At 35.1% G+C, this 137,024-nt stretch overlaps 4 protein-coding genes and 8 pseudogenes across 4 annotated transcripts; 2 read left to right on the forward strand and 10 right to left on the reverse strand.

Moving 5' to 3' along the window:
* The first annotated feature begins 3,409 nt into the window (after positions 1 to 3,409).
* LOC138916602 (olfactory receptor-like protein OLF2) lies at positions 3,410 to 11,304 on the forward strand (annotated as a pseudogene).
* Positions 11,305 to 12,584: 1,280 nt separating this feature from the next.
* On the forward strand, positions 12,585 to 18,783 carry LOC138916607 (olfactory receptor 5W2-like). The gene has a single exon (XM_070229553.1). It carries the CDS (start codon positions 13,105 to 13,107, stop codon positions 14,035 to 14,037), a length of 933 nt encoding a protein of 310 aa, XP_070085654.1. The 5' UTR covers positions 12,585 to 13,104; the 3' UTR covers positions 14,038 to 18,783.
* Positions 18,784 to 21,832: 3,049 nt separating this feature from the next.
* LOC138916594 (olfactory receptor 5AP2-like) lies at positions 21,833 to 23,323 on the reverse strand. The gene has a single exon (XM_070229525.1). It carries the CDS (start codon positions 22,976 to 22,978, stop codon positions 21,983 to 21,985), a length of 996 nt encoding a protein of 331 aa, XP_070085626.1. The 5' UTR covers positions 22,979 to 23,323; the 3' UTR covers positions 21,833 to 21,982.
* On the reverse strand, positions 30,806 to 31,732 carry OR5L26P (olfactory receptor family 5 subfamily L member 26, pseudogene; annotated as a pseudogene).
* OR5D18SP (olfactory receptor family 5 subfamily D member 18S, pseudogene) lies at positions 42,147 to 43,085 on the reverse strand (annotated as a pseudogene).
* Positions 43,086 to 48,596: 5,511 nt separating this feature from the next.
* LOC138916943 (olfactory receptor 5D14-like) lies at positions 48,597 to 49,593 on the reverse strand (annotated as a pseudogene).
* Positions 49,594 to 58,349: 8,756 nt separating this feature from the next.
* On the reverse strand, positions 58,350 to 59,297 carry LOC138916599 (olfactory receptor 5D13-like). The gene has a single exon (XM_070229532.1). It carries the CDS (start codon positions 59,295 to 59,297, stop codon positions 58,350 to 58,352), a length of 948 nt encoding a protein of 315 aa, XP_070085633.1.
* Positions 59,298 to 66,999: 7,702 nt separating this feature from the next.
* LOC138916944 (olfactory receptor 1165-like) lies at positions 67,000 to 69,050 on the reverse strand (annotated as a pseudogene).
* LOC138916590 (olfactory receptor 5D18-like) lies at positions 68,310 to 80,327 on the reverse strand. Its single transcript, XM_070229523.1, has one exon. The coding sequence runs from the start codon at positions 73,078 to 73,080 to the stop codon at positions 72,064 to 72,066; it is 1,017 nt and encodes a 338-aa protein (XP_070085624.1). The 5' UTR covers positions 73,081 to 80,327; the 3' UTR covers positions 68,310 to 72,063.
* An 865-nt stretch (positions 80,328 to 81,192) lies between these two features.
* Positions 81,193 to 91,158, reverse strand: LOC138916616 (olfactory receptor 5D13-like; annotated as a pseudogene).
* A 168-nt stretch (positions 91,159 to 91,326) lies between these two features.
* Positions 91,327 to 105,811, reverse strand: LOC138916612 (olfactory receptor 4P4-like; annotated as a pseudogene).
* OR4P64P (olfactory receptor family 4 subfamily P member 64, pseudogene) lies at positions 109,095 to 109,850 on the reverse strand (annotated as a pseudogene).

Raw genomic sequence — 137,024 nt, forward strand, 5'->3', positions numbered from 1 at the left:
TAGCAATTACTTAGGAGGTTTCAGATTTGCACCAACAATATCTCCTACAGGAGCACATTTGGTGTTTTAGCAGTGGGGTCATCACACAAAGAATAACAATACATGATGAAAGACATTAAAAATTATCACCAAATCACTTTACCAAAAATTAAAAAGATATTAACTTAAATGAAATTTGCCTAATATTTTAGCTTTATTAAAAGCAGGGAGAAACTCTGTAACAACAAACAAGATAAACAAGTAGACAAAAGTAACTGCAAATCTATGTTTCCTTTTACTCCAGGTGATGTTTCATAAGAAATGCAAAACTACCTGACATATTAGGATATATAATCTGGTACATCCCTTCCATGTCTTACTTTTTTTTGTTTGCATAAATTTTCATTTACATATTTGTGACAATTAACTGCAGTAAGACTCAAGATGTACAGCTAATGTACATGATTATTGTACATTTTTTCAGAACATCAATCAATGGTAGGCATTTAAAGTACACATAGTAACCTATGCTTGTGCAGCAATGACTCACCCGCACCATAAAATAGTACTCAATAAATGGGCAATGCACAGACTATCCCCTAAGCTGCGAGGTCACACAATGTCAAGGGACACCAATTTCTTTATTATCTATTTGATCCCTGGAATGGTACATCCCTTTCACTTCACACCAACTTAAAATGTTCACGTGCCCAGTCAATATAAATAAAACAGATTACCTCCTAATGTAGCAACTCTTCTTATTTGCTCCCATCTGCCCTCAATCACTGTTGAGCTCCTGCCTTGGTTTAGAAGTGGGACTTGAATGGTCTCTCACAAATATAGGAGTCTATGTGTCATTAATTTTGTGAATTTGTAAATGTCACTTTAACACGAACTCACCACAACATTCTGCAAGGGTATTTGAGAGAATTATCTTTTCAGACAAATTTGTTTCATTGCACTATATTCAGGAATCTATTGTGAGTAATTTGTATGGATTCAATGAAACAGTGTCTATGGGACTGTAGAAGCTTACTTATCACCACTAGTTTTCAATATCTGTATGATATTATGGGTTTATTAGACAAAAGTCAGGACGTATGTGATAATATATGAAATATATGATAATATGTGGTAATAATTAGATAATATAAACTCTGACTATGATAATGCCAAATTGCTTTTATTTAAAGTCAAATCTCTTTGCTCTTAAAGGCTATTTCTTAGAATTCATTTTAAAGAAGACTCTGGCTGTGGTAAATTATGTATGTAAAATTTTACTAACATCAGGGTTTATATGATACAAAGAATGGTATATAAGCTAAGTGGCCCATAGCAAGTTATAGATTGAATCAATTAGTATACATTAATAGAAAGGGACATTACCTCTAATCATGATACTCTTTTATATTTATAAAGTATATGTACTCTGACATCTTTTTTGTTTAAAAACTAAACAATTATCCCTAGGCAATGTGATTATCAGTAGTTTCTCCTGTTTTTACAAAAATCATTTGTAAATGTGTTTAAGGGGAGAATGTTTGTGTATGTTTATCTGTGTAAGTGTGTGAGTGTGAGTGGGCATGTATTTATTTTATAAATTATGGAAATGAAACCAAACGCACATATAGGAATTGGTGAACTGGAAATAAGGATGTTCTTTGACTGGGTGAATAAGTACAATATTGGGCAGAAAGGTATTAATGAAAGGAACTTTTTATAAAAGGTCTGTGTTTTTCTGAGTCACACTGCTTGTAAAAAATATAAGATGATAAATCACATTATTACATCTGTCACTTATTCCTCAGACAACAAGTGTTCAACACCCAGAGACCAGACACAGAGAGAGTTATGTAAGCCGGGTCAGTCAGGAGACAACACTGAACCCTGCTGTAGATAGACCTGCGCGCAACAAAGAAGTCAGTAGTTCGGGGCCAGGCACTAATATTTTTTGTGGTTTCTTTCATTCATGTTTTAAATTTCTTTAGTCCTTTTATCCTATTTCAACTGAAAGCATGTTATAAATCCAAAGGAAGGTATGAAATATAACACAAACATTTATTTAAACTACTTCTATTGATCTATTTATTTTTAAAACTTATGTACATAGATTGCAGGGCTTACAATAATTTGCGATCATGGATTGTGAAGGTGATTGGAAATTTTTTATCGTTTTGTATTTCTTACCTCTACTTTTATTGCTATAAAATCTTTTTATTTTTAAGGAAAATATTTGTTTAAAGATGTGTCTATAGGGACAGATATTTTAGCGAGTTCAGGTCAAGTTTTTAGAAACCTGCACATTGATCACTAGATCAATATTCAGATGTCCTTTTTCTGCCCTTCATCTCCCTTCAAATCCACCTTCCTTAAATTCTCACGGAACAGAGGAGGTCACAAATGACATTATATAGAACATAATTGGTTTGGATAAAATATAACAGTGGGGCATAGAATTCAATTAGCCTCCCAAGGACAACCAACTCGTTTAAACCAAAGGAGACAGATTTCAGAGATATTCAAGAGAAACAGGGATCAAAGAAAGGAATAAAACATTGTTACAATTTTTAGGCTTGGGATGGGGGACAGTTCAGACTCTCTCTGAGATCATGGGACAGTGGTCACAGAAACACTTTTATCATGTGTCTTACACATCTGACCTGCTGGTGAATAGATCATGCGAATTCTGGTCAATTAGGGCAGTGGGACTCGCACAGTAACCAAACTCCCTTTCTTGCCTCTCTGTCATTTGCGCTACTAGCATCTCTACAATTAGCTCCCCAAAATTCTTCATAATCTCCCCTGAGCCACAGCAGCTGTCAGAGGGAGTCTGATTACCCCTGGCGTTTCCTGGCTGCGCACTCTAGTGTATCACTCATGGAGACTCATCCACGCTCTTCTCTAGCAGACACCACCCTCCCTGCTCCAGGGGGTCCTGGACCACAGATGATCTCTATCCCCTGTTAATGACGGGATAGGATTCAGTAGGCGGGATAGGACCTGAGGGCCTAATGAGGAAATGGGAGTGTGTTATATGGAGGAACCTGCCATAGCTCTGCTGCTGCACAATTTTGTAGGAAAAACAAAGAAATATCTCATTACCTGCATCTGTCACTTAACTATGCTTTTCTATTACAGGATACAACATTTCTAGAAATTTGAAAACAAAAACTATCATGTCGTAATATGTAGATTGTCTAGACCAAGTAATTGTAAGAACTATTGCCGTGATTCTGAGGACTTCAAGTTCTTTTTTTTTTTTTTAAGATTTTATTTTTCTCCCAAAGCCCCGAGTACATAGTTATGTATTTATTTTTGGTTGTGGGTCCGTCTAGTTGTGGCATGTGGGACACCGCCTCAGCATGGCCTGACAAATGGTGCCATGTCCACGCCCAGGATTTGAACCAGCGAAACCCTGGGCCTCAGAGGCAGAGCGCGTGAACTTAACCACTAGGCCACAGGGCCGGCCCCAGGACTTCAAGTTCTTAATCTGTAAGATAGAAATAGCAAAAATTATCATAAATATTACATAGTTTGGTGTAGAAATAACGTGTTTAATTTGGATGAAAGTGTCCTACAAACTCTTTACAGTGCTATACAAATGGAAGCAGTATTATTATTATTATTATTTTATCAATTTATAATTTATATGCAATTGTACATTTCAGGGAGATAAGTTTACCAACAACGGACTTAGCAATCTCTCTTTTTCTAATTGCTGCAAAATAGAAAGGAATGGCAGTTTAACTGTTAAGATAATATTATGATATTACCCTCCACTTCCATTTCTTTCTTAACCAGGGATTTCCAGACCTGAGTGATGGCTGTTGAGAACTGCACTGTGTTTACTGACTTCCTATTCCTAGGACTTTCTGACAGACAGGATGTGCAGCAGGGGCTCTTTGTTCTATTTCTGCTGGCTTGTGACATAATTGTGATTGCCAATCTAGGGATGATACTGTGCTCCAGAAGGGTGCCAGACTCCACGTGCGCATGTATTATTTCCTGAGCAATCTGTCATTCTGTGATGTTGGCTACTCCTCTACTTTCACTCCCAAAATGCTGGCTGATTTCTTATCTGAGCAAAAAATGATTCCATATAATTTACATGCCATTCAGATGTATTTTTGAGGGGCCTTTGCAAATGCGGGATGTCTCATATTGGCCATCATGGAATATGACCTTTATGTAGCCATTTGCCATCCTCTTCTTTATACAATAGCCATGTCCAGGAGAGTCGGTACCCAGCTAGTGGCCATCGTGTATATGGAAGGTTTGGTTGATTCAGTAATCCACGTGTTGCACATTTCATTTGCCATTTTGTAATTCTAATATCATCAATCACTTTTTCTGGGACATCCTAGCCTCACTAGCTCTGTCTACTTCAGCCATAACTGTCAATGAGATTGTGGTGTTCACTTTTGGTAGTTGTGTTCTGGGATACAGTATCATCACTGTCCTCCTCTCCCACAGCTACATCATAACTACCATCCTTAGAATGAACTCAGCGGAAGGAAGATGAAAATGCTTCTCTACATGCACCTCCCACGTAACCACTGTGCCTATATTTCATGTTACACGCTGGTTCATGTATTTGTGATTCAGGTTATGTTACTCCATGGACACAGACATAATGGCCTTTGTTTTGTATAAACTTGCCATTCCTATATCAAACCTACTCATCTACAGCTTAAGGAATAATGATGTGAAAAGTGCCCTGAAAAAAATCAATCATCACTAAATTATCTTCTGGGTAAAATTGCGTTTTCACCAAAAAATATTTATGTAAAGATTCTGAGAGCTAAAGTTCAGGTACTTTGACATCGTTTCCTGTAGTCTCACCAATACACCTTCTAGATATTTGTTATTGGTTATCATTGTGCCTACATTGAGTGTAGAGAGCCTTCAGTATTGATCTTATCCTTGTCTCCAAGCTAAGGAAGAGTAGTAATAGAATAATTTTCCTGTTTTGCAAAGAAGGTCTGTTTATAATTCCCTTCTGTGTTCATGGTTGTTATCCAGGGAAACATCATGGGCAGAGCAATCCCTCCCCCCATGTCAACTAAACTTTCTCTTCTAAGTTTCCAAGGTTCCAATATTTTTTTTTAAACCAATAGTTTAATAAAGTTGCTTAGTCTAAGTAAGTGTTAGTGGGTTACATTACATTTATTTGTATCTTTCCTTTGTTCTATTATCACCCTATAAATGTTCCATTGTAGCACTTAGAAGTTTATAAGTAATAAATTAATAACTAAGAATAAATTAAAAAGTCCTGCCCTCCCTCAAAGTTCCATAAATGTAAGTCCCTTGTCTGTCTTGTCTTCCAATATGTCTACTTTGCAGTTTACGATACTCAACTACAGGATGACATTCAAAATAAATTTATTCATTTATTGAATAAATGAATGAGTGTTCCCTGCAAAATGCAATGATCATCATCCCCTTCCATTGTTAGTCTTTCCACATCACATCCTTCTCACACATCCACCAATGACTGATGGCAAATATCTTTGTCCAAATACAATGTTATCAATGACTGTGTGTAGTTGGTTAATATTATAGTCAAGTTTTATATCTTGACTCCTTCTTTCATCCTGGCCATTGAATCTTTAAATGTAAGTATGACATATCAAAAGTAGGATTGGGTATAAGTCTAATACAGAGAACAGACAGATACATTATGGGGATAGGGTGTGGAACTATATTTTTTAGAAATAGAACAGTAAGAATGTTCAATAACCCAATAAGTAAGTGGTCCAGTTTTAAAGTCAGAGGTGGTAATTTTTAACCTCCCTGGACATCTCTCTTTCCAGAAACACACTATGAACCAGGTAATAATGCAACTCTAAATCACTATGGCATTTAACATGCCACTCTTTTTTTCTATACCCATGTTACCCTTATGTAAAATAGGGAATTCATCTAGATTAGCTCTAAGATCCTTTCCATCTGATGCAATTTGTCTCAATGAAATATGAATCTACTACTGTGTAAACCCATCCCAGTACTGGAAAGGTTTTGAAAAAGAAAAATAGATGTCTCTTCTTTTTAACACCAAAGAATTGTACTGCATCTCTTGGCTGTTTCAACCTCAAATAGTGGTGACAATAAAGCCAGCCAGATAGTATGAATTTCAGAAGATCAAACACTTAAAAATGACCCTTTTTAGTGGCCTATAATTCAAATTCAGAAACTCATAGACATTTCATAGAAGCAAATATCCAACTTTATTTGTATTCAAGGAAACAAAAATAAATACCTAAATGTAGTATTATGACTCAACTACAGACTGGTTAAAATGAGAATGGAAATATCACATATTGGTGAGGATGTGGAGCAACTGTTGCTCTTACACATTTAGAATAGAAAATGAGGATTAGCACTTTACTTTGTAAAACTGTACAAAAGTATCTACTAAATCTAGACATATAAATGTCCTTGATGTCAAAATTCTTTTCCTAGATTTATACCCAAGGGAAATGAGTTAATCTGTCCACCCAAAGACGTGTACAGTTATATTCACCATTGTCTTATTGACAATAACACAAAACTGAAAGCAACTCAAAGTTTTACCAACACAATAGATGAAGAATTGACAAACTTCTCCTAAAAGTTTTAAGTCATAAATATTTTAGAGTGTGCAGGCCATAAACTCTTTGTCATAATCACTCAGGATTTTTCTTGTATCACACAGACACACAGAAAAACCTCAACCATATATAAATAAAATGATGTGTCTGAATTCCAATAAAACTTTATGAACCATAGTTTGCTGACTCCTGTTCCAAATTAGATAAATAACTTTGGTAAGTTTGTACACTGGAAACTACACAGTAATGAGGATGAATTAACTATTTCCACATGTAACAACATGGAAAAATCTCACAAACATAGTAAACAAGTTGAGTAAAATGAGCAAGACAAAAAAAGCATAAAACTGTATGATTGTACTACTATATACCTCAAAAACATGAAAACTAACTTATCATGTTGTACATCAATTTGTGATGGGTGTGGGGATGATTTCTAAGATGCTACTAATGTGTTTTTGGCCTGGTTGGGTGGGGGGATCTTTTCAGCTCTGAAAATTTAGTTGCAGTATACTTTCTTCAGTGAAAGTTTTCCATATGCATATTATACTACAAACAAATTTCCACAAAACAAAGACTATTCACTATCAGATTGTAGGCAATGATAAGATACATATTTTTTTAATGTATCAGTTCCTTGTACACAATGTGTTCATAATATATTTGTAAAATTAATATAGTGCCTAATTTCCTTGAATAGCTCAGTATATAATTAATCTTCATCTTACTCAAAGTGCTGTCTTGCTTGCAGAACAACAATGTTTTTATCCACCCACAGGCATTTCTAATCTTTCCTCCAGCGGCAGGGAAACTGTGTTTTGCGGCCACTATCAGGAAATAAAATCTGTGTCATAATGCTTAACGTTTCAGGGACGGACAACTATTTTCTGAAGAATGTGATCTTCTAGGTAGTCATATGCCTACATAGCATTGCTTTAGTGTCATCTGAAAACCCTTACATATGAAGTTTTCTCACTTGCTTGTATCTGATGTATAAAATTTCTCCTACAGATTGTCTTTTTTCAATTATTTAAGAATTCTATTCTTAGTGAAACAGATCCATTTGAGAGTTAAATTAAGTTATGCAGTTTATAATAATATTGTAGCTCCGCAGACTCAAGTTTACATCATTGGGAGGGGGTAGATTGAAGGGAAGTTAGTCTACAGGGTCTGGAAAAGCCGCCCTGTATAAGAACCTACAGTTACATGCTGTTTGAACAAAATGTAATCTGAGGGATTTTCACATTCCTGAAGACATGAAAGCAACTGAGGGGAAAACTAATTTGAAAAGACCAAGGAAAATTCTACATCCTCAAAATGTGTACCAGAGAACTAAACAGTGATAGCAAGCATCTTGAATACACAAATGCATCAGTATCTTAAGTTTAAATGGTATATAATTATTAGCAATTAGTTATATTGTTTGAGCTCTTAATAAAATATCTCTCACAGGAGTACATTTGGTATCTTAATATTGGGAACATAATGTGAAGCATGGCAATCTATTCTTTGAAGTAGTCTGTCTTGATTCACTCAGAATGTGACCAATATGGAGTGTATCCCGGAGAGTTGCCATGTTGCACAATTTCAGGAGCCACTACATTTTTTTATTTTCTATTTACTCCCCGGAATTGGGCAATTCAGCCATCTCCACCTCATTTTTTTTCCCACACAAATGTTAGTAATGTTCAAGTGTTCAGTAGCAATAAATATAACACAGTATTAGTCATTTTCCATTCAAGTAGACTTTTATCTGGAGGTATGTAACACATTTCATAAAAAAGATCTGAACTCAGAATAGGAGTTTGATGATGATATTATGTCTTATGAATATTTACAAACTTTAAAAGCAATTGCTAGGTGTTAAATTATGTCCATAAATGATGTTTGATTTGAATTCAGGATGCACCTCTCTGATTTGCGTAGGAAATCTTAATATATCTTCTTACTGTTTTTTTCTGCCATATTTTAGCAAAAAGTTTATCTTTAGTTTGCACAAGCGTGCACACATACATGGAGCACTATATAGAAAGTGTTCCATAGGTGTGTGTGTGTGTTTGTGTATGCTTGTGCACGTGTGTGTGTGTACATGCTATAAAATTGACTATAAATATTATCCCTACCAATTATTAAGCAAAATTGAACGAATACTGTAACAGTTGCTACAGAAACAGGATACCAAATCTAATACAACCAATCTTCTTCCACCTCAATTCAATACGTGTGTCCATGCATATAGAAACACACACACACTTACAAAGACTGCATACATATATACACATACTGCATTGTGTTCCTGGAGGGTAAACAATGTGGCTTACTGACATTATTTTTTCTTTTTAGGCCACATGATAAAATTGCCATACTATATACACATCAGTGTTCTGGGGACACTTCTCTATCCCCAACGTTCCTCATGTTACTAGTTTACCATTGAATATAACACGTATCTGAACTGCTATTGCAGTATCACTCATTTCTTGTAAGGAGTTAATAAAATAATTGTTAAGGAAACTTAAGTGCATCATACATTCTTATTTATAGAAATTCTTGTTTTGACTCACTAAACAGAGAGGAAACTATAAGATGAATAGTGATAACTTTAATATTTGTGAATCAGCCATCATTGTAAAAGTGAATGTATACCACAGGTGTAAGGTCAGTACATTTTTCCCATTGTCCATTTCCAAAATTGTTAATAGAATCCAGATATTCTTGCAAACCACACCTATTCTCACTATTAATGCAATTTAGGGTTGATTTTAGGTACTCATCTCAGAATGTGTTAGGCTTTCATTCGTTGCTTTTGGGATTTCTTCATAGCCATTTAGTACTGGAAATTTTAGTTTGAACTTTCTAGACCAATTAGTTCTGCTAAGGAGACTTAGAAATAGAAAATTTGGATGGTATTCTGATGAATCAAAGACAAAAAGATAGTTAAAGAATTGAGTCTAGAAGCAAGCTTCCTTTTTTTATAGAATATATATATCTGTGTGTGTGCATGAAAAACTACATGATAGTAAAAATAAATGCTTTCTGAAATAAAGTTTCTCTCTGGTTATATTCTCTCTATACTATTCTGGTTGTGTTTTACTGTATAAACATTGCATGGCTTAAAACAGTGATCATTGGTCAATTATTCTATCTTCCTTATGTTGACTGGGTCACAATGAAGTATTCAACTGAAAGTTGAGACAGGCTATAAGGTCTTTCATAACTGGCACCAGGATGAGAATGCCTAGAAAGGTCGACTCACCTGGTACCCTTCCATGTAGGCTCAGAGTCGGTCATATGGTTTATCCAGAAGGATAGTTGGACTTCCTACTTGGAAGCTCTCAACAGAGACATATAGCATTTCTGCTTACTTCTGTTAGTCAAAGTGGTTGAAGAAAAGCACAAGTTCAACAAGAGGATATATAGGAACTATGCCTCTAAGGAAAACGGTGTAATGATGTGTGCAGTCGTCTTTAATTGCCCAAACTATCATAGTCCATTGCAGAACTTTGAGGTTTCCCCTTCCAGATTCTTTTATTAAGAGTTTTTAACACTTTAAGTAAATACATGAGAAAATGTGCAACCTTTTTATTCTTTGTTTTGCACATACTTACAAAGCCACTGAATGAAGCAGCACTGGAACAGCAACCACATAGAAGGAAGAGCGACAGGCGTTTCAATCGTTATTGTGTTTGTGAAAGCAGAGTTAGCTCTGGGACCTTGGGAAGTAGCCCAGTCACACCAGATTCCAAGATGGATAATCAAGGTTTAAGAAGTATGGAGAATTCCATTGTCATCTCTTGGGAAGTATTTGGGGAGGATATGAAATTCAAACTTACTGCTATTCTCAATTACTTAAAGAATAGTATGGATAGTAGCAAACTAAATGTATCCCAGAAAAATGATTATCCATGGAAAAATTTTTGACTGAATCATCCCTACACATAGGAACTGTATTAGCAGATAAAAATTCCCAAAGCTAGTGTATTGCTATTCATACTCCAGCCTCCACTTCAAGAAACTTAAAATATTTAACATTAAATATTTAGGGTACAATTACCTTTGCAAATCCTTGTTCTAGGGACTTTGGGGAATATAAAATTAAAAATTGAATGTATTTATAAACCCTTAAATGTAATAGAGATTTTTATATGAATAAAATAAACATAATTAAAAAAATAGTCTACTAAATGTAGAGAATGTGATAGAGTCATAAAATCAACAAAGTGTGGATGGATGAGATGCATTTTGGGGATTGGAATGAGACAATGCTTGTTGAAGAAAGTGACCTTTATAGTTTCCATTGACAGGAATGTTTAATCATCATTATTAATACCAACTAAAAAGTAGAGAAGACCTAAATGGCCATTAACTGATGAATAGATAATGTGCCACATTCAAAAATTGAAATATAATTCAGCCATATAAAAAGAAACTCAGAAACTGCTAAAACATGGATGAACCTTAAAAACACTATGCTAAGTAAAAGAAGACCACTAATAAGAATAAAACACCCCATATAATATACAATGCCAAGATATGAGCTACCCAGTATAGACAATCTCCTATAGTCAGGAAGCAGATTGGTGGTTGCCAGGAGTAGTGGGGAGGCAAGAAGGGGAGTTGCATGGTAATGAGTATGAGTTACTTACTAAGATGAGGAAAAATGTTTTGGAATTAGATAGTGGTGATGGCTGCACAATTTTGTGAAAATACGAAAACTAAAGGAGTGCATACATAGAAAGGGTAAATTTTATAGTATATAAAATTATGTCTCAATAAAAATAGTAGCATCAAAAAATAGCAATATTCCTAAAAGAGGTGGTGAAAGATAATGCTTCAAAAATGAGAGAAACAAAATGAAAAATAGAAAGGCGATGGAAATTACTCAGTAGAGGATCATTTTGTATTTTATTGAATTGCTGCTTTGACTGGAGACAGAAAGTATAGATTCAGTGTTAATGTCAAGCTCAACAAAAAAGTAATTTTCACTTCTATTACTGTCAGATGAACGTGTTGACAATAGTGAAGAAATAAGCTTCGGTTTGTGCTAAAGTTGTTGCTGTACTCACAGGGGAAAATACAGAACAAGGAATATAATTAATCCCATGTTAGCATACGCTGAAGCCTGAGGGTGGAAGCTTCAGAGATTTAAGTCCCAAATGCTACCTGGTAAAATGAAATGCCATCTGCCTACCTTTCAGCCACCTGTAGTGAGTACAGAAAGCACTGCTCCTCTCAGGTAGGTTCCTGAGTCTCCAAATTTAAGAAATAGAGGGGAAATTTTTGAAAAAAGAGAAATTTGTAAATGATTGACTTTACGTCTGCTTACACAGTTTAATAAACTGAGCAACCTATCATCAAAAAATTATATTTTTTCTCAGAACTGAACTGACTGAAATTATTAGGATCCACAAAATAACATTTTAATGATTTTATTTTAATCTAGGGTCACAGGAGAACTGTTTATCACTGGGGAAGTATGTACATGAATTTAAGTTTTTTTGTTTCAGAAATAATTTAGGTACCACATTACAAATAGAGATATGCATACTCACCTCCATGTGAACCACATGCTATATTTACTTAACTCTAAGAAAAAATAAATCAGCAACATTCCTATTCTCATATATCAACAAAGACATATATACATGCAAACACATGACATACACATAAATATACACATCCATAAAGAAGAGAAGCCTATATGTCTCAGGAACGTTTATTGTCCCTCATCCTGTTTACATTTTTAAAATTTAAGCATCTATAGAAAAACCAAAGTGATGCAAATGCACGTGTTACATTCTATCATTCTCACTTCTTTTTAGCACTTTTCTTTGGTCGAGAGGGTCATCTGTTGGCACCAGACAACTCCCACAAATAGGGAATGAGTATTGTGACAGAGTAATAACAGATTTCTAGAGGAAAGGTTTAATGCTTATTTCATGTCTCACCAAAAACTAAAGGTAAAAGAGCAGGAACAGTAAAGTAATCATTTCATTATTATTAGGTAATGGTATTCATTGTTTCTAGAATTAGCATCAAGTCTTTTAAGCCAATCATATTTTTTAAGGAACATAACAATGGTAATCATTTTTTGCTTCCATTTGACTATTTTCAGGCTTAGAAAATGCTCAGTCCTACATCTTACAACCTGGTCCCACTAACATTGTTGTCTCTTCCATATTATATTGAATGCAGAATTGTGACATTAATTCATCTAAATCTACTGCCATAGATAAGAAAGTTAAAGCCTGGAGAAATAAATCTTATACAAAATCACATAGATCATGAATGATATGTAATTCAGTTAAAAATTTTCCAATATCTGTCTCTATTTATTTTTTACCATTATCAAATATATAGCAATCCTTCTTTAAAGACTGGGTACATGACTGGATAATTTTTTGACTATTAAAAAACAATTATAGAAGGAAACTGTATTCTGCCTTTCAGATATATGTGGATGTCCACAAAAATTAAAATGTATCTATCATTTTTTGGATTATTTCTTCATAAATTTAGGTAAGAACAAAGAGGAATGGTTGGCGAAAATTGCTCCTCCTTGAATGGATTCATTTTCTTGGGAATTTCCAATAACGTTGGGATGACAGTGATCCTGTTTGCTATGTTTCTAGTTGTTTATCTCATTAATCTTTTGGGAAATCTTGGAATGATCATTTTAATTAGAATGGATTCCCAACTGCACACACCGATGTACTTTTTCCTCAGCCACCTCTCATTCTGTGACCTCTGTTATTCCACAGCAATTGGTCCCAAGATGTTGGTGGACGTATTTGCCAAGAACAAATCAATCCCCTTCCTTGGCTGTGCTCTGCAATTCTTCATCTCGTGTACCTTTGCAGATTCTGAGTGTCTATTATTGGCCGTGATGGCCTTTGATGGATACAAGGCCATTAGAAACCCATTGCTCTATGCAGTCAACATGTCCAATAGAGTGTGCTCTCTGCTCATGGCCGGGGTTTATCTCGTGGGAATGGCAGATGCTTTGATACACACCACATTAACGTTCCGCTTATGTTTCTGTGCGTCAAATGAGATTAATCATTTCTTCTGTGATTTACCACCACTTTTCCTCCTTTCCTGCACTGATACACAAGTCAATGTGTTGGTATTATTCACTGTTTTTGGCTTCATTGAACTGAGCACCATTTCAGGGGTTCTTGTCTCTTATTGTTATATTATCATATCAGTCTTGAAGATCCACTCAGCTGAAGGGAGGTTCAAAGCTTTCTCCACCTGCACCTCCCACTTAACTGCTGTAGCAATTTTCCAGGGAACTATGCTCTTTACATATTTTAGACCGAGTTCTTTATACTCCTTAGATCAAGACAAAATAACCTCATTGTTTTACACCCTTGTGATTCCCATGTTAAACCCTCTGATTTATAGCCTACGGAACAAGGATGTGAAAGAGGCCCTAGAAAAATTGAAAAATAAAAGATTGTTTTAAGTATGTATATTATGTGTACACACACACACTCACATGCATTTAATGATTGCTGTTTTCATAAAATTATATAATATTATACAAGAGAGACATAATTTTCTCACATTTAAATAAATGAGTATCTGTATTTATTTGATCTGTATTTATGTATTAAATATCACTATGTTCTCTTTGCGCATCTAGATGCTTTGGAGTTCATGATGAATCCAGTAGTTTCTATACAAATGAATCCTATAGTCTAGAAAAATAAATAAACTTTAATTAACTAAAGACTCAAATAATTCATATTAAGGCTCAAAACTTTCATAAAGTAAAAAACTGGAGGTTAAAAATCTAGAAAAAATATCAAAATCTAGTCAGTAGAAGAAAAGCTTCCCTGGATGGAGATGAATATTTGAATCGTCTTAGATCTAAAAAAAAAAAAAGTGCAGTTTGGGGAACAGAAAGGATTCTAGGAAGAGGGTCTGACAGTTACAGAAGTCTTGAGGTGGCCGGTTTCGTAACATTTTAGCATTAAAGAATCCCAAGGATAGGTTATAAAGAGCCATGTAAAGTGCCTTGGTAAATTACATCATTGTGCTGTAATTATTTTATTTATTTTATTTTTGTAAAGATTGGCACCTGAGCTAAAATCTGTTGCCAATCTTCTTTTTTTTTTTTCCCCTGCTTTTATTTTCTCCCCATATCCCCTCAGTACATAGTTGTGTATTTTAGTTATGGTTCCTTCTAGTTGTGGCATGGGGGACACTGCCTCAACATGGCCTACTGAACAGTGCCATGTCCGTGCCCAGGATCTGAACTCTGGGCCACCGAAGGAGAGTGCGCGAACTTAACCACTCGGCCATGGGGCCAGCACTTGTGCTGTAATTATTTACTATCAGCTCCTCCATCACTTCCTCCAGGAAGCTTCTCTTCCGTTCCTCACCTTTCTCAGCTCTAGTTAAATGCCTTTTTTCAGTTCACAGACAACTATCTCCTTTAAGCATTCTTTTAATATCACCCTGTTTATTAAATTAATGCCTCTAATATGAAATTGTGAACAATCTTTGCTCAAGGACTGAGAATTCCATCCCTGTTATCCAAAGCTCCTGCATAGTGTTTGGGACATCAAAAGGCAAAACAAACATGTATCCAATAAAGTAAAACTGTGCATAACATTTTTGACTGCTTTTATTAGTTGTCAGTAACATAAAATTAACTAAGTTGTGGTATGCAGCTTGAATATATATATATTTTATAACTTTTAGGAAAGTACATAAAGTGATTGTGGATACTAAAGTAATAGATCTGTAAAGACATACATGTTAATTACACTTGAAGTAAAGAGCATTTGTCTATGTGTGTTTTTGATATTTATCTATTTCATCTGTCTCTGTTATGACTTCTGATGGTTAAAGCACTGAATCCGCATGTTGAGACAACACGGATATGGTCATATATTTGACAGACCTTGGAAGACTCAAGGTCAGTCTTTTTTATCCATTACAACTATAGAAATCAACGGCCACTGAATGTCTTGGATTTTTTAGCTGCCACTGTAAAATGCCTTTGTGGGAAAACATTTCAAAATGGAAGTAAAGCCCAAAAAGATTCTCTGATTTTCTAAGGGACACTGTGACCTATCACGTAGTATTATGATGGAAAGCATCCTATGGACACTGTTTCTTTTCTTTTTTTTTTTTTGACAAAAGGCTTTAAGGATTTTCAGCTGAACTATATTTCCTCAATTAATACATACTCTTCTGGAATTGTTACTTTTGAGTAGCAGCATGGTAGAAAACATTGTTTGAAATTTATTGTCTAAGAAAAATGGGATTTCCGTTGATTGCCGCTAATTTAGAGGATGTAAATATGTCATCTAATTAACTTATCTCCCTTCCTTATGGCAAATATATATTGTAGAATCTGAAGACTGATTTTATCTGCATATTAACAGTTTTATCAGAATGAGAGGGTTTGAATTAAAGACAAGAGAATTTTAAGCTCAAAACTGAAATTCCAAACTTAGAATTGACTGAATTAATTGTGGGCTTCCTCTCCCTGAATTTGTTAGGTTGAATAATACATTATAGGGACTATTTTTAGGAGATACATGACTGAAATAGATGCTTGGGCAGATGTCCTATAATGACTCTTTTATCCTGATGTTCTACATAAATAGGGAACACCACATCCAAAGCTTTTGATGTTTTCTAGCCTGTCTACTTCAATTTTCATCATCCTCTCCCCCTTCTTAGTCTCTACATCACATCCTTCTCACATGTCCCCAGTGACTGATGGAACATATTATTGTCCAAATAAAGCATTTTGGGGATTAAAGGGAAATCTTTAATGATGGTGAAATAGGAAGCTCCTGAGCTGCCCTTTTCCTGTGGACACACCAAATGAACAGCTACACATGGTACAATTTCGTCTGAAGGAAATCGAGAAACTAGCAAGTGACTCCTACACATCAGAAGAATGAAAAAATATCCATACTGGATTGGCTAGGAAAAACTAAGATAAATTGTTGTAATAAATCCAACCTGCAGCACAGGGACATACAATTGGAAGGAAACCTCTGACTCTCAGTTTCTCCCTCAGAAGTAAAGGGTTTGGACCCCACAACTAGAGTCCCAACATCTAAGACTCTCAACAGAGGGGCAGATCTCCAAATCCTCTAGCCCTGAGAGCCAATGGGGCTTGTTTCCACAAGGCCCACAAGAGTGTAGCAAATAAAAAAGTAGTTATTAAGAGAAGCCATAAATAGTTGCAGCTATCACACCAGAGTTCAGAGCACAGATAGAGGGCAGAAAAGCCTATCTCTAAGTCTTTCCCTGAATGGATTCTATATGCATACATTAAAAGCTGCTGCCTGAGGGACAGGCTGCTAATTTAGCATGCATCTTGTGGCTGACTGAGATCCTCCCTGGAGCCCAGAAAAACATGTGGACACCTCTGCCACTTTCTCACTCTTGCCCCCTCCAAGTCGCAAGTATATCCCTGGAAGGAGCTTCTACATGCATCTGCACCTCAGCTTTTGTGGCTGCTACTTGAGGAACATGCCCCCAAAAATCCCAGCTCTGATAGCCAACAGAGCTTCCATTCAGAAATGCCACAGAAGTTTAAAATCATACCAAGCACACAATGATATGAAACTAGAAAACACATAGAAGAAGAAAACAGGAAAATTCACAAATAGGTAGAGAATAATTCTACAGCTACATCATAACAACCATCTTAGAATCAACTCGGCAAAGGGGAGAAGCAAAGCCTTCACTACACACACCTCCCGATTAGCCACTGTGGCTATATTTTATGGCACACTTCTGTTGATGTATTTGAGACCTAGCTCAAGTTACTCCATGGACACAGACAAAATGACCTCCGTTTTCTACACAGTTTTAGTCTCTGTTAAACCCACTGATCTATAGCTTAAGGAATAAGGATGCGAATGGTGCCCTGAAAAAGTAATTAACACTAAATTATGTTCTGGGCGATTTCAGGTGTTCACATAAAAGTATTTATTTAAAGGTTTTGAGACCTAAAGTCCAAGGACTTTGACATGGATTTCTGTAGTCTCACCAGTTCAATCTTCTGGATATTTCCTGTTACTTACCTTTATGCTTAAATTGAATGTAGAAAGAAGTCATGACTTATCTTACTCTTCTCTCCAAACCAAGGATGAGTACTAATAGGTTCACTTTGATTTTGCAAAAAGCATAGTTTTACACCTCTCTTCTTTGTTCATGGGTATGCCTCTGTGATGTAAAATGGGCGTAGAAACTATGTCCCCATTTCTAGTCAACTTACCCTCATCAACATTCCAATTTGTCTTTAAACAATGAGTTTAATAAACTTGTTGAGACAGAAGGGAACGTTAGCGGGTTAAATTAGGTTTGGGTGCCTCCTTCCGATGCACTAGTGTCGCTCTGTAAGTGTAACATCATAACACTCAGAAATCTATAATTAGTAAATGAATAAATAAGAATAAAAAAGAAATCTCCTTCCCTCGACTAAAAGTTCCATAACGGCATGGCCCTTGGCTGTCTTGTTAACAATTTTTCTGCTTTGCTATTTACAATGCTCAGCTCTAAGATGCCATTTAAAAGTAGTTATTGAATGAATGAATGGGAGTAGCCTGAAAAACTGATGGAAAAATGAACTTTTTAAAATTTACCAAGAAAAGAACTACTTTCTTTAATTTTATTCAAGTACGTTCATTTTAGATTATATCCATCTGCACTTGCTATCTTTTGGTCTTGGCTGAAATAAGAATCTGGGACAGAGATTCTTCGATTTAAAAATCTTCTCAGAGTACTCTGCAACATTCTTCCTCAATTACATCAACAGACATCCCCAGGATCAGCAGCTCTGGATTTGTATTGCACCCCACAGTCTTCACTTCAGCCTGTGGATTTCCCTTCTTGCCCTTACTCAGGAGAACAGATTTGGTGCTATTGACAACTTTACAGAAACTGCTTGAATGGAAGTTAGTGGTAATGTATCTGGACCTTCTTTCTCAAAGGGAACTGGAGAAGAGGATTCCATTTCTCCTATGTGTTCATAGCATTATACTAGTTAAAATAAAAAAAGAAAACTTAAAGTGCCCAATTGATTATATTTAAGTTGTTATGGAAGAGTTATTGACATAAATATATGTTCCCAGGAAAAAGAATGAAAAGTATTTTTTTAGAGTTCCATTTGTAATGATTTATATTGGCTTTCTGTGTATCTGTGAAATAAACTGAAATCATACTGCAAGCAAAATTTTAATAGTCATTGTTGCTGAGTGGTTGGATGCTTGGTAATCCTGCAATCTATTCCAAAATCTTCATTAAGTTAATTGAATATGTTGTTCACGCTGTAATCAAGTGGTAATTAATCCAGTTGTGAAAAACATAACACAATTTTAGCTTCTCAAGAGTATTCACTTTATTTTAGGTTGTCGTTATGAAAGGAACATGGGAACACTCTTTCCGGTTCCCGGGAGGAAAGATCAATGGGCTATACAGGTTTTTCATTCAGGTCGTCTTCCCTAATTTATATATCTCTTTAGAGTATAAAATGTGCTGAGTGTTATACAGTCAAAACATAATAGGAATAAAAACACATATTAGAACATGCAATTTTTAGCAAGTAATTTGTCTTATATTACAAATTGAACAGTTTTAGACAAAAATATTTCATTTTCTCATAAATATTTTCTTTTATAACCTTAAATGATTTATTTGTTTTTCATAGAATATGTCACACACTAGGACCTATCAACCACTGTCCAAACCTCTTTCCAACTCAATGTACTTTATTAAAAATACATTAAATATATTCATATCTATAAAAATTAAGCATATTTTATGTAAAATTAACCTCATTGGCCATCTTTCACATAAATGTGTAAGGAAAATATATTCTTCTTTTCCTTTACCTTTTCGCTTAAAAACTTTGACTTAATAGCCTTTACAGATGGTTAGGAAAGCAGAGTGTTTTGTTTTTGTTTTTTATTCATTTTAGGAAAATGATAAAGATGGGAAAGAGTCTACAGTAGGAACTAGACTTTGAAGTGAGACAGTCCTGAGTTCAAATCTATATAATATCATTTACCTGTTAGCTCTGGGACCATAGCCAACTAATTCCCTATCAGGGACAAAATCTCTGATGCTAAAAGAAAAGAAGGAATCATTCATGGCATCATGTCATGAACTGAAGTCTCCAGGATCCGTCTTTGTCCACTTTAGAGCCTGCTCACCCGATCTGAGTCCAGGTGCAGATCCCAGCCTCCAGTCATGTTTGGAGCTCTCAGCCAACTTACTTTAGGATTTCTTTTTCCTGACCATGCCTTCACTCTTGGTTAGAATTGAGCATGTTTCTTCACAGTTACCCATGTTGGCCACACCATTCCAACTTCTAGACCAGATGCTGTTCTGATCTAAGGTTAGGACCCCACATTGCCATGAAATGAGCTTATAAAGTCAACCCCAGAGTTATTCATTTTATGTTATTCTGTATGGTCCTATCTCAAGGGCCATGGCTGAAATGGTACACTTAGCTGCAAAGGAACAAACATCCTCCTATTGTGATGATCCCATGCACTTCAGAGAATATTTTCTGCTCAGTACTTAGGAAGAAGTGTTTGGTTCTCATCACCCTCAAGCTGCCATTCTGTTCTTCCCTATTGAAAACTCACACTCACCAGAGCCTTAGTTCACCACTGATCTGGATGGACAAAACTCTTCTGGTCAAGTTGGTTCCACTGTGGTAAATGGAACTGTGGCCTAGAGTTAGAACCCAGCATATCTTATTATTGCCAGAGGGTTTTAATCTCTAGTTCATTCTTTTTCTCACTACTCAAACTCACTTTTGTGTTAGGACTTTAACTTTAGACTTTCCAGCCATACCTTCTCTATGGGTCATGTCCTAGAAGCTGACCAAACTATCATTTCACCATTTGTTGGTTTCAGTTCCCATCTCTGCCTCTCAGAGGATAGCCTCCCTCCGAAATTTTAGTTGTTTGCCTAAATAAAGAGATTTCAGACTGAATATATTCTTGAGAAAATATCCGAAGAGCTATACTTTTATATAGTTGATATTTGCAAATTGTTTTTTGTTGTTGTTGTTGAGGAAGATTCACTCTGGGCTAACATCTGTGCCAATCTTCCTCTATTTTGTGTGTGGGTCGCCAACACAGCTTGGCTGATGAGTGGTGTAGATTTGTGCCCGGCATCAAAATCCATGAACTCAGGCCACGGAAGCACAACATGCCAAACTTAACTACTATGCACTGAGGCTGGCCCCTGAAAATTGTTTTTGAAAAAGTCACTATACTTGAAGATATCTTGCAATAGTCATGTGTATATATAGTACCCCTTTGGAGATGATCCAAAAATACTAAAAGAGAAAAATATAGTTCCTGCCTATTACTGGCATATAATCTAAATTATACACAAACCATAGTAAACATACTCATGTTTATTTCATAAAAATTTACTCAGTATCTACACTGGGGAAGATAGTATGATAAAGAGGCAAGGAATCAAATCAAGAATAATAATTAAATAGCAAGCATAGTAAAGGAATAGAACAGACACAACTAACTGCATGATTAGACAGAAAATGCTGAGAGTCTTAAAAAAAGCACAAGAGATTCTAGTGAGGTTTATAATTTGAGATGTTGTCTATAATTGAATCAGCTGTCAGGAAAAAATCACATAGGAGTTGATATTTAAGGAAGGGTTTTTAGAGTGAGTAGAGTTTGAACAGCTAAGGTACAGTGTGCATGTATTCACGTGGAAACAATTAATGGAAAATGAGTCTCAATGAATTGTATTTATTTCCTTTCGCAAAAAGAGAGTAGTGATATATCAATGGTCTAGTCAATATTGGGAGTAATTGTGGTAAAATTTAGGCTAGAGAGAGAGAAGGAGTAAGAATCTGAAATATAGAACATTATGTTCATGGTAAATCTACTTATGGAATAAATATTTAAAAAATCAACTTTATTTTTTAATCAGTTCCCTATTAATAAACATTTAGATTGTTTGAAATAATTTGCTGCTACAAAATATGATGTAACAAATACTTTTGAAAGTAGTGAACTTTTATAGATTAAATTCCTAGAAGAGAATTTCTAGTTTAAATGGTGCACAGATATTTAATTTTCATGTGTTAGAAAAATTATCCTCATAGAAAATGTTAGAAGTTATCCTCTGTAGACAACAATAATTTACACTTCTACCAACAATGAAGGTGTGTTATAAAAATTTCAACTTTAAAATGATGAAGAATTAAACATAATACAGATGATGTGAGCAGGCTGGTTCAGACATTAGATTCTGACCCTAATCTGTGGTTGAGACCTCATTACCCACAGAATTGGGGAACATTCACATTAAACGGGTTTTTTTCATCAGTTAGAATCAAAGGCCAAGAAACAGAAAGGCTGTAAAGTTGTCAAGCTTCGTTTCATATTTTAAGAAAGCAATTGTTGGCTAATCAATTTCCTAAAGGCATTTTTGACATCTTTGTTCCTTAGACTGTAAATTAGGGGGTTCAGCATAGGTATAATCAGTGTGTAGAACACAGAGGTCACTTTGTCCATATCCAGTGAATGACCAGTGCTAGGCCGCAAATAAATGAAGATCAGGGTACCATGGTAAATAGTGACCACGGTCAGGTGGGAAGCACAAGTGGAGAACCCCTTTCTTCTTCCCTCAGCAGAACCTGTTTTAAGAATAGCTGCTATGATGCAGACATAAGAGAGAAGACCCATTAGAAGGCAGATGGTCTCCACCAAACTAGCAAAGACCACCAGAACAATGTCATGTATGTAAGTGTCAGTGCAGGACAGAGATAAGAGTGGGGAGATATCACAAAAGAAATGGTTAATTTCTTTGGAGCAGAAAGACAGATGGAAGGTGTTAGTGGTGTGAATAATTGAGCTCATGGTGCCCCCTAAAAATGCTCCAATTGCAAACTGGCAGCAAATCCTCTTGGACATAATAACAGTATAAAGCAGGGGGTTGCAGATTGCTATGTACCGGTCATAAGCCATGGCAGCCAAGAGGAAAGACTCCATGTCAATGAAAGAACAGCAAAAATAAAACTGTGTGGCACAGCCATTGTAAGAAATGGTCTTCTTATCAGAAAGCAAAGCCACAAGTAATTTGGGGGCAATGACGGAGGAGGAACATGCATCTATGAAGGACAATATGCAGAGGAAAAAGTACATAGGGACGTGCAAGTAGGAACTGATTGTGATTAATAAAATCATCCCAAGGTTCCACATGAGGGTAACAGAGTAGATGAAGAAAAACACAGCAAAAAGAACACTCTGAAGTTCTGGATGGTCACTAAATCCCAAGAGAAAGAACTCAGTCTTTGCCGTGCAGTTCTCCACCTCCATTCTCTGTGGCACTCCTAGACTTTGAAATTGTGGCAGAGTAATCATGGCAATGTTAATAATCATCTCAATTTTAACAAAAAATAAAAATAAAATGATCGAAATAAATAGAACAGTAATTCTAAACCCACTTGGGCATCCTGATAGCACCTAGACATATCCAGAGTTAGAGTAATAAATGCGTAGGTTTCACTTTTATTTTGTTACTTTGATAATTTGCTATGTCTGTGCCTTAAAGCTATTGTTTTCACATCAAATGGTACCACCATCAAACCAGCTGCTGAATTCTAGACCTGGGTTTCACTCTTACTTTCTTCAACTCTCTCATCTTCCACCAATGTCAAGTGATGGTGGTCAACCATACTACTAAAGAGCAAAGTCTTCATAAATGGCCTTCTTTCCCATCTGTGTTGTTTTCGTTTATTTCCAAAACAAATAAAACCATTGCTCTTCCAAGTGAAGCCTTGTATAGACAGAGCAGAAGTTCTGAATTTCTTATCTTGAAATGTGGCTTTGCCTCTGAGGAACAAAGAAAGTCCTTAGAGCTTTTTGAAATCCACTAATAAAATAGAAAGAAGAACGATTCTGATTTAGTTATGTAAGTGACTGAATCATAACTCTGTCACTCAGTAGTTGTGAAACCTTGGGCAGGCTAATTAATCACTGAGTTTCACTTTCACCATCTATGATAGGATAATGTAGTACCTTACTCGTCAAATTATAATTGTTAAATGACTTTTTTCTTACAGCCTCAATATCATCGCCATCTTGTTATTTCACTGTTCTGATGTTGGAAATATAACAGTTGTGAGTCAATGCAGTCACCTATTTTATTCTATATGGAAATGCGGCTGATATCCAAGGTTTACTCTTTTTTGTCACTGCCATTCCTTTACTTAATTTCCTCCCTCTTTTTCCTCAGTTGAACCTCATAATTGGCCTCCTTCCCTCCAGTCAATCCTCACTCTACTTTCAAACATGCTAAAAAATCTATCCATAAACTACTGCAAGAGTTATATATATATAATAGATTTTGTATTATGTTTCCTTCTTGCTTAAACTCTTAAATGATTCCATGTCCTGTACAAGCTCAGCTTTTAAATACCTTCAGATTTGACATGTATTTCCATTTTCTATCCATATCCTCCATCTCAGAACCTGATCTAACAACATTACAAGAGTCTTACCCTCCTGCTCTGTCCTCAATTTGTTCCAGGTTTTCAATAAAACGAAATGTCTTTACTAAAACTTTGCATACATTTAGAGACACAGAGAATGAAATATAAATACCATAGAAATTGTGGATTCTGCATTATTACTCAAAGTTTATTTTCTACCTTTCTTCTGTTTCTAGGTAAATTAATTGAATTCTGGGTAAATGTGAATATCTGGCATTAACATATTTTCATCTTGTAATTTTCAATGGACTTTCATATCTAATTTAATTCTCATAGCCTTTTCAAATATGTTAATAATTCACTATCTCTCAATTATATTGAAAAGAACTTGATTATTTCAGGCCATTTAGCCAGTCCAGGGTTGCATAGCTCGGCAATCAAAGAGCGAGGGCCAGAGATTGGAAATTCTGCATCACTGGGCTAGAGCACTCTTCAATAAACAATTCCTTCTAAGAGATGGAAATGTGTCAGAGATGGTGAAACTTAGGAAGAAGATTGGAGTAAATAATATCATTATTTTCCAAAATCTCAACGTCCCAGATTTGATATAAGGATATCAGTTTAAAACTAACTTCAATTTTCATTTAGTGCATGAGTTAGAACAGGCAGGTTTACTTCTTTCGACACAGTAATAGAGACAGTATGTTGTGATGATTAAAAGCATGGACCCTAGAGTCAGACTGCCTGAGTTTAAATTTGGATCTATCACTTAATATTTGTAGCACTGTAGCAAAATTTCAGTAGTTCTATGGTTTCATTTTCTGATATGTAAATTACATTTTATAGGAGCATTGCCTGCAGGTAATTATGAGGATTAAATGAGCAATTACACATAAAATATTTTGAAGAGTGCTCTTCACATAGCAAACATTCAATAAATATTAAGTATTATTATTCAGCCATTGAGAAAAGTTTGAGCTTCCTTAGACATTAGTATTTATTATTTTATTATCAACCAAGTTTCTCTTTTTGCTCTAAAAAGGGTTAATTAAAAAAAGAAAGCATCATTGAGCTACTCCAACTCTTTTGGAGTTCTCTTTTGCTGAAATATATGTGGCTTCCTCCTTCGAAACTATCAATTGTCATTGAGTGACCATTCATCTATACATGTCTACAAATATGAGACATAAGATTGTCAGTTGATCTGGGAGTGGAGCAATGGCCACTGCTGTGAAGGTGAGGGAAAGATAAAATTATATCCAGTGATTACTCTGCCATCATCTCTTTTCATAATTATGAAGAATAACTATTAAAAAGTAGGCATCAAAGAAAATCTTATCTTAGGGACTATGCTTAAATAAGCTTGGGATCTGAGTCCTAAGGAACAATCACTTCTTTGTGCAAGCTGTTTTCTGCTAAACCCCTTATTTCCAATCACAGAATTAAAGGCAATAAAGAAATCAAATTATATGAAGAATATTTACCTGTAAGAATCTTTCAAGGATGTTACACACTTCAAGACTGAAAGAAACTTTCAGGATTCAAAAATGAAATATGAAAGCCAAATGGAACAATGGAAGGGGAAAAGAATAGAAGAAACAAAAAATTAAGTGGAGTCCAAAGAGGAGCCGAAGAATCTGTTCTTCTATGCAATTTTCAGGTGAGAATGAAAATTTCTGAAAGAGTTCAGAAAATTAGCATATTCCTGCAGTAAGTTCTCTATATTGAGCCCTAGTCACTGCTTTTGAAACTTGTTTTCTATTCCTTTAAAGCCAACCCCCTAGTTGCACCCTAGTCTTTCTATTTGTGTTGATAACTGTTCACTCCAATGCGTTACCATAAGATAAAATAAATATTATGATATACAAATTGGGTCAGCTTTAATTTATATTTAAACCTACCCAACGTTTAAAAAGAAATAGTAGATAATGAGAATTGTGTTTGTGTTTAGATTCCAAATCAGAATCCAATAATACTGAGGATTGTCTTAAGAAGATCATGTGTTAAATGTGCTTTTTTGTTGTTGTTGCTCTTGTTTTTGTTTTTGTTTTTTGAGGAAGATTAGCCCTGAGCTAAAATCTGCTGCCAATCCTCCTCTTTTTGCTGAGGAAGACTGGCCCTGAGCTAACATTCATGCCCATCTTCCTCTAGTTTATATGTGGGATGCCTACAACAGCATGGCTTGCCAAGCGGTGCCATGTCCGCACCCGGGATCCGAACTGGCTAACCCTGGGCTGCCAAAGTGAAACATGCGCACTTAACCACTGTGCCACGGGCCCAGGCCCATCTTGTTGCTCTTGTTTTTGTTGAAAATACCTTGAGGACAAAAAGTGTCATTCTAGGCATGTTTATACTCAAAACATCAGTTTCTTATGTGTAAAATAATTGACTATAAGATGATGAACACTTAAAATCCTATCCAGCTCTAATATACTAGGATTATGTTAAGAACACTTACCAGATCACTTTCTTTCATTCACCTTCTTACTACACTGTTCTCACCATCAGTTCATTGTTCACTGGAAAAATCTATTCTGACAGTTAAAGATTAAAAAATTGACCCATTGCTACCTTTTCTATAATCCATTTGGGCAGCCCTTTTGTGTTCATAGAATAAATTTGTGCCTCCCTTAGAAAGGCCGTCATTCCTTAGAATAATGCCAGATCTTTTATATTTTGCTTTGAGTCTTTTGAGATTAGCTCTCCAACCTCACATCAGATCCCAGGAACACACACACTAACGTCCAAATCCCAGGGGGAAAATGTATGTGAGCAATTAAACAGTTCTACTGAGGAGTTAGTTAAACGAAAAATGAAATGACATAATGTGTTTTTCTACCTCCTCAGGATGTCTCAAAGAAAAATACGTTTGGGCTTTCAACATACTAGATTATTGTATATAAAATTGGATTATGATATTTGCTATCTAGTTAGATTTAACCAACTCAAAGCAATTTATCAAACTATCAGGATATTCTATGTGATAGAATGGTGGAATAAACTGGAAAGAAGAAAAAATGTATTTATCTAGGTATTGAGAATTAGAAGATCTTGAAAGTCAACATGTAAATGGAAAACCAATTATGAGTGAAGTTAATGACTCTGGTATGTGTTACGTGTGCATTTATGTTCAAATGGAATTCTGTTCATAAATGGATCAGAGAATCTTCATTCACTAAAGGCATTTACTCTGTAAATATGTTGTGCTAGGCAGTGTTCTAAGTACAAAACAGAGAAAAGGAAGATAAGTTGAACTCGACATTAGGAATTTTATCAAGTATAGAACAGTAAATGAAAGATGGTAGAGGAAAAAAAATAAGCAATTACATGGAGACTGGAAAGTCCCTGGTATGACTGGAGACTCAGAAATGAGATTTATAGAGAATGTGTTGACTAATGAAGAAAGGTAATACTGGGAATATAAACATATTATACAAAAATATGCATTTCCAGTTATGTATATATATGAGTGTGTGTTTATATTTACATATATTTATCTTGGCAAAGAGAGATATGAGGAGTTTTGAGATTCCATCTGTCCATAGGATAAATCTCAGCAGAAAGAAACTCCTTTTCCAATAATTCCAGCAAAATCCCCTAGTTAAGTCACTAGCTCACTACTGTCCACCCAGAAAACAATCAGTGGGTCTTTTGATGACTGGCCATGAACACTTCCCCAAATCCCATTAAGTGCAAAGAAAGAGACCCATCAAGCATAGGAAAGGCATGGTCCTCACCCGAAAATTGAGATGCTAATAGTAAGAGAATGAGATAAACATATCAACCCCTATATTTTAAAAGTAAGGGAGTGACCAGATTACATGCGTAAAACAAAACCACTTAAAGAAACACAAAGAAACCTTTATGCGGCTGATTTCAGACATGTTTTGAGGAGCACCCAGTGCACCTTGATTCCTCCCAGACAACTAGAGGTGTTACCTATGAAGCGACATTTGGAGGGAAAGACAGATCTGCTATGTCAAGTTTTTTGTGAAGCTGAATGGAAAGCATCCACCCTTTGTGCTAATAAAACAAAACAATCAGTCTTTAGATATGAAAAGTGTGTCTATCTCTCAGCAGGACATGGGTACTCCTAGTTATCCATGCTAAAGTGGGGGGAATTTTGCGTTGCTGAAGCCCTCAGATCCAAGGTCTCTGAAAGGGACATTGTAGATTCTAGAGAGAGATCAAACTGATAACTGACTAAAATGTGAGCACCTGGATAGCTGAAAATGCTTCTTAAACACAGGAAAATTTAATACTGAAGGCTCCTCTGAGGAGACTAGAGCTCCAGTATATTGATGCTTTCTAGTCCAGTGACTCCACACTCAGGTGAGTTTGCTTTCTATAAGAGTTTTGACAGTGTCTGGAGACGTTTTTGCTTCTCACAAATGTGGGGAGGGGTGGTCCTGATATCTAATGGGTAAAGGTCAGGAATGCTACTAAACATCCTATAGTACACAGGAAAGACATCCACAGCACTAAATTGTCTGGCTCAAAATGTCCACAGTGCTAAGGTTGAGAAATCCTGTTCTAGTTGAAGGACCAAAGGTGAAAGACGTTTCTCTTAACTTCACCCTAAAATACAAAGTATCATGGGTGGTATGGTAAATCTCACCCCACTTAAACATTGGAAAACCAATATAGAGCCATAGTTTCATCATAAGCACAATATAATTCCATTCATTTAGTCATTGCTTATTTATCTATTTAAAGAAATAATGAGTAGCTGTCTTCACCAAGGGATACTGGAATATTTCCAAATTATCCTTACCCTCAAAGATTCCTTTTTAAAAAACATTAATAATGGTACTTTTTATGGGACTGGTCCTTGAAGTTTTGTCATTATGTTTAAGTCCAATGATAACTCTCTAAGGCTAGCAGCTTATCCCCAGTTTATATTTCAGAAACTTGAGATTAAGCAAGTTTGTGTCTTCCTCAAAATAACTCATCTGGATATGAACCTGGGGTGAGGTGTGTAATCTCGAGTCCAGAGTTCTTCCTACTTCATTAAAGCAACAAGGACCTAAGTTGCATTAGTGAATCCAGCAAAAATATAGAAAATAGGGGCCGGCCCCGTGGCCGAGCAGTTAAGTTTGTGCGCTCCGCTGCAGGTGGCCCAGTGTTTCATCGGTTCAAATCCTGGGCACGAACATGGCACTGTTCATAGAGCCATGCTGAGGTGGCGTCCTACATGTCACAACTGGAAGGACCCGCAACTAAGAATATACAACTATGTACTGGGGGCTTTGGGGAGAAAAAATAAAAATAAAATCTTTAAACAAAAAAATAGAAAATAACAAATATGAAATTAAATCTTAAGAAAGCAAGAAAAAAATGAAGTGTCAACATTCTAAAAACATGGGAAAGCTAAATTATGATTTGGCTTTTAAAAGATGGGTGTGTTATGCTTGAAAATGGACCTTATGTGTATCAGGCTCTAATCCATGGAACCTATAAATGTCATCTTATTTGGAAAAGTATCGCTTGAAGTTGTGAGTAGGTTAATGATTTTCAGATGAGCAGATTATCCTGGATGATCAAGGTGTACTCTAAATGTCACATTAAGTGTCCTTATAAGAGAGAGAGCAGATTATTTTAAACATACACAAACACACACACACACACGAAAATGTAGAAAAGATGGAGAGGAGAGAGGTTTGAAGATGCTAGCCTTGAAGACAGAAGTGATATAACCACAAGACAAGGAATACCTGCAGCCACCAGAAGCTGGAAGAGATAAGGAAAAGATTGTCCCCTACAACCTCTTGAGGGAGTATGGTCCTGCTGACACCTTGAATTTGGCCCAGTTATGTGGATTTCAAATTTCTGATCTCCAGAATTGTAAGAGAATAAAGGTCTATTGTTTTAAGCCACAGGATGTGTACTAATTATTTTTCAGAAGCTGTGGGAATCTAATTTATAATAGATTTAGAATATAATAGATTTAGAAAATATAGTGAATGCTTAGAATAATACCAGGCAGAGGAAAAAAATGTTAACAAGAGCACAAAAGCTTAAAAAGGCACAGCATCAAATATATGATCCGCTTATTTAACCAAGACAAGGCAAAATAGAAAACAAGAGGTAAAAGTAAAAACAATAGCAACAACAGCAGGTAACTTATTGATCAGTTATAATATACCATATGTAGTGCAAAGAACTTAAGATACAGTATTTAATGTTCATGAAAATGTTAGAAAAGTAGAGTATTATTATCACTATTTTGTGGAAGAGAAGATTTTAAAAGTCCTAAAATTATTACCTTGCAATCAAAAAATTAATAAGAAAGAGAATAACAAAAAAACTAAAAAACAATACTCAGAAATGCAAATAGGAAATTTAGTTCAAATTTTCATGAAAAAAACAGAATATGAGAGAAAAGTATGCTCATACCACATAAAAAAAATGAAGTCAATTTAATAAGAATGGTTGCACACTTTAAGGATGATGAGAAGACATATATTTTTATGTGCACTTTGTTAGAAATCTATTGATGTTATCTCAGACCAGGAAATTGAGTCTAACAATATCACTCTAAAAACCCATTCAAGGCAATTAAAGATTGGAGAAGAGCAGCAAAGGTAGCAGATGCACTTGAACTCTCCAATAAAAGGGATAAGATTTGTCTAAATAAGATAGGCAACTGGAAAACAAAAAAGCATGCGTTGTCCTTTAGCTCAAATAATACTTCCTTATTTTACTTTTCATTCACAGCCACCCAAAACAAGCCCCTCACTAAAGATCTCTAATGAAACCCTGAGTCTAGCTAAGAGAATAGCTTTTCAAAAGGCAGTTTGGATCCCAACACTTTCTTGAAAGCTTCTTTCACATCCTTGTCTTTCAGGCCATAGATCAAGGGATTCAGCCTGGGAATCACTGCAGTGTAAAACACCATGGCTGCTTTGCCAGTATCCACACTGTTGGAAAAACTGGGCCTGCGATAAGTGAAAAGTATGATTCCCTGCAAGACAGCAATCACTGTGTGGTGGGAGGCACAGGTAGAAAAGGCTTCGCACCTTCCCTCTGCAGAGCGTACTCAGGATGGCGATGAGAATAAACCAGTAGGAAGTGAGGATGATCACGATGGTGACAATTTCACTGAAAGTGGCCCCAATTAATAATGGACATGACATAGCAAGCAAGAGTAAAGAGAGGGGGTAAATCACAAAAGAAGTGGTGACTACATTTGACCTACAGGATGGGATTTCAAGAGCTAAACACAAGTAAACCAAAGAACACACAGTTCCACAGATGTAGAAGCTAGAGACCAGGACCATACAAAATTTCTGGGACATGGAGAGCATGTACAGCAGTGAACTACAGATGGGCAGAAAGCAGTCACAAGCCATCACAGTCAGCAGGAAGACCTCAGTGACTGCACACATGCAAAGCAAATAGAATTGCACCATGCATCCCAGGAAGGAAACTGATTTTTCCTTGTTTAAGATATTGGAAAGCATCTTTGGCACGATGATCACGGAATTGCAAAAATCCACAAAGGACAAGTGGGTGAGAAAAAAGTACATGTAAGTGTGAAGTCCAGAGCTGACCTGATTCAGTGCAATCATGCCCAGGTTGGCCCAAACTGTGACTCCATATACGAGAAGGAACAGAGGGAGAGAAAGACTCTCAGCTCAGGGTCATGTGATACTCCAGGAAGAATGAACTCTGTCACAGTGGTACCGTTCCCCTCCCTCATTTCCACCATATGTCAGGATGGGAAACCAAACGATGTTTTGCGTTTCTTCTAAAAAGAGAACAAGAGAGAAAACAACACATTTATATTAACTTTGGAAAAATATAACATTGACAGTGATTTAAGATACAGTTGTCAAATAATTCAAAATTTTCAATGTCTCAGTGGATCTCACTGATCAAAATAAATTTAAGTATCAGCAGAAACCTATATGATTCCCAACTGTTATCTGCTATGATAAATTGGGTTGATGAATTAAATTAGGTGTTTTGTTGGAATCTGAAACAGGTTCAATGATTTTACAGCCTCATGGAGATAAACTACTGTTCTTTGAAAAATGTAGCAATTTCTGTCCATGTAGGGTGACAGCTATTGTGATCCTATATAGTGTACACTATCTTTTTAGATTAGTTTATCAGTAGCATAAATTTTGCAGGGGGTGAGGAGGTCCTGTACAATTTCCATGCAGGGACTGAGACCAATTTTTTTGAGCTTAGTGGCTCACAATGATTCTTTAACTCTAGAATTATGCAGAATGAAAAATAGAGAATTAAAATATATTCTAAAAGCCATCATCATTTTTACTTATCAAATTATCAAAGTAATGTAGTTAATTATAATGATAATAATCTATGTTAATAATGACTCAGAAAGATGTAACTGTTGTATACACTTTTCTGGAAAGCCATTAGGCAACGTATGTCCAAAATCTTAACCCTGACGACAGTAAAAGCTATACGATATTTTTTATGAGAGGTTTTCTTCTTTTTTTAAAATAAGAATTTGTTTAAGTTTTTTTTGTTATTTTTTATTTTTTTAAAGATTGGCACCTGAGGTAACATCTGTTGCCAATATCTCTTTTCTCTCCCCCTTCTTCCTCCTCCTCTTCTTCTTCTCTTTCTTCTTCTTCTCCTACTCCTCCTCCTCCTCCTCCTCCTTCTTCTTCTCCCCACAGCCCCTCAGCACATAGTTGTATATTCTAGTTGTAAGTCGCTCTGGTTGTGCTCTGTGGGACGCCACATCAGCATGGCTTGATGAGCTGTGCCACATCCATGCCCAGCATCAGAATCAGCGAAACCCTGGGCCACTGAAATGGAGTGAGTGAGCTTAAACACTGTGCCATGGGGCTGGCCCTGAGATTTTCTTCTTGGTAAGCGATTACAATAAATATTTAATTACATTGATAAAATTGTGAAAAACTGTATCCAAAGCTACATTTCAGCATTGTTTGTAATATTAACAATGGGAAAAATTGTTAAATTAGAGCAATTTTTAAAACATAGTGGATTATATCTAGAGTAGCAAATTATTATGCTATCTGAAATTACATATTTGAGATGGCTAATTTTTTTTAAAGGATATTGAATAGTACCCTTGGTATATACATGTGGATGTAAATGAAGATGCATATGGAGAGGTATGAATACATATGATGGATATATTATGTATTATCACTTTTATTTGGCTACAATCCTAGAAAGATAAATCCTGTATCCACATTAAAAAGGAAGGAAGTGAAAACTTTCCCAAGTTCTCTCACATTGCTGGTTGGGGAAGTAGTTATGCTGTACATTCCACATAGGTGGAATCTACCATTTACGTCTGTCTAAAGAAAAGGAAAGGGGCCAGCCCAGCTCTACTCATTAGGCCATGTTGAGGTGCTGTCCCACATAGCACAACCAGAAGGATCTACAACTAAAATATGCATCTATGTACTGGGGACTTTGGGGAGAAGAAGAAGGAAAAAAAAAAAAAACAGATTGGCAACAGTTCTTAGCTCACGTGCCAATCTTTAAAAAAAAAAAAAAGAAAAGAAAAGCCAAGTAGCTGGCTTACATTAACAAAAAAAGAAAGAAAAAGCAAACGGAAGTTGAGGAATTTTATTCTCTTCCCTCCTTCATACCCATGCCTTCAAATACACATGTATGATGAAACTGAGAGAAGAGATTTTGGACTGAAAACATAGTCTGATATTTTCTCCACATCTTGAGCTAATTTTAAAGTGGAAACATCACTTTCCTGAAGTCATGGTTTTTTCATTACCTCCTAAAAAATAAAAAAAAAAAAAAAAACTGAGTTATTTGTCATTTGCCTACTTCAAAGTTAAAACAGAAAAGTCAACTTGGAAAATTTTCTTCTTAATATTCCAGGCTGACAATAAGAAACTAATTGATGGTAAACCCAAAACAAATCCCAAAGAATTCACCTCCTCTACTGAGCAGAGATGGTCCACGTGGCCTGATTCCCCATAACCAGCTCAGAGGCGTATTAATTCAACTCTCAGAATTAGGGTGACAATTAGGGAGCTCCTCTACAGTCATAAATTCTATATTCCTTGACAAAAATCAGTGTGGAAAATGGTAGAAAGAGAAGGAGAGAGAGACACATACAGTATCATTTTGTTTATTCTGTATTTCATGCATATCAATGTTTGTTACAGAGGAAATTGTTCTAATTTCACCAACAGTTTCTCAATACTAAAAGACAATGGTTATTAAATGATTGCAAATAGGTATAAATGTGCTACTTATAATAAAATATATTACGCAAGAGAGACAGAAAGAGTGATGCAGAGATGCTGACAGACACAGAGAAACAGAGAACTAATTACATGCTGAGAATTATTCTAAGCTCTTAGTACATGACATGTAATTTAATTTTTCTAAGATTTCCATGAAATAATTATTACTGAGTCCATTTTTCAGATATGATAGTATCTGAAGTTCCAAAAACACTGGACATTTCAATGAAAGCAACAAAAAATAATGATGGAAACAAGAAATAAACAGCAAACAGGATATATACATATATAGTAATCTAATTCTGCTCATAAATGGACAAACATTATGTTCATTGTAAAATAACAGGAAGTCAGTTTTGAATTGAATCATATTTTCCATAATGGATACTGAAATAAAATGTGATTCTCCTGAGTTCTTCATTAAGCTTATAAACGTTTACAGCAAACTAAATGTGTATGTCTTAGCAGTCCATTAACCATAGTAATTTAGGTCATTTTAGATGAAATAAAGGCAAAGAAGTAGGCTTCAAACTTTGAAATATGCTCAATCCTACCTTTGTAAATGGAGGAGACACAAAGATAAGTGATTGAAAAAGACATTCACAACTACCTACCTCTTGACTGTTATCTCCACTCGAACACTGAAGCCCACTTATTTACCCCTCCACCAGCCTCCCCTTTGGGACTCTGAGTCCTGATAAGAAGATATTGTCTAGGAAAATATTTTGGAGCCCACTGCTTTTCTGAGAGCTTCTTTCATATCTTTGTTTCTCAAGCTATAGATCAGAGGATTCAGCATGGGAATCACTACAGTGTAGACACTGCAGCCACATTGTCAGTATCCACACTGTTGCCAGAACTGGGCTGGAAAAAAAGGAAAAGGATTGTTCCATGGAAGACAATGATGACTGTGAGATGGGAGACACAGATGGAAAAGGCTTTTCATCTTCCCTCTGCAGAGCACTTCCTTAGGATGATGATGAGAATAAAAAGTAGGAAGTGAAGATGATCATGATGGCGATGATTTCATTGAAAGAGGCCACAATGTAAAGCAATAGTTCAGTTGAGAGTTTCTTGACTCAGTGCAATCATGCCCAGGTTACTCAAAACCATGACTCCATAGATGAGAAGAAGCAGTAGGAAGAGGAAGACCCTCAATTCAGGGTTATCTGCTAATCAAGGAGAATGAACTCTGGCGCAGTGGTGCCGTTCTTCTTGCCCATGTCCCCACTTTACTGGGATTGGAGAAAACTATTAGTAGTTATCCTCCGTTATATGATCCCAAATTCAGTTCTGACTATCTCCTAAAAAGACATGAGAATAAGTAGGATAGTTAATGTTTTTCAGCAAAGAAATAGGACATTGCTTTTGGGAAGTTTAGGAAAAGTCCAGACATTGTGGCCTACAAAGGCATAGAGCTCACACTCACAGATCACACAAAAGCATTCCCATCCATAAGAGTTTATATGATTCCTTAAAGTAGTCCTATACAATTTAGAGCTTGAAAGTGAATCGTTAGAGGACAGCACATATTCTTTAATTAGCCATCTCTTTTTCTCTTTAATCAATACTGGAGATACTAGGATCCCAAGAAATAATTTTTTATAATACATAGTACCCTTTTCTGTTTTCCACTGAAATGAGGAGAAATATGTTTATTTAAAATTGTTAACCCACAAGCGTTAATTTGTTCCAATGTGTTTTAAAAAGGGAAAGTAGCTTTTATACTCTAGATTAGCATTTTCTCTATGAAGTTAACATAGTGGTTTTGTTAATTATGCAATTCTATGCTGACCATTGTTCGTGGAATTGGTACTTGGATTCGAACCTCCTATAACTATGATTCTGAAGTCCTGTAAAGAGCTACTTGACAAATGAATTCACTGCTTTAAAACTATTTGTAGAACAAATAAAAGATGTGAATATGAAAGTATTAACACAAATGCTTGCTGCTGCATTGCAGCATTATTTATGTAAATAAAACAGAAATAAAGTGTCAAACAAGAGGGAAATGGCTAAAGTTATGGTACTTATATATTATGGAAAACTATGCAGCTATTAAAATTATATTTTTGAAGAACTTTTAGTGACCTGAAAAATAGCTATGATAAAATGGCAAGTTAAAAAACAGTAAGCCAGATTGCACAGACAGAATATTATATGTTTATATAAGTTGCATTGTATATTTAATCCTGACAACATCTATGAAACATAAATATTTTGTTGCAATTTTTTTTAAAAGCAATGTAAAAACATGCCTGAATTCTCACAAAACATAAGGTTTATGGAGTAGAGTGGAGAGGGAGGTTGTTATTTTTTAATAAGAGAAGGATACATTCAAGGCCTTTGACAAATAGAAAATGCCAATAGAGGGTGAGAGCACTCTCACTTATTCTCTGACCCTTGGTAGACATATACGTGACTGTAGAGGCACTAGTTAGTTATTCCTGGAGGAAAGAGAATCTGGACTAGAACTCAACAGAGCCAGGTATTTTCCTCATTCTTCAAATTATTTCAAAGAGGTGAAGGATATGTGCATAAAGAAATGCCAGTTTGGGGGTCAGCCTAGTGGTGTAGTAATTTAGTTCATGTGCTTTGTTTCAGCAGCCTGGGATTCTCAGGTTCAGATCCTGGATAGGGACCTAGGCACTGCTTATCAAGCCATGCTGCGGTTGTGTCCCACATACAAAATAGAGGAATATTGGCACAGATGTTAGCTCAAGGACAATCTTCCTCAAGCAAAAAGAGGAAGATTGGTAAAAGATGTTAGCTCAGGGCTAATCATCCTCACCAAAAGAAAAGAAATTAAGAAATCTCAGTTTGAAAACAAATAATTATTCTGATGGTATGGTTTCTCTCTTCAACAGCCAGTAAAACTGAGTTGCCTTATTCTGAATTCAAACCTTTTCCTGTTTTCAAGTCTAAGGATGAAAAATCAGGCTGTTGATTACTTATAGAGCAGTGGTTCTTAACCAGGAGTTGTTTTGATCCTCATGAGACATTTGGCAATGCCTGGAGTCATTTTTCATTGTCACAATACGGAGGAGTGCTACTGACATCTAGTGGGTAGAGACTAGGGATGCTGCTCAACACTATGATGCACATGACAGTCCACCCCTGCCCCCCATCACCACTGTGAAATATATAAATAGGTCTTATAAACTTTGCCTGTCTTATGCTCAAAAGCTCCTTCCTGGAGGGCATAAGAACCAGAGTTCTACCAAATATCTGAAAGAGGTGGGGATAATGAACTTTGTAACTGAAAATAATAATAATTCCTCACATTTATTGGCCACTTCTGATATGCTAGCTACTGTTATGAATACAACTATTAAACACATTTCATCTTTATAAAAATATGTGAGATTGATACAATTATATAACTTTATGAATGAGGTGACTGAAGCACAGTCAGGTCCAACTTCCTAAAAGTCACACACAGAATCACTGACAGAATCAGACTACATGCTGCTTCTTGGGTTGTGACACACATATGACCCTGTGAAGAAGAGCAGAACTACTGAATGAAGCTGGGATGGCATAGTCCTTACTCAATGCCAGAGACTATTAAAAGGGATTGCCTCAGGGATCTCTCCCAGGTCTGCCCCTTTTCTGACCATGTATTGTCTCCCTAAACCAACAGTATTCAAATCACTGTCTGTGATTTGTGCTCTTTGATATACCAAACATTTCAAGAATTCCATGGATGTATTTAGTTACAGGTAATCAGTTTCCAAATTCTCAGCAACCTATATATGTTTTCCTAAAATTGATCCATATGTTAATTTTCTGAATTTGAAGAATGTTTCTGGGTCTTCTTTCCACCTAGCACTCTCATGTTTCTATTTCTCTCATTTTTCAAAAGTGATGATTCCTCTTATTCGTTCTCGTTTACTATGTGAATTACCCCAATGAGGAAAACAAAAGCAAACTTCTAAAACCTAAGAACAATTTGAAATACTGTTTTTCATGAATCTTGAAGTTTTCTTTAATCAAGACACTTCAATCCCATGGTATGACTTCTTGTCATAATTCTGGCATATAGCACATATTTCTTTCCACAGAAAATGATGGCATTAGGCATGTGTTTTAGCCAACACAGTGATGTTTTGAAATCAGATATTTAGTAGATTGATGACAATATTTTTTAACATCTCTTCTTTTTGTTCTTAGTGCATCCTGAAACTACTGTCACAAAACCTATCTTCCTGCAGGAGAGAGTCTCATGACAGAAAAACTAAAAAACTATCTATAAAGAGTACCATTGTCAGTGAAGTTTCATGTCATCTGGGCCAACCACTCACAGGAGATCTGCTTTGCTTACCTATTTGTCTTAGATTTAAAAACATGGCAGGTTTTTTTAAAAACTAATTTAAAAATAAATATTTTATTGAATTTGATTTCATGGTCATTATCCCTAAATTGAATAACATCAATATGAAGCTCTGAGTTTTGATGAAATGTATTCAAAACACATACGATAGTGCTGTTTTAGTAAAATATTGTATTGGCAAGGTTCAATGCAATCAGCAGTATGTTAAATTTTCTAAACTTTTTAATTCCATCTATTTTTTGGAAGATTAATCCTGAGCTAACTGCTGCCAATCCTCCTCTATTTGCTGAGGAAGACCGGCCCTGAACCAACATCCATGCCCATCTTCCTCTACTTTATATGTGGGACGCCTACCACAGCGTGGCTTGCCAAGTGGTGCCATGTCCACACCCGGGATCCGAACTGTCGAACCCATGGCTGCCAAAGCAGAACGTGGGAACTTAACTGCTGCACCACTGGGCTTGCCCCTAATTCCATTGTTTTAATCAAGGTGCCTCCAAGTGGAATAACAGATATACTTAATTGTTATATGATAAGATGTGGAAGGTCTTTTGGTAACCTTTTCAGAAATTAACAAAGTGAGTGTTTCTAATGGTTGCAGAACAAACCACTCCAAAACATATTAATTAAAATCAACAACTAAAGATTACTGTGAGAAATTGGCACGTAACTTGGATGGAGTTGAAAGAGTTGAGTGATATTCCTATTTTAGCACAATCTCTGACAGTTTCTAGTCCCATTTCCATTTAATATGACCAAGCAGTCTCCGTATTTTCATCTATTAAAAAGTGGAAATAGAAATGATGCTGAACCCTCTTGCTTTCTAACATTGTGATATCTTTCCAAGGATACATTAATTAATTGAAATAAATAATCCAAACATATATTCATAATATTTCTCACACAAAGAATATTTCCAGGGCTCAGCCCCATGGCTGAGTGGTTAAAGTCCTGCGCACTCCACTTCAGCGGCCCAGGTTCACAGCCCAAATCCTGGGTGCAAATGTACTCCAGTCCCCAACCACACCGTGGAGGTAACCCACATACAAAAAAAATAGAGGAAGATTGGCACAGATGTTAGCTCAGGCTTATTCTTCCTCAGCAAAATAAAATATTTCCAAAAATATTTTTTCAATTTTGATTGATTATATTTTATCCAAATTTGCAATGCAATTATATTTTAATTAGTGGTATAATTATTATTGAATCATTACAAGGTTAACTTAATACAGAAAGAAAAACTTTTGATTTTGCCAAAAGCATTATGAAATAAAAAGTATGAATCTGATTAATAACGTTGTAGTGATCAATGGGAGGAGTAGGATTGAATGTAAGTTCAGGAGAAGGAAAGGCACAAATATGACTGTTTTGGATGTCATTTATTTATGTATTCTAAATGGATTTGCAATGGAAATTACAGTTTTTGTTATTTAAGTTTATGATGAAATATTGTATATGTAAAATTAAATTCTTCGAATATATACCTTTTCAAAACTAATTGAGAAGCATATGACCAAAAGATGTGAAGACTACTAATATGAGTCATGTTGTATACAGAAGCAACAGAATCTACTATAAAGAATCTGAACTGTCACAACCTGATAATGGAAAACATATTGTATGCCAGTGTTTAATGGAAAGTGTGCTTCTGATATGTCTGGAGTCTTGAATGATTTCATGAATTCTATCAACAATTGCTTTTACAATGTTGGCGAGGTCACTTAAGCATCATAGGCCTTGGTTTCTTCAAAGTAAAGGCAAATGGGTTGTGGTAATTCTATCAAAAAATGTGCTCATCCTTGGTGCAAGCAGGACAGAAGTAAAATAAACTTCTCTAAAAACAGGCATTAACCATTACGGATTCAGTTTAAGATTAATATAAATAATTTCTTAATTTCAAAGAAAATTAGAAATTGCTTAATTGCTAAATGTATAACAAAGATAAATTTGTAAATAGCTAGAGAAACAGAAGTCAATAGAAGAGAAAAGCATTCCCTCATCAGACATCCAATATCTAAAACACTATTTTAGTTTTCCATATAGAATGGTTATTTAATTGATTCCTTATTATATAATGTATATGAATGGAACATTTCAATAATGAACGTAAGGTTAAAATAACATGAACATTCCAAATAACTTTATTGAATCCATATAAAATTGTTCCCCACGTTAGATTTTCTTCCTTACTAAAATACCTGGAAATTTATTTCTTCCATTATATTGATGATTAGTTTGGAATTTTATCTAGACATATTGATTAAAGAGAAGGAGAAGGATGTATAATTTATTCAAGCAAAAGTGAGTTATTAATGTTAAAGAAATCTAGAATTTTTAATTTATCAGATCAAATAGGTCTTAATAGTAATGACTGCCTGCTTTTCATTTTATTTTGAATAAAGTTATATAGGTGATTTGTTTCCAACACTTGAGGTGACTCCAGACCCTTTTTTTTTTTTAAGATGGGAGTTCAATTGAGAAGGATTCAGAAATTACCCTCATGTTCAGGAAAAAGAATCAAGGAATTGATCATGGTTTTGATGTGTTTATAGGCAGAATGAAAGTATGAAGTACAGATTGGGTTGATACCCTGCTTACTTTTGGCCTATAAGATTTCTTGAGAGCCAATCTACTATTTCTATGCCTCTGGTGGAGTCTGTCACAGCTTATCATCCTGCCATACCTGAGCTCCTTTGAAACACATTCAGAATAAAGGCCATGTCTTATTAACTTTCCATTCATGCCAAGTAACCTGTATACACAATAATATACACACACACATGTGTGTCATAAAGTATTCACTCAATAAAAAATTTGGTTCATCATTGACTCAGTATTGCATTTTGACTTTGCCATGCTTCCATCTTCCAAAGAAAACTCCTTGTTGAAATGTGTCTCCTAAAATTCTGACCATTCTGTTATTCAAGGACAAATTCAAACAATACCTGTTTTATGAAGACATCTCTCTAATGTCCCTAAATGGATTTGAACTTTCCTTTCTCTCAAATTCTCCATGATAACTTATTATTTTCTACCTTATACAGTGACTACTTTTTTCACTGCCCTACTGTCAACACTAGATTTTACATTCCTTGAAGGATGAAGACTAGTCTTACTTTAACTGCTATTTGTACTTTTACAAGAGAAATTCACATGTTTATTGAGAGCCTAGTGTACTTCAGGTATGTTGTAAGAAAGGGGATAAAACTGCTTATTGAGATTACACAAGGTTTTACATATGATATTTATACAGTCTTTTTTTAAATATAGTCCTTTTATTCTTCACAATCAGATTAAGAGCTAGTTTACATTATCTCAATTTTATAGATTAAAAATTAAAGATGAGAGAGATGGCTGTTTTATTTTCCAGTAAGAGATAGAGCCAAGTTTAGTCTCTTTGAACTAAAATCCATGACTTTTCTATTGTACAACATTAACTCTTCATAATTTTAAATTAATTAATTTAAAATCAACATTTATGGACACACTTTATTTACATATCAGGGACAAACTCTGTTAAAATAATATGCTTAATAAGAATATGCTTAATAATAATAATATGGTTAATAAGAATGCTTAAGAAGAATTATTTTGCTGACAATATCCTTGACATCCTTATTTCTCAAACTGTAGATCAGAGGATTCAACATGGGGATCACCACTGTGTAAAACACAGAGGCCACTTTGACTGTGTGCCTGGAGTTTTTGGAGTTGGGCACACAGTAGAGGAAGAGGATGGTGCCATAGAAGATAGTAACGGTGGTCAGGTGTGAGGCACAGGTGGAGAAGGCTTTGCAGTGCCCACTGGCTGAATGCATCTTGAGGATAGCAACAATGATAAATCCATAAGACATGAGAATGATGAGTAGTGTGCTACCCGCATTAAAGGTGGCAAAAATGAAAAGCAGCAACTGGTTGACATAAGTATCAGAGCAAGAGAGGGACAGCAACGAGGAGAATTCACAGAAGAAATGATTAATTGTGTTGAAACCTCGAAATGATAATTTGATAACAGAACATGTGAATATCAAGGAACAAGCTACTCCCCATGCATATGATCCGACCACTAGCACGGCACAGAGTTTCTGGGACATGGCAAATGTGTAGAGCAGAGGGTTACAAATGGCCACAAAGCGGTCATAGGCCATCACAGCTAATAAAAAGAATTCAGTTACCACAAAGGTACAAGAGAAAAAGAATTGTACTACACATCCTATAAATGAAATGGTTCTGTCTTCCACAACTAGGTTCACCAGGGTCTTGGGAGTAATGACGGAGGAATAGCAGAAATCCACAAATGAGAGGTGGCTGAGGAAAAAGTACATAGGGGTGTGTAGCTTGGGGTTAATTTTGATTATTACAATCATCCCAATATTCCCTACAACAGTGACAGTGTAGATAGCCAGAAAAATCAAGAAGAGAGGGATTTGCAGTTCTGGGAAATCTGAGAAGCCCAAGAGAGTGAACGTGGCCCCAGTTTTATTTCTCTCTGATAGTAACATGGTTTCTGTTTGTTAGAATCTGAATCAGTCCTGAAAATAAAAATATTAAGGAGAGTGAGGATATAAGAAGCTTGGTTAACTGCCCTTCCCAAGACTGCAAAATGAAGCAAAATATGCCTTTCAGGATTTCTTTTTGTATTTTCTATGCAAGATACACTAAATGTCTAAAATTGTAAAACATAACGACCATTTAAAATGTTTCCTTATGTAAAAACAATACAGTTATTGCATTATGTTTGTACTCAATTATAATTTTTAATATTTACAAAAAAGTATGAAATCAAGAGACTTATGGTTATTTTAAAGCAAATCCTCCCATAACACTTTCAGCTCTCCTTGAAAATTATAAGTTCATAAAAGATAAGCCTAGCATACTGCAATGACTGATTATGTCAGTACTATAATCAGTAACAAAAATGAGAAATTTCTAAACAAATTAATTTTTGCATCATATATTCATACTTTGACATTAAGAATGAAAACCTCTAATACTTTACATTTGTGCCTTTATTGTTAATTCCTTATAGCACTGTAATCTTTGCTTTTCACTCTGACTCAGTAAATCTGTTATCAAAGTTAAGCTTAATTGATTTTTCTCAAAGAGTATGCTCCTCAGCTCGGGGAATCCCAAATGTCAATCCTTCCTCATTGCTTGAGGAATAATAAAATTGGAACAGATGATAAAGGTTATCTAGTCTACCTCCTTGTTCTGGAGGTGACATAAGGGAAACTGGAGAATCTTGGCTTTCCCAATGAAATGCAAGTAAGTACCAATCTACATGTCTGTGACCAGATCCTACATCTCCAGACTCCCAGCCCCAGATCCATTTTATTACACCAGACCCTGATCTGTATTCTTGTCTAGCTACTAACATATTTCCTTTATGAATTATCATACCTTTTCTGTGTATGTGAGGAAGATTGGCTCTGGGCTAAGATCTGTTGCCAATCTTCCTCTTTTTGCTTGAGGAAGACTATCACTGAGCTAATGTCTGTGCCGGTCTTCCTCTATTTTTATGTGGGATGTTACCACAGCATAGCTTGATGAGCTGTGCTGGGTTTCCTCTGGGGATACGAACCTGTGAACCCTGGGCTGCCAAAGTGGAGTGCGTGAACTTAACCATTATGCAACCGGGCTGACCCCTAATCATCATACTTTTAATTGACAAACTAGAGACTCTAAACCTGTGAGAAATAGTCCAATGACAGCATACATGCCACAGAGTTATACTAGAAAGGAACATCGAGATGAAATGAGAAGGGGATTTAGGGACATTTTCTCTCCCAGGAATAACTAAGTATAGTAAAGACTCTGACTTAGAAACTTCTCTTTCAAAGGTCTCTCTCTCTCTCTCTTTCTCTCTTTCTACCCTCCCTTCAAGACATATAGGATATTCCTTCTGTCCTATATTACCTGTGAGGGAGAGAGATTCTAAATTGGAGGTAGTACTGCATTATAAAAACTTTTCATGAGAAAATAGTAATACAAAAGAATTATATTTCTGTAAATGGTTGCCAACACTTTTAAGATCTTACCATTCTGGAAAACTCTTTCTCTATCATTTCTGGTAAGATTACCTCTGGTCCCACAACCCAAGAAATGGATTTCAGATGGCTCATCAATAAAAATGTCAGATCATATGCAAAACTGAGACACTCAAGAGCCCTCTGTCCCTATATTCATAAATTTGAGTATTAATGACAACCTCAAAAGACAACCCATCACAAAGTCAGATTTTCTAATTATCAAACTTTTTTCATTATACAATATTTAATTTAGCTAAAGCATTTAAAAATTCATTTTAAACTAATATTATATTTAATATAATGGCTCCTGTGTCCTGAAAACTATATAGGAAATATAACAGCTGAAATCTTCTTCCGTGTAATTCTTTTCCGAATTTTTTTGTAACTTTTTGCCCACAAGGGACGTGTGTATCCTGCTTTATAATCTTAATTAAAGCTGATCACTTTTAATTGTTTTTCAATAGAGGGTCTATTCAATCTCTGTTTGTTTAAATTTATTTAAATATTTGTCTGTTCTACCTGGATCCCTTTCCAAAAATTTGTAGAATCAAGATAATGCACATTCCCTCAAATTCTCAGAGCTCTTCTCTCCCCACACCTCCTGTACCTCGGCTCCTCCCAACCCCAGTACCAGTTCTTCATGGGCTGTTAGCGAGGAGTTCAGCCAAGCCAGGCCCTCTGACACAAAGCTCTTGAGAATAAATAAATAAATGTATCCTCTTCTTTGCATGTTCATATGTGTAACTTTTGCAGGGGCTAAATATTTTTCAAGAGCTGTCTAGATCTAAAGGATAAGTTCCCCCATCATGTTGTTTTCTACATACCCTACGTTGAAATTAGCATCAATCTGTCTCTAGAATCTTAAAACAAACCTGCTGGAGGCAAAGGGAGGACCTCTGCAGATTGGGAGTGATGCATGTGTTCTTATAGCTACAGTCACTACCTTTGGGACATGAACCCTAGAGACCACCATTGCCCCATTCTCTTGAGGTCATTAAATAAACAATTAAAATTAATCACCTTTCTCTAACATAATTCTTGTATTCTAGAAAACCTGGAGCAGCATAAGGGGTATTTCACATGAAAATTTATAAGGTCACTTCCCCCAGGCCCCTAATTAGTCCCATACCTCATACAACTACCAAAATTATGTAATTATAAAAGTCCTCATTATCAAGTATTAACTGAGTGACTACTATATGCCAAGCATAACTGTCTGCCTCCATATCATCCACTCTCACCATATTGGAGATCTCCTAGGTCATCTTGATGCCTTCAGAGTTAAAACAGAAATATTTACAAATTTAATATTAAGTTGGGGAAAATTATCCAGTCCCTTTTAAATCTTTGTTCTGTTCTATTACCCTTGCCCCAGCTAGTCTGACCTCTTTCCTTCTGTTCCTTGCCTTCTGTTTCTAGAAAATATTGTATATTCCTTACTTATGGTCTTTTCTGCCAGTTTTTTCCCCCTACCTTGGAATGCTTTCCCTTAAGTTTTTGTTCAAATGGACCTTTCAGTGGAAACTTCCGTGAACATACTATTATACTGCAGGGGCTACTCCACTATCCACTTTAATGTTTAAAGTACTTAACAAGCTTCAAATATATTTTTAATCTTTATTTATTGCAGTTATTATATATTGTTTGTTTCTCCCTGCTAGAATAAAAATTCCAGAGAAAAAGAAAAGCAGAGAATGTGTTCACTTATATATTCTAAACTCCTACATCAATTGATTAACATAAAGTAAGTGTACCAAGAATCTTACTGAATAATAAACATGACCTTCCAAGGAACTTGGAATAGAGCCAAACTTTCCAGAACTATGAGGAATTTAAGATCAGACAGGAGATAGTTCACAAAGAACAATAAGGATGTTTTAGAAGTGATTATTGAAACTTGGCGGTCAAAATAAGACAAACCAAAACAAGTGTCCACTCTGCTGAATTTTCTATCTCTAGTCAGAAACCAGGGAAATAAGGTTGAGTACATAATGAGGATATGTAATTACTCATGTATTCATTCTTTCAATAAATATTTATTAGAGGTTTACCCTAAGCTAGGTGCTATCTTAGGTATTGGAGAAAAAGAGCAAGAATGTCCATTTTTCAACAAATTTAATTTAATGGGGAATAAAAAATAAATATGCAATGATTTTCCAGTAATTATAAATGCAAAAAAATATATAATTGAAGGTTTCATTTTAAATAGGGAGGTCAGACAAGACTATAGTGAGGTGGTATTTGAGTGTGGACCATTTCCAAGTGAGAAAGCAAATTACGCAAATAACTGAGGGAAGAGCGTTGAATTTGAGACAAAGGGAATAGCAAATACAATTGATTTTCAAATCGACAGTCAGCTTTTTTCATGCATCTCAATAATTCTGCAGTTTGCAGTAGTGTCCTATGCTTTCTAAACCCCTTTTGCAACAAATATAACTTGGATATTTCAGCATGATATTATTTATGGCAGAAAGAAAAAAGGAAGCTTATCTGGGTATATCAATTGGTGGTCCTTTAAAGCTGTATTTGTGCCACTGTGTTGGTACTTTTTAGAACAACAACAAAATATGAGATGGCACTAGTTGAGTACTTTTGTGGTACGTTTTCTTTAAGAAATTGTCCTTAAATAGTTTCAGCTCTGCTGAAATAATCTGGGATGATAAAACCAAAAGAGGTTTATCAATGTAGTTTTAAAACTTTAAGTCTTTTAAAGACATTCAAGGAAATAAAAAGTACTTCCACCAATGTTACAAGCGTCAAAACAATCAACTATAAGAACTACATTGCTACACTGCTTCTCTTTCCTGTCCCAAATGCATTTTTGGCCAAAAGTCCTGTGTGCAGCCTGGAAAGCAAGACTATGTGTAGTGTTCTTTGTCCTGAAAAGTCAAGACATTTTAGGGACAGTGAGTCCCTGACTTCCCATCCACTTGCTAACAGTACTAAGTCATTAACAGGAGTTTATAAAAAATGTAACCATTGATAAAATAAGCATTAGAATAAACATTCATGCCAAAATTGCATCTAACAAAATAACATATTGTTATATAATTTAATACCAAACCCACGTTTAAATTTCCCCAGTTGTCTCAAAGGTATATTTTTACAGTTAGTTTGAATCAAGAATCAAACAAATTTGGTTGTTATAACTAAAATTTTTTTATTATGTAACAGTTCCATGTATTCTGTAGCATTATGTTCTGTGTAGTGTGTAACAGTTTTGAGGGTGTGTTCATGTACATGTATGTGCGTTCAGGTAATTTTTTGGAAGAATTGGACCATCTGTATTTTTCTTATTGCTTTATTTGTCATCATTTGACTTGTTCCTGCACCAATTCCTTTAAACTGGTACATCAAGAAGCTTTATTAGTTTAGATTCACTCTTTTAGTTTCCTTTAGGCAAGAATTCTTCATAGGTGGTTGTGACTATTGCCAGTTGCATCAAATTGTGACATACGTGTTAACTAGTTGTCCACTTTTAGTGCTGCTAAGTCTGATCTGTGGATTCAGGCAGTGTCAGATTGATTACTTCCTTTAAACATTTCCCACCAACTTTTCACTTAATGACTTTAATAGTCTCCAAGGTACTAGAGTGAAAGTACATTAGATTTAGAGTTAACAGAGTTGAGTTCCTGTCTTAAATTAATCATTTCAGTCAATTCTAGGCTAGTTTCTTGAATCTCTGTGTCATCATCTACACAATAGATGTAACTGTCCTTGCCCAATCTACTTCTCAGCATAAGCTGATTTTTAGAATGCCCAGGATTGTGGATTCACAGAATTTGCAGAACCCAAGGAATGAAAGTATCAGAAGAGTATCATACCCCCTTTTATCACATAGCGTATCCATCTGTATCTCCCAAAAAATACACAATGCTTCAGTGACATACAACACAAATAACTTCAAGGGAATTCAGTTTACCGATTCAAAATATGGTGACATCAGTCACCAAAAAAACCTCATGCGAATATGTGCTGTAGGTTTTAGAAGACTCTGTTTCCACTGCTTTTAAGATTAAAAACATCTTTTGAGATTGGTTCAGAAAACAGGACTTTTGTGTCAATTAATTTCTGGAAGGCATCCTTCGCATCTTTGTTCCTCAAGCTATAGATCGGAGCGTTCAACATGAGGTTGACCATTGTGTAAAATACAGAGGCCACTTTGACAATTTGCCAAGAGTTTTTGGAGTTGGGCACAGAGTAGAAGGAAACGATGGTCCTGTGAAAGATGGTGACGGCGATAAGGTAGGAGGCACAGGTGGAGAAGGCTCACAACGCCCGCTAGCAGAACAGATGTTAAGTACAGTCTCAAAAATAAATACGTATCTAGCAAGGATGACGCATAGTATACTCACCTCATTGAAGGTGGCAAAACCAAAGAGCAGTAGGTGGGGAATTTGTATATTGGAGATTGAGACAGCAATGAGAGCAGTATTTTCACAGAAGAAGTGGTTGATTATGTTATGTCCAGAAAAGTTTAACCGAAGAGCATAGCAAAGGAGTACCAAGGGGCCAGCCATACCCCAGAGGTATGACCCAGCCACCAGGAGGGCACAGAGCCTCTGTGACATGGCCACTGTATAAAGCAGAGGATTACAGATGGCCACAAAGTGGTCACAGGCCATCACTGCCAAGATGAATGTTTCCGCCACTGCAGATATACAAGCCAAGAAGAATTGCATGATGCATCCTATGAAAGAAATGGTTCTGTCTTCCACAACCAACTTCTCTAACAGTTTGAGTGTAACTATAATGGAATAACAGAAGTCAACAAAGGACAAGTGGCTGAGAAAAAAATATATGGAGATGTTGAGTTTAGGACTGATCCTGATGATCATGATCATGCTGAGGTTCCCCACCAAAGTGACTGTGTAGGTGGTCAAGAATGCCAGGAACAGGGCACCTGAACGTCTGGATATTCTGAGAAGCCCAAGAGGGTTAACGTGGCTCCAGTACTCTGATTTCCTTCAGCTAACAACATGATTGTTGTTGAAGAATATCTGAAATAATTATACTAAAAATATTAATGATGATAGTAAATTTTTATAACACTTAACACGTGGCAGGCATTGTGCTAAAAGATTCAAATATATTAATTTTGATCTTCAAATACCACTATGAATTGTAAAACAGGTAGCCCCATATTTTACATGAGGAAACTGAGGCATATGTAAGCTAAGGAACTTGTTAGAGGTGACACAGCTTGTTAGTGATGAGTTGGGTTTTGAAGTCGACCTAAGCGCCAGAATTTGAATTAAGTTTAGGATTAGACAGAAAAGTATTCTACATTGCTGTAGAAAAACATCTGTCTTTCACAGTTCCATCGTTCTGAAGACCTGTGTTGTTTTTGAAATAGCACTAACATAACAATGAATATAAATTGAGCACTAAAATTTATAAAGGAAGGATCAGGAGTAGTAAAGCATTAGAAGTGATAATACTTCTAGAGTTATGGTCTTCAAATTGAGGATCATAGGAAAGGCAGCATTTATGAGTCACCAAAAGAATTTTCAAGTTTTGAAAAAGCATATGGACATTGAAGGAAATATAGCCCTGTATATCTTCAGGCTTTCCATTGATTTATGCTGATGCTACAGTAATTGCCCTAAGGTTCTAAAAACACTGTAGTGACCTGGTGAAATGAGCAAGTTGCATTTATGACATTCTATTCCCTCTCTCCTGTGTTTTCTTTCCTACTAAAGTGTTATCTCACTTAGTGTCACTGATGCTCTCAATATACTCATCTAGATTCCTTGATTATTATCTTTTAATTTTCTATTATTACATTTTAATCTGTTAGCTTTATTAGGCATATTATAACACTAAATACTCAAAATATCTGATATGGAGAGCAACTTATAATGTGGTTTGTTCAATCCTTCTATATTTTCTACAGCCTTCTATATTCTCTAACATGTTTTCTATATTCTTGCTAGATAATGTGCTAAACGTCAATGGTTACATAGTCACCCTCCAATTTTCTGGTGATGTAAGCATTGGTTTTGATTGAAGCTATGTATATGATTATCTTATTTTGAGTCATGAAATCTTTGTTATATTCATAGATGTTACTTTGAGAAAACAAAAGCATCTGTATTCTGCAGTAGTTCATAACCACAGATGTATCTTTAATCATTTAATAATGTTTTAAAAAATAAGTTTATAATAATAACATGTATCAATAACAAGCACCTTTCTGAAATGTTCAGGTTAATAAAATGCTATAAGAACTACTCTCATAGATGAAGACACCATTTTAGTTTTGTCTGATCAAGTCAATGTAGAAAGAAACTATTATCTCCTTCACAGCTAAATGCTATTTTTGACACACACGAAAATGTATTTCCTACATGTAGAAAAGAGAACGGGCAGGAAAGTGACAAAGAGCTAATGACAGACCAGGATAATGAAAGAAGCATGGCTTGGAACCATAGATTTAAATTCAATTCCAGGCTTTGTCATTTACTGTGTTATCTTTGGTGAATTAATTGTATTTTCTGAGTCTCAACATTTTTATAAGCAATAATGACATGATAATACATATTTCATTGGTGTGTAAGTTTTAAAATAGGAAACAATGTTAATATACTTAGCATAGAGTCTGACAATTGTAGAGTCTGGGAGATGTAGTTTTCTCCACCCTCACCCTTTTTAATTCTTAGTGCTATGAATAATTGGTATTATTTTTAAACCCTTATATTATTTTAAATATCTAAGAAATAGGGGCCGACCCCATGGCCGAGTGGTTAAGTTCGCACACTCCACTGCAGGCGGCCTAGTGTTTCATCAGTTCGAATCCTGGGTGCAGACATGGCACTGCTCATCAAGCCACGCTGAGGCAGCGTCCCACATGCCACAACTAGAAGGACCCACAACTAAGAATATACAACTATGTACTGGGGGCTTTGGGGAGAAAAAGGAAAAAAATTTTAAAAATCTGAAAAAAAATCTAAGAAATAGATCAAAGGCCAAAGTGGGCAGTAATGAAGAAGTGGGTACAGTCTGGGACATTAAAGGGTATCTCAGCTCTTTCCTGGATCTCCTCTTGGCCCTGTTTGTCTTAATTCACCCCTTACTGTCCTTCAATAAATTGTCTTTTTTTCCCTTGCTTTCTCATTATTATATGACTCTCTTGTCCTCCTTTTCTCATCTCAGGTTGGTGCCTGTGGGATATTTAGCAAGCTGCAATCACACTCCGGAGGATTACGGTAGCTGAGGAACAGCCAACTTCCCTGTAGTGCTGCTAGCTTGCACAGTGAGAACATCAGCTTCTTCTCTTGATTTCTGTGGTTATTATGACAGTCATTAGTTCTGAAAACTTTGACTTCTGCATATCAGCTAATTCTAAATGTCTCTGCTAAGTTTTACCTAAACCCTTACACTAGCTGTTCCCTAGTGCTCAAGCTTCTTCAATCATGCCCATATTCTCAGCTTATAATGAACAACACTTGCTCATTTATTCCTTGGCTTATGTGGTTTTTCTATTCTTTTATCAGGAACATCCTCCTTTTCTAGTATACTGATGCAGCAGTTACAATATCTAAAGCTTTAAATGAAAATCACTATTGTGAAGAAACTTTCTCTTTTCACTCCAGCAATATTTTCCACTTTCTTGGTAGACCTACAGACATTACTGAGGAAATCAAAATTTCATGATCTATTATGTTCACCATTACTTTACACATATTATTTTATCTCCTTTCTACAAGATTTTGAGATGTTAAGGACATTCTCAGATTTAACACTGTTCCTTTAAAAACTTTCAGTGTGACTGTGCTATGCTAGGCACGTGGTGAATATCCTCAAAGCAAAAATCAGGATGATACCACAGGGAAGGGGGAAGAGATCAAAACTCATTGATATGACACTTTAGGAAGATGGACTCAGGAGACGTTATGGCATTTAGACTAACAGTCTTCCCTGCCTCAAAAGTTGCAGGACTTCAATGTCCCCCATGTAAGTGCAAGATAACACAAGATGGGTCACCCAACCTGAAACCAACTCAACTGAAGATCCTGTTCCTAGTGTTAATAGTCACCGAGGAGGTTCCCACTCAGAATTCAAATGTTATTGAAAATATTAAGAAGTTTGTAAATATAGCAGGAGTCCACAATAAATTATATTTAATGTGATGTGAATATATTTCTTAAAATCCAGAAAAACTCAGAAAGAGGCAGAGAGGTAGAGAGAGAGAGAGAGATTTGGAAGCTAAATCTGACTCCTAGGAGCAAACTGTTGGGTTTATGTATGCCTCCATGACCTCAGGGATTTAGACCCTGGAGAATCTTTGCTGAACTATTTCTTTTTATATCACAAACTTAGAAATTAGATTGAATGCTCTCCTATCTTGGATTTTACAAGAAGGTAATTTCTTCTAAATTGCTGGAGACAATACTTCATCAAGGCCACCTCAAGAATTTCTTCTAAAATATTAATTGTAGGCAATATACAAATTGACTTAGAAAACATGATGATTACAGTAAACAACAAAGGTAAAGATGAATCAGCTAAAATACAACCATTCAGAGAAAACCACTGTTAATATTTGCTGTTTTATTTGTCTGTCTTTTTCTTTGCATAACATATGTGTCCTGAAATGTATAAACAACATAACTTGGATTCTCTTTTTCATTTAACATAAAATGACCACTATTTTCCTTGGAAACATTGATTCGCTTCCTTGGAACTAATTTGCATTTATTCCAAATATGGGTAGTCTACTTTTCCAAGCTTATATTAACAGAATTAATCTATACCATCTTAAAAACGACAAATGTATTTTAGAAGCACATTTAACTCTCTAAAACCACTGGGTGTCAACCAACCTATTCGTCCCACCATGCCCAGATATCACTCAATTAGATCCACTTATGCATTCCCTGGTCCCAGACAACATGATTAACCCTTTCCAGACTCTAGCAGAAACCCTTAACACAACAGTGGCTAATTATCACAAGGCACAAAATTATTTTTTGTAGATTAGATGGCTTTGCTCCAGAAACTGATGGATCTGTATTACTACACTGTGAGTGGCATGAGTTTCACACTGCATCTGCTTCCTATCACTGACCTCTGCACCCTGGACCAGCTCTGGAGCCAATTTCTGACCCAGAGTCACTCAAAGCTAGCAACCTTCTGTGTCACCTGCTATATGAGTTTTCTATGCTCCATAATAAATTACCACCTACCAAGTGCCTTAAACGAATGCACATTTTTATATCACAGTTTCTACAAGGCAGCAGTCCAGGCACCACTTTACTAGGTTTCTGGACTCTCCAGTGTGTCATCAGGTTGCAATTCAGGTGTCAGTCAGAGTTGTGCTTTGATAAGAAGCTCAACAGGGAAAAAACTTCAGGGAGGGCCCTGTCTTTCTTTTAGTGGCTTTCACTAGTTAAACCAAGCCCACCCAGGATAAACTGACATTTGATTAACTAAAAATGAACAGATTTTGGAATTTAATTACAAGTGCACAATTCTTCATCTTGCTATATAACATCACTTAACCAAGGGAGTGACATCCCATTACCTTTGACGTAGTGTATTACTTAGAAGCAAGTCACAGGCCTCACCTGCACACAAAGGGAGGAGATTATACAACATTATATACACGAGGAAGTGGTAATCAATTACCTTCAGGGTTGTTTATCAAGCTCAGTATAAGAGTCAGAGCAGTATTTAGAGGAATGTGTTGCCTCTAAAATCTTCAAAGACGTCTTCTAAGAGCGGTGCCTTCTCACTTCTGGTAGGGGACAGAAGATGCAATAACTTGTCTTTTATTTGGGGGAGGGTACCCTGGAATGTTTCTGATTACTGTAAGACTAAACACATCATCCAAGTGGCAGTTCCCTGAATCTCATCTTTCCTTTGTTTCTTACTAAAGCCTTCAGCATGTTAGCCCCCTCTTGTTTATCTTGTTGGTTAGTATGATGCTATCAATGTAATGTACTGGTGTGCTGTTCTGTGGCTTGTTCCGGTGGTAGAGATTTCTTCAAACTATACCATGACAGACAGCTGTAGAGTTAACATGGCCCTAAGAAAAACTTTAAAGAAATACTTTTATCCATCCCATGGAAATGTGAATTGTTTATTTTTTTTTAATTAAAAAGCAAACTAAAATAATACACTTGCCAAATAAATGATAGAATACTGTATTCCATAAGCCACATGCATCTCTTCAAGGGCTACTATTTGGTTGAGTTTTCCATAGTCTACAGTCATTCTCCAAGATCCATCTGGTTTCCTTCTGCATGAAGAAGTCTTCTTAAGATTTTTTTTTACTGTAAATGCACTGAAGATATTCCTTTCACTTTTTTTGTCTGAAAATACTTTGTTCCCTCTATATCTTTAAAGAATAATTCTTAGGCACAGGATCATAGTTCTACAGTTATTTCCTTCACTCGTTATCTTCTGCCTTCCATTGTTCATTGGAGAGTCTGTCATGGTCTTCTGCTTCAGGTAGGTTAGGGAAGATCACTGCAGACCAACAATTCCATGAAATAACTTTGTTTAAAAAATTAACTGCAAAAATTATTTTTTACAGAGAAAAATAGAAGCAATTAGGACTAGATTATTAAAATTTCAGAGTGGAAAGAGGCCTTCCTTGGTGAGCTGGCAGTCACCAGCTGTTTCCTTCACGGTACACATTGTCTGATTCTGGGAACAGGCTGAGTTTCAGGTTTGGCACTTGCAGAGGGACATTACTGAGAAAACAAAGAATCCAGCAGTGCTTTGTGGACACACAAGAATTTATTGATAAATTGAAAACTAAAGAAACCAAAAAGACATGACCAGTTTTTCCACCACGGCATTTGCTTTATTCTAGGAAGCATGGGGGGTTGGGAATCTGAACCAGAAAGGCAGAATCAAATGTCCTACAGAAATGTCATGGTGCTTAGGAAAAAAAAATCTAAATAGAGAATCAAGACCTTCCGAAAAAGCTTGACCATCTCTCCCTCACGATATTCGTCTAGCTATTAAGCTGCATGGGGTAGCAGGAGAGTGCGTTAAACTCAAACTTCAGAGGGTAGAGCTCAATCATTAACAACCTTTCAGATCTGAGGGAGACACACATCTGTCAGGTCTCAATCAAAACCCCAGCCAAGTCAAGGACCACAGAAGACCATAGGATGGCTGAGTCATGAGAAAACGTTTTCCTCTAGCCTGCTGATTTTAATGGCTTCTTTACTAATCTCTGGAAGATCTATTTCCTCCTTTTTATCCCAGCAATCCTTCCAGTACATTTAAGACAAGTCACCATTCTAATTTCTCTCTTTTAAAAACCAAGAATAGCTGTTTTCTTTTCCTGACCAGACAATGACTCACATATACAGGGTCTGTTTTTCTCAGAATTAACAGCAATTTGAAATCCATTTTTTTATGGACAAACTGAATTCTCACCTTGAATCTCAAAGGGACAATTACATAAGAGGACAATTATACCTCATTACTACAATTCTCAAAGGCTTAGTAACATAAATATTATGAGAATGCCATCAGTCACAATGCAGGAGAATATCTGCATGCATTAACAAGTATATGTATATTGTACCATAATTTATTTGGCTATGTGTAAGTTTGTATAAGCTTGTGTGTATATATAAATACTTCTCTATGTTAAGAGACAAGATCTTTCCATATCACTTCTGCCATTTCCTATTTATCCTTGATAGGTCTATGGAAACAGCTCTTCATGGATGAGAATCCACCTCTTCTAGGAAAACCACTTTTTGTTTTTTTTGTTTGTTGGTTTGTTTCAGTTTTTTTTGAGGAAGACTGGCCCTGAGCTAACATCCATGCCCATCTTCCTCCACTTTATATGTGGGACACCTCCCACAGTATGGCGTGCCAAGTGGCGCCGTGTCCGCACCCAAGATCCAAACCAGTGAACCCCGGGCTGCCAAAGCAGAATGTGTGAACTTAACCACTGCTCCACCAGGCCAGCCCTTAGGAAAATCACTTTTTAAAGGAACAAAGTCCAAAAAGCTCATACAAGGACAAAAATACCCACATGCATCACTCTCCTTACACTTTTCTCTTTCCTATATTACTGCATATGCCAGAAGAACAATTTTCTCCTAAGTTAAAATATTGGATTTCATTTCTCATGGGTGAACATCTAGGAAAGGAATTGTTGAGTTGTATGGGAAATGTTTGTACAACTTCATAAAATATAGCTAAACTGTTTTCAAAGTCATTTTACCTTTTACTACCATCTGAAATGTATGAGCATTCCGCTTGCTCCACATTTTCACCAGTATTTGGTATTTCAGTCGTATTCATTTTAGCGATTTAGCTAGTATGCAATGGTGTCTTACTGTGGTTGTAAAAAGAACCTCATTGATGACTAATGATGTTTAGTATCTTTTTATGTGTTTATAGATGATTTGTATATCTCGTTTTGTCAAGTGCTAAAATATTTCACTGATTCTTTAAGGAGATTGTTTGTCTTCTTGTTTTGAGTATAAACAGTTTTTCATGTGTTCTACAGACAAATTTTCTGTCAAACACGTATACTGCAAATATTTACCAACAGTCTGTGGCTTACATTTTCATTTTCTTAATGGTGTCTTTCACCATTAGGAAACTTTTACCATGAGTTTTTAACATTAATGAAGTTTCTTTTATCATTTAAAAAATAATTTTCTTGAAGAAGATTAGCCCTGAGCTGGCATCTGTGCCAATCTTCCTCTATTTTTCTGTATGTGGGACAGCTCCACAGCGTGACTGGTAAGTGGAGTAGGTCCATGACTGGGATCTGAACCAGCAAACCCAGGCTGCCTAAGCGGAGTACATGGAACTGTAACCACTCGGCCACAGGGGCAGGCCCTTATCAATTTTTGGATGGTCCATCCTTTCTGTGTTTCATCTAAAAAAATTCCTGCCACAAACTCCAGAATATTGTTCTGTTTTGTACTAAAATTTTGTAGGTTGATTTTTATGTTTAGGACTATGATCCAGTTCCTCTAATTCAAGTTAATAGTTGTGTATGATGTGCGGTAAAAGTTAAGGCTCATTTATCCATATGGATATCCAATTATCTCAGCACTATTTGCTGAAAATTATCTCTCCATTGAACTATATTGGCATTGGATTATCATGGAAATTTAGATGACCACATATGCTTGAGCTCTTTTTGGGACTCTATTACTCTAATATCCTACTGCCTTTATTACTTTTTTTTTTGGAATAAAGTATGAATTTAGGGAACATAGAGCAATATTTAGTTTTACTTACTAGTCAGCAAGCTATAATTTTCATGAATAAAAGTGAGTTTCTGCCATTCCATACGATAAAAAACAAGCGATTGGTTACTGTACAAGATACAGTGAGCTTAAGCATTTATTAAAGCCATCTCTGAAGTATGAGCTTCCTGATTACAATTCAAAGGAACTATTCTAGATCTGCACATACTTGATGAACTGAGAATTAGTTGTACTTAGGAAACACACATCTATAATTACACTATATGATAAAGCATTGAAAAATATTTTATAAATATTACAAAATATAGTTCACAAATTTTATTTTCTAAAATTTTGGTTTGCACATGGTTTAGAGCTATTTCACTAATAATTAAGGAATGCAAAAATTCATACTCATAAAATGTGCTGCCACAGATATATTAACTAATAGCTTGTTGAATGAATAGTTGGAATTATCAATTGCACTATAAGAGTTGAACAATCTGTAGCATAGCAAATCAAATTTTTCAGAAATAAAATAATGAATCTAACAATATTATATTGAGTGACAAAGCAATTTTGTGACCACTAATTTTCTGAATGTGTCTTTCACATCTTTGTTCCTAAGGCTGTAGATCAAAGGATTCAGCATAGGAATCACCACTGTGTAAAACACAGAAGCCACTTTAACTACGAGCCAAGAAGTTTTAGGATTAGGGATACAGTAAAGGAAAAGAATGGTTCCATGGAAGATGGTGATGGCTGTCAGATGGGAGGCACAGGTGGAGAAAGTTTTCTGGCGCCCACTTGCAGAAGGCACCCTCATAACAGTGATAAAAATGAGTATATAGGACAGCAGAATAATCATCAGACTGCTCCCCTCGTTAAATATGGCAATAATAAAACACAGCATCTGGCTGATATGGGGATCTGAGCAGGAGACAGAAACAATTACAGAGTAGTCACAGATAAAATTATTTATGATGCTAGACTCACAATAGGATAATGCAAGAAGAAAATATGTGAGTGTCAGGGCACACACTATACCCCATGAGTAAGACCCAGCCACCAGAAGCACACAAAGCTTCTGGGACATAATAGTGGTATAGAGTAAGGGGTTACAAACTGCCACAAAACGATCATAGGCCATCGCTGCTAACATGAACGTTTCTGTTACAGCAAATATGCAAGCAAAACAAAATTGTAGAATGCAACCAGAGAAAGGGATGGTTCTGTCTTCTGCAATCAAGTTCTCCAACAGTTTAGGTGTAACTATGGTAGAATAACAGAAATCTACAAAGGACAAGTGACTAAGAAAAAAGTACATGATCGTGTGGAGTTTTGGATTGATCTTGATGATTATTATCATGCCTAAATTCCCCACGACAGTGACTGTGTAGGTAGACAAGAAAACCAGGAAGAGTGGAATCTGGAGTTCTGGATATTCTGAAAAGCCCAGGAGAATAAAAGTAGGTATGATACTTTGATTTCCTTTGGATAACATCACGATTCCTGTTGAGTAAAGAATCAAAAGTCATTCCTAAAAATACAGCTGAATACAGGAAGAAACAGAAGAAAGAGGCTTCCTATTTGTCTGTGAAGTTTGTACAGAACAGTGATTCTCAAAGTATAGTTCCCAACCAGCAACAAGAACACCTGACAATTTGTTAGGGGTGCAAATTCTCTAGCCACATCACCAACTTCCTGAATCAAAAACTCTAGTATGGGGACCACAGTTTGTGATTTAACCACCCCTCGAGGTGATTTTGGATTTTGATGCATGCTAAATTACGAGAATCATTGTTATAGAAAATGTATAGTAATAATCCTATTGTTTAAAATTCAGCTCTTGTTAGTATTATTAATATAGAATTGAAATATAAATTTAGAGCATGAAAGAAATTATTAAAAAACCCAAAACTTAGAGAGGCAGAACAGAAGCACAGAGCACCTTGTTATGGTTCTAAGAATCACACTAAGGATCAAGGAGATCACTTGGTATTGCAAGTGGTGCCACATAAATCTTAGTATTAATTATTTTTATGTGTTTGACATTTTCTAGACATAATACAGAACGAAATACCCATAGAATTTAGGAGTTGGAATAAATCTTAAAATGCATCCTGTTTGTGCCTTCCACATGATGCTTGAGAATTGAAGATAATTTCATCCATGAAATGATTATATGGCCTCCACCAAAACCTCCATTAATGGTACACTGCCTCCTGGGGTAATTTTGTGGCTCTTTTATTGACATTTTGCATAACATTTATTATTTTATTAAAGTTATTTAATTATATTTTCATTAACTATTTATTAATGTGCTTTTAGGTCATCTATTTTGATATATGTTTTAAAAATTATACGCATATATTTAAATATATAAACTGTATATATATTTTTTTGAGAAGTGTCTTATATTCACCAACAATAGTTCGATACAAAATATGTTCTACAATCCAATGAAAATAACACATTTTCTTAACCCCTCTGAGAGGTAAGCCCTCTCTTATGAGGAGGCAAACTTGGAGACGATAAGGAAGTGAGAGCAGTGAGACCATAAAATGAAGGGCCCCAAGATGTAGACATGAGGGTGCAGTGGAATTAGATGAATGATCTGTCCCATCCTCTTAGCTTTGTCTGGAGCAAGTGTCAGCCTCCAGACTTAGCTCCAGGATCACCTACTTTTACATGTGCTACAAGCAACCCCGGATATAAAGCATCTATCATCAGCATCTTTTTTCCAGTAGCAAATGGGACTTGTCGGATACACTGTAAATATCCATTATTGTTCAGTCTATTTTAATAAGTAAGTCTCCTTCAACATTTGAATGTATTAGGAAAATCCTTGCATATTAAAGAGATTACTATTCCTGCTCTGGCTTATTGGCAAACTTCCTAGGTCAATAACAAAAAGATACTCAGGAAAAGACTTGGTCCTCGAACTCTAGCAATTTCAAATAATTTTGGTGAAAATCAATAGATTAGGATTAGGTTTGTACTCAAATTGAAACTAGGCCTATAACATTTCAAAAATCAACCTATATCCCATAAATTTTCTGTGACTTCACTATTGCTCACTGCTGCCAGTTTCTGTGATACAAAATTTAATTATCAGAAACACTTCATTGCCCTGTTAGTGACAATTAAAATGTCTCTGACCATGGGGCCAGCCCAGTGGCATAGTGGTTAAGTTTGTGCACTCTGCTTCAGCAGCCCAAGGTTTGTGGATTTGGATCCTGGGTGGAGACCTAAATGTCACTTATTAAGCAAGGCTGCGGCAGCATCTCACATACTAAATAGAGGAAGATTGGCACACATGTTAGGTCAGTGACAAACTTCCTCAAGCAAAAAGAAGAAGATTGGCAACAGATGTTAGCTCAGGGCCAATCTTCCTCACCAAAAAATAAGTATCTGAGCATAAGAAGAGTCATTTATAATTTTTGGAACAATCTACATGAGCTGTAGCTCCATATTTTCCACCTAAAGGGAAAGATACCAAAAGAGAAATGAATTGACCTGAAACCAGAGATCTTGATATCTTTTGATCATTAATGAACCTCAGGCATTTTTCTTCTCAGTAATCAAACATTCTGTAAGATAGCAACAGGCTTGAAGTTCGTAACAAAAGTGGCAGTATATTTTAATGAGTATGCCAGTAAAATGGCATTGTACTTTCAAGACATAGGAAATCTCAGAGAATACACAGAAAAAGCTGAAATCATAGTACAAACTCTGCCACTTATGTATGTCTCTATGACAGTGGAGTTATAAACTATAGAAAATTATAACTGAAGTAATCCTCGGTGGGCCATGAATCATACAGTTAGTAGAAACACTGTCTCTTGCGTCATTATGGTAGATGCATTTTCTTCTAAATCATTAGGGATAATTACGTCTTCACATCTATTCCATTAATTGCTTGTAGATATTAAATTATTGAAATAATACAAATTGATTAAAGAAAATGTAAATGGTTTGAGTTTTAACTGAGAAAAAAAGGGACAATCCAGAATTAGCTGTTATTAACTCAACTACCTTTCAAATTCCACATTGAAGTTTAGAGTGGAGAAGCTTGGCCAATGCTACCTTAAGCAAAGGACGAATATGACCATCACCAATGATACAATGTGGATATCATTTACCTCCTGTGGTACGATGTGATGAGAAAGATCTGACCTGTGTGATATTCTTCCCACACAATCCATAATCTCAGTTTAATGTGAGAAAATCATCAGGTAAACCCATATTTGGAAGTATTCTACAGGCTTACTAGCCAGCACACCTTAGGACTGTCAAAGTCAAGAGAAGAGTGAAAAATTGTCAAATACTGGAGGAGGCTGGGGAGACAGGACAACTAAATACAATGTGGTAGCCTGGATAGGGTCCCAGGAAAGAATAAGGGCAGTGGAAAAAACTCATGGAATACAAATAAAGTTTGGATTTTAGTGATCATAATGTACTAATGTTTCTTTTTAAAATTTTACTTTATTGTGGCAAGAACACTAACATGAGTCCTAGCCTCTTAAGAGATTTTTAAGTGTACAATGCAGTATTGTTGACTACAGACAGAATTTTTTACAGCAGATCTCTAGAACTTATTCATCTTGCTTAACTGAAATTTTATGCCCATTGATTTGTAATTCTCCATTTCTCCCTCTGCGAGCCCCTGGCCACTATCATTTCACTCTTTGATTGTGTGTATTTGATTATTTTAGATACCTCATGTAAGTGGAGTCATGAAGTTTGTCTTTCTGTGACTGGCCTATTTCACTTAGGATAAGGTCGTTAAGGTTCATCAATGTGGTCACATGTTGTAGAATTTCCTTCTTTTTTAAAGCTAACCTTTATTCTATTGTATGTGTATACCACATTTTCTTTATCCATTTATATATCCATGGACACTCAGGTTGTTTCCACATCTTGACTATTGTGAATAGTTCTGCAAGGAACATTGGAATGCTAATACCTTTTTGAAATCTTGATTTCAATTCTTTTGCATAAATATTCTAAAGCAGGATTAGTGGATCATATACTGGTTCAATTTTTAATTTTGTGAAGAACCTCCGTGCTGTTTTCCATAGCAGCCGCACCATTTAGCATTCCCAGCGACAATGCACAAAGGTTCTGAATTTTCCATATCCTAGACAACACTGGTCTTTTGTTTTTGATAGCAGCCATCCTGACACTTGTGCGATGATATCTCGTTGTGATTTTGATTTGCAATCCCCTGAGGATTGGTGTGGCATCGCACAATTTTTTCATATACCTATTAGCCATTAGCACATCTTCTCCAAAGAAATATCTAAACGAAGTCCTTAGTCCACTTTTTAATTGGCTTATTAGGTTTTTTTTGCTACTGTGTTGCATAAGTTTCTTACATATGTATTGGATATTAATCTTTTACCAGATACATAGTTTGCAAATGTTTTCTCCCATTCTATATGTTACCTTTTCAATACTGAGAAGATATTACAGTGAAAAATAAAAAATAATTGATAAGCCAACAACAAAGATAATAATGTTAATATTTTGGTTTTTATTTTGTCCGTTTTTAAATTTTACATGTTTTTATCAATAAATAGATATATACGTATATTTATCTATCCTCCATCCATCTATGAAGTGGTAAAGAAAGAGCGGACTTTTTATTCAATATATTAAAATCTATATATCTTTGTTACCTCTCCCCTCCATCATAAACTCGATCAAAAAGAGTAATCATAATGAAGGAATAAATCAAATAACAGTCACTCTAATAAAGACAATGGTAAAATAAATACCAACTGATATGATTTTCCCATAATTTCGGAAATGTATAAAGTGGATGGAATATAGACTAATGTAGCAGAGAAGGCATAGCTACAGGTAAGAATGCTTTATAGTGTGGATCTAAAGAATAAAAATAATTTTTACAGCCCATGAGGGGCTCAGGCTTCAAAAGTATGTAGTAAATGAACAAAATAAATCCTGAAGTTTGTATGAAAACGTAAAGGGCCAAGGACGATCAATATCCACTCATGAAGAAGTAAAAGATGAAACAATTTCTCTAATGGATATCAAGATTTATTGCAAACTATAATAATTAAGAATATGTAGTAATGGAAAATGCTTCAATAGAATACAATAGAGAGATAAAAAGCTGCCTGAAGTAGATTGAATAATTGGGTTCACTTATTCACCATCTCCTTGCATCCATAAATTCTACATACTTTGTTATTGATGGGGTGTATTTCTTCACCTTTGGATTATGAATCCAGTCCTGTGACATGTTTAATGATCTGTTAGCAGAAAAAAAATTGGCAGTGCTTAACTTAGGCTTTAAGAAACCTTGAATATTTTCACCTGGTCTACTGCTTTTCTGACATTTCCATAATGCAAATATCCAAATAGTCTAAAGATGATGAAAGACATGCGGAGCAATCCACACTCACGGAACTGTGGTGTGAAGCAAAACATTCCTAGCCTCATAGTCCAGGGCAGAACCACCTCAGATGACCTCCTGATCTTTGAAAATAAATAATCGTACTTTTAAGCCATTGATTTTTGATGCGTTTTTCAAGAGTTATTGTGACAACAGCTGATAATTATACTGATAAGCACACATATGGACACTTCATTTATGACAAGATTGGTATTAAATGGCAACAAGGCAGGAAGGGATTTTTTTTTTCAGTAAACAGCATGTGACAATGATATATTCATCTGGTTAGAAATGAAGTAGTATCATGAATGTTGGTGATTGATTACAGCTCTGAGATGCTGTGTTTGGTTAAGTTTGACTCAATTCCCTTGTTTTCTCATTCCAGGACCAGGCTGAAGGAACACTCTCGCTTTGTGGTATGCTGTTTTCCAAGTTTAATGCATAAGCTCAAGGAAGGAAGATTCAAACCATGTAGGGACATGTCAAGCTTTTTCTATGAGATAACTTATGACACACTCGTTCACTTTGCATTGTCCCAAGCAAGCCACATGGGAATTGTTCTCCTTCTGCCTACAGAGAAGCATGACAAAGATAAAGAGAGAACGAATAATGCTGAAAAAGTAAACAATCTGTCAAAGACCCAAACCTCATATCATCCACAAAAAACGAATTTTAGGTGACTCATACAGCAAAATATGAAGAAGAACAGACATTCTTGAATATTATATAGACAAATGTCTTCTTGACCTCAAGGGTAGATAAATATCTTCAACAATTACAAAAACATTACAAAAGTAATGCAGTTGACTAAGTTAAAATTCAAGCTTGCTCTTTATTTGAGGACATTGAGTGAAAAGTAAAGCCAAAATGCAAAAAAGCTTTCAAGATACGTAACGGCCAAGGAGATAATATTCATAATATAAAATAAATTTTTGAATAAATTAGAACTATCACATAATAACTTAAATGAAGATTGGTAAATGCCCTAAGAATCCACTTTAAAAAGAAAAAGAAAAGGGCTGACCCAGTGGCGCAGCAGTTAAGTGTGCACATTCATGCTTCAGCGCCCCGGGTTTGCCAGTTTGAATCCCGGGTACAGACATGGCACCGCTTGGCACGCCATGCTGTAGTAGGCGTCCCACATATAAAGTAGAGGAAGATGGGCACGGATGTCAGCTCAGGGCCAGTCTTCCTCAGCGAAAAGAGGAGGATTGGCAGATGTTAGCTCAAGACTAGTACTCCTCAAAAAAAAAAAAATACATGAACATATTGAAATGTGCCTAACTTCAATAATCATAAATATCCAAATTAAAACTACAAATGAAATATTCTAAATCAAATAAATGGGTAAAAACCATAACATCTAATAATACTGAACACTGGCAAAGAGGTGAATTATAACTTTAGAGCTTTCAAACATTGCTTTTAGGAGTCTAAATTGATAAAAATCACTTTGAAAAATTAAGAACCAAATAAATGCATAATACTTCTGGGTATAAATCTCAATCAAATAAATGCTTATGTGCAGTGTAATGGTACACATGCCCCCAAATTGAAATTTCCCAAATGTCCATCATAGTAGACTGGAATAAAGAAAAATTCTGAAATATTTATAATATAAAATATGTAATAGAAACAAATGGAATAAGGTATAAATATATGTAACATGAATACGTTGTAAAATGTAATATTCATCTATATATGTCAGATATTTGAGATAAATAATGCATGAATTCCTTTAAATAAAGTTGCAAAAAAGGAATACGAATTTATATTTTTTGAGAGGCATAGTTAGATATTGAATCTATATAGACAAGTAATTGCATCATTTTGATAAAAATCATCCTTTTGACTCTTGCTGAGAGTAGGAGGAAAGGGCCAGTGATTGTCCTATGTATTGATCTACTTGAGAGTTACATGGATGTTTGTTTAAAAAATATGTTTTGGTATGTTTTAAATTTAAAATGAACAAGTCAGAGAATTAAGCAGATGCTAGATTTTGCAAAGAGTTAGAGTATAATCATAAATGTAATAAAAACTATTGCACAATACTAGGTTGGGGAGTAAAATACATTGATTCTATAGTTTTAAAATATCACTATGGATGATCTGAGATTCATGCCTTATATAAGGTTAAAAAAATATGAGAAATATATTAATTTGATACTAACTGCTAAAAACCCACAATGACAGTGGGGACACAGGGAGCAGAGACATGAAGACGGTGTTTCATTTTAGAGCCAGAAATAACATAACTGACTGACATATTTGAGAGAGGCTGCAGAATAATAAATCAAAATAAATAATGCCTTCTCCTTTGCTTATTTAAGCAACTGAGTAGATATGGATGGCATTTACTGATATAAAGAAAATTGATAGGGGGCAAAAGTTTATCATTGAGACTGGATGATTCAAAAGTATACTTTATTACTCTCAGTCTTTTTATCAATAAGTAATGGATATAAGTTTTGTTAGAAATAAATTGAACTTTTCTTTAGTATTCAGTATTATTTCCAATAACTTTTATTGAACTATAAAATATCACATTGATGTTCAAAAGATGAGTGATACATATAGAGAGTGGTTAATATTTTCAGCATCTGCTCACTCAAACTCAGATAATATTTCTCACAATGCAAACTCACAGATCCTCATTTTACTTCAAATGAAGTGAAGTTTTAAGGGGAAGAAAAAGTTCTGTTTCATAGAACTTTCTGAGTCAAAAGAATTGGTTGAGAGAACCTGAGTGCGGATCCAGCAAAGACAGTTAGCATCTGTGTCTTTGCAGCACTTTTATAAAGGAGAACTGAAACTATGACATAAGTAATGAGTCTCTAAATATACATCCCTTCTTCGTCATTCTGACTTCCATAATGTCTAACTGGGAGATGTTGAAATATATTTCTTCCTTGAACCCAGGTGAGATGAAGTGCATCAGAATGAATTATTTCTGTATTAAGTCAGAGTGTCCCGACCACCAAAAAACAGGGAAAGTGCAGCATTTAATTGATTTAAAACATAATCACATATGTACTTAAAATAAAGGTAAACTAGCATCAACAATATATGTGAAAAATTATTGGATGTAAGTACTACAAAATACATATATCTATTTGAATTATATTGGTTGAGAAAGTAGTTTGGAGTTGATTAAATCCCTGACAGCCTCTTTCACATCTTTGTTCCGAAGGCTGTAGATAATGGGGTTCAGCAGGGAGATCACAACTGTAAAAAATACAGTGGCCACTTTGATCAGGAGCCATGAGCTCCTGGAGGTGGGCACGCAGTAGACAAGAAGGATGATCCCATGGAAAATGGTGATGGCAGTCAGGTGGGGAGCACAGGTGGAGAAGGATTTTTGGAGTCCATTAGTAGAAGGCATCTGGATGATTGTGACAATCATGACAAGATAGGAGGAGAGGATAATCAGGAGGCTACAAGCCTCACTGAATACAGAAATGACTAAACATATCAACTGACTGAAATAGCTGTCAGAACAGGATAAAGAGATAACGGCAGAATACTCACAGCAAAAGTGATTTATGGTATTAGAACCACAAAAGGATAGTTCCAAAAGAGAGTATGTGATTGTCAGGGAACATATTCAAATCATAGGTAGATTCCAGCTGCTAGGAGGGTACAGAGTTTATGAGACATAGCGACCGTGTAGAAAAGAGGATTAGTAAGAGCCACAAACCAGTCACAGGCCATCACTGCTAACATGAACATTTCTGTAATCACAAATGCACAGCCAAAGAAAAATTGTACCATGCATCCTTTGAAGGAGACAGCTGTGTCTTCCACAACTAAGATTTCTGGCAGTGTGGGTGTAAATACGCTGGAATAACCAAAACCCAAAAAGGATAAATGGCTGAGAAAAAAGTACAGGGGTGTGTAGAGTTTGGGATTGATCCTTATAACCACAATTATGCTTATTTTGTTTACTCTTACTTAGCCTGGAATGCAATACTGTCGGGGTTTGGGAAGGCATTTTATACTGAATGAATCAAATTAAAACTCACTAGCCTGGATTTGTATAATATGTCCATGAGCTATATAACCACATCTTTTTTTCACTACAATACAACTTCATTCACAACAGTATTTTAAATTTTTATTGTACAAAAACAATTCATTTATATTTTCTAATATAATATGTTTACACCTCTAAAACGGCACATCTACCCTGGTTCTTTTACACTGTGTCATCACTACACATGTTACTACATAACTCTTCCAAGAAAACATCACTGAGGGGCTGGCCCCGTGGCCGAGTGGTTAAGTTCGCGCGCTCCGCTGCAGGCGGCCCAGTGTTTCGTTGGTTCGAATCCTGGGCGCGGACATGGCACTGCTCATCAAACCGCGCTGAGGCAGCGTCCCACATGCCACAACCAAAAGGACCCACAACGAAGAATATACAACTATGTACCGGGGGGCTTTGGGGAGAAAAAGGAAAAAATAAAATCTTTAAAAAAAAAAAAAAGAAAGAAAACATCGCTGGTTAATCTAAATGTCTTTTCTCTTACACTATTTTCTTTCCACTCATATCTTCACAATATTTATGCAATGCCTGGCATATTTTGCAATTCTTACGGATATATGTGTGTCAATGTCCTTCACTTCAGATTGAAAAGATGATCCTAGGTAGAATCAACTCACCAAAAGCCAGATCTTGATATATTTTTTTATTCAAGACTTCCTTGTTAGTGTTTAAAAATCCATACATATTCTGTCTCAAAATTGAAATTTTTGTTTAATTTTTTCCAATGCCTTAGTCAGAAAGTTGATGATTCTTGCTAAATATAACTTAATAAAGATACCAAGAAATGCCATTTTTGCAACTGTCAAGAAATTTTGGAGGAAACATAGACATGTCCTTGAGGAATAAACAGATTTTATACTGAATGAATCAAATTAAAACTCATTAGCCTGGATTTGTATAATATGTCCATGAGCTATAAACAGGTCTGGAAACTATACTCCATGATCACGTTGTTTGTTTTATGTCTAACTAACTGACTTTGGGGGCACAGGCCTTGGAGCATCCTGACAACATTTATTTTTATGAGCTAAAAACAAAATAATTAGAGGAAACTTCCTCTTCTGCAATTTAGAATATAATTTCTTCTAAACCATTAACATGTGGATCTTTATGTCTCAAAAATAATTTACCTCTGTATAAAGGCTATAATTCTTAAAATCATGAAAAAATTATAGTCACATCTATCCAATGACTCCAACGTAATTATAGTTGATATGATGTGCTTTTTAGTCTATTTTGCTTAAGTGTTGGCACATTTTTTTTATAGAAACACATTTAACATGACGCTGTACAAATTTTTACTTTCAATAATTTGGGCTTATTGTTTGTTATATCCTAAATATGCATTCCTTTAGCTGGGAGTTGGGGGGGGGGGGGTAAGGTATTTATCCCTATCTAGGCTGTAGATCCACTGTATTCTTCAGTTCAGCCATAGGGGTTAACGTGCTGATATTTTAAATCCAGCTATGTGATTCCTACATGTACTCCTCTAGGACACAAATCAGGAAATAAAGAAAGTACTGTTAAATATTGATCTGTCTTGGCATAGGCCTTCAAGGAAAAACAGTCACATTTATACCACATTTATACCACTACTACATCCAAAATTTTAAAAGAAGAGCAGCATATGAATTCATTGGCAGAAAAAAATTAACCTGTAAGCATCACTTAACACAACCATTAGTGAACTAAGATATTATCTAACATACATTTTTGCCTTACATTTGTGTAAATTAACTGCTCATTCAAGAGTATTTACCAAAGTAAAACAACATCCTGTTCTAAAAGGATTTTGCAACTATTCACTCTTTTTTGCTTTTGTTTTATTTTCTACTAAGAGACAGAAAACTAGAGTGCAAAAATTAAAAGTTACATAACTTCAAAATCAATATTTAAGAATAAGATATTCTAGTTTTTAGCTTAGAGTCCTTAATGAATATATCAAATGTTCCATGATGCATGCTCAAACTTTCTAAATCTTTTTTCTCTTCTTAAAGATGTTTATTAAACTACACACACACACACACAGGTTTTTATAGTATCTGATAGGAACAGTTACTTATATCCCCTTGTTGACAAACATTTAAAAATTAAAGTAAATCCTTTGTTACTACTGTGATACACTATGAGTATTGAGAATTTTGTTGTATATCCCTAAAGAGTAGTCACACAAGACATGATTTGATGTAAAGCATTCTGGTAAAGAAATTCAACTTCCATATGGAAATAAATCTCTTAATCATGACAGAAACAAGTAACATTTAATGGGTTAAATTAGAACAACAACATGTGGATATCGCTCTATTCTTTGCTTGTAAACCTTAATCATGATTACTAAGACACAAGTAGAAAAGGCAAGCTCTTATATTTAATCTCGACCAGTCTTTTCGCTTATAGTAACCCAATGACCCATCAATTATTAGAAAACTTTGGTAAAAAGTGTCTCAGTCATGAGTTATCTGTTATCTGCCATAGAGTTATCTGGCATTATCAAGAAATAATGTGTTTCTTGAGGTAAATGTTTTAATCAATCTTTGGTAGTGTTTGAACCAAACTTTACATTTCTCCCTACACCCCTAACCACTGACTTGCAATTTTACTGTTCTATAAGAGGTAGATAACTTTCTCACACTTTGACTTTGGGCTTATCCATGTGTTTTGCTTTGATTCATAAAATAACAGCAGGTGATACCCTAACAGGAGTTTGAATTACGCTTTTGTGTTTGGGCATACATTATTGTGACTCAGCATTCAACATAGACCATTAGCCAAATGGTCCAACAAGGATGGCCTACAAACAGGTCTGTAGATTGAAGTTCATCTGATTAGCTCAGTCTTGACACTAAAGTGACCCAGTTGGTATCAGCTGAGCTAGCTTAATCAAGTCGCTGATTCAAAAGAATTGTTATTATTACATCCCACTGGAGTTCATGATTGTTTGCTTTTTGTCAATAAATCACTGGTGCCTGAATAAGATGTATGCATTGTATTATCAACATCCTGGTTGCTGTGTTGTACTGTCATGGGGGAACCTGGGTAAAAGACATTGGGATCTCTCTATACTACTTACTACAAACAACTTAAAATAAATCTAAAATTATGTCAATAAAATTTCCAATAAATACATAAATGATATACAACTACTTTGACATAAATGGAAAAACTAGAGTGATGGGTACATATTTCCAAAATGTGTACCATTTTCTTGTGCTACTACATAGAAAGAAAATATTGCATATTTCGTTATACTACCAATTATAATTTAACTAAACCATATTCTGGAGTGTGCCAAACTTAAACACAACACCAAGGGGCTGGTCCAGGAACTTTTTAAGGGACATATATTTCCTATTTATTTTTGCTTGTCTGTGAATCTTCCGATGCTAAAGTGGTTTGTATGGAATTAAATATATATTTTTTTAGATATTTATGGTTTTATGTTGAACAGCTCTTAATGTACTACTTTTATATTAAGAAATAAACTTCCTCCTTGCAAGATATAACACTTCAGATCAACTCAAAAATTCCACATGACTTCTATTGAACACAAATTTGTCCTGGGCAATCACACAGTCATGTATGCTAACACAGAGACTTTTGCGTTTCAATTTCTGAATCAAAAACTTAGTTTAAGTAGTCTAAGTTTTTATCCCTAACATTATTTGTAACATTAAAATTATTCACTAAACATTAGAGTGAATGGATATTGAACTGCCAGTTAAAAGGTTACCATATTCATGTACTGCTTTGCTATTGGACAATTCTTACCAGACTCTCAAAAAGAAATAATGGATATTTCTATCTTTATATTTTATCACAGAACAATCTAATATTGATTAACTTCTTGAGTGTATCTTTCACATCTTTGTTTCTGAGGCTGTAGATCAGTGGGTTCAGCATGGGGATGACCACTGTGTAAAAGATGGATGCTACCTTGACCATGAGCCATGAACTTTTGGAGTTAGGAACACAGTAGAGAAAAAGGATGCTCCCATGGAAAATGGTAATGGTGGTTAGGTGGGAGGCACATGTGGAGAAGGCTTTGTGGTGTCCCCTAGTTGAAGGCATCTTCATGACAGTAATAAAAATGAAAACATACGAAGTAAGAATGATCATCAGACTGCATATTTCATTGAACGTGGCAGAGACAAACATGATCTTCTGGTTAATGTATGTATCTGAGCAGGAAACAGCAACAATGGCACCATGCTCACAGCCAAAATTATTTATGAAGTTATTCCCACAAAAGGATAAGGTCAACAAAAAACATGTGAATATTAAAGAACAGGCTATACCCCAAGAGTATGATGCGCCCACCAACAAGGAACAAAGCTTCTGAGACATTACAACTGTGTAGACAAGAGGATTACAAACTGCTACAAATCGGTCATATGCCATCGCTGCCAACATGAACATTTCTGTCACGACAAATATGCCTGCAAAGAACAACTGCATGATGCATCCTGTGAAGGAGATGGTTCTGTCTTTCACAACCAAGTTTTCTAAGAGTTTAGGTGTAACTACTGTAGAGTAACAAAAATCAACAAAGGATAAGTGGCTGAGAAAAAAGTACATGGGGGTGTGGAGTTTGGGATTGATCTTGATAATCACAATCATGCCCAGGTTCCCCACCACTGTGATTGCGTAGATGGTCAGGAATACCAAGAACAGGGGCAACTGGAGTTCTGGATATTCTGAGAAGCCCAAAAGAACAAAGGTGACTCTGCCACTCTGGTTTTCTTTGTTCCTGTGGACAAAATATGAAAGTTTATCCACAGAAGTAAGAACCAAAATTTGAAATAAGTAAAAGAATAGAAGCATTGAGAAGTTCGATGGGTCTCTATTAAGAGTGTTGCTGAAAATGCTACACTTCCACTGTTACATTATTTCAAAAGTTAGTCTTCACTTATGTGATGATTACATAGTAAATAATAATTTTGTGTAAGTGGAATAATCAAAAACAAAGTTAAGACAGGAAGGATGAAAAACAGAGTAGACATCGCTATGTTTCAAATAATAAAATTCGATTTCCTCATAGACAGCTAATGCCAGTCATGAGGGGTAGATCAACTCTGCTGAATCTCAGCTTAGTAAAACTAATTGTATTAGAGGAAATACCTATCATGAGTTTCTACAGTTTCTTCCGTCTCACCTCTTAAGCTGTGAGATAATTAACTTATATGTTAAAAAAATTTTGAAATGCTAACATTCCTACAAAATGATCAATTTAATAGCTTCTTTGTTGTTCTGTGTTCTTTCCAGTGCCCTTCTGACTCCTAGTAACACAGTAGTCTCGGGACGTTCTGGAGCTGTGCTGTAGATGTATTATAATCTTTTCACTTTTGTAGAACCAATTTTGAAAATGTTTAAATATTATTGATTGCATATTACATTATGCATCAGGAGGCATTCACAATGAAATGTATACTGTGTCTTCAGTGATAACAGTTGAAACAATATTGAACAAAAAGCTCTTCATTTTCCAATGTAGCAAATTTTTTAAGTTGGGTAAGTGACAAACAATAAGAACTATGAAGTACTTGAAAATGCATATAAATTTCAGAGTGCAGGAAAAATTAAATTTAAAGCTTTTCCAAAGACCAGTGTCAGGAAAGAGAACTACCTCAACACGGCACCATGGTATTTCTTGAATATTACTTGATGTCAGTAGGTATTTCCTCAGGTGTAAAATGAGCATAGTAATAGTATAAAATTTAAGTCACTAGAAAGGAAATAGGTACTTTGATAACGAATTGAAAGGCTATATGATATGACATCATGCACAGCAGATATTTAGCTTTCTTTTTTATTGGATTTATGAGTAATTGGTATGACATCAAAAACCTTATTCAGTTATGCAAATCAGGCCAAGCATGTACAAGTGTCAACAGGTGGGGACACTTTGGAATAGAATGTAGAATTTTTTTCCTACAGTACCCACACAACGGAAATACTATGGGATTTCTTTGGGTACTTCATCTAAGATGCATAATAAATGTTCCACATTCTCCTACAGGTTTTTTCACCACAATAGAATATTCTCAGATCCCCACATTCTTCTGCCTGTAGGAAAGATATCTTCCAAAACCCAACTCCATGACAGATACTTCCTCTGTAAAAATCCTTCATAAGGTCTTAGCTGTGGAAAGATGGAGTATGGCAATTTTTCCCAGCCACATTCCTTCAATTTAAAATACTTTATGCAGCATCGAAGGAACAATTTTCCATGATTACTTTAACCTAACTGCCAATGACATTTAAGATTTCAAATACTTTTTATTAGTTAACACATGAAGTTTACATAATTCAGCCTGACTTTTCCAAAAATTCTTGTATCTATAAATTCAATCTCATTATCACTTAAATTCTTTTTTAGTCATGATGGAGTTATCAAGCTCTGTTACGTAACACATGCTCATTTACTTATAGTTTATTTTCCCATTTTATCCTCACTCTTATAATGTTTTATTTTGCCACCTACCATTATTGGCATTGCTCACTGTTTCTTCTCTTTTGTATACATACAAACTTAATATTTATATCTCACAATTACCATGTGCTATATCCTATCATTCACAAATGTGATAGTTTGTCACTTTCTTCCTCAGAGATCATAGGAAGTGTGAAGACAAGGCCCATTTTTTATTATTCTCTTTTGCCAAAATGTTTATTTCATTGCCGAGTACATTGTGGCCACCCAATGAGAAAACCAGGATGAATATCATTTGAAAGAAAAGAATTAGAATATGATAATGTAAACCCTCTCCTAGTCAAACTAAGTGGATTTGTGGGCTCTTTGTTCTGCGCATGTGTTTGTATACTGCAAAGATCACTAAAACTCCATATTTACCTTTAAAGTAAAAGAAAAGAGACTGAATCGACTCACCTAAATATAAAAGCACTTGAATGAGTCATTTACTGAAGAATTCTTTGTTAAGATTAATGAACTCCAGGAGTGCTCCTGCTTGATATTTAATTAAGAGAAACAGATTTGAAAACACTAGTAGGAGTCCAGAGAATATTTCATTAAATACTTCCTGTAAGTTACTTTTTTTCCCCAACCTATTAGGAAAACTCAGAGATACCAAAGATAAGATCACATCTGAAAACAGAATTCTAACACCAAACTGTGTTACAAATATATGAATCAAGACCTCAGGGACATGGAGCCTAGAGAATACCACTGAAGTATTGTTTGAAGTCTGCAATTCAAGTAATTAGATGTAACACTGTCCCATATGATATCTTCGCTTTATATTTTGTTCCTAAAGCCCTCCTGGGGGCATTTGTATTATCAACTTTACTCAATTAATCTTAAGAAAAATAAATAACCCTGTATATGTCTTTAACTTTACAGGGACATAAAAAACAGAAATGTACAAAGGGAGAAAGCATCTATAAGACAATAGCTAGGAGAGTGATTATTAATTCATATTGATTTATTTTTCTATTTTCTCATAAAGGTATATTTATGTTCCTATGTTTCTAAATATAGAGCTGCCTAAACAATATCACATTTTTATTTTTTCTTTGTTAATTAGTAATGTGTTATAAACCATTTTCTATTTACACTCTCAGTTTTACTAAAAGAAAACAATTTGCGTTGGCCTTTTAAGTGTAAGTACAGAGGCCTCAAATGTTCATATTTACTATTGAATCTGAAAAACAATTGGGGATTATACATTTCCTAAATATACGAGTTTATGAAAAGGATGATATATTCACTGATTTTGGTAACTCTATCCATCATGCCTTTAAAGACACAAATTAAATTTACCAGTGACTTGATGCAGTAGAGGATTATTTCTTACTAAAGCAAGATAAAGCATGCATTTCTAAACATTGACAACTCTGTTCCTTGTAGTATTATAGGGGCTGAGGTTTCTTCCAACTTGTAGCTTACCATCATTATGGGGCTTCTGAAGTTATGTTTCTCTTTTGTAAGTGAATAAGAGGTAATCATGGAACAACTCTGTGAGTACATCTTTAGAAAAGATCAATCTCATTGAAGCTGACCTCACATACCACAGAGGGGAATCAAGGTCAAGAGATAGTCAAAAGTCTCAGAAACGCTAAACCTGAGGAAGTACAGATAAAAAGTGATATGGAGGGCTGGACTGGTAACATAGCAGTTAAGTGTGCACATTCTGCTTCAGTGGTCCAGGGTTTGCTGGTTCAGATCCTGGGCACAGACCTAGGCACCACTTATCAAGCCATGCTGTGGCAGGCATCCCACCTATAAAATAGAGGAAGATGGACATGGATGTTAGCTCAGGGCCAATCTTCCTCAGCAAAAAGAAGAGGATTAGCAGAGGATGTTAGCTCAGGGCTGACCTTCCTCAAAAAAAAAAAAAAAGTGATATGGATCTGTACTCATCAAGGATATTGGTCTGTACTTTTCTTGTAGTGTCTGTGTCTAGCTTTGATATGAAGGTAATGCTGGGCTCACAAAATTAATTTAGAAGTTTTCCCTCTACTTTTGGAAGAATTTAAGAAGGATTGATGTTAACGCTTCTTTAAATGTTTGTGGAATCCTCAACAAAAGACTAGTAAATTGAACCAAACAACATATTAAAGGGATTATATAATATGACCTAGTGAGATTTTTTCCAGGAATACAAGTGTGGTCCAACATAAGACAACCAATCAGTGCAATATACAACGTGAATAGAACAGAGGAATAAAACAACATGGTCAGTTCAATCGAAACAGGAAAAGCATGTGACAAATTGAAACACTCTCCCATGATAAAAACACTCAGAAAACTATGACTAGTAGGGAGCTTTCTCAACCTAATAAAGGCTATTATGAAACTAATAAAGGCCACTTATGAAAAATCCACAGGCAGTATAACAAATGATTAAAGACACCATGTGTGGACCTATACACGGTTCATCAGGCCATGCTGTGGTGGTGTCCCACATGCAAAATAGAGAAAGATTGACCAAGATGGTAGCTCAGGGCCTATCTTCCTCACCAAAAAAAAAAAAAAAAAAAAAGAAGTATAAGCAAGAAAATAAGAAATAAGTGAATTGGACTTCGCAAAATTTAAACCATTTGTGCGTCAAAAAACATTGTCAATAAGGTCAATAAAAAGCCTACAGAATAGGATAAAAGATTTACAAATCAGGGGCTGGCCCCGTGGCCGAGTGATTAAGTTCACGCGCTCCGCTGCAGGCGGCCCAGTGCTTCGTTAGTTCGAATCCTGGGCGCGGACATGGCAGTGCTCATCAGACCACGCTGAGGCAGCGTCCCACATGCCACAACTAGAAGAACCCACAACGAAGAATACACAACTATGTACCGGGGGGCTTTGGGGAGAAAAAGGAAAAAATAAAATCTTTAAAAAAAAAAAGATTTACAAATCATATATCTGATACTAGCCTAATATCCAGAATATGTATAGGACTCTTACAACCCAACAATAAAATGTCAAACAAGGTGGCCGGCCCCATGGCAGAGTGATTAAGTTCGTTAGCTCTGCTTTGGTGGCACAGGGTTTCACTTGTTCAGATCCCGGGCACTGATGTGGCACTGTTCATCAGGCCATGCTGATGCGGCGTCACACATCACATAACCAGAGGCACTCACAACTAGAATTGGGACTCTGGGGAGAAGAAGAAGGAAAAACAAATGAAGAAGATTGGCAACAGATGTTAGCTCAGGTGCCGATCTTAAAAGAAAAAAGGTCAAACAAGATATAAAACAAGATTTATAAAAGTCTAACAAGCACATGAAAAGACACTCAACATCTTTAGACTTTAGGAAATTGGAAATCAATACCATAATGAGATATCACTTCACACCCACTGGGCGGACTCTAATTAAAATGTGTATGTATATATACAATAGCAAGTGTTGGCAAGGTTTTGGAGCAACTGAAACTGTCATACATTATTAGTGGGAATATAAAATGACTCAGACACTCTGGAAATCAGTTTGGTGATTCCTCATATAAACAAATATAGAATTACTATCAGACCAAATGCATAGTAAAAATATTTGCCTTCCACAAAGAGAAGTTGCCCTTTGCCCTCAGTTTCTGGGAGGTAATCTATGTCTTACCTGACAAAAATGTCTGTTTAGGGAGGGTGGCTGGCCACACCTGATATCAAGGTGGGCCTGACCATATTACACAATCTTCAAGTAGGGATTGCCCATACCAGAAAGATTAACCATGAGATTTAGTGTGGAGGCTTTTAGATATGGAGTATCAGTCAACCTGGAGGCTGAGACCAACATTTGGACAATCAATCAATTAATCAAGCCTCTGTAACAGAGTCCTAATAAAAATTGAACACTGAGGTTTGTGTGGATTTCCCTGGTTGGGAATAACTCATGTGTATTGTACAATGTTAATTCTGGGATGATAACATGTCCTGAGGACAATGGAAGTTTCCTTTTTGGACCCCTCCTAGACTCTGTCCAATACATTTCTACCTTTGAGTTATTTGTCTGTGTCCTTATCTTGTGATGAACCATAACTGTGAGTATAGCTCTCTGTAAGTTGTTTGAAATTTCTGGGAAATTAGGGTACCTAAATGTGTTTTTGGGAATTCCTCAGACTTGTAATTTGTGCCAGAATTGAGTGCTGGATTATATGCTGTGACCTCAAACCTTACAGTCTGGCTAACTCCACGGTACCAGCAATTCCACTCCTAGGTATATACAAAACAGAATTGACAACAGGCACTCAAGCAAATACTTACACATGAATGTTCTTATCAGCATTATTCACAACCGCCAAAAGGTGAAACAACACAAATGTCCTTCAATAAATAGATGGACACACTAAATGTGGTGTGTATATATGTATGATGGGATATTACTTAGTAATAAAAAGGAATAAAGTACTGATACATGTTATAATGTGAATGAACCTTGAAAACAGTATGCTAGAATGAGAGAGGTCAGACACAAAGGTCACATACTGCATGGTTCCCTTTGCATGAAATGTATAATATGGGTAAATACATAGAGATAGAAAGCAGATTTCTCATTATTAGGACCAAGGAGGAGGGGAAATGGGGAAAAACTGTTTAATGGGTATGATTATTTTTTGAGATGGTGAAAATAATTTGGAACTAAGTAGAGGTGTGGGTGTACAATATGGTGAACCTTTTAGTGTCAATGAATTTTTACTTGAAAAAGATTAATATTATATTATGAGAATTTCACTTCAATAGAAGAGAAACCAGTTATGAAAGGGAAATAAGATTTGATTCTATTTTTTATCTCAGTCTCTGCATGAGTTGATTCAAATTTTTCAAAGGTAAAAATCCTGTTATTCTCCTAACTAAAATTCTATTGCTTCAGTCTTCCATATTATCAATAATTAATTATCCAGAAAGAAGGAAGTAAATAAGTTTTTCTTGTTCTAATACTCTATCCTTTCTGTTCCAGTTTGCTGAAAATTTTTATCATGAATAGTTGCTTAATGTTATTAACTATTCTTCACATCTTTTGAGGTGACTATATGTTATATTTTATTTTGTTAATGTGGTGAATCACATTGATGGACTAGTAATGATATAGCAAGCTTGCATTCCTGGATTAAACCTCTCCTGAATATGATTTATTACCCATTGCATATATCAATGAATTGATTTGCTATTTTAAGCACTTGTCCATATATATTTATGATATATTGCTCTGGAACTTACCTATCTAGTGATGCAGGTATCATAAAATGAACTGGAAAATGTTGCCTGCTTATTCTATTGTTGGTATAAATTTATGTACGATTGGAATTAAACCTCTCTAATGTGCCATATACATTAGGGATAAGGCTATCAGTTTTGTAAGGTATTCCTGAAATTTTGTTGATAACAGTAGGGAAATAAACACCAAATATAACCAGAAAATCACTCATACATGTTGCTTCTCTGAGACCCACAAGGTCAGAACTATTTTCATACACTTTCTATTGGGCTTTATCCTTGTGCTTAGAATGCAACTTTTTTCATCAACAAGACAGTCTTTGAGCTTGAATGAACTATGAATCTAAGCAGCAATACTCAGGAAAGAAAGAGCCTTGATGTAGGAGCTCCACAATCCCTTCCCCTAACTGCCCGTCTGAATTTCCTTATTTCTCTTTCAGAGTCAATCTTTTTCTAAGAAGATAAAGAGTAAGGAAGATCAGTTATGCAGTAAAAATGTCACCTAACACCCCTGGAACCCTCATATCATAAAAAAATTGTCCAGCATTGCAAATTTCCTGAAGTTGTATTACTAAACATTATATGAAAAGTAATATTTACATAATATGGTCTACATTCAACTTATAACATTTTCTCCATTAAGTGACTATTAATTCTGTACATTCTTCCTTTAATCTTGTGAATACCTTCACCAAAAATCTTGACACAGCTCCTCAGAAATGAAACAAAGGAACTGCACCTATCCATGGCACTATTAAGAATATAAAGTAAGAAGCGTATAATTCATATATAGAAATGAAGAGCCCATCTAAAAGTGCACAGATTAAAATTATAACTTTGAAATGCTTGGAGAATATCTGCATTATATTTGTGTAAGTAAATGTCCATTCAAAAGCATTTTCCAGAATAAATAAAATCTATTCTAAAGGAACTTACAGCTATTCAGATGTTTTTCTTTATCATTTGTTTTATTTTCTCCTTAGGATCTTAAATCCAAAGACCTATAGCATATGTCAAATATAGCTCACCCTATACTGTGTTCACATCCTTTAGATACATGTTTTCTGTCATTAAAATATTTTTATTAACATACACACAGCCTATCAAACTACTTGTTGACTGGAGCACTTAGTTGAGTGCTGACAGAGAGTTAAAAGTTAAATAAATCACATAACTCTATACATTATATATCTTGAATTGTTGAATATATTGTTACATATTGTTCCACAATCAAATAAATAGGTTAGGTTACAAAGTTTGACATCAATCTTCATTAAAATGGAAATTAGAATTTTTTATTTGCAGATAAAAAGTCCATGATTTGGGTGAAGTCAATAACATGATTCACAGTCTGCAGTTGGACTGAAACCATGATAACTTGGAAATTTACCAAAATTTTGTCTATCCTGTGAGACATCAACCATGATCAGCCATGGAAAAGTCTGTCAAGCTACAACAGTTATTTTTATTTATTTATTTATTTTCAAAAAAAGATTCACTCTGAGCTAACATCTGTTACCAATCTTCCTTTTTTCTTCTTCTCCCCACCAGAACCTCAGTACATAGTTGTATATTCTACTTGTAGGTCCTTTTGGTTCTTCTATATGAGCCACCACCATAGCATGGCTACTGACAGACAAGTGATGTGGTTCCATGCAAAGGAACTGAATCCAGGCCACCAAAGTGGAGCAGTTATATTTATCTGAAATACAGGAAGAACAGTTTCCATTAAACAAAATTGACCATAAACTTTAGGTATATTGAAGTGTTAGGCCCAAATCTTCATTGTATTCTGTATCCATGCTCATTGTCATATAGCTTTTCAGTTCTACAAGGCAGATACAATTTCTTAACCATTGACTTTGTGCTCAGCTATATGATTTGCATTGGCTAATAGAATGCTAACAAACATAATACACATAGGAGCTTGAATCGGCTTTTGTTATAGCGCATTCTGTCTTCTGACTCAGTCATTGACAATCCAAGAAGATACTCTAACTAGCCCAATGGTATGCAGAGCAGAGCTATTGAATCACCAAGCAGATCCATAGACTAGAGATGATTTTGCTAGTTAGGCAAGACTATATCAGGTTAACGAAGATGCTCTAGCTGATATTAACAGGGCTGCTCCAATAAATCCCCCGATAAAAAGCAAAAATTGCTTAATGTTACATGTCACCGAATTTTATGTTCCTTATTATGCATCAACAGCTATATTATACACAACTCAAGATTGGCATGAATGACAATTTTAGATTCAGCAATAACTACTTCTGAAGTGTGCAGTTTTTAATTTTAATTTTTGATGTTTTATATACAAATTAAATTTATATTAACAAACATAATTTAAGCAAACAAGATTCTGGAATTTGTTGGGGGCAGAGGTATGACTTCTTTGCACTTAAATTGTACCAATGCTTCCTGTGTGGAATTAAATAAATATTTGTTTTAAATTTAGAGTCTGAGTGCTGAATAACTCCTAGTTTACTATATTGCACTTGATGTATTCTCCCTGATAACAAGTTGTAAATATTTACAGTAACTCTATAAACCCATTCTGTGATGACAAAAAAAGAATGAAAGGTTCACTGGGCAAACGGTAATGTGTACTAACTCAGAAATCTTTGCATGACAAACTCTGTGAGCAGATTCTTCATTTAAGTGGCCTCAACCTTAATTAGTGTGTTATTTATTATTTTATAGCTAATTTGCTGAAGTTTAAATTTAACAGATGCTAAATAATCTGTCAACTAGGGAGTTACATTGAACGCTGCTTTGCTTTATGAAAAAAAGGAATTTGAAGTATTAAAAATGCTAAAAGTCTTGGGCAATCCTCCACAGTACTCTTTAAAATGAAAAAGTAAATCTTACCATCTTACATTAATGACATAACAATTTGCTGTTGATTGACTTCCTGACTGTCTCCTTCACATCTTTGTTCCTGAGGCTGTAGATCAGTGAGTCCAGCACGGGGATGACCACTGTGTAAAACACAGAGGCTAACTTGACCATGAGCCATGAACTTTTGGAGTCAGGAACACAGTAGAGAAATAGGATGGTCCCATGGAAAATGGTAATGGCTGTCAGTGGGAGGCACATGTGGAGAAGGCTTTGTGGCACCCCTCAGTTGAAGACAATTTCATGACAGTGATAAAACGAAAAAAATAGGAAGTAAGAATGATCATCAGGCTGTTTGTTTCATTGAATGTGGCAGAGACTAAAATGATTTTCTGGCTAATGTAGGGGTCAGAGCAAGACAGAGAGACATTGGCGGCATGCTCACAAAGTTATTTATTGTATTATTCCCTATGAAGGATAATTCCAATAGAAAGTAGGTAAGTGTCAGGGAACAGACTGCACCCCAAGAGTATGATACAGCCACCAAATGGAACAAAGCTTCTGGGACATTACAAATGTGTAGAGAAGACGGTTACAAACTGCCACAAATCAGTCATATGCCATCACTGCCAACACGAATGGTTCTGTCACCACAAATATGCATGCAAACAATTGTATGATGCACCCTGTGAAGGAGATGGTTCTGTCTTCCACGACCAAGTTTTCTAGTAGTTTAGGTGTAACTACAGTAGAATAACAGAAATCAACAAAGGATAAGTGGCTGAGAAAAAAGTACATGGGGGTGTGGAGTTTGGGATTGACCTTGATAATCACAATCATGCCCAGGTTCCCCAGCACAGTGACTGTGTAGATGGTTAAGAATAACAGGAACAGAGGCACCTGGAGTCCTGGAGATTCTCAGAATCCCAAGAGAATCAAAGTGACTTCAGCACTCTGGTTTTCTTCATTCCTGTGGACAAAATAGGGAAGTCAATTCAGAGAAATGAGAAGCTAATTTTGGATAAGGGAGGTTAAAATGAGGAAATGTTGAGAGACTTTGTGATTATCTATAAATAGTGCTGTGGAAAACTCTTTGTTTCAACTGTTACATTATTTAAGAGCTAGAATTTAATAATACCACAGTTTTAGAGTGAGTATGAAATCTGTGTAAATGGAATACAAAAGAAGGCGGTTGAGAGAGGAAGGACAAAAATAGAGTTGACCCTGTTATATTTCAAGTGATCAAATTCAGTATCCTCAGAGGCTGTTAGCATAATGAGAAAGACCAGTCTAGCTTTTTGCATAAATCTGAGTTTAGTTAAAATGCTCGTCTTGGGAAAAATATACATGATGTTTCTATGATTTCTTCCCTGACAACTTGTTTAACTATGAGACCTTAGAACTCAAAAGAAAATTAATGAACCAGTAAAATGGTCGAGTTACAATATTTTTATTTACTATTGTGCTATAACTATTTCTAAATTTCTCTTTCCAGTAACTTTTTTACACTTAGTCATACACTTCTTTTCCCATATTTTAAATATTTCCTTCAGAAGACTAATGCATTTGATCAACCACATTTACCTAATTGTTGCAAATTATAAAAATCTGTTACCCTTCCTTGGTGTATTGTAACATCAAGTATTTAGAGAGATTTGTGGTAGAAATAAAATTAACTGTAATATGTCCAGACCATTTTTATTATGCTGGAGACTTTTCTACAACATCATTATCAGATGGTCATCTTAGTGTACTCCAAAACCTCCAATTATGGGCCATTGCTTCCTGAGGTATTACAGTGTGGTTTTTATTTGGTTAAGGACCTTCTTTCATCAAATTGCTTTCAATAGACATAAAGATAATCCTTCCAATGCCCTGTTTTCTTAATTTCTGGATCTCTCCCAATAAGTTTCCCTCCACTTGAATCACTCCTCATTGACCATCGTCATAGTCTCAACTATGCATCTATCAATGATTATACGACCTCAAAAATGCCTATTTCATCCACATCTGTAACATAGTATGTATTGTACTTATATTTTATCATTTACCTTTTTAACATTGTGTGTTCACAGTAAAATAAAAGTCATGAAAGCTAGGATGGGGCACTAGAAGAGAGTAAGTACTCAATAACACATTGAATAAATGAGTATATGAATACATGAATGAGTGAACTTTAGGTATATAATATGCATGTACTGGATAAAAGCTTATAATAATACTAAAGAAGTTAGACTTACCTATAGAGTCAGCACCACACTGTGAACTCACAATGCACTGAGACACATCTCGAGTCCTGCAAAACAGGTAGCCATAGTGAAACCCCATGGGACCTAAGCTTACTGAATTAGCATAAAATAAGGATTTTACAGGGGGGAAATAGGCTGAATTATTTTTTTTAAATGTCCTGTGTTCCTCCAAAATGGTTCAACTGCTTTTGTCTCCCTTTATAATCCATTATTCTCAAAGCCACTTCCTGACTGCTTACTGAAACCTAAAATGGCACTAGGCATAAAAACAAGGCCATTCTACGTAGAATTATGTAAAAATTCTGTCTTATTAGGAGCTGAAGTTAAGAGGCTATAGTTTTCCTTTGGTTGTTCTGACTTTATCCTCCAAGACTGTTTGCAGCACTTAAAGCTACCCTGCATAAATATAAAGATATCATTGACATATCCCTGCTCTTTTTCTTCTTCAATTGCTCCTTAAATTCCCTTGATTCAATACTTGTGATTTAATCTTATACCACATTTATTATTATTTCCTGAAAGTATTTTTCAATTTTACACAAAACTCATTGAGTGCAAATTCCATAACAGAACATATTCCTTCCAAAATCTATACTCGTCTCCTATGGCTGTTATAACAAAGTCTCAGCAGCCCCGGATTGAAAGGGAATGCAAAGCCATCAAAGAGAAATAAAATTTTGATATATATTCAGCTCATTATTACCCATACATCTTTTCCACACAGGTAGCTTTTCACCCCACCTCCTGCACTCTGTATTTGTACCAACAGACTTAGGGTAAAGTTCACAGTCCCCCATTTAGCCCCAGGAATCATCAACTATGTTGAGCTGGCTGAGAGCACAAGGTGCTGGGCGCACTCTTTCCCTCCTTTCTGATGCCAACCATCATGACTGTCTCACTGCATATCCACTGTGTATTCAGCAGTATAACAGGCATTTAGAAACCACGATATTGTAAAATATGGTCCTTATCCTCAATTTTTTTTCTTATGAGTATTATTCCAGAGAATAATGCATATAGTTACAAATGATACGTTGCTACCAATAATTCTTGTTTGTTATTGAAGACAAAGTTTGTGTGTATAAAGAGAGGAAAAGAATATTGTAATCAAGAAAAACTGAAAATATTTCCTAGTGTTGTAAGTCAGTGAATAATAATAAATGTGGTGAAAGATAAGGAATCAGATCTTCTAGTTGGCTGAACTAAGTAGGTATCATGGCAGTTAGAGTTACACAGATGTTTGCCTCCTGCAAAGATTATTGGAACACATTATTTTCCTTTTAAAGTTAAATAAAATAAGGATTGAATCAACTCACTTGAGTGCAGAAGAATTTGACTTATTCATTTAGTGAAGCTTCTTTGCTAAGATTAATGGATTCCAAGCAAGTTCCTGTTCAGAATTCAGCTTTTTAAAAAAAATATAGTAACAAACCTGAAAAAGTAGTGACAGGAATCTACAACATATTGCAATAGCTATTCCAGGGAAATGACTTTTTCCTTTAACCTGTCAAAAATAAATTCAGAGATGACAGAGAGAAAAGCAGATCAAAAAGATAAATCCTAACACCAAATGGTGTCACATGTATATGCCACCAAGACCTTAGGGATGGTAATCCTGGAGAACATCACTGAAGTCTTGCCCCGGAGGCCACAAATAGAGCAATTAGATGAGGTAATGCCCCATGTGATATTTTGTTCATATATAATTTCTTCTAAAGATCGGGGAATGATTTCATCGTGAAATTTAATCCATTGATCTTTTAAAAATGTTGAAGCAGACACTATATTTTTGTCTTTAAATACCTGTAAAATATAGAAATGTACCCAAAAAATCAGTTATTGGGCAACAATCCAGAGATAACTAATCTCAATCTTTGTTGTAGTTCTGGTTTTCCCTTTCTATATAGATATACATTTATCAGTGTGTATCTGGATATAAAATTACTCAATAAGCATTATATTATAGGTACATTGATTATTATCTTTTCTTTTATTTTATATAGTACTTTGAGCTTCATTTTCTATGAAAACCGTTGATTTTCTTAAAATAATACAGTCTGCATTACTCTTCCAAATTTGTGCACGTTATTCAATTCTTACATTAATTATTGAAATTGTGAAAAGCTCATACTCTACTTTTCAATTTATAATCTAGGTATGTATATAAGATTATATAAATTATATAAATAAAACTAAATGTTTATTATTTAGGTATATAAGATTATATAAACTATATAAATAAAATTATATGTTTATTATTTAAGAAGCTGCCATATCTTAACAAATAAACATCTCAATCTCAGTGACTTGACTTAAAAGAACAGGTCAGCCAACTTTTTCTGTAAAGAGTCACATAGTAAGTACTTTAGATTTTGTGAGCTATATAGTTTTAATCCCAACTGTTCAATTCTGCATGTTGTAGCATGGATGCAGCCATAAGCAATACTTAAATCAATAGGTCTTGCTTTTCTCAAATAAAATTTTATTTATAAAAGGGCAGTGAACAAGGTTTGGTTTGTGGGACATAATTTGTCGACTCATGCAATAAAAACTTATTTCTTGATTGTGCAAGGTCCAAAGTTATTTCGAGATCAGTAGGCAGATGTCCTCTGAGTAGCGATACAGGGCCTAGCCTCCTTCCAAATTGTGACTTATAATAGTCTGATTATTATAATGAAATTGCAATATAGTGGGAGAAACAACAATTTGCTTTAAAGGATACTGCACTTTTCTGCACTGTCACTATGCATAAAGCTTTTTTCTTTGTTTAGTTTTTACTTTACGATTTGTTGAGCTGAGCACATTAGGGGTACTCTCCACAAGTGGGGATAACTGAATAATGTCCACGATTTTTTCTGATTGGTAAATCATAAAAAAATTTTGAATTTTGGGCTGAACTATAATGTTAACATAGGATTGCAGGGACAGGAAAGAAAAACAAAAGAATCTTCAAGCAGAGAAGACAGTCTGAGCCAAGGCAGAAATTTGGATCTTCATGTTCCTATCAGTTAGAAGTAGAGTTTATGCAGGTAGCAGTAAGAGAGAAGATTTGAGGATCAGAGGAGCCAAATTGTGTACAAAATGCAATTGGGATCTGTGTAGGTTGTTGAACCTGGTAATAAGGTTCAATGCCAATAGGAAAAAGATGGAATAACGAAGAGGTTGTGGTTGTAAAAAGGTATAGGCGTTGTGAACGAAGTTGAGTCAGTTCTAATATTATAATCATGACATTCAATTTGGATGCATTAATACATTATGTAGACGGAGGTAGCTCCCATTTTCATTTTAGTTTGGAAGGGAGCATTATGTTCTTGACAGCTTGTCATTGCCGGTAAGCTAATAGTTCCCAATAACTATTAATAATTTTATAGGTACCCTGTGATGTCAAGTGATTAACAGTGAGATGTATATATTGGAATTAGAGCATTTAATAAACCAACCAAGGGTCTGAAGATGTCTGGAACATAGAAGAAAAACAAAAAGAGATCCTGACTAATGTCTTCAAATATTTCAAAACTAAAATGTGAATGAAAGGCTGTCCTTGTTTCCCGTGTCTTCAAGAGAATTAATTCCATTAATTCAAAAACCACAAGAACACCAATTTCAGAACCAAAAAAGGATTTTCTTTCCGTAATGTCCAAAAACAGAATAGTATAAAAAACTCTCAGTCTCCCTGGGTTGCTGAATTGACAAATAGCATATAAGAAGGGACTATAAAGATATGCACATTAATGTGAGTAAAAGGAAGGGGGTGGCTCTTTGGGAAGAATGTCAAAAAAACAATAAAACCCCACAATGTGTCTCTACTTTTGGCATGTTCTGTGACTAATCCTTATATTGGTACGGAGCTCTCACTAAGATCACTTCATATTTGGTGTTCTCAAAATACTCTATTGTTTTCAAATCATTTTTTATGCTTCTCAAATGCTGGAACTTACACATATCTAACAAGTTGGTTTAATTGCCCATGCAATAGAAGTATCTAATAGTAATTAAATAGCACACTCTAACTTTCCTGACTAACAAGGATTTGCTTCAATACAAGATTTATTAATTCTTGCCTATAAGTGAGGAGACAAGTCTTGTAAGCAGATAAGTAATGCATACTATATGAAAGAAGAAATTCAATTCAGAATAGCCACAAAAATCTAGTATGATATATAGATAGTTATATATAGAGATAGAGATATTTGATATAAGTATAGAGATATATAGAGAGAGACATAGATATAGTTATAGACAAAGATATAGATACCTTTGAGAATGGAAAGTGTAAAGTGTATGCCCATGGCTAGCACTCTGTGTCTACGGTAAGTTTCAATTAATGTGATTACAGGCAATTTTATCCATCTTTCTGATCTAAGCCGGGTCTCCAGTCCGGCATATATTTCAGAAAAGATCAAAGAGTTAGGGTGAACTCGATAATGGATGTCTTAAATCTCAGTCCAGTATTATTTTATTTTTTATTACAAAAGAAGCATTTAAAAAAAAAAAGAGTTTATCCCAGTTTGACATAATGAGAAACATTTGTCTTAATTCCCCCAACATTGTCAATTCAATTTTCATCTATTTGTGGTCTCATTCTCAACCAAATTACATAGTAATGGGTAGAATTTTTTCATAAGGTCCAGTAGTACAAAATCCCTCTGCAAATAGTAGGAGAGGGTATGAATTTGTCTGTCCATTACAACTGATACAAACAGAAATATCCACTAGATGGCAGGATGATATCATAATTTAAATCAAGACACTAAAATCTCAGTATATTAGTTGCTTTAAGAGAAAACCAGAGAAAGAAATAAAAAACAAGAAGTTCATAGTCTGAATATACCTTGAAGATCGTTGATTGCACACTCTCTTCCATTAAGGGATAAGGAAATACATGTTCAAAGATGGTAAATTACCTGACCACATTCCAGAATCAACTCACCCATTATTTTTATCTTGCTTTCCAATTTATTAATTTTGAAGTAGGATTACTGTGTTGGCTCTTGGTCACTTACACAATCACATAGTTTTGGGAATAAAGAGCATTAACAGCTCAATTCATTTATAATAAGTAAATACACAAATAAAAAGGGGATTAATAATATATACAGATATTGGTATGAACATAAAAATCCTTATGAAAATGCAAATCTTCCTATAAGGAACGGGCAAATAAAACAAATTAAATGATGAAAATCTTTTATTTATTTATATACACACATGAGTATCATATCTCCATACACGTATGTATGCACGTATATGATGTAAAATATCATATATATGACATAAAATATTACAGAACTAAAATACAGCACATTGATTATATTAATAGATTTAATAACAAAGTTGAATCCATCATTGTGATTTGCACATGAAATACTCCTAATAAAAGTGATTCAGTAAAGGTAAAATTAAAGAATAAGTTAGTGATTTCTAAATTAATTTTACTGTTGTCACAGAAAATATTCTGAATAATTTGAAATTTGTTGTTGCTTGATTTATAATCCAGCACATGACCAACTGCGGTAAATTTTCCATGTGCACTGAAACACATGTGTATATTGTTTTTGTTGGGAATCATAATCTATAAAAGTTAACTACGTCAAACGTGTATGTCACTTAGAACTTCTATATCCTTAGACATTTCATTGCTTGTTTAGTCATCAACTGAAAAAGTATGTAAGGTTTCCAACCATGATAAAGGATGCATCTATTTCTTATTATAGCTCTGCATTTCTTCTCTACCAATTTGGAAGATCTGTCTTGAGCACCCGGACACATGAATTTTAATATCTTCTAAGTAGGTAGACCTCTAAATTATGATAAAATAATCCTCTTTATCTTTAGTAATTTTATTTCACTTAAAACCTACTAAGTCTTATATTATTATAACTGCATGAGCTTTCTTTAGAGGCACTTTGCTTTGTGTATATTTTTACAGTATCTTAAGTAGATGAACACATGCATGACTTACTACCCAGAAATTTACTCAGGTCTAAAACCCACAGAAATATTTATTTATGTTGACCAAATAATATAGCGAGATTCTTTGTAATACTACTATTCATAATACCTGAAAGTAAAAAACAAATACAAAAAACTTAGAAAGTCATCAACATCTTTACGTATAAAATTTGGGCTATATTCATACAATGAATGCTATACAGCAAAGAGAATAAAGAAATTTGTAAACATGATGAATAGGGGCTGGCCTGGTGGTGCAGTGGTTAAGTTCGCACGTTCCGCTTCTGCGGCCCAGGGTTTGCGGGTTTGGATCCCAGGTGCAGACATGGCACCACTTGGCACGCCATGTTGTGGTATGCGTCCTGCATATAAAAAAAGTAGAGGAAGATGAGCACGATGTTAGCTCACGGCCAGGCTTCCTCAGCAAAAAGAGGAGGACTGGCAGTACTTAGCTCAGGGCTATCTTCCTTAAAAAAAGAAAAAAAAGAAATATGATGAATAAATGTTATAAGTATAATGCTGATCAAAAGAAGTGGATACAAAAAAAGTGTTTTCTGTATAGTTTTGTTTATATAAAATTATAAACAGGTAAAACATTGGGGTTACAAATTTAAATAGTAATTTCGTTTGAGAGAGAGAAGGAGGATAAATAAAGGGACCAAAAGTGCTTCTGAGCTCTGTTAACGCCCCGCTTGCTGATCTCTAGCTGGTTACAGAGGTGTGCTTGTTTGTAAAAAACGTGTAGTGATATTTATGCACTTTTCTGTATGCATATTAAAACTAAAAATATGTATATTAAAAATTCAATAAAGATATTAGACAAGGGCAAATAAAAACAAATAAGACATCAAAATCATGATACGTGACAAAGGAGAATGCAGACCATAAAACTTTAAATGTATTTAAAACAACCACTATATTACAAAATCTAGATTCCACAGTGAAGTTGTATATACAAAGACAAAGCAACAATTTTCATAAACCAGTAACTATAGGAGATTAGAGGAGGAATAAACAACTCTCAATTGAAGACAAAAGAAAAACAATTCAGTAACAAAGGCTATAATCCCAAACAACACAATCACATATATATCACAGGACTCTGGTAATGGGAAATACGATTTCTTTCAATTGCAATTGAGCTGTCATAAAAATTGACGATACTTTAACTCATGAGTAAAACCACAATAAAGCCAACAAAAATGATGAAAATGTAAAGAGTATTCCTTGAACACTAGTAAATGCAAGTATAAATTTTAAAAAGTTTATCAAACAATGACATTCCACATGAAAATGTAAAAGCATGCCATTAGAAAATACCAGAGAGTAATATAGTCCACAACTGCAAAATTAGTATATGAGATATATTTAAGGCAATTATTAGAAGAAATTTTATGGTATTGCATATTGATATCATAAAATGAGAGCAAATAAAACATTCCACTCCAAAGGCCTAGAAAAATGCCTAAGATAATAACAACATCTAAAATTTAATGTTCCTACCCATCCTCCCAAAAGCCATTCAGATGAGGGAAAAGCAAATAAATAATCCACACTTTTTGCATCACTGTGAAAAAGACAGCCCTGTAAAATAGAAGTTGCCTATAAGTAGAGAAATGTTTATCAGAAGTGAAGAGAAGTACCGCTGAACCTCAAAGTATCATAATTCTATGTGTGTATAGGGAAGAAGTCTGAAGAAGCAGGAATATAGCAATCTTAAACTAGAAATCTTACAAGCCTCACAAAACTGTCAACTTAGTTCACAAAGTTAACAAAAAGTCTGTAACCATACTATCCTCCTATATGGGGCTTGGGGGACATAAAATAAGAGTCAAAACATTGTAACCAATGAAAATATCCCCCAAATAATATAAAACAAAAATAAGCAGAAGGAAACTACACCATAACATTTTAAATTGACCTAAATACCCTTAAATAATAATTTCACAATATTAACAATATGCCTTGAATAAAAATTTCAAAAAAAAAAAATAAATAGAAGAAAACGAGCTGTAACAAAAAAGAGTTGATGAGATGCAATAAAAAATTGAAGAAAAAATAGACGAAATAATAATGAAATCAAATTTGGTTATTTGGATAGAGCAATACAATTGGTAAATGCCTAGCTTAATGTATCAAGAGATAAAAAAAAAACAAAGAGAGCATTATCAATGCCAATTTTTAACAAGGACACCCTACAGATATTAAAAAATATAATAATCAAATATTATAAATAATTTTGTCTTTATTTTCAAGTCATATACCTCACATTTATCCTTCTGTGTTTATATTTGCTAGGACTTTGTTTATTGAGCTAGACCAATGTAACACACATATGAAATAAAACAAGAAATTTTGTGATGCTGTCTCACATATTTATTCTTTAATATACTATGTTTAGAAGCTTACTGAATTCAATTGATAAAATTTCATTTAAGATTTTTACATTTCTGTTCATAAGAGAAACTTGTCAACTTTTTGGTTTTTATGATCTTATTTACAATTTGATGCTTAGAATGAGATATGCAGATTTCATTCTTTTTCTATTTTTTGGAAAACTAAACACATGTATGGAATTAATTTTAAGCATTGTCAGACCTTAGCACTTAACAAAATCCAACTCTCCATTTCTCTTGTAGGGTAAAGTATAGAGAGAAGCTAATTGTCATTTTTATTCATGAAAATGGAATAAATAAATGTCTCATATCAAGTTTTTTATTTCTTCTTGTGCATAGCCTGACATATTAAAATAGCACAGCCTGTATCCCAAGCTCTCATCCCCCCAACAGAAACATTGAAATAAAGTGCAGATACTATCAGAATCAACTTTGTCAGAAAATTGGAAAACAGTTAAAGGTTTAAAGCAACAAAAGTAATGCTAAAACAAGAAAGACGTAATTGAAAAATGGTAGGAAAGTTTTGTGGCATTTATACTTGCCCTTGGTTGCTCCTTCCCTGGTGTGGTTGCAGTCTTGAAATGGTAGAGTGAAATGGCATTCCCATTGTGAGATTCTGAACTCTACTTCTGGAGGGAACAGACACCCTCAATCATATTTGCAAATTATTGTGCATGTCTATTCTAATTTGTCTGGAGGCTACATGAAAGACTGAGGCAAAGTGCATATCTTTGTTTCATCCAGAACAGAAACCTTGGGTGGGAAGAACAATGTGCATTGCTTGAAAAATGCTACAAGATGAATAATGACGCACTGATGCCTAAGGTGTAGAACAAACAGCAGGGTAGAGTTTATTTGGGAAATTAGGACATTCAAAAGCATCACTGTATGTGAGAGAAGTGGGAAGATACAGTCATGTTCAGGGTAAGATGCATACTCAGAAAGAACTTGTGAAGATCCTAGGCTTTCATCTTGGGGAGATACCTAAGTTCAGTACAAGCCTGGCTGAATGTTGAAAGAGTGTCTCAGCACTTAGCCAATCTGCAATGACTGGAAGACAACTATATGATGTCTACCAGAGACTCAGTTTAGATACCAAATAGGTCAAAAGTGAAACGATGGAAAAAGTTATACTGTGCACATGGTAAGGAAAAGAGATCACGCATGGCTGTACCAACATCAGAGAAAACAGACTTTAAGTCAAAAACTACTACAAGAGACAAAGAAGGACATTATACATTGATAAAAGGGTCAGTTGGTCAAAAGGCTATAATAATTATATATCAAACAACAAAACCCTGTTAAAAAATTCAACGGCAAATTTTAAAGATTGTACTGGCTTTATTCAATGATTTATGAATAGGGCAGCACCCAATCTAGCAGACAGAAAGCAGCTCCAAGGAGCTAAAGAAAAATCTGCAGACTTTTATCAGCAGAGGGAAGCAAGAAAAAGGAAGTTGTACTAGGCATAAAAGCAGATTGGTTGTTCCAAGATTACTATCATTTAGGGGATAGCAGTGGTCTATCATGCAGATTACCAAACTAGTGCTGACTAGACAATTCCTGATTGACTGGTTTAAGATTCCATTTCTGGGAGAGCCAAAACTATAATTCAGTTAAGTCTTGGTTTAGTGATATGGGATTTAGCAAAAGTGACTCCATTTTGGGACTGTTGCCTTGTTTTGCACAGCCACAAACTATATGAAGGAAAATTGACAGAATTGAAGAGAGACATATATAGTTCTATAAAAATATCTGGAGAATTCAATATCCCACCTTCACTAATGGATAGAACATCTAGACAGAAGATTAATAATGAAACAGAGGTCTTAAACAACACTTAAAATAACTAGACCTAACAGACATATATAAAACATCCCACCCAACAAAAGCAAAATACTCATTCTTACCCAGTGCACAAGGGACATTATATAGGAAAGACCATAGGTTAAGCCACAAAACAAATCTCAATAAACTTAAAAAGATTGAAACAATACAAAGTATCTTATACAACTGCAGTTGAATAAAGCTGGAAATCAATTACAGAAGGAAAACTAAAAAATTCACAAACAGGTGGAAATTAAACAGTACATTCTTAAACAATCAAAGGGCCAAAAAGAGAAATCAGAAAATTCCAGAGAGAAATGAAAACAACACAATACACCAAAACTTATGGGATGCAGTAAAGGCAATGCTCAGAGGGAAATGTATAGCTGTAAAAGTTTACATTAAACAATAAGAAAGATCTTAAGATAATAATCTATGTTTACATCTTGAGGAACTAAAAAAAATAAAGCAAACTAAACTCAAATCTACCAGAAGGAAAAAAATAAAGGTTAGAGAGGAGAAAAATTAAAGAACTGAAAAACAACAGAGAATAAAACCAAAAGTTAGTTTTCGTAAAGATCAACAAAATTGACAGACCTTAGGTAGTCTGACAAAGTGTAGACACAAATAACTAAAACCAGAAATGAAAGAAGGTACACTACCAACACACTACAGCAATAAAAAGGATTATAAGAGAGTACAATTAACAACAGTACAACAACAAATTGTATAACTTAGATGAAATGGGCAAATTCCTATAAACACACCAATTGCCTCAACTGACTCAAGAAGGCATAGAAAATCTGAATAGACACTTATAACAAGTAAAGAGATTGAATCATTCAACAAAACCTCTCAATAAAGAAAGTCCAGAATCAAATACTTTCACTTGTGAATTCGATCAAACTTTTCTCAAACTCTTCAGAAAAATGGAAGAGAAGGGACACTTTCTATCTCATCCTAATAGGCCAGCATTACTCTGATACCAAAGTCAGAAAAACAAATCACCAGAAAAGAAAATTAGAGACCAATATTCCTTATGTATTCAGTGCAAAAATCTTCAATAAAATGCTAACAACCAAATTCAACAGGATATTAAAATGATTATACACCAATTGCGATATATCCTAGGAATTCAAGGGTGGTTCAACATATAACAAAATTAACCAATGTATGTATCACATTAATAGAACTAAAGAAAAGCCCCATCATCATCTAAATTGTCACAGAAAAGGACTTTGACAAAATCCAGCACCATTTCATGATTTAAAAAATAACGCAGAAAACTAGATACAGAAGGGAAGTTATGCAATAAGATAAAGGTCATTTATAAAAAGCCCAGTGCTAACATCGTGCTCAGTGGTGAATGACTGAAAGCTTTCTACTTAAAATCAGGAAGAGGGCAAGGATGCCCATATTCACAACTGCCATTCAACATTGTGCTGGAGGTTCTCACTAGAATAATTACACAAGAAGAAAAAAGAAGAAAAAAAGAGCATCCGAATTAAAAAGCAAGATGTAAAACTTCTTTTCTCACTGATGACATGCTCCTCTACATAGAGAATCCCAAAATATCCACAAGAAAGTTTATCGAACTAATAACCACATTCAGCAAAGTTGGAAAACACAAGATCAACATGCAAAAATCTGTTGTGGGGCGGGCCTGGTGGTATAGTGCTGGAGCTCAGTGTGCTCCACTTTGGGGGCCCAGGATCATGGATTTGGATCCTGGGCATGGACTCACACCACTTGTCAAGCCGTGCTGTGGCAGCGACCCACATACAAAAAATCAAGAAAGATTGGCACAGAGGTTAGATCAGGGCCACTCTTCCTCAAGCAAATAGAGGAAGATTGGCAACACATGTTACTCGGAGCCAATCTTCCTCACCAAAAAAGAAAAAACATATGTATCATAAATATATATATAAAATATATATAGAAAAGAAAGAAAAAAATCAATTATGTTTTTTTCACCAGCAGCAAACAATCCAAAAAGGTAAGAAAGCCATTACATTTACAGTTGCAACTAAAAAAGTAAAATTACAGGGATAAATTTCACGAAGGAGGTGAAGGACTTATACACTGAAAACTATAAAACATTGCTGAAAAAATAAGAAATACTTAAATAAATGGAAAGATACCCACTGTTCAAGAACTGGAAGGCTTAATATTGTTACAATGGCAATACTAGCCACTGATCTACAGTTAGAAAGCAATCTCTATCAAAATTCCAACTTTTTTTTTCTGTATATAGGAAAATTTACCATCAATTGCATGTGAAATTGCAAGGGGTCCCAAATAACTAAAGCAAACTTGAAAAACATCAAAGTTTGAGGACTCACACTCCTTAAGTTCAAAACTTACTACAAAGCTACAGTAATCAAAACAGTGTGCTATGACATAAGGTTAGATATATGGACCAGTACAGCAGAAAGTTGAGGCTGGAAATAATTCTAAACATCTATGACCTATTCATCTTTAACAAGGGTAGAGGGTGAATTCAGTAAGGAAATACTATTCTCTTTGACAAATGTTGCTGGGACAATTGTATTTCCACATACAAAAGAATGAAGTTGTATCCTTTTATCACACTGCATAAATAATGAACACAAAATGGATCCATGGCCTAAATACTAAAGCCAAAACAGTAAAAATCTGAGAAGAAAACACAGGATTAAGTCTTCATGATCTTGGATTTGGCAATGGATTCTTAAATAAAATAAAGGCATGAATAGTAAAAGAAAAAAATAGGTAAAGTGAACTCCACGAAAATTAAAAGCCTTTGTGTGTCAAAGGACATTACAAGAAAGTGAAAAGACAATCTACGGAATTGTTGAAAACATTTATGAATCATGATCTGATAGGTGATTAATATTCAGACTATATAAAGAACTGTTATAGCTCAACCAAAAAAAGAAAAACAACTCAATTAAAAAATTTTTAAAAGATATGAATAGACATTTCTCCAAAGAAGATATACAAATAGTCAGCAAGCACATTAAGTGAATCTCACGCTCATTATTCATTAGGGAAATGCAGTTCATACCACAATGAGAAACCACTTCATGCTCATTAGGATGGCAATAATAACAATAATGATAATGATAATAATAATAATAATGGGAAATAAATATTGGCCAGAATGTCTAAAATTTGGAATCCTTCTATAGCGCTGGAGGGAATGCAAACTGGTACAGCCATTGCAGAATAGGGTTTGGTGGTTTCTCAGAAAGCTATACATGAAAAAGATGTTCAAATTCAATATAGAAGAGTGTTTATGAATGCTGGTTAGCCAAAGCAGTTAAATATTCCACTCATTTACCTATTATCCTCAGCTCAAAAGTCAACCTTAAATGCTCTCCTCTGAGATACTGGGAGTAAAATCTGACTATAATTCTCCTCAACCGTATGGTTTCCTATTATTTATTGTCAGTTGAGTCTGGAAATCGAGAGGAGGGGAGGAAATACTTCAGTACACATTCAAAATAAAATGTCAAATTAAGGAGGCCTTGAGACAGGTGTGAAGAGAATAGAGGAAAAATGAATGAACGTGAAAAAATAAGCTAAAATTGCCCAACCAGGAGAAGTCTGAGAAAATTCTAAAGGTTCTGAGCTCTGACCTGTGGCTGGCTTTTGCAATCACTGTATACTCTTTGTATATTATTCCATATTAATTCTAGGGCTCAGGTTTAGCCCTAAGGTGAAATTCTGAGATGATTTTTGTACAACTTACTTCTCTTTCAAAAACAATTGTTCCAAAAACAATACTACATTTTCCTGAAGGCATTCTTCATCTCCAGGTTTCTCAACCTGTAGATCAGAGGGTTGAACTTGGGAACAATGAAAGTGTAGAAAAGAGCAAATACTTTGTCTTCAGTGAAAGTTGTGACTGGTCTAACGTAAAAGAAGAGAACAGGCACCAAGAACAGGACCACAACCATGATGTGGGAACTGCAAGTGGAAAGAGCTTTGGTGCGGCTCTCTGCAGGGTAAGCACAGATGGTGTATAATACCAAAAAATAAGACACCATCAAAATCACAAAAGTTATCAAAGCAATCAGAACTGAATTAACAATTACCAAGAGGCCAATTTTGCAGGTATTAATGCAAGCCAATTTCAGCAAAGGATACACATCACAGAAGTGGTGATCTATTTCATTGGGGCCAAGGAACAGTAAGATGATGGTGAGAAGAAACTGAGTGGCAGAGCATATAAATCCCCGCGTACAGCAAGCTATGACGATCATATTACACCTCTGTCTGCTTATGATTATCCTGTAGTGCAGGGCTTGCAGATCGCCAGGTAGTGGTCATAGGCCATCCCTGTGAGGATAAAGGTCTCAATGCCTCCAAGGAAGTGAAGGATAAAGAGCTGTATCATGCAGTTATTACAGGGAATGATTGTCCTTTCTGCCAATAAATCAGTCATTAGTTTGGGGCTCACTGTGATGTATAGCAAAGGTTGGAGAGTGAGAGTTAATTAAGGAAGAAATACAAGGGTTGGTCAGTTAGCTGACTGCATGTGATATAAATCATTGTGAGTAAATTCCCATCCAACAGCAATGTAGCAAAATAAAATAATATAAAGCTGAGGACCTCAGTGTTCTTCTTTCGAGGTAGTCCCAAGAGAATAAACACAATGACACTATTCCTATTTTCCATGGTCCAGTGGGGTAAAAATGCCTAACAGTCCCCCGAAAAGACATAATGCATAAGTCAATATCCAAAATGTTCATGGGGAAAATTGATGATAACTAACATCATCAATCTGTGTTTAATGGACATGATCCCAGTGTTTCAGAAAATAAAAATCTGATATTTAATAATTTTTTTCAGATTAGTTTCATGCTGATTTCCATAAATCAGTCCTTCAGGACATTATGTTCAATGTTGACATTAATAAAAATGAATGCATTCAATCAATCAATTAAAAAAAGTCTAAAAACTATTAATAGTTGCTAAATATTTTTCAATTCTAAAGGACCATACAACTAAGTCCTTGGAAAGGATATTACTCTGGATCCTTACAAATTGAAATTTGTTAAAGATGCAGTTGTGAGTCATAAAAGTTTCTGTTTAATGATATAGAAGCAAATGTAAAGCTTAACAGTGGTCACTAGTGGAATATATGTTACCTCAAAATAATTCTAGAATGAAATAGAAAATAAAATTAAAGATTTATATAATGATATGTATATATTTAAAAAGTGAAAGCTAAAAACTCTCTGTAAGAGGCCCTTGCAGTTGGTTTGAACAATTTTTGATAGCTTGTTTATCTTTTTCTTAGTGATTTGTGACAGTAAAATCCTGACATTTTATAACAGAGGTGTGTTGATTTCTATAGGCACATCAATAAACATCATGTACTTAAATGAACCACAGAATAAAGCATTAGTTAAAACTAAAAAAGTGGAACAGAAGGCAGTCTTATCTTCACAGTTTTGCTCTTGACTCAGTATGTTATGGTTTGCAAATCAATTTATTCTCAGTGATTTGAATTACAGGATGTATTTCTGTTCTATATTTGCCTAATTTATGTCTTTTGTCCAAATCCATAAAGAATCTTGACACTGCATAATTCTGAAAAATTTTATAGGAAGCTTGTGGAAAAAGGTTTATATGAAGACAAACATTTGGGACGCAGTGCTATTACTAATTATACCAATGTGTGAATTTGAGTACCCACCTCTTGATTTCTTTAAATTTAAGTTATCTCATTTGAAAAATGAAGAAATCTTCTTGGACTTGGTCACAAAATAGTTGTGAAACTCAAATCAATAAGTCGTCTTTGCTTTATTAACCATAGAGGTATTAATTGCTGATTTTATTTTCTTAATGTTAGTGTTGCCAAATCAGTAACCTAAATTTGTCAATAATAAAGTCTAGTAAATATGACTCCCATGTAGAAAATGAAATTTTAGTCATAAAATCATTTTGAGCAGGAAAATAACTGAGATCTACTAGCCAAATCCCCTAGTTCTAAATAGAAACAGTTTTAATTAAAAGGGTCTAGAAAATGTATGAAATGAATAAGAGTAGTTTGAATCTCTTCATCATTTAGCAATTATATTAAAAGAGGATTTGATATATGAAAATATAGGCAATTCAGTTGAGGTTGATCTTAGCTTCTGCTAATTTAGGTTGAGTTTCAATGATAATGAAAAAAGATATATAGAGCTGATAACCACATGGTCCAGTTGTCTTTACTACAAATTTTGACCTTAAAATGCATCATTTACACTTGAAATTTTCTTTGAAATTTTTGATGTGTCTTCTGCCCTAATCTTGTAGCTACATTTTCTCATCAAGTAATTTTTAAATTCTGTCTTCATCACTCTCTTTTACAGACTAAGTTCATTGTGTCACTTTCCAAATAAAAAATTCCTTTGCAATGGAGCTTTCAAACAAAGAGATTTATTTTTATGGTACAATTTTAAGATTTAGAATTAGCTTGTAGGGAAACCATGGAAAAGTAAAGATTTTATGCCTCTAATTATATAATGAAAATATTTCCTTACCTATAAATAAATAAAAAATTATTTTAAAAATAATATTTAAAATACTGATTTGGTCAACTCAAAGTAATCACTTGTTTATTTGAATGGACATAAATAAAACCATTATTTTAATCATGTGCATTGAGATAAGAAATCATTTAAGTTGTTTTTCCTCTCCCCAAACTAGACGTGAAAGTTTTGGGTTATACATAAGCCTCTGAGGAAATTAAGGTTGTTAGAAAAGTCAGGCAAAGCCAATCATTCTATCTTCTTTTGACAGAAAATTAATTTTCCTGCTTATTAAATGTGGTCTGGTTTTTTAATCAATTTAACTATATATTTATTTGAATCTCCAATTTTTTCCATACTCAAGGCCACAAATAATGCTTAATTTTCCTTCTCAGTAATCTTCTCTTTTTATTTCAACTTTCCCATACATTTGTAGTTTACCACGTATAAACTACCACCTATATTTCTAGCTTTTCAATTTTAGAGTAGTAGAAGATCTCTAGTTTCTATTCTTGAATCAGCCATCAATTTTAAGTGTAAATTCCTAACTTCACTTCCTTTCACACTTTTCTTCATCAAAAATGTAGAAAAATGATTGCTTCCCTAAATAAGGCAGAGAGTTTGAGTTTCAAATTTAAAAATAAATGAAGAACTTTGAAAAAAGTAAAGGGCTATGCAAATGAACACAGTTTAAGTTCAGTTTGATGCACATACAAGAGTAATAATACCTTAGAGAGGCAAAAATTAGTTGAGGCTTCTATAAGTGTATGTAGAACACTTAACTAGTGTTTAGCAAACCAGAACTTGAAACCAGAATTTTCTAAGTCTACAGCCTGAGTTCACAGATAAAAGATGCCGCATCAAAGCAACAGAACAAATGTAGTGTTAAAAACTCCACTTTTTCACAATTACCTAATTATTTAATGCAAAACCAGATAAACTCCAAAGTTATTGTCCTTGAACCATTTCAGAATATTTTGATATGCAGATGACAAAATGAGATAATAAATTGAGACAAATTCTCTAAATCTATAAAACTATAGGCAGTAAACAAAATCTACAAACTCAACCTGTTGCTCTCTCCTACATATGTAGCCCATTTATAAAGAGTAAGAAAGTTATACTCACATACACGAATAAAATGCACTAAATCTCCTCATGCCCTCAAACATGAACACTGCTACCACAGCCACAAAGAGTCCCTGTGTAAGAAAAATGGCTAGGGAAAAAAAGAGCCTAATTCATTCTCTAGAATAGCTCTTCACTCACTTTAGGAACTAGTATTCATTTGGTCTAGGGTCCCCAGCTACAAAATGATAAATCCACTATCATTAATTTCAGTTAAGATTTTGCATAACCTTTGGGCTTTCTACCATTGTTAAAAGCAAAGTTTTGAAAAATCTTAAACTTAAATAAAGTGAAATTCCTTGGGTTTATATACTGGCTTTGCTATGAATAAGCATATGACCTCACTACATTACATAAATACATTGACAATCAACAGGTCTAATCATTCTTTATATTAGCTTACAATTTGAGCATTCCTATGGGCCTAATGTTCTTCTTAACACGTTATAGGTACAATCTTTTTCAATCTTCACAATAAGTCTAAGAAGTAAATGCTATTGATATTTACTTAATAAAGTGATGTAATAATTAACATTATTACTCATTTAATTTCTCTATGATTCAGTTTCCTCTTTTGGGCTTATTGTGAACCTAATAAGCAGCAGAGTCAAGATTTAAAACAAGATACACTCACTTAGCAATATACTTCACAAAATATTACAAAGTTAGCTCAATTCCTGATATATATGGTATACTCAATAAATATTTGATAATATTATATTAAAACAGAGGATCTCAGTGACCTTGATATTTTAATTTTTAATCTATGCAAAAGTAAACTCTATATATGTTTAATTTTCATGATCCTAAATTTCTCAAAGACACAGAGACTTGTCTTTCATTGTCTTGAAATCTTAAAAAGTGCTTGTGCAAATTTAATTCTGAATTCTAGACACTTTCTTTGATCTGTGTGATTTTTGGCATGTACTTTTTTTTTTTCTCAGACCATCATCTCACTGATGGATACATACAATCCTGATGAATACATCTATCTCCCAATGATGTTGTGAGAATTAACTAAATAAAGTGAATGAGCCATCCAGTATATGGTGTGACTCAGCAAGAAAGTATTTCCAATTATTTTTATATTTGTTCTATCCTTGTTAAATACAAGTTACCATTCATTTAACTAATAATCAGTAAATGTTTGTTGAATGATTAAAATAAATAACTTTAACGATTTAAAACAACATTTGGGGGCTGATCCCATGGATAAGCTGTTAAGATCACAAGCTCTGTTCTGCTGGCCTAGGGTTCACCAGTGCGGATCCTGGGCGTGGACCTACACACCACTCATCAAGCTGTGCTGTGGCAGCATCCTATATAGAAGAACTAGAATGCCCTACAACTAGGATATACAGCTATGTACTGGGACTTTGGGGAGAAAACAAAAAAAAGAAGGAACATTGGTAACAGACATTAGTTCAGGACCAATCTTCCTCACAAAAAAAGGCATCTAAAAAAATAGTCCCAACAAATAGTTTGACTGGAAGGATCACATCTCGCAGCGGTAGAGATCTCAGGACAATGCATGGACATTTAAAAAGTTAAACAAATGAATAAATAAAGGAAACAGAATATAAATAAAATAGTTCAAAATTGGTATTGTTACCATCACAACCATCACATGCAACATGGGCAGGCAAAGAAGTCAATAGAGATAAGGTATCAGAGAGGAAAGATTTGACATACCTCCATTTGACTTTTAAGTGACCCACCCAGGATCTTTGGTTATGTTAATTCTTGGGCCAACTTTATTTTTTTCATGAGACAGAAACAGGGATTAAGGTAGTGGTTACTGCAGGGAACTTATTTGTCCTTTCCATTTGGGTTTTCTCACTTTCTTGGTAACCTGTGAATCACTTATTTTCTTAATTGATAGTCAACTTTCTACCAAAAAATCTAATAATGTTTTCTTTCTATTTGGAACTTGCTATCCAGCTAAGCATCATTTTCCTGTCACTGTCTGACTGCCTCTTTTGGATGAAATATCACACTCTCAATGGGCAATTCCTTGATTTTATTGCTGACCAAATCTCAAAACAAATTATAAAATTCAGAGAAGATGCCTGTATCTACTGTATTTAACTACAAATGGCAGTCAATCTGTTATCTATAATGGAGACAAAAATATAACCAGATGATCTTACACATCCAGGCAGGATAATGGGAAAGGAGGAAAAATAATTTACCACACATGCTCTTCCACTTCAGTTGTTGTGAATCCATTTCTATTTCTTCGTTTCAGTGTTTTCTCTTCTTCCTCATTGAAATGCTAGTCATTCACCTACTGTTCAGAGTATTTCACTTCAACTTCTTGAATTCACATTTCACTCAGCATAGTTCATTAGCCATTTATAGAAAAAGATTTTTGTATCATTTAAAAGACTACCGACACCTGTCACTCAAGCAGTGTTCACACAAACAATGACAGGTCCTACGCCCAGAGCAACACTTTAAATTCAAGTGGAATAATTTTAATATCCAAACAAGTCAAATCACAATCTATACTTTCATAGCTAAAATTATTCCTAGAGATGTCCAGGCTCACATGATTAATTGAATACTTAATAGAGTACACATTCTAAAACTGCATTTCTTTTATTCTAGACTATTGACTCTTCCTTCCAAGTTGTTTGGATTTACCTTCCCAAATATTAAGCTCTTCCTTTAGATTTAAATTATCAGACCCACCTCAGCTAAGATAGTCTCTGGATTATAAATAGTATGCAAACCATAATAAATTTTGCATGTACTTTAGAATTCTCAATCATTAGACATTCCTCCTGGGCCCCAGTGACTGAGTTCCCCTGCACTTTATTCAAAGAGTTTTGAGATACAACAAATCTGAGTGGCTTTTGATTGAGGGACTTATCCTTTCTGTAATCTCTATAAACTGACTGAGGAGGAAAGAATAGTTCTGGACCTTATCGTAGCTAATGGTCTTCATCTCTCCTCAAAAATTATCTTTATTGTATTCTCCTAGAGAAATAGAGTAAATTTAAATTATTTCCAAGTATTAGTTAGGTAGATTTCCAGAACAATTTTGAACTAATATAACTTAGTACTATTTTGTATAGATTTAAACACTTTCCAAAAAATAATTTTAAAAAATTTGCAGTTGAATATGTGTTAATTTTCCCCCAAATCTTTACATCATTTCCATATGTCTTTATTTCCTATGTTTCTTTTTTCACATCTGTAACCAAAGATTGGAGCTGACTTCAACTGTGCTTTGTGAGCAGAATAAATAATAGCAAATGCTTATTGAGGATTTACTGTGTATCAAACACTAAGTGTTCTCATTTAATCTTCACAAGGACACAGTGAGATGGGCACTATGAGCATCATTATTTTACCCATGAGAAAATTCTGTAACAGATAAGATATATACATTTCCTAAGGCTTCAAGGCAAGGAGGAGATTACCAACAAAAGCCAGGAGAATAGCAAATTCTAGGGGAAGGGAAAGAGTAAGGACAGGAAGGGACATATCGTTGACTTTGGAGATGATGACAGAGTTCCACTTCTTGATTCATGTGGTCATTAGAGGGATATTTCCATTGTAGTTCTCTCTCTCTATCATTTGCAAAATTCTTTTGTATTACCTTTTATAATTTAAGTATGTGAAAAATATGTAAGAAAGCCCTAAAAACCATATCCAAGGCACCTAAGCTCCCCAGGGTAATGTGAAATTTGATTTTCCTCCAAAGAATTAACTCAAAAGCAAATCTAGCTATTTTACTTTTGTCCAGTCCATTTCATACACTCCTAAAGGCACCTGTTTTTTTCTTTTAACTTTATTGAGGAATAATGGACAACTATAATTACATTTATTTAAAGTCTACAATGTGATAATTTGATACACATATACATTGTAGCACTGTAGCGTGATTACCAAGATCCAGATAATTAACACATCCATCACTCCACATATTTAACTTTTTGTGTGTGTGTTTGTGGTGAGAATGCTTAAGATCTGCTCTCAGAAACTTTCAAATATACAAAACCATATTGTTAACTATAGTCACCATGCTGTACACTAGATCTTCAGAACTCAATTCTTCTTAAAACTGAAAATTTGTACCCTTTGACCTACATCACCCTATTGAAACCTGCTTTAAGACATTAATGACATTTCTCTTTGAGATATCTCCTACAGTCTAGATCATGTTTTCACAATTATTTCTACTCTTAATGCTGAAGACCTTTCATGATATCCTCTCTGGGCTTCCTTTTCTCTGTCTTTGCAGACATGCTCGAGGCTCTGTTATATAAATCACAAATTGGACAAATTACTAATAAAGAAATGAAGATTATGCCAGATTAAACTACTTCTCTAATACCGAAACAGCAATGTACAATGTCTACAGGTTTTGAGAGAAAAAGGTTGAGAATGATAAACATTATTCCTAGTCTCATTGTCTTTCATTTATGCAGGAAAGTAAAGGATACCTTCATATTTGTTTGGCTTGATTATATGTATTACTTATGTATTCTTTTTCACCAAAAGCTTTTAAAAAGTCTTTACTGAAATAAATTTTATAATACTGTGTTAGTAACTTGTCCCAATTGCAATTTATGTAATTCTTCTCTCACTTAAATGTGCTGCAATTTGCCTTCCATATACTTTCTCTAAGTTCCCTTCCCCTTCATTTTATATCAATGTTTTAATAATCTTTGTGAAAATCGATTGAATTTTAAGTTCTCAAATAATCTTCAGGTTTTTCAAATAACTCTGTTGTTACTATTACGCTATTACCCACCTTCTTATGACGGTCTTTTTTTTTAATGGAAATCCTGTTTATTTGCATCCTATTGATGATACCAAAATATTTTCTTACATTTTTTCTGATTCCCTTGGGAAATCTTTCTCAGAAATCTACTCTTCACAATACCTACAAATAAATTGATTTATCCAGAATAGTATTTTTTTTTTGAGGAAGATTAGCCCTGAGTTAACATCTTCTGCCAATCCCCCTCTTTTTACTGAGGAAGATTGGCCCTGAGCTAACATCTGTGCCCATCTTCCTCTATTTTATATGTCGGATGCCTGCCACAGCATGGCTTGCTAAGTAGTGCATAGGTCCATGCCAGGGATCCAAACCAGTGAACCCTGGCCGCCAAAGCAGAGTTTGCAAACTTAAGTGCTATGCCACTGGGCCAGTCCCAGTAGTATGTTTTTTAATATCACCAATAGTTGTGTTTTTGTTTTTGTTATTTTTCTCTCACCTTGAGGAAAGAAAATATATACAAAAAGTATTACGCAAAAGGAAAATTTATTTTTTAAAGAATATCACTTGGCCCTATTCCCTGTCCACTAGGTTGGAGATTGAATTCATTTTTCATATCTACCTGTCAACACAAGCTGATATGTACAGTTTCTTCCTATATGTAGTCTTGTAGTCACTCAACTAATTGAACTACTAGAAAAGGATGAGACCTATTAATTTTCTCATCCTGTCTTTCCATATTTTGAGTATCTGTGATGTAATAAACACAGTAACAGAAAAATAAACTCTCATCAGTCCCTTTGTCCCTGCCTATGACACTTTCAGGCAGACAGGGACAGGGTGCTGAAGCTCCAAGGAAACAGGTCCGACCACTCCTTTTCCTTCACACCTTAAACCAAATGATTTCTATGAAGTTTTTCATTGCACAATTTATTTCACAGGGCCAGCATTTAAGATTTACTTGAATATCCTATTGGGAAATAAAGCTCAATAATAGAAAAATATTCTGTTTTTAATTTTTGAAAACCACGTTTAATCTACTTCATTTCTACTTCGTACAGAATGCCAAAAAATTGCCTAGTCTCCATGTATAAATTTTAAACACAAGTGGTTATTAAAATTCTCAATCAGCCTCAGAATCACCTACTCTATATGACATAGTCACCATTCCTTTAGTCTAGAATATTTTTAATACGCATATGCCACTACTCAATCTCAGTGCCACAGTGAAACTGTCACTTTATTCATAATCCTTCAGCTCATCTCTGACATTTATAATGTGAATAATTTGAGTTCAATGATCTGAAAGCTAACAGAGCTCTCTGATTCCAAGTCCACTTCTATTCCTGAATAATTGAGTAGGAAAAGTCAATTATGTTTTTCTTCTGAAAATATCTTTTCACACCAAACCCTTCTCATGGCCTTTTTCATCTCTGCATTTCTCAGGGTATAGATTAATGGATTGAACATAGGAGCAATGATGGTATAAAATAGAGCAAATATTTTGTCCTCAGGGTAAGTAGTAGGGGGTCTGAGGTAGGCAAGATAGAAGGCCCAAAAAATAAGACAACCACAGTGATATGAGACCCACAGGTAGACAGCGCTTTGCATCTTCCCTCTGCTGACTGATTTCTTAAGGTGAATAATATAATGACATAAGACCCAAACAAGAGAACAAAGGTTACTAAGGCAACCATTCCTGAATTGGCAACCACAAGGACACCAGTGATGTATGTATCGGTACAGGCAACTTTCAGCAAAGGAAAAATATCACAATAGTAGTGATCTATTTCATTGGGGCCACAGAAGGGCAAATGAATTGTCATAGAAAACTGAGAAAATGAATGAATGGCTCCACCAGTCCAAGCAGCCAAGACTAGGAGATTGCACCTTGTCCTGTTCATGATAATCACGTAATGGAGAGGTTTGCAGATGGCAACACAACGATCAAAGGCCATGACTATGAGGATGAAGACCTCAATGATGCCAAAGAAGTGTATGGAAAAGATCTGCAACATGCAATTACTGTAGGAGATGGATTTTCTTCCAAGAGGCAAGTCTCTGATCAGTTTGGGTGTCACACAGGAGGTATAGCAGGTGTCCATAAAGGATAGATGGCTGAGGAAATAATACATTGGCTGGTGAAAAAGGGCACTTCATCGAATAGAGGTAAGAATCAGAAGATTTCCCTCCAAGATGGCAACATAACAAAGTAAGAAGAATACAAAGCAAAATATCTGTATGTTCTGGTTACAGGAAAGTCCCAAAAGAATAAATTCTGAAATGTTCCTCTGACTTTCCATCTAGTGTATACTATGCAAAACTAATTGAGTATCTGAAAAAAATGTAAATTTGAATTAAAACATTTACAATATAATTGCAATCATATAAAAACCAGTAACAAACCATGGACGCTAATTCAACAAATCACAGAAGTTAATTTGTAAGTCAATTATATTATCGTATATTTTCTTAGAAATCATAGCTGATTTCTCTAATAGTTTTCTTATTTTTTCAAGTATCTTGTTATATTGATAATACTAGAAATACAATTTATTACATTTTGAAAATATAATGATTTAAAAATTACTATTTTCCAGAGAAGTTATACTACTGTTATTTGTAACATTTAGATAACACGGATACTAATGTAATTTAATGAAGGAAATTTACTTTACTTGTAATTTTCAATTATCTTCTTTATTCATAACAGATTTTTCATTTTAGATATTGTTCCCTTCCCTCAGCATGATATGGAACACCCTCCTGACTGTCTGTAGACATATGATCAAGGAATTCAGACACATTTTAAAAAATTGCCTAAATTATAAGATGAGCAATTAGGATTGTAACTGATGTTTCTGGAAATACAAGGGTGTGGTGGGATGAGTACTGAATATTGAATTTGTGAAATCAATCTTGCTGTCAAGTCGCATGACTAAAAATAGTTAAAAATACAGCAAAAATTGGATTTTTTTTCCAGACTGACATTTTGAAAAAGTTAGAAAAACTATTGATATTTCATTTAATTTTTATTGTAAAGAATGTTTTAAGGTAAACTCTATGGTCATTACAGTTCATGGAGCACATAAAGAAAATACACTAATCAAAATGCATAAGATATTTGAACTCTGCACAATTTATGTGCTCTGTTGGAATAAATAGCAATAAAAATGATGTCATGCAATGTAACTCTAAGGCAAACATTGTGGTCAGGAAGTACTCAGCTCTTATCTGTTGATAGTTTATTCATGGATTTGCATATATTATGTTCTGTTTGATTTGGGTAGGACTTACAAAACACAAAGGCAATGGGAAAATGTACTGCAGAGAGCACAAACTTCCAAGTTCTATTCCCCTCATTCATGAGGAATTAGCTGGTGTCCAGGTGTTGTCTATCCTACTCCTTTGTGAGATGTGGCAGCCATATCCTGGCCCGACAAACAAGCATTATTAATTATACATAATTTTTGATGCAACAATATGTATACATTAACAAGTTCAGCATTTTCCAAATTCTGTAGCTGTATTACTAGTGATATTTAAGATTATTTAGCTGGTAAACACACATGGTTTTAAAGCACATTCTGCAGTAAATTGAGGGACTAATTCTCTTTTCAATTTTAGCTCACTATCTTTGACTACAGTAAGCGGGGAAAGTTTTAACTTAATCATATTATGTCAATATTGCTTAAGACATTTTGGTCCTCCTTTTTAACATGAAGACAACAGGTCTTATCCTCAAAGTTTTGTACAAGTTATAGCACCTCCATAAAATTTAATAACTTTTTCTTATATCTTTAAATATATTGTCAAAGTTACAGTTGCAAATAATAGCTCGTTTACGAAAAGAATATAGTGTGTTCCTTTAAATAAATGTACACAAAACAAAGGTGATTTTTAAAAGAATTGTTAAATAACAAATGTCTAGTTATTAGAGTGACAGGAATTAAATACTCATCTAATCCAATCATATTCTTTTTAGTGTAGAAGAAGTAGATTGAGAGAAACTAAGTGAATTTCCCAAAATAAAGAACCGCTGAATGGCAGAGTTTTTAAACTAGATCTCCTAATTCTTATCATGTTTAGTGCTGCCTCCCACAGGAAAAGGGCATGTATCAGAGAAGACAGCAGTGGAGGAATTATCACGATTTTCATCTCATGAAAGATGACAGACACCTAGATCACTATGAGATATATCACAATAGTTATAAGAATAAATGAGTGATGTAGCATATCTCTGCTTTGATGTTGTTTCGCTACACCAGGCTCTGAATTTGACCACTACAGCTGTTAACATTCCAATTCGTATACCTATGGAAATTAGATATCATTACTCTTGGAAACACTAATAATGACAGTGTGACCAACTCTAGGAGAAAGAAACTGTAGTGAGGGAAATAAATGACATTTTTTGGGAAAACTTCAAGGTATTAAAAACATAAATGAAGAAAAGAAGACACTATTATGTAAAAGAATAATTGATGTTACAAAGGCGATGTAGGCAGAATTAGAAATGATGGGGAGAGTAAAATAAAGTGGAGAAAAAACCTACTTTTATTCAAAGCACTGTCTATACATCAGTAAACGTGTGGTACTACAGAAACAATATTGATCACCTGGATGTTTCCAATATTGAGATGTTTGCTATCAGGTGAAATAATATGAAGTCAAGTGTGGCTATATTCTTTTTTCAATCATTGAGATTTAAGTTTTATATAGGAACTGATATCCAAGTCTTAAAAGCCCTTCCAGATTAGAGGCAATGATAACCAATCATCCAGCATGAATTTAGACAATCACTACATCTTATTCCCAACATTTTATACGTTGTACTTTCAGTTACCGTTTATAATGAAATTTTAACAAGAATAAATAGGACAATTTTGTTTCTTTCCATTCACACAAGCTCTGCTCATTTGCATAAGACATTGAACCCAGCTAAGCTTGAGTATTAACTTCTATAACCGGGACATAGATACATCGTTCAGGGAAACAATGAGAAATACGTGAGTTTATGAAACAAAATCCCCAGGGAATATGGAGGGTACAAAACAATCATAATCTTTTCCTTATATTCTTTCTTTGACTGACGAGATTAAGAATTAGTTAAATTGTCCTGCAAACAGACATACGCCCACAATAAAATTTCGTGAAATAAACAAGAACAAAAGTGCAGCATAGATTTTAGCAGGGGAATCAGAACAAACTCCAATATGGATAATGTTTGGGTGTCAAAATAAAATCGATCTGGTGATATCATTTGTTACCTGGGGGAATTTCTTAACACTTAATGTTAAATAAGTAGTCTGTTTTTTCATGCTAACAAAATTAAGTTAAAAAGTCATTTTTCACCTTTTATGATATTGTTTGACTGTCCTGTTCATTCCTTATGAGGCACTGTCAGCATTGTAAAATTGCGTTTTCCTATAGGTCATCTACGGCCTATATATGCTATGTATATACACATTTCTATTGGTGTAATCAGCATGTGCCTTAGGAAAACTTACTTACCTGATTCTGATGAATGTGGAAAACTTTAAGGGATTGGTTATTTGAAATATGAGAATTTCTTCGAAGATTGGAGGCTGAAACATTACTGACAATTTAAAAATTTCATTATTTTTAAACATATTATCCAAAAATGCAAACTCTGTAATATAAAATCGAAACTAAATATTGCAAAAAGACCTTTTTTACTTTTGTTTGGATTTTTATCACATCTGAATGTATAGCCTTCAAATGACAAAAGAAATATCAAATAGACCAAGTGAGCCTAAAAGAAGAATTATAAGGGCAATTACCTGCACATCAGTCGTGGATGGCCCTCAAGTTAGTTTTAAGTTACTCAGGAAACCGTCAGGGTCACACACTTCTTCTACTCATTTTGACAGTTTGCGAACCCTTCACTAGGATTTACATCTGAAATAAAATGAAAACTATAAAGCAGTAGCTGAGACAAATCTAGGATAATTCTCTAAAAATATGTTCAAGTATTGATGTCTTTGAATTTCCAGGAAGGAAAATCTCACTGTTTTACAATGTGAGTGAAGATTTAAATATCACTGAAGACTACTCTGGATTAACAGAGAAGTGATTATTCATTCCATAAGAAAGTGATCTAGAATTTTAAATATTAATTTCACTTGCTGACACCTGCTCATACTTAAAAGTAAACAAGAACGTTTTGAAATATCTGCTAAAGGAGCATGCATATATATACCCTAGGAGTTGTCTCTTTTATGCATATGCCTGAAAGAAATTTGCTCTGCAAGAGCCAAATATAAACTGAGAGGAGATTATGAGAATATTTGACTTCAAAAGTTAAAGATATTACTTTCCCAGAAGCATTTCTTAAAAGATTCTCAGCAAATAACACTAATCAGTTGTCCAAGGTTGTATTCATTCCTCAGTCTTCTGGGAATGTTCAGGCTTTAAATGGATTTTCCACATTTGCGTTAGCCATGCCCTGGGCATTGTGTCTCTAGAGGCCAGTAGTGTTAGCCAGACAGAGAAGCTTGAGAAATTCTGTCCATTTTGGCTTATTTCCTCCTCTCGAGAATAGGAGGGAAACTTGGGTAACACCATAGGAGCACTGGGCTTGCACTGGAGGAGGTCTCTACTTCTGGGGAGGAGAAGGTGAAGAAAATCAGAGAGAAAGATATCTAGAGTCACAACAAGCGTCATTAATAAAAGGAACACAAGATTCATAAAAATCAGTTAACAATTAAGTCAATGACTTTTCACTCCGCTATTCTTCTGGACCAGTAGCCACACCAAACAGCAATGAACTGTCACTGCTGCAATGGATGTTTGGATTGTTAGAGGCAAAGGAAAAGAGAGAATTGTCAAAATATATTAAAATTAGAACAAATTCCCTACTCCTATTGGTAGTGGAAAAGAACCTACGTTTTTTGTTGAAAAGTATTGAAGAGTGTAATGAAGACAGGAACCAAAAAAATGTATACACTTCTACACTACTTCCTGACACTTTACTTTGAGTAGTTGCAGTGCTACAAGGTATATAGATTCAGAGTAAATCTGCACTGAAATTCAGTTGGCATTCTTTCTTGAACAAAAAAATCTGTATATCCCATGTAGCCATGTAAGACCTCTAGCATTCACTATTTTATAACATCCCATCTAGATGAGGATGAGAACAATTCACTCAGTGAAATAATTATAATATTTATAAGCATTTTTTAATTCCAATATGTCAGTCACTATATTAAGCATTTTAAATGAATTGTCTAATTTAATTCTTCAGAAAGACATTCTCAGGGGCCAGCCCAGTGGCGCTGTGGTGATGTTCACACGTTCTGCTTTGGTGGCCCAGGGTTCGCTGGTTCAGATCCCAGGTGCAGACCTACGCACCACTTCTCAAGCCATGCTGGGGCAGGTGTCCCACATATAAAGTAGAGGAAGATGGGCACGGATGTTAGCTCAGGGCCAGTCTTCCTCAGCAAAAAGAGGAGGATTGGCAGCAGATGTTAGCTCAGGGCTAATCTTCCTCAAAAAGAAAAAAAGGACATTTTCATGAGAATTATTTCCCCCGTTACTCAAAAACAAACAAACAAAAAATCTTCTAGAGATTAAATCGCTTGCTCAAGATCACAGAGCTGGTTTCAAAAAAAATAATATATTTTGGTGTTTATAACCTAGGTAGAAATAAAATGTATGATAACAAGACATGAAGGCAAAAAGGGGAGAAATGGAAGTATATTATTGTAGGACTATTATACTATCCATAAAGTGGTACGATATTGCATGGAGCTGTGATAAGCTTAAGTTGTATACTATAAACCCTAAAGCTACCACTAAAATAACAAAACAAAAAGTGATAGCCAATAAAGAAAATAAAATGGAATCAGAATTATACTAAATAGATCTAAGAGGAGGAAGACAAAGAAAAAAGGGAACAAATAAAATTAACAAGAAAGCACTGCAAGATGATAGACTTAAACCCAAACTTATCAACAATTATATTAAATGGAAATGGTCTAAGCAGAAAATTAAAAGGCAGAGATTGTCAGATGGGATAGAGGAAAACACAACTATATTTTAGATATAGAAAATGTATTTTATATATGAAGATACAAATAGGTTAGACGTAAAAGGATAAAAGAGATAAATAATGCTAACATCAGTGAAAAGAAAGATGGAGAAGCTTTTTAGTTATTAGACAAAAATAATTAAGAGTAAATAACATTATCAATGATAAAAAATTTCATGTTGTAATGATAAATGGCCAACTAAATCAGGAGACATGACTACCTAAATGTTTATGCCCCTAATAACAGTGCTTCAAAATACATGAAACAACGATTTATTGAATCTTAAGGAAAAATAGATAAATTCACAACATAGTTGGATAGTTCAGAACTCATCTGTCAATAATTAGTGGATCAAGTAGACAGAGAATCAGCAAAGATTTAGCAGACTTGAGCAAAACTATGAACTGGCTTCACTTAGTTGTCTTTGTAAAATACTTCATCTAACTCTAGCAGAAGACACATTCTTATCAAGTATACTCAAAACATTTACCAAGATACATCATATTGTGGGCCATCAAACAAGTCTCAGTAAATTTAAAAGACCTCTAGTCTTTCCAAGTGTGCTCTTTGACCACAATGGAATCAAATTAGAAAGAATAAAAATAAATCTATGGTATTTCCAAATATATCTGGAAATTGATAACACTTCTAAAAAACCTCATGGGTCAAGAAGAAATAAAAAGGAAGTTAGAATGAAATAATTGATGCTTGCAATTACATGGACTAATCTAAAAATAATTATGTTGAAAGAAGCTAAGAAACATAGAATATGTACTGTATGATTAAATTTATGTAAAAATCTAGAGAACACAAACTAATCTACAGAGACAAAAAGCACATCAAAAATTGCCTTAGAAAAGGTGCCTGTTATGGAACAGGAGAGGGGATTATAATGAATAGGAGGAAATTTTTCAGAGTGATGGATTCTCGCACTATCTTCATTGTGGTGATAGTTTCTCAGCTGTATTCACATGTCAATATTTATCAAATTGTACACTTTAAATATTCACAATTGATTTTATGTCAATTACACTTCAATAAAAGTGTTAAAAGTAACCAGGATTGAGGAAGAGTACACAAGGAATGAACTTGGAAGAGAAGACACCTCCATAAGGATGGGATTTAGACCTTATTGGAGAAGTTGCAGTTGCAGCCCCAGCCAGAACTGCCATGGTCCCTGAGAAAGCAGGAGCTGCCGCTAGAGGGCAGGGTGGCTCAGGCTGGTGGCAGGCAATGCACATGTTGAGTGCAGAAAACCAGCTCAATGCACAGCTGTGTGAGGCTTGGGTTGTGCAGTGGACTCTTAGGGAAGACTCTAGAAAAGAACTTTCTTGGATGTAGGCTTGCACATGCTGAGGGGTGAGCACTCAGATTTAATTGAGATTTGGAAGTTTTGTTGTGGACAGGGAACCACAAATGCTGGGCTGCAAATGTCTGCTTCTGGAGGGTCAGCAGAGTTCAGTGAGATGATCACCAGGTTTGCCCTGGAGCTGTGAGTTTACTGAGGAATTGCAGACTTAGGTAGAATGTTTTTGCAAGTGGAGCAGGATCCAGAAGAAACCAAAGCTAAAACACCAGAACCAGGAGGAAAGACTTTTCCTCCTGCAATTTACCTTCAGTGCCCTCTATAGACTGGCTCCACAGCATCCCTACAACTCCACTACTACGTGGTAGGTAATGAAAGGATGAGATGGAGTTGAGAGGCAATAATAACTGATTCACCAGAGACTGATACTGAAAAATAATATCTCTTTTATGAACTTACATTTTCTTAATTTTCTGTGTGGCCAGAGAGCGTCAGCAATTTGTCTTGTCCCCAATCCTGAAGATTACCATTGAATAATTATTAAAATTCTCTTTAACTTCACAACTGACCACTCCATTTGACACAACTACTATTGCTTTAACTCAGAATCTTTTATATACAGGTATTATGGATTTGTGGTGTTGTCACTTTACTCATAATTTTTCAGCTCATCATCTCTGACATTTACAAAGTGAACAATTTGGGTTCAATACTCTGAAAGCTAATAGAGCTCTCTGATTCCAAGTCCACTTTTACTCCTGCATAAAGTTTTTAGCATTTTGTTGAGGAAAATTCAATTATGTTTTTCTTCTGAAAATATTGTTTGACAACAAGCATTTCTCATGGCCTTTTTCATCTCTGTATTTCTCAGGGTGTAGATTAAGGGATTGAGCCCAGGAGCAATGATAGTAGATAAGAGAGCAAATATTTTGTCCTCAGGCTAAGGCAATCTGAGGTAGACAAAGACTGAAGGCCCAAAAAATAAGACAACCACAGTGATACAAGATCCACAGGTAGAGTGGGCTTTGCACCTTCTCTCTGCTGAGTGATTTCTTAAGGTAAATAATATAATTACATAAGACCCAAACAGGAGAACAGAAGTTACTATGTCCATGGCGGATAACTGGCTGAGGAAATAGTACATTGCTTATATTAAAAGGGTGCTGCATCGAATAAAGACAAGGCTTGGAAGGTTTCCACTAACAGAGCAACATAACAGAATAAGAAGAGCAAAGCAAAAATGCCTGTGTTCTGGTCAGAAGAAACTCCCATGAGAATGAATTTTCGTATATATTCTGATTTTCCCCATGGTCCATTAATTCTTGTTATGCATAAATAGTTGAGTATCTGAAAGAAAAAGAACATGCATTTGTATGAAAACATTTACAATGGAATTACAATCATATAAAAACCATCAACAAATCATGGAAGCTAATTTATAAATTATTAATACTGGTTGTATTTGTTCTTGTGAATTATAGCTAATTTCTCTCCGTTATAGTTTTCATTTTTATCCAAATATTTTAGTGTACTAATGGAATTAAATACGTATCCTATTCAGTGTTCTCTAGTTTTTAAATTTAATGATTAACATATTTCTCTTTCCTAAATAAGAAAATTCTATTAGTATTCTTTATAACTATTAGAGAAAAATTTATTTACTTACTGCTGAGTATGTGTTATATTGATATTTTAAAGTTGTATTTTTTATACATAGTAAAATTTTAATTTTATGCCATGTTTCTTTCTCCAACACAACGTGGATTACCTCCCTGTGTTCTCTGCATGAATATGTGCGAGACATACAAATAAATTTATGGCATATTTGCCTGAATTTTGAACTGCTTGAGGGGACAATTTATTTGCTAGCCAGATGATTTTATTTTCCACGAGGGAAAGAAACAAACTTATGTACCTGGGAACAAATCTTATGATATAAGCCAAATAACTGGAATACGTGACTGCAAATGCTAGAATGCTTGCCAATGACTGACATGAAAAAGCAATTGTACAATGTATGCATCTTTTCTGTTTACCATTTAAATGTTGTCAATACTGTTGTGGTAAACTGAACATTCGTTATAATTAGTGGTACCATAAGTAAAGGAAAAAGAAAACTGCTTGACTTGCAAAATGATGTTTGAATTCTGTTCCTGTTATATGTTTTACATATTTGTATGTTTATTATGCAGGCACTGAAAGTCAGTACAAGATGATGTTACAAAACAACAATAAAGCATCCTTTATGGTCAGTGAACATTCAACTCTTGTTTGTTGAATGAATGAGTGACTGATCCATGAATTTGCATATATCATTTCATGTAAGATTCTAAGACACGAAATTTGTAGGACTGAAAACAACGTACTATAAGTGTGAATTCCATCCAAGTGCTGTCCTCCCCGCTGGTGGGACTTATGTGAGATCCAAAGTGCCTTCTGCCTTTCTCCTAGATCAGGTGTGGAGGCCATATCCAGGTACCACAGATATTGATTTTTAAAAACACAGAACGTTTTGTTGTAAAGCTATGTAGAGATCAACAAATCCAGCATTACCCAAACCATGTAGCTGTTTTACCGGTAATACTTGAAACGATTTTAGCTAACAAAGAGACATGGCAGTAAAACACTATTTTTAGTACAGTTTTAATATATCTGATTACATGAGGAAGAAGGTTTTGATATGGGCATATTTTGTCTTTAATATCTAAAAGACTTGCTAATCTCCATTTTAAGAAAAAGACAATAGGTTTTATCTGCAGATTATCCACAGATCATGGTACCTAAACAGAATATATTGGTTTTGTCTGATTCATTAAAAATACATTGTCACAATTATAGTTACAACTGATGTCTGCTGTATGAAAATATGTAACTTCCCTTTAAATAAACTTATGTAAAAGTGAGTTAATTTAAAGAGAATTGTTAAATAAGAAGGAGGCCAGTTAATAGGAAGACAACAGAAGAGAATTTGATCAAAATTAACTGAGTCAGTTTCCTGAGTCAAAGAGCTCGCAGAGACTGGATCTGGTTCTTACCATCTACTGCTGCCTCCTTTGGATGGAAGCAGAGGGGACAAGGAATCCTGGGGACAGCAGTGGTAGGAACTATTTGAATCTATATTTCAAATTCCTTACAACACAGCACAAAAAATGATATTGCTACATCACTGTGAAAATCCACCTTTACGGTTACGAAAATGAAGGTTTAGACTAGCACTTCTATTAATTAAAATTATTTTCCAACATGTTTGCCTCCAACTTGACCACAGTATCTTCTGGCTCCAATTAGACCTCAGTCCCAGCCAGTACAGTTAAGGGATTAAGAATTCAACATTCTTAAGGAAATTAATGGTTAACTATCAATTAAATATTGCCACAGGTACTGACAATAATAGAATTAATCTAATGAATAAACTGAAGGGATGGAATTATAGTCAAGGAAGGAGTTGACCTTTCTCTGACTAAAGAAAAACTTTCAAAACATTGAACTCATAGAAAATGAAAGTGTAAGTATTTTTTATAAGGGCAATATCGAAAGAATTAGACAAGCTGAGGAATGTAAAATAAAGTGGAGAATCAACTAAATTAATTTAAACTGAGTCCATGTTAACAATAAATATCCAATAAATCAGGTAGATCATCTGTCCTTAGATAATTCCAACATGCACATTTGCCATTAGGTGAAATAATATACCCTGATCGCTGGCTAATTTTTCACCTCCATTTTTAGTATTTGGAGTTACGTAGAAGCTGCCATCAAGTCAAAAATTTCTTTCTCGATTACTAGAAGATAAACATCTATCCTCCAGCGTAAGTTTAGACAACCACCAAACTTTACTGCCAGCAATTGTTTTAAACATTTTACTTCCCATAAAGTTTCAGTACGAACTTCTAACAAGGAACAATGTGTACTGTTTTTAGTTTCTCCGAAATCCTTTGGGATGGACATTTAATCCATCTAAGCCTCAGAATCCTCATATATAAAATTCTGATATTGATACATAATTAAAGAAAACAATGAGGGAGACATGAGAATGTTCTGAGACTGCCCAGTTTTACTGTTTTGTTATGTGCACTCATCCAATAAAATAGGCAATATTCTGGTGTGACTTTGATCTTATTTTTCTAAAATATGGCTATCCCCCCTCAGTGGACAACCAGCTCTTCCTTGAATTTAGTCTCTCTTAATCCGAAACTTCCTAAACTGAAGAATTCAGAGTAAAGCCTATTTTAAAATTAGCTGCTAATTAAGGTGTTTTCTTAACCTAGTCGCTAAAAGTATGTTTTCAACAAATATCACATAGTTATGCAGGAGGATGGTAAGGGAGAAAGAAAAAAATTTATTCATGTATTTTCCTCGGCACTTATTTTGAATCTATTCTTCATTTATAGTCTTTTCTGTCCTCTCTTCATTGAAATTACAGTCATTCTTTAACCATCTAGATTATTTACTTTCAAGTTTCGGATTTGAAATTTTTCTCAGCATAGTGGGTGCTACTGATGAGCTTCACTGTCTAATTTTCCCCAATTTACACATAAAAAATATAAAATTCATACCATTTTACTAACTACTGTCATCTGTCATGCCATTAAATCAAATCAATGATGCGAGGTCATCCTGCAGAAAAAAGCTTGAAGGCAGGAAGAGTACTTTGTTTTCCAAAACATTTGTATCACAATATCATTCGTGAGGGTTTTAAGGCTCAAATGCAAACTAAGATTTTAGGTAAAGTTTATATCCTCAAAGTACATTTGTTTTCTCCCAAGATGTTGCTTATTTCATTCAAATTAATTATTTTACATTCCTGGAGTAATCAATTCACCAGTTAGTGTGCTTTTAAATCTAAATATCCAGAGCAACTCTACAACTGGATTATAAATGCCCCATGAAAAAGTTAACTCTTTTAGCATGTTGTCAGAATCTCATTGTTTAAAACGTCCTTGATGACTGAGATTTTCTACCTATGCAATTTGAATTTCTTTTTCTCTTTGTTAAAATCTGGGGGGAAAAACCCTCTAGTGATGGTCTTTGTGTTAAGAAATGATCTCCATCCAATCCCACATAGGGTTTTTATCCGCTTCTCCGGGGGAAAAAGAATGGGTGCATTCTTTAATGTATTTTCATTTCAGATCAATTTCTGGAAAATTGCAGATATATAGATTTTTCTTTTGTGTATTTTTTAGGGTTACAAAATGCTCAGTGAGTGTATAAATTATCAGTGGAGATGAACATTCTGTAATTTTGCTCTATTCTTATATCATTTTCAATAGCCTTTCCTCTTTTGCATCTATATTCAAAACTAGTGCTTGCTTCTGCTTTGCACCCTGAGCTTCACTAATCATAGCAAGTATTTAGAAGACCTGTGCTCTTTGTCAGACATGAGCTGATTGATTGAGTTTAGCTTATTTTTCTTTACAACAATCCTATGCAATAGATACTATTACCAGTCCCATTTCCCAGAAGAAACAGGGGCATAGAAGAGTTACGATGCAAAGGAGTAATTCTCATGAGATAGAGGTTACATTTACAGCGAGAAAGAGCATGTGACTGTGAAAGGATAGTGATGCTATTTTTTTTGTCCTGAGTAAGAGTTATATGGGAGCTTACTTAATGATTATTCATTATTGGGTACATTGATGTTTCCTTGGGTGTCTTATTTAATGGTTAAATGGTAAAATAATAGAAGTATAAAAATAACTAAAGGTCATAGCCCAAGGTACTAAAAATTAACAAAAACTGTAAATGTGCTTTGGCTCTAAAGTACTAACTACCAAGGGATTCTGGGAGATCTACTTATGATCAGCCTATTTCCTACAATTCAATTAAATTTTCTTTTCAATATTTTTTCCTTTGCGTGTTGGATGTCTCCCTCAATCTTGATGAAGTCAATGTTTTTACATTTCCTTCAGATTTCAGAATATTCTTCATGGGATCTCCTAAGCTCCTCTTCTCCTTTTTTACATATTTTTGTCATCACTCTCCCATTCTTTCTAGGTATACTTGTTTATTCAAAACCTCATCTACTCTGTGGATTCTCCTCCTCCTTAACAACAAAGGATCTAAGCATATCTTCCTGGATTCTTTAAAATCACCTTAAAAAAACCTTTTATATCTTTGATGCATTTTAGCTGCTTTTTGTATAAACTGTGAGTTGTGAGTCTGTGTTCATTTTCTTCATATGTTTGTCTAGTTATTCTAGCACCCTTTGTTAAAAACAATATCTTTTCTCCACCAATTTACCTTTTCATTTTTGTCAAAAATCACTTGACTGTATTTGTATGGGTCTATTTCTGGCCTCTGTATTCTGTTCCTTTGATCTTTGTGTATACACCCTGTCCACCAACACCACACTGTCTTCACTACTGTAACTTCATAATGTCTTGAAATTGGATAATATGAATCCTCCAACATTTTTTTCTTTTTCAGAATTATTTTGGCTATTCTCCTTGCTTTTCCTTTTCATGTGAGTTTGAGAATCATCTTGTTGATATCTACAAAGAAAAGCTCCTGGGACTTTGAGTGTGATTGCATTGAATCTAAATAACAAATTGGAGAAATTGACACCTTAACAATACTGAGTCTTCTAATCAAAAAGCAATGCATAGCTCTAAATTTACTTAAACTTTCTTTAATGTATTTCATTATTGTTTTGTAATTTTCTACAAGTAGATTTTGAACATATTTCGTTAAAATTATATGCGAATAGGTTTTATTAGAAAAGTTTTATTTTTATTTTATTTATTTATTTTAGGATGTACATCATAACATATTTCATATTCTGTGTAGATTACATCATGTTCACCACCGGAGAACTAATTATAGTCCATCCCCTCGCCTGTGAGCCTAATCACCCTTTTCGCCCTCCCCCCTCCCCCCTTCCCCGATGGTAACCACCAGTACAATCTCCAATGCTATGTGTTTGTTTGTAGTTTTTATCTTCTACTTATGAGTGAGATCATATGGAATCTGACTTTCTCCCTCTGACTTATTTCACTCAGCATAATACCCTCAAGGTCCATCCATGTTTTCACAAATGGCTGGATTTCATCATTTCTTATGGCTGAGTAACAGTCCATTGTGTATAAATACCACATCTTCTTTATCCATTTGTCCCTTCGTGGGCACCTAGGTTGCTTCCCTGTCTTGGCTATCGTGTATAATGTTGCAATGAACATAGGGGTGCAAGTATCTTTATGCCTTTGTGTTTTCAAGTTCTTTGGATAAATCCCCAGCAGTGGGATAGCTGGATCATATGGTAGATCTATCCTTAATTTTCTGAGGATACTCCATACTGCTTTCCATAGTGGTTGCACCAGTTTGCACTCCCAACAGCAGAGAACAAGGGTTGCCTTCTCTCTACATCCTCTCCAACATTTGTTGTTTCCTGTCTTGTTAATTATAGCCATTCTGACCGGAGTGAGGTGATACCTCATTGTAGTTTTGATTTGCATTTCCCTGATAGCTAATGATGTTGAGCATCTTTTCATATGCCTGTTGGCCATCTGTATATCTTCTCTGGAGAAATCTCTGTTCAGATCTTTTGCCCATTTTCTAATTGGATTGTTGGTTTTTTTTTTTTTGTTATTGAGCTGTATGAGTTCTTTATATATTTTGGATATTAACCCCTTATCTGATATATGGTTTGCAAATATCTTTTCCCAATTGTTAGGTTGTCTTTTTGTTTTGTTGAAGGTTTCCTTTGCTATGTATAAAGCTTGATGTCCCATTTGTTCATTTTTTCTTTTGTTTCCCTTGCCCGGTCAGACACGGGATAGTTTTATTTTAATTTTAGATTCCATTTTTCTATTTCTGGTATACAGGAATGAAATTGATTTTGTATCTGAAGAATGTATCCAATGAGCTTGCTAAACTCACTTACTAGTTTCAAGATATATTTGTAGATTCTTCGAGATTTTAACGTGTGCAGTCGTGTTGCCTAGAAATAAGAACAAGTTTATTTATTCTTCTTTCTCTGTGTGACTTTTATTTATTCTTTTTGTTTCTTACACTAGCTAGGACTTCTGGAAAAATGTTCAAGAATAAGTGTTGAAAAAAGACATCCTTGCCTTGTCTTAGATCATAGAGGGAAGTCAGTCTGTCACTAATAAGTATTATGTTAGCTACTGGTTATTTACAGATATTTTTTATTAGGCTAAGAAAGTTCACTTTGTTCCTAGATTGCTGAGGGTTTGAATCACGAGAGGATGTTGAATTTTGTTGAAAACTTTGCCGGCATCTGTTGATATAATCATATACTTTTTCTTGTTCAGTCTATTAATGCAGCAACTTACATTCATTGTTTTACAAATGAACAAGACATGAGTTGCTTGGATGAACTCTGCTTGGTTGTGATTTATTGTTTTTTATTGCTGGATCAGATTTACTAATGTTTTGTTAAAGGTTATCATGTTTATGTTCCTAAGCAATAATGGTTTTTCATTTTTATTTCTTGTAACATTTTCATAAATAATGAGCCACACTTCTAACAAAAGGATATATTATATATTATGTTTGTGTTTTCAATGAAAATGTTGAACACTGACTGCTACTTTTTTATTAACCCACTACCTCATGGCAGCGTGGTACAGTGGAAAGAGCAGAGATGAGTGGGATAGTCAGGTAGACCTGGGTTCAAAGCCCACCTCTGCCGCAAACTATGGGTGAAACTGCGGGAGTCACTCTAAGCTTTTAACTCTGTAAAATGGAGATAATTATACCTTAAAGTTTCTATGAGAATGCAACAAGAAAAAATATCACGTGCTTTACATAGCATATGACACTAGAGCAAGCCACCGATATATAGTTGGCTAGCCATAATAGACATCTAACTGATATTATTTTCTTCATTTACAAAAGAAATTACATTGTATTAAGCATTCTATCACAGCAAACCTTGTTCTTTTTTATTATTATTCAATGGTTAGAGGTAGTAGAGCATCACAATTAAGAGTTCTAGCAGGCTAATTATGAGACTTGAATGAATCTTAGCTCCACTACACACTGGTGAGTAGATGTGGACTGAATTTCTTAATCTCCAAAACTCAATATCCTTATCTTTAAAATAATTATGACAGATTCGAGTAAACTGCTGAACGAAGTGCCTGTTACAGATTCCGATTATTTTTATCACTTATCAAGATTTGTATAACCTTGATAAATTTTCACAAATATGAGGCCCAAATGATGAAGCAACTGTTTATGAAGAGAAGAAGACTCATCCAAGAAGATCTGGGTTCTCTTTGTTCTTCCATTAGGTAAATAGGCTGCTTATTTTACCTCATTGGCCCTGAGTCATCACCCCTTGTTCTGACACTGTGCAGAACATTTTTAGATTCTGAAATAGAATGTATAAAATGTGGATGGAAATTTAAGAAAAAAAGAAAACTGCATTTCTCATCAAAGGTCAAGATGTGCGAGGTTTTCTGCCTCCTCTATCCATCATTTCTTTCTCTTTCCTCTTCCCTCTACGGTAAATCCTCTCATCTTCTCTCTCATCACCATCTATACCTGACTTCCACCTCAAGGGAGAGGCCACATCTAGAAATGGATTATAGAAGTCAGGCACAGATCACACCTTGTTTTCTCTCCTGATCTCCCAGTTGCCTCAAGTCTCTCCCCACTCCATTCCATCAGGCACGTGCTCCAACCTCCCATGGATCATGACAGTGTCACATCTTTTCTCAAACACAGGGAACAGCTCCCTACTGCCCTCCAAAGACCAGTCATATTAACTATTACAGAGTGCGTACTCAGTGCCAGGTACTGCACAGGGACTTTTCCTTCACTATTTGCAGTGCCTACAATAGCCCTGGAAGCAAGTTATTTTTCTTTTATTATTGTTCTTATCTCCAGTATTATTCAAACTTCATATTTGGTCAAGGTTGTGTTTTCCGGCTTTCTTCCAGCATTGTTCCTTGAACCCCAACCAAACTGAGCCCACTGTTTCCTATTCAAGTCTTCTAGTTCTCCTTTGGTCCTTGCTTGTGGCTTCTCTACAATAGGAATGCTCTCTTACTTAATACATACCCCCTTTTCAAAACTGATCTCAAACACGCCTTCTCCACGAGGACTTGTCATACCTCTTAGCCAAAATAATATTTTCTCTCAATTAGTACACATATTTTTGTATCGCCTTTACGAGATTTCCATCTGATTCTGTACATTCCTGTCTCTCTTCTTCTAGAATGTTCATTTTTCAACTTTGTGATGCTGATACCTGCGCTTGGCATTAGGCACATAACACACATTTGCTGAAGGAATGTCTTATGGATAGACATCAACTTTGAGAAGAAAACCTAATCTCTATTTTTAGTGTCTTTTACATTCTGCTTCTCTCAATGAACACTTCTGTCTTTTCCCTAAATTACCTTTTTCATTCTCATTTAAAAACCAATATCACAGTAAACCTCCAACGGTATTATGCTCCCCTGCTGTTCACAGGGTTTCATGGCCAATGTTTTCAGAAGTGAGTGACCAGGTCCTTCTTCCTAGCCTTAGTCTGGAAGCTCTGCTGAAACCTGTCCACCATGGGTGACCCTGCTGGTATTTGAAATACCAGTGGCATAACTTGCAGCATCCCAGCCACACATAGCTGTCACAGTGTGACAACCGACAGACAGGTGGTGTGGTTCCCTGACCAGAAATGAACCCAAACTGTGGCAATGAGAGTGCCAGATCTTAACCACTAGACCACCAGGGCTGGCCTGTTTAGAGCAGAGTAGCTCAAAATAATGTATTTTCTATACACAAGTTATCTATTTAGGCCTGCATATGTCGTGTCTTTATACTGCAATAGATATGATATCCCAGTACACATCTTTTGTTATTTCTCTCATTACATTGTATGATTTCTTTTTTTAGTTTGTTTTATCCCTTAGAATGTTAGTACATTGATGATAGAAACTGCCATTTTTATCTGGATCTCTTTAGTTCTTTGCACAGTGGATGGCACACAGGAGATGCTCAGTAAATGTATAACGAATTGATTTACACACATATATGATGTCTAGTCCCAGAATATTTAATTTCCCTAAAAATTGTTAGCTCTAAATATGAAATTACATAAGTAACACAGACATTCTCATCTTTATAAATGCCTCCTTATAATCTACAAATATATATAAACTCTGTGGTGAAAACTTTGTACCAGCTATGTACTGAAATCTTTGATTTATTCCTCTAAAGTATTACGTAAATTCTGTAAACCAAAGAAAACCTCAAAGTACCTTTCTTCCACGAAATACAATACAATTAAGCTGCTTTATTACATTTTGGAGAGGGAATATCTCATCCAGAAGTATAATGGGAGATCATAAACTTAACATTTCCATAAAATGTAGCATGCAACAGTGTGAATCTCCTCTTTTCTCAGGCGTACGTATTCTGTGGGTTGCTAAGAGACACTAAACTTAAAAGTCTAAAACACAATTTGGCTCTTTAAAAATAGGCTAGGCAGCTTTCTTATTTCTGACAAAATTAATCTCTGGGGAATATACACAATCTGAGCACAATCATTGACTTTAGTCACTTTCTGGGCTTATTGAATTAAATTGTGGTTTGTAAAGATTTTAATCTTAAATTTTAACATTGAGATCAGCAAAATTATTTGCAAGCCTTGAGCAAATACCTCTGTGTTTTGGCTTCCCACTCTGTATTTAGGCAATTGGTAGAGAACAAGCCAGATTCATTTTAATGAAAAGCCACTGGTTCCAATTTCTACAAGAAGCTAATTCATGTTCTCTTCCATTTCTTCTCCTTTTTGCAGAAAAAGAAAGGTTACACCACAGGAAAAATCCATTTATTTTGAGGTGAAAGTGGGTGGGAGATGCCATGCTGAATTCTTAAATTATGACAAATCTTTGGCCAATATGCCTTTTCTAGTTGACCCAGATAACAAGCAGTATGGCTATCTTTAAAAGGTTCAAATTATTCCTATTGTGGAGGCTGACCTTAGAACCTCTCACTAGTTTTCGGTTGTCAGTATTTTCAAGCTGAATGACACTCCTGGTCATGTCCTTGGCCACAAGCTTCACAATCTGTTCATGGAGAGGAAATAAAGAGTTGGCTTTTTTATAGTATCCTGGTGTTAAGTAAAAGGTATGAAAAGAATATATAGACACACAAATATATATATTTATGTACACATATAAATATACATACACACAAATATGTATAAAATGTATCTATGAAAGTTTGAAAGCAACATCTATAGTAAATATATTTATATTTACATGAATGTATACTTGAAATGTAGTAGGATCCCTGGACCTAGAGATAGGAGATGCAGAGCGAAACTCTCAGCCATTTAGTCTCCTCAGCCCTGAATTTGTTTCTGTGTTCAGTCCTCCCTTTATCTTCCTCCCTCACTCCACATTCAGTTTAGCGGAACTTCTTCACCGACCGTCATGTTTCAATTGATGTCTGTACGTGTGTGATTTTAAAATATTTATCTTAAACACATACCTTTCTCTTTAACGCTCTAGATTCCTATCTCTGAAGCTCTGTCTTCAAATGTAATATTCATAAAACCAAGCTCATCGTCTAGGGCTCCGCATCTGCTTCTCCTCTCTGTTCCTTATCTGCGATTCTTGTCACTCAGATATTGATACAGCCAAGTGGCTGGCGGCAGACTTGCAGCAATGCTTCCCTTTCCAGTGTAGTCCCTCTCTGTCTACCCCCATTCACTGATTTACTTGTTCGCTTTACTAGATAATGCATAAATGAGATACAAAAAGTAAAAAGTACAAATGCCCTGATTCCTTTCCCCACAGAAACTATTACCAGGTACTGAACTCTTACGTCTCTTTCCAAGATCTTTTTCTCTATAAGCATATATGTAAATATACCTGTGTACACACACACACACACACACACACACACACACACAGAGGCAAGATATTGTTCTTCAGCTTTCTTTTTTCTAATAGTATATATTGGAAAATATTCCATATAATTCATAAAGTGGTTTCTCATTTTTTTGTAAATTGTTGCAAGTTATTCCATTAAACGTTGTATGTAGTACGGTGTTCCATGAAGTGTAGAAAAGCAAAATGTATGGCCACAAGAGCGCAAAGGCTAGGAGAGCAGAAGTGAAATATACTATTGGAAAGTTTTCACGCTATGCATGAAGTGGTGTAATAACACTTTAAGCAACATTATGATATGTTAAAGGTTTATACTGTAAACACTAAGACAACCCCAAGGATGCCACAAAGATGGCATCTCTTCAAACAGGCTTCACGGAAACTTGCAACAGCAGCCTGTAGATACCAAGTTAGTTGGTGCGAGCAAAGGGCCTTTGATTTTGGAGAAGTAGGTGCACCTGACTCTACACAACGAAATGAAAACAATTGCATATCACAGGAATAAATGCCAATATTAACAGCAGAGACCGTTGAACTTTTTGTGGCAAGGAGCTCGAGATGAACGGAGACTTTCAATTTTATAAGAGCAGGTATTTATTTGTTTATTTGACCTTGTCCTTCTTTCTCTTTTCTAAAACCAGCTGATAATTTCATAACATATCCTCTTTATCTCTTCTTGCTTTCCTCTTTTGCTCGGATCAAATTTTCCCTGCCCCCAATCACCCTACTTCATACATGTGTACTAAGTTTCAGAGCTAAAGGGTTTCATCATTTCATTAAAGTTGACATTTCCCTTTCTACATCTTTATTTCCACTAAATTGTTGATTGGTTTAAGAAAGGAGAAACGATGTCTGCTATTTTAAACCTTCAAGTTCCTATTGTTCCTTCAGGAATTTCTGCCAGCAAAAAACTTCCAGAGTCTCTACCAGACCTGTTTGCATTCACGCACCATTACCATGATTAATATTTTGTTTTCTCTGCTTTCAGGGTACTACATTTGAAAATCTTTATTATCCTTAAAGACATCTGACAGCCTAATTATGCAGGTACAAGGACAAAAATCAAGTGAGTTGTAAGATTAAAAATCGTTCTTCCTTTTTCTCATATCATCAGCAAATTTTTCCTATATCCCATTAAGCAAAGTAACTATCCAGATAGAAAAGTTCAATAATGTTAAAGAAATAAAATATACTATGCTTCTGGGGGTGAGGATCTCAGGACACGCAGGCAAGGACCTACCCAGGTTGGTACAATCCTGTCTTTTCCTGATGTTTCAGAAATCTAAACAGATGATTTTGACAGGTTTTTCAGACAATATACCTAACAATTGTTCTGTGCCTCCAACTTAGATGGCTCAAATATCTGGTCCAAGGGGATCATAGAAAGATTCTTGGGCACCTCACTTACCTTCCTATTCCACGTTCCTCTGGGTTTTCTCGCTACAGGTCTCTTTGTTAGCCACCCCCAAGTGATGACTTCTTATGTTTCTGATGACCTGATGCTGCCCTGGGAATGCCCATAACACAGCTGTCACCACTATCTGTCACTGTCTCTGTGAAATAGTTTTCTCTTATCCCTATGATATTGTGACCTTTCCTACTTACTCCAGTGGGGTAAAATATTCTTTCCCCATTAGCATGATATCCTGGTCATCTGGCAGCATCGACTCCCATAGTTTCCTGTAAAAATATTGGTGATCCAACCTTTATTGGATTTACTCTTTATCACAGATTTCACTTCTTAAGGACTTGGGCAATAGTCCAAATGAGAATAGATAACAAATCAAATTGAATATTAACACACTATCATGTACTAATTATGGACATAAATATTTGAATTATTTGTTTTTCCATCTATAGAGTGTCATGGGTAAAGTTAACCCTCCCATGATCTACGTGTAAATTATCTATATCGTAGGATCATCTGCATTAACAGGTACGTGTTTACATCTCAGACAACATTAATGGCTCCCTTCTCTGTGTCCTCCATGAAAGCACTGACGACTAGCATGTCATTATTTTCTTTGTGTCCCCCGCCACATATGCTTTTAGCAAGGCAGAGGATCTACTGTATTTGTTAAATGTTTCCTCTGTGCTGGCGCTGTGCCAAATACTGCACATGTTTAACCCTCTCTGCACTAACTTAATCCTCACAAAAATCCACTGAAGAGGTACTATTATCATCCCATTTTCCAGAGGCATAAATGGAAGTAAAGAGAGGCTAACTCATTTGCCCACACAGCAGCAAGTGGTGGAGGCAAGAGGAGAACCAAGCAGGGCAGCTCCAGAGACTGCACTGTTAGCTAAGAGTAAACTGTTTCTCCTAATAAAACACGTGCAGTCAATGATTTCTTACCAAATCCATACTGGCACACATTTAGGTTGGTTCTAATCTTTTGCTTTCATGGACAGTGTTATAAGAATATCTTCGTACATATATCATTTCACACATGAGAGTTTATCCATAGAAGAAATATCTCGAAGTAGAATTTTGGAGTTGAAGAGTACCTACATTTTACATTTTGATAAGTATTGCCAAAATGTTTTCCATAAACAGTGGAAAGAATTTATACTCCCAAGAGCCATATATTAGAGTAAAGCAATGTTTTTTTTACAAGTTTCAAGTTATTTTTGGAGTGTATCCACACGTTCTTTGCTTTTCTTCTCCCTCAGGTTCCCTCCTACACTAAATTGATGCAATTATCTAAGGATTTGAACCATAAAGTGTTTTGTTCAAATATTCAAAATCTAGGCAAAAGTATGTTTTGGTACTTCTGAAGGACAGAGAAAGATGAAGTTATCTGAATTGTTTGATCTGTTCCCCCATTTCAATTGGCATGTTTAAATTCACGAATGTTAAATAGGGGCCCACTTTATCATCAGATTTTCTGGAAATCAGATATTAACTAGACATAAGAAAATTCCTGCTTTTCCATATAGAAATTGTGAAATGTCTAAAATATGTTCAAAGCAAACTAACCACAAAATGACTTAAGAAAATAAACTTTAAAGAGCAAGGGCAAATTAAAATAGAAAATTTGTCTCAAAAGAAAGAATTGGCAATTAGAAATTTGTAGACTTTTTAATACAAAATTTTTCCCGTCACAAATTCAAATCTAAGTAGAAAACTTTTCATACCTTCATTTTTTCAAATGTTTAATGAAAATTTAATTGAACCTAGTGCCAAAAAGGAAAGAACAACTAGAGAATTTTATAAAAATTTAGTAGTGTTTAAAGAGATAGTATCTTATTTAAATTATACAAATAGAAGTTTTAAATCAACTTTGTCTTTCAAAATGAGTCAATTGCAGTTTTGAATAATTTAGCTTGCATTATGATGACGTATTTAGAATGTTTTTTAATTGAGTGACTAATGAGACTCAATCATCTTCTCATGTTAGCTCTTTTAAGACCCACAACAGCCATGTGATAGGAATTCTTCATTTCAGGTCTCTTTTACAGATAAAACTGGAGTTTGAATAGGTGAAGTGGCATATCATAGACATACACAAGTCCCACAAATCTAAGACAGGAGATCTATTTGCAATTAACAAGAAGCTATTTCTGTCTGATTTCTGAATGCCAGTGGAACCAGCAGTGGCTACTTGGGGATACTTTGACATCAGGTTTTGAATACTGATTGTTTTAAGTTCCCATATTTTGTTTTCAATTGTCCAAAATAAACTGGAGGAAATGAAATATTCCTTGTGAGTAAATTACTTAACCCTTTGCCCTACCAAGACTTTCAGGCCCACATAGATGTCAGACTCCTTTAACACGCTCTCTTTATTATCATTAGAAAAATGGACAAGCTATTATTGAAAACTAACACAGTAGTTTTCAGAAGTCACAAGTTCAAATGCCTTCAAGAATCTCGCAATTCTAGGAGTAGACTGAAACAAGCTATGGGAAGGAGTAGGTCAGAGGGATGTGCAAGAGGCACACTTTTGTAAAGGTGTTCAACTTCAAAAGTATTCACAATCTTGGCAATCAGAGAAACCAAATGCGCAGACCGAGCCTATGGTTTTGGTGTCAGTGTCTTGGCTGTTTTATGAAAATTGAACCTGAATAATACTATACACATATTTAGGCAGAATAGCCTAAAAGCCTTCCGTACACAAATTTCAATCCATTGTTACTCAGGTACAACAGTACAAGCCCAGTGCTAGATCTCAAAAGAGATGTCAGCTAGAAATAAGAGAAGACTGATGTTGCCCACTGTCTCAGTCACATTTCTCAGTTTGTTACCATCTCTTCTCCTCGGAGACTTTGCTGTGCCATAAAGAGTTCGCAGTGACCATAGCTCTGTGGGTGGCTTCTCTTCTCCACATCTCTGATCTCCTTTTCATAGTGCCTTGCCAAAGGGAGAAGGAAATTCTGCCTATTTTTATACAGAGAATGGTAGAGCAAACTAAGCCCACTTTAACAAACAAAAACAAAACCCTAGGCCATATTGTTGTGCATTTGATATCAATTCTACAATATTCTATACTTTCTAAGTGAAGGAATGCTGAATAAATTGTCCATTCTTTTAGGTGTCTCAAAAAATGGTTCCAGGTTCTAGCTAAAAATCTAATTCACTAGCACTTAAAATACCTGATAGAACCCCCCATTCGTGATCAGGACTCAAGAGTCTCCTGTCACTCAGCATATCCACACCCAAACTCATCATCTTTCCCCATTAAAGCTTTTCCTTCATGGTAAGTTATTCAAGGTGCAACTTGAATAATCATCCTTGTCATATGTTGTGATTACCCTGACTATAAGATCTCCCACTTTCTCTGGCGCCTGAAATTCTCTAGCATCTGTCTGAAATATTCACATACTTCATTTTATCTTAGTTACTGGTACATATGTACCACCTCCAGTGACACATAGGCTCCAAAAAACAAGGGCAATGTTGTATTCCTTAACTGTATTTTACTAAGGAGATGAATATAAGGATAGTTAATATATGGTCCCAGCTGTTGAGGAACCACAATTCACATTCTTAGTGTTCCAAAAAACACCTTACACATAATAAGTGCTCAGTAAAATTTTGGAAATTTTTAATGGGTTCCAAAGCCCATAATGATAGCCAGAAAATAAATGCAGACAAGGACATTTTTTCCTTTTATGGGATATCATATGAACATGCAATTTTTTTAAATAGGTTGTAAACTACAGTATAAAAAGGAGAAAAAGCAATGAATTAAAACTTTTAGTTGCATTAATATATGTGTTTGGAAAAAAAGGAAACCATAATGAATAATAACACTATAATTTTTATTTTCTTGATTTATTCTTTAGTTTTAAAATAATTAAACAATTATGGGCCGGCCTGGTGGTGCAGCAGTTAAGTTCTCACTTTCCACTTCAGTGGCCTGGAGTTTGCCAGTTCAGAGCCAGGATCCAGACCTAGACACCACTTGTCAAGCCATGCTGGGGCAGGTGTCCCAGATATAAAGTCCAAATGTGAGTGATGAGGCGGGAGAGAAGTTGCTGATATGATTAATAAATAACTAATTTAAAAAATAAAGGAAGGAGACTTTTATGAATCGTGAAAAAAATCACGGAATATTTAATTTTACAGATTACTGTGTGGCTACATAAGCTGGAAAGTTCAAAAGAAAATGGAAACATTGGCTCTCTGGCATTTTGGTATCACTTTATAATTGATGGTATTAGTCAGAGTTCAGTTCAAGAACTGAAATCACTCTAGGTACTTTAAGCAGGAAAGGGTTCAGATCAAGGAATTATGTAAAATCCTTGGAAGAACTGGAGGTGTGGATTGATCTGGGCCTCCTAATCTGACCTCTGCCAGAATCAAGATGCCAGCAAATTAGGAATCACTGATGAAACTACTGAATTATAAAAAAAAAACCACTGCCACTGCTGTGCTCCAAAGATGAAAAAGCCACTGCCAGGGGCTGCCCCGTGGCCGAGTGGTTAAGTTCGCGCGCTCCACTTTGGCAGCCCAGGGTTTCGCTGGTTCGAATCCTGGGCGTGGACATGGTGCCACTCATCAGGCCATGCTAAGGCAGCATCCCACATGCCATAATTAGAAGGACCCATAACTAAAAATAAATAAAGAAAAAGCCACTGCCAGAACAACTCCCACAGCTCCCAGGAAACTGGCTCTGGAATACTGGCCCTGGGAGACTGGCTGTGTCTTCCAGGGCAACTTCCTCCTGACATCTTCAACCCCACTTTTCAAGTATGCCTGCTAACGGAACACAACACAAAGCAGGCAGGAGCTGGCTCCAGCTCACTTCCGCCTTCCTGGGATCTGGCATCTATGTTGAGGGAACTGATTTTAAATACAGAACCTTAGATGCATGAGAGCATGGGTACTGTGGCTTTTGGTCCTCCAGCCTCTGCAATACAGAAAGGCCCACAAGAAGGAAAAAGGGATGGATATTTCATGCCAATTAACCATATTTAATATATTTACAGAGTGCTTTCACTATCAGAGTGATCTGTACTTCTCATAAAAACCCGTTAAGATAGGTAGTGCTATACCCACCTAACAGAGCAGGAAACACAGTCTGAAGTTGTACCACGTCTAAAATTACATGGAATAAGGTGCTAGGAGGAGTAACTCGATAACACAGGATTGCTGTGAAATCCTCCCCATTAATACCATAAGGCCTCTACTGGTGTTTGTCGAGTAAAGCCATTATTTGTCTCTTGTGAAGGAAGAAGAAGATAAGTAGAAGTTAAAATTCTAAGATCAGCTGCGGTGGCAAAGGACATGGTTTATTCTTCTAAGCATTCTCTTCTAACTTCCCCCAGAAAGAGGGTCCTAGATGAACTGTTCCCGTGATATAGATGAAGAAATGGATTCAAGCGGCATAAAGGGTCGACTGAGGTGAATGTGCTGATGTCCTACCCTGCTCTCCTCTTAGTAAAGAATAATATAATATATTGTTCCTGTTACTGGGAGTGCTGTTAGTAGACAATCTATTCAAGTTTAACTTCTTCAAAGTTCACATAAGCTTCAGGGATCCACCTTATCAAAGGTCTCATGCCCTTTCCCAGAGCAGTACCTCATTGCTTCCAGATAAATAACTAGGTTCAGGTGTCAGTAGAGCCCAAGTAGGAAATACAGTCTTGTTTTAGAAGGAAAGTTGTTTGATTAAAAAATGCAGTATCTGGATAGTATATGTTGGCAATAACTGGAGTAACATGTGGAAATGGATCTCTTGGATATCGAAATAGAGGAGGGCAAAATATAAGGCTACATGGAGGAAAGTTTATTAGCATGGGGATATT

The sequence above is a fragment of the Equus caballus genome, chromosome 12 (genome assembly GCF_041296265.1).
Source record: "Equus caballus isolate H_3958 breed thoroughbred chromosome 12, TB-T2T, whole genome shotgun sequence".
Classification (NCBI taxonomy): Eukaryota; Metazoa; Chordata; class Mammalia; order Perissodactyla; family Equidae; genus Equus; species Equus caballus.

What these genes read in the sequence shown, in the direction of transcription:
- LOC138916607 (XM_070229553.1), top strand. Translation starts at nt 13,105, where the DNA reads ATGGTTGGCGAAAATTGCTCCTCCTTGAATGGATTCATTTTCTTGGGA.
- LOC138916594 (XM_070229525.1), bottom strand. Translation starts at nt 22,978, where the DNA reads ATGATTATTAACATTGCCATGATTACTCTGCCACAATTTCAAAGTCTA.
- LOC138916599 (XM_070229532.1), bottom strand. Translation starts at nt 59,297, where the DNA reads ATGTTATCCAAAGGAAATCAAAGTATCATACCTACTTTTATTCTCCTG.
- LOC138916590 (XM_070229523.1), bottom strand. Translation starts at nt 73,080, where the DNA reads ATGCTTCTATTCTTTTACTTATTTCAAATTTTGGTTCTTACTTCTGTG.